This window comes from Physella acuta, unplaced genomic scaffold (genome assembly GCF_028476545.2).
Source record: "Physella acuta isolate Inbredline_101_S28 unplaced genomic scaffold, ASM2847654v3 ptg000935l, whole genome shotgun sequence".
Lineage (NCBI taxonomy): Eukaryota > Metazoa > Mollusca > Gastropoda > Physidae > Physella > Physella acuta.
This window is the reverse complement of record NW_026732452.1, coordinates 16,522-138,350: the sequence shown is the minus strand read 5'-3', so window position 1 is coordinate 138,350 and position 121,829 is coordinate 16,522. Positions and strand designations below refer to the sequence as shown.

The following is a 121,829-nucleotide window of genomic DNA, read 5'->3' as shown; positions in this document are numbered from 1 at the left end:
GGTGTGGACCGGGTGACATTATTTGGGGGGGGGGGGGGGTGACACCATAGCAAAAAATTGCAAAATGTACAAAAAAAATGCTTTTTTGCCAATTCCATTAATGATTTAAAAAGTTAAATAGTCTTTTCAGTACATATCGACAATTAGGCCTATTACAAGAGGGTGGGGGTTACACCAGGACATGAACGTGCTAACTATAGAGAAAACAATACAACATCCAACTGTACTATTAATATACTATAGATAAAAGCTTATAGATTAAATATTATACGCATACGTATATATATATATATATATATATATATATATATATATATATATATATATATATATATATATATATATATATATACTTTGTTTCTTTGGGGGGGGGGGTGACACCACGAAGTTCCGCACCGGGTGACACCGGACCTAGCGACGCCACTGGGTACTCATAATAGCTGGGTGGACTCAGGGACGTGCTGCAGTCTCGATTCCGGACAGACGTCCAAGCTCGAGACCTTCTGACTAGCAGCCGAACGCTCTACTCATCGACCTCTCCGTCCACCCGTCATACACTAGTCAACGTATCATCATCTACAAACATTAATGGCGTTGTAAAACAAAATAAATTACCCGAAACCATGGTAAGAGCATCTGTTTCTGATTATAGCCCTTGATCAAAGTCAATGAAATTCTAAAAACAAAATGTGCATATTGAGTGAAAATTAACAACATGACTCGATGTTTTTCCATACAATTTTTTCTACCTGGGACCCCATCTGTTCTTTGTATTGGGGTCCCTATCTCTCTTTGTCACTGGAACGCTAAACTTTAATTTATACTGGGGCCCTTAACCGTAATTTATATCTTACCATTATATCTTTATTTCTACCGGAGTCCCAAACACTTATTTAAACAAGGGCCAAAAGCCTTATTCGTACCGGGGCAAATAACCCTTATTTATACCGGCATCCCAAAAACATAATTTTCAACGGGACCCAAAACCTTTTTGTACCGGGGTGCTAAAAATTATTTTTATGCGTTCCCCAAATTCTTATTTGCAAAGAGCCCTTATCACTTATTTATAACAGGACTGAAAACCCATATTAATACCGGGACCCTAAACCCTTTTTGTAAATGAGCCCACAACCCTTATTTTTACCGAGGCCCGAAATCATTATTTATACCGGGGCCAAAAACCCCTGTTTGTACCCCAGCCCTAAACTCTTATTTCTACCGGGCCCAAAACACTTGTTTGTATTGGGGCCCTTTAGTATCCCGATACATCATTTACTAGTTTATATGAACTCATTTTATACTGTTTAAATTAACGTCATCTGATTAGCATTAGTGACGTGGTAATACGTCAGCGAACCCAATTTAAATGTGTAAAGATAGGGGCGAAAACTCCGTTTAGCCTACTCTCCCTTTAGCTCGAACTTCCTGCTTTCTATTTCCCAAAATTAGATCGAAAACATTTCGCATTGCAGAGGATTTTTATCTCTAAATACACCTCAGGTGTAATGGAAACAATTTTTGATAAATAAAGGGTACGTTCTACAGCTTTATAACTATGAGTGAGGGAATTATGTGTGTGAAGGGGAAAGAGAGTGTGTCATGGATTGAAACGGTCGACGAGTTGCAGTCAGTACACTCGCAAAAGTTCATTTCATTTACTAAACCAACTGTAACTGTGTACCGAACGACTTGATCTGGCGGCATCTGTTCCCAATAAAGTGAATTGAAGAGCAATGGGGGTGGGGGTCGTCCTTTAGCTGCACGATTTACATGGACGACCTCTCACTTCTATTATCAAACAAAATAAATACAGAAAAACTATTCCAACACCTGTTTTTAGGTTCGGCCATTGATCCAGTTTCAATATAAAAAAGTAACATACTCTACGTACAATTTTTTTATTTTAATCGTAGAAGCGCTTACAAGTTATGTTTTTTTTAAATATATATATATATATATGTATATGTATATGTATATGTATATTATATATATATATATATATATATGTATATGTATATTATATATATATATATATATATATATATATATATATATATATATATATATATATATATATATATATATATATATATATATATATATATATATATATATATATATATATATAAAGTCACTTAAAATTTTACCTAATTTCAGCTTTTCCCGGTCCAGCCCAAGAGACATGGGGCAGATGAAGTAGAGTTTCAATGACCTCAGCATAGCGTGAGTTAGAGGTTGGTGGACTTAGGGACAACCTACAAACGCAAGCCCTGGATCCGAACTCGAGACTTACGAGTCTGCAGTCGTTAGCTCTACCAATCGATCACGCCATCCTTTAAAACTATATATTGGCGTTGTTAAAATGTATCATGGATGAGAGTAAAGTTTGACGAAACTTACTGAAATAAGTTACATTAAATTAACGTAGAGTAAAAATTAGCACAAAGACGCGAATTTTTTATAGTTAGATTAATTTTAATCTACTACGATGTAGCTATCACATGTATTAATGCGGGATCGTATCTTTTATTTCTACTGCGGTCAACCACATTTCTGTGAACCGAGGAAAAGATGGTGTGGGCCATTGCATAAAAAAAATGTTTGGACATACACCATCTATGTATCATGCTCACACGCACACTTGTATGTATCATACCCACACAAAGTCTATGTATAATGTCCAAAAACTTCTTTATGTAACGGCCTACACTTCATCTTAACAAAACGGCCCGCACCATCTTTAAACAATGATCCATACACTATATTCTTTTTACGTATTTTTCTATGTGCGCAAATTTTTGTGTGCGCTTTTTTTCTGGTTTCTCATTTTCTCCTTGTGCATATATCTGTGTGCGCTTTTTTTCTCTTTGCGCTTTTTTCTGCTTGCGCTTTTTTCGGTTGCGCTTCTTTCTGGTCACCGTTTATAATTATAGGAGCACTTTATAAAATGCGTGTCGTTGTGCTGATATTTACACTTTATTGATAAATTGTACTCTATTTCTGTAGGTTTTACCAAGGGCCATTATTGGACATAGATTCTGTTACTGTCATTCTTGATACATTTTAACAAAAAAAAAAAAAATTAAAAGGATGACGTGATCGACTCGTAGAGCTAACAACTTCTAACCCATAAGTCTCGAGTTCAAATCTACACCTCGCGTCTGTAGGTTATCCCTAAGTCCACCCACTTCTGACTCCGTTAGGGAAACAAAGTGACGGGACATTATTCTGGTCTCAATGTCCTTTTGTATAGTGAGGTCATTTAAAACTCTACTTCACCTGCTCCAATATATATATATATAAATACATACATATATATATATATATATATATATATATATATATATATATATATATATATATATATATATATATATATATATATATATATATATTACAGGGAGACAACAAATAAATTACACAATTATATTTAATAAGTGTTACGCCCCGTTAAAGTTGTACGGAATCATGTTGAAAAATGACAACGGTTAACTTACAAATAATATGCAGAACATAAAAAGACATTCACGAACACAAGTAGATTGTATTGAAAAATAATATGCAAATATATGGGATAGGGGGGGGGGGTGGGGAGAAGATAAATAAACCTACAGGAAAATAAACACATTCTCACACCAATTCAAGAACGTCAGTATGTGTCAAGATGGACAACACGTAGGCCTACAGATATAGGCAACTTAGCGAACATATGTTTAAATACATTAGGTAAAGTTAGTTAAAAATATAATTATACTGAAGATAAAAGTAAAACAGTCTCCAAAAGATACATAACCGAACTACAGAAAAAGAACAAATACATTGGTTTTGTTTCAGTCAGAATGGTTAGGCTGTATGAAACATATTTTTGTAATTTCCCATTAAGAGTTTGAGATTAAAATGAGGTAAATGATATTACTGCGATACATTAGGGAGAAGTCCGCTAAGGTGAATGTTAGAAACTTTTGAATTTACATTCTTTCCTTGGTCACCGTGCGTTTTGTCCAAAACATTTGGTTAGAATCTCGTCTTAATAGCGCTACCCACAATAAAGATATTAAGATTCATGACAAGCTTAAATTATAGGTCAAACTCTAGCGACAATAAATGCAGAGGGGGGCGCCAAAATGGGTTGGAAAAATAAATTGAAAGCTTGAGGGGGGGTGCAAATCGAAAGTTTGAGGGGGGGGGGAGCAAATCGAAAGTTTGTCCCCGGACACCGGGAAGGGTCGCTACGCCTCTAAATGAATGTCTTGCATTTGTGTCATAATTTAAACCTAATCATGTATCTATGTAGTTTTCGAGAGTCATAATATATTTCTCTGCAGTGTTGTGGTGTTCTAAATTTTGTGTAAAAGAAAGAAAGTGTTTAATTCAAACAAACCATTATTTAATAAAGTGCCTTTATTTTTTTTTACTAGAAATAGAACTAATAAGAAATATAAAATGAGTACAGTTTTGAAATTTTGAAACGAAACTGGAAAATACAAAAAAAAAACTAAAACACAACATTATTGCAAGTATTAAAAATATCAATGAATTGATAGTTTTACAATGGGACGGCATGGTAGGATTGTAGAGCGCACGAATCGAAGACCCAAAATCATGAGTTCGACAAGCCACAAAATGTGACTAACTTTTATTCCTCAAATTTGCATTTTCTTCAAGATGTAACGAGAAGAAAAGTAAAGAAAAAAAAACAAATATGCAAAATCAATAGCAATAACGTAGCTTCAAGAAAATAAATTTAAACTATCAAATGCTTTCCAGATCAAATATATGGCTCCATAGTCTAATAGACTATTTGAATATCTGCGCATTGGAAATCCAAGCACAAAGCCTGGGCACTAGGTTAAAAAGAGCCATATGTTGACTATGTTATAGACCTCTCTCTCAACACAGCTGTTGGACCCAAGGGACAAGACGTTACCTGTACAGCTTGGATTCAGCAGTGTCGCAGGGGCTTTCGAAAGGAAACCAGAGTTGGTAATCCAGCGGCCTAAAGGGGGCTTCACTACAGTTTGACTCTTATTCATCTGAAATATCAAGGGGCTCTACTCCAGACTGATTTTGAGTTACCTGACCCCAAGCTGACGACCCTCATCTGTCCGATGGTTCAGCTTGCTGGTTAGCGACATTGCACTCACTCCACAAAACGTCGAAAATACAACAGATAAAACTAGCTCAAGAAAACAATATATGCAAATTACCAGCTGCATTTTGTACAGTGCAAATATTTCATAAATAAGGTGTATAACGATAAGACACGTATTTTTAAAAGTTTGAATGGCATCAAGAGTAAGATAAACGTGAGATAATCACTGTTTTAAAGTATTAAAATATATTAAAATATTTAAATACACCCAGTTTTATGAAATGTAATATTTTTTTTTAATATAACAACAGAGATGTTTATCATTTTGCAAATATTTGTAAAAATACAAAAAAAAAACCTGAACTAACTTGACCAAGATGTTCAAAGATTTTAAGATAATGTTCGACACAACATCTAATATTTATGTGCTCACTTTATTCAATTTATATTAGCTTTTTAAACAACTCGTAAAATTGTAATGAAAATATTTAATATTTTTTACGGATTTAGAGCTACGTAATTTTAAATTACTTTTTTTTTATTATTTGACTTTTTTCTCTAAACATCAAATATTTAATTATTGAAAGGCTCACAAATGTAGAGATTGTTTTCACTACACGAACGGATGTGAAGTTTTAAGTGACTCGGGCAGTAGGCGCAGCAATTTCCCACACCTGTAGTGGACAACAAATTGTATTCGGGGTCAACAGTGTTGTTTAGGAAATCGCTAAGCACTTCTGAACCATCGTATGTCCAGTGAAACGTGCCATCTTCATCAAAGTCAGCACAGCCTACCCAGTAGAATGTACCGTTGTAGACCAAAGCACTGAACTTGTCTAAAGTATCGAACATGGCCAAATGAGCGCAATTGTTGGCACAGATACCTACGGCTTCGTTGTAATTTACTTCTGTAGAATCAGCCACCAAAATTGTTGTTGAATCACTTAAAGGATGTAGATGGACTTGGTTGTCAAGCTGGTAGATGGTGTCGTAGGTTGTCTGGAGTGGGGTAGGAATATCTATGGAGGGCATGACTTCCCCAGTAGAGCAGGACTTGGTCAGTGAGTCGTAGAAAAAATACTTGAAGCACGGGGTTTCTTTAAAGACGTGTATAGCGCATTGGAGAAGAGAGTTGGTGGTGGTGCTCGGGACATTAGGGACAACATTAAAGTTGACTGGGTTAACACGTGTGAATGTGAGAGTTTGAGCTGAAAGTTCTGAGGAAATAAAATAAATACTTTTTGAAAATAAACATTTTTGCTACAGATAATATCAAACAAGTAACGAATATTCGATGTAAAAAGAAATTTTCTAACAAAATTCCCGATTTTAATTAGAAAAAAACAATTATTATCCATAATATCTTCACTAGGGCATGCGACTGAGAACCCGAACGTCTCGTGTTCGAATCCGGGTTCAAATCTCTAGAACGTCCCTGTCCACACAGCCCTCATGAATACCTGACATAGGCTAGGGAAAGTACATTGTGCTGACCACACTTTAATTTATATGCCTAGGTCAGAAGCACAGACCAACTTTACTTTCTCCATGGACTATCAAAATAGACCAGTAAATGTATATACAACATTTATTATTTTAATAATAGTTGCAAGCATTCAAGCAAATGAATGAAATTGTAATACAATTTACGTAAACTTTAACAACAAACTAACATTTTGGTAAAATTTACTGTGGATTGTCTAGAAAACATAATTATTAAAACATTAAATGTAAGTTAAATAAGTAAAGGTCTAGGACATTACTACCCGGTTATTTAACCACCCCATCCGATGAATATTCAACCACGTTTGTAATTATCCGAAAGATCAATTAATCAGAGCCATTAAACCCCATGGGCAATGACCTACCCCTTCCTTTTTATTGTTAACTTTCTATATATGTTTTCTTTAAAACAAAAGTAGAATAGAAATAGCTTCTTCACTTTAAATTCCTGATCATATTTCTTATCTCACCTGTTAAGACAACAGCCCATATGATTGACCATAATAAATTCATAGTTCCTTGTTGATCAAATTACTTGTTTACAGGAGCAGTCTAAAAAAATTAAAAATATTTTACAAGAATAATATATAAGCTTAATTCTTATATTGGAACTTCTAAACTTGTATAAAATCAGTGGCGTAGCGAGGTCGGGTGTCACCCGGTGCGGCACTTAATGGTGTCACCCCCAGAGGCGTAGCGATTAACTTTCAAATTTTCAATTTGCACCCCCACCCTCAAATTTTTTATTTGCACCCCCCCCCTCAAGTTTTCGATTTGCATCCCCCATCAAACTTTCGATTTGCACCCCCCCCCCCACCGCTCAAGTTTTTCTCTATATATTTTGCTCTTTTTTGCCTTGGTGTCACCCCCCTAAATGGTGTCACCCGGTGCGGTCCGCACCCCCCGCCCCCCCCCCTCGCTACGCCCCTGTATAGAATGCCCAGTAGAGTAAGGTTCGTTGTTTCCTGGGGTGGTTGTCATAATGCAAGTTAGCAGTCTCTGTCTGTGTTCAGAAGAACGAAGCACTGTGTGCTATTTTTCATTTTGTATCCAATTTAATAAATAACATAATTACCTGACATTATTTTTTTCCGTTTGTGCCCAGAGTTTCTTCCAGGCATCTCTTCGGGGGGGCTTTGCCCCCCCCCGAAAAATTTTTACCCCCCCCCCCCCCGAACGAAATGAAATTTATATAATTTATATAGAAAATATATACTTTTAACAGTGTCCGCCCCCCCCCCCCCGAAGAAAGTCTACCGCCCCCCCCCCCCCCGAAAATTTCAAGTGCCCCCCGGAGAAAAAAGTCTGGAAGAAACACTGTTTGTGCCCAAGACACACGGACGGATGCGGTAGAGTTATAAATATAAAGAGATAGTGTGGTCAGTACTATGCCCAACCGCCTTTACTTTTCCTAACGTGAGCTAGGTACCCATCACAGATGTGTGGGTCTTTCTACTGACCCGGATTCGAATTTGAGACTTTCGGGTTATATGTCTAGCTACCTACTGATAGGCTCCTCCGTCCCGTAATCCATATTAAATTTACTTCATTTAAACTTTCAAACTGTATTACTCTAGAAAGGTTGTTGAGACTTACCTTTATACAACTCACAACACGTACTGCGAACGTGAACAAACAGGTTTTCTATGATACCAAGAACTTTCAAACTTCCTGAGGGCGCTGTCAGATATTTTATGACCTTAACAAACTCTAAGCTATGACACTTGCGGCTGCTATGTTTAAAACCACGTGACAGGGTGCTTAAAAACCTAATAACGCACCAGTGATAACCAAACAAAAACAACTATGGTCTAAAGACAAAAACACTAAATCGATACTGTCGATCAAAGACAATGTTTCCTTCGGTACTATCCAGTAAAGCGTCAAACCTTTTAATCTTGTGTAAAATATTTCAAGGTTTTAAAATTTTAATGTGAACACGCCTTCATACTCTGTGCAACTGATCAATTAGAATTCATTCGCACACAAAAAAAAAAAGATATCGAAAACCAATAGCCTTGAAAATTTTACCATCACACACGCGCCAAATAACGTGCGAACATATACATATACACATGCACATACATATATACAAACAAGTATAGGTTATTAAATGAGCATACCAAATAAACACATGTCCCAAACACACGAGCGCATACATACACTCTTATATATATATATATATATATATATATATATATATATATATATATATATATATATATATATATATATATATACGCAAATAAATATAATTATGTGTTTATATTTATACATTTTAGCATTAAGAGGTTTGTAATGTTGTAATGTTATAGAAATGTCATGGAGTTTTAAACGATCAGTCTGAACCTTACTTACTTTTCCAAGGCCGATACTTTACCATTAAATACAAAAGAACTGGTGCATTAGAATTGTGTTTATACTTGCTAGAAAGATGCTATCGAGACTAGCTCAAATATTTTCAGTTTTAAATACAATATGTTTACGTCTAGACGTTTTAGTTTCAACAAGATCACAAGATAACTTTGAAGGTCGATGGCCATTTGTTATCGCTAGCAAACTAATTCAACATCGTGCAAATAATTCAAGGGCTATAGAAATTAGATATTAAGGATAGAAGAAGAGAAGCGCTTCGGGTGATTGCTATTTTATCAATTAGATATTAGCAAAAACGTTGTTGTTTTTTTTTAAATTGTTCAAGGCTGTATCACAAAATATCGATTTTGGTCGTGAGAACAGTTGTAATGTTTTCACCAGATTAACCTTTCGTTCCGCAAGAACACAGCGCTAGTTTACTACATATGAGATCGTTCAACCGTCTTTAATTGGGTTTATCTCCTTTCTTGATCTCTCTCAATTCTCAAATACTTAAAACTATACCGACGTGTTTCATACTTCCATGTTTCAGTAGTTGCCGTTTCATAGTTGTATTTTTTTTTCTTTTGTAGTTATATATATATATATATGCATATGTAGAATTATGTATATTTCTCTCTATATATATATAAAATGAAGTTTTACTTGTTTGTTTGTGGGTTTGTTTATGTCCTCTATGCAGCACTACACCTTTCATCCTATGGCCATGCAACTTAAGTTAAGAATACCACTGGATATATTTCACAAGCATGGTGCCCCATCAGGGCGCGAATCGATTCTTCCCTATATAGGGTATATATACGAAAAAGTATATTGCGGTTTAATCCCGTTCATCCGCTCGCCATAAAACTTCAGGGGAGGTTACAGTAAGAAATTCTTTTTTTTTTTTATTTTAACAGGGCGGCGTTCCTGGAGGGTGCCATTTTTCTCTACACAGTTTGTAAAAAACAAAACGGATGCTGTTTAACATCGTTCATCTGATTGCCGTTAAACTTTCGAGAGTTAATGAAAACACTCACGGGAAGGTTTTTGCGAAAACAAAAATTAAAATTTATTATGGGCGTTTCCCTGGAGGGTGCGATTTTTTTGTTAATAAACGGTTTGGCGCCCGAAAATCCAGGGCGGCGATATTAAAACTTGAGCCTTCTGCATGGGGGCTAAGGTAAAAAAGCAACAACAGGCGCAGCCGCCGGCGCCCCGAATATTACGTAACCCGAAGCGCCCCGTGCTACCATGTGAACACTATGACGCCTACGTTCGTTTTTTTTTTTAATTTATACACTAAAGACACGATGGGCAACAATAATTGTTGACTATATGGAATCAGGCGCGTCTGCCGGCGCCCCTGCAGGATGCGATTTGGCGCCCTGGGATATCCTAAGGTTGTGTTAAAGAGCACTCTACAATATTGACTCTGTGGCACACGACATTCGATGACAATTCGTTTCACCCGGTGCGCCCCTGGCTTCGGGAGGAACACTATGAGTTTTAAAAGAGCGCCCTACAGTAGGGAAACTTGTGTCTACTGCACCACTGGCGTGTGGTCTAGCGCCTCTGTGTGGGTCCCTCATAAACAGTATTGCGCCTACGTTCGTTTTAAAGAGTGAGATACATTATGGATACAATGGGCTACTGTGTGCGGTAGAATTTGCGCCTCAACAACTATGATGAAAGCAATATAACACCGGCTTTGATTACATTTAAATTGTTTAGATTTAGAAATCAATGTCAAGCGTAAAAAAATACGTGATTGCTAATGTAATTATAGAATCCTCTTAAAATATTGCGTCAGTCTGTCTTCTGAGACCGCAGCAACGCGCGGGACTGGTACGCTGGTTTAATATATATTTCTTCTATATAAATAATTCTCTTCATGGATACCATAGAAAACACCAAGCGGTAAGCGCCCCATCTCTTTCTCTCTATCCCTACCACCCCCATCCCTACATGGTCTGGTGAGCTATGGTTCAAGCTAAATGTTTCCAATCGTAGAGCCGGGTTTAGTGACAGCTATTAGGGGCAGATAATTTAGTTTGAAACGATTTTAAACTTAGTGGAGGTCACTCAGAGGGGGCTGTTTTCACTGGGAGGGGGGGGGGGGGTAGGGTTTGTGGGAAAGGAGGGTGGGGACGGGAGGTTATCGTCCTTAACGAGCTACTGATAGTGTTTTAAAGCAAATATTTTCAGTGGCAGCTTTGTTATTGTCGAATTCACAAATTATGAATTACTGAAAAGTAGAAAATGAAACAACTAAATAGCGGCGTATGATAGAGGCTCGTAAAATATAAAACACAATGTAAATACCTTTGTTATACCTAAGGAAAATAATAATATGTAACATGGATTCCTGAAATTTTGCCCTGTTTTAATTTTTAACGTTGGGATCCTCCATCAACATCCATACTCTCCTTTAGTATGTTCAGGCTTTTTTTTTTCATTTATGGGAAGGGGTGATCGGAAAGTGTGACGACACATTTTTGCTTTCATCCGTTATTTCGGGCTTTAAAAGGTTGCTTTTGGTATTAATTCATTTATTAACTCAATGTTTATCGAGGTCAGTACATATTATAATAAACCGGGAGTGATCTCCCCTAAACTTTCTCGAATATTCTAATATAACACTACGGGGAATGGCAACTCGGGAAATAGACATGATTTTTAATCCACTTTAAATACTTAAACTTTTTAAAATAGAATAAAACCTCGTAGAAAAAAGAATTGCACACCAAGTGAACGCCAAATAAAGATGTGCATAATAGTGTGCAACATTATTAGTACTTTATAAATTTACGTGCGTTTTTGAGAAATCGGAAATAGCGTAAATTAGTACTTCCTGTCAAAGGAAATTACTCAAAATTTGACAGAAGGCAGAGAATTAGATCTTGTACTTACATGTGAAATTTCATTTATCTCTCTGAAATATTACTCAAGTTATAGGCTTTTGAAAAATTCAAAGTAGAAAAAGTACCACTTTCGGTTATCGGAAATCGCTCAAAAGTTTATACGGATCTTTGATTTTGATAAAATACTTATATATGAAATTTCATCAACCTAGCTGACACACAGACACACACAGACACACAGACATACGGACAAGATTGCAAAATTACGTTTTTCCGTATCAGTGAGGTATAAAACGTCGAGATTTGTAAAAAAATCTCGATTTTTTTTTTGCACGATTACAAGACTTTCTCTATACTTCGTATATACGAGAAAGTAAAAATGCAGTTTCAGGGGAACGACGGAGGGGGTTATGTGTTGAGGTGTGGTGTTTTTAAAGAGAGTGGTGTGGGGGGGGGGGGGGGAAGCGAAGATCTGGCTTTTTGTGAAAATATATTACAATTAGAGAAGGGGGGTTGGGTGCAAAATCGTCTGAAGAGTGAGTCGTCGTTAATGGGTGACCACTTTATGATTGTATATTGACGTCACCATCATTTTGGGCGGTGGCTTTATGTGACGATATGTAACGAGAAAAAAGAGGGTTGAGTTAATGGCGTAGCATTTATTTTGCATTTTTTAAGGATACACATAATAAAAACACTGCTTATTTTGTTTTACATGTGTGACGACATTGTGTTAACCAAATGTATTGAATAGTAGGACTTACTGATTATTAGTTCTCCCCTGAAGCAATTATCCCCTGTCATTTACCCCCCCCCCCCCCCGCCAAGGAGGAAATCCCCCCACGGACATACCTCTTAAGGTACAGCTGGGGTTAGGGTTATGGTTAGGGTTACGGCTAGGGTTAGGGTTAGCGTTAGGGCTAGGGTTAGAGTTAGGGTTAGATTTCTGGCCAAGGTTAGGATTATGGTTAGGGTTACGGCTAGGGTTAGGGTTATGGCTAGGGTTAGAGTTAGGGTTAGATTTCTGGCCAAGGTTAGGATTATGGTTAGGGTTACGGCTAGGGTTAGCGTTAATAGGGCTAGGGTTAGAGTTAGGGCTAGAGTTAGAGTTTGGGCTAGGGCTAGCGTTCGTGCTAAGGTTAGGGTTATGGTTAGGATTAGCGTTAGGGCTAGGGTTAGAGTTAGGGCTAGAGTTAGAGTTTGGGCTAGGGCTAGCGTTCGTGCTAAGGTTAGGGTTATGGTTAGGGTTAGCGTTAGGGCTAGGGTTAGAGTTAGGGCTAGAGTTAGGGTTAGCGTTCGGGCTAAGGTTAGGGTTAGCGTTCGGGCTAAGGTTAGGGTTAGGTTCAGAATTAGAGTTAGTGTTATGGTCAGGGTTAGGATTAAGGCTAGGATTAGGGTTAGTGTTATGGTCAAGGTTAGGCTGAAACCTAAGTCTAGAGTTGGTTTTGGTTATGTGTTAAGTTTTAGGCTGAGGTGAATGCTTAGGGTTTGGTCATTTTTTTATCGATTAGGATTAAGGAAATACATAGGTATAGAGTTTGAGTTAGGATCATAACTTGAGGTCGGGAGGGGGGGGGGATTCTCCAGGGGGGTTATTGACAAGGGGTAATTGCCCCGGGGGGTAAATACGGGAGGGGGGTCTCCTCCGGGGGGGGGGGGGGGGTAATTGACGGGGTGGGGGTAATGTCATGTAGCCAGGTCCACTATTAGAAAGCCAAGATTCCAAACTTTGTAGCCTTATGTAGGTAATCTAATCTCATACAAGTTCTTGAAAGCAACGTCAAAGACGAGAAATAAGAAGAGCCATCGTTGTCGGCTTATTTAACAGGGAAGTCTTAGTCTAAATCAATCCACGACAATGTCTTTAAGACAATAAACCTTAACTTTGCTTGAAAGAACAATATCGTTCTTCATTCAGTCAAACTCAACATTATGGCTTCACTGAACTTTGTCATTGAAATGCATGTGTAGTTTGAAATGTGTGTCTGTTAAAATTGTACAGTTGATACCGAATATATCCAGCCTTTTTCTTCTTCGTTCAGCTGCATTTCTTTCTGGATTTTTTTTCTTATCTTTTGTCAATCCAAGAACAAGTGTTGTATCCCCAAGATAGGTTGCTATCCCCAACTATAGAGCCTCATCGACACGGGAGATTGAACTCAGGACTTCTCGGTTTAGCAACCACGAACTTTACAAGTTCTTGATTTTGGTATTGGCGTGTCAGTTTTCTTCTTTATTTAGTCGACATCTAAAGTTAAACAAAAACAGTTGCCTACCTCAGCAAAAGTCATTGTAGGCCAATTATGGCCAGTGTAGCAATAAGCAAAATCAAAGTTGATTTGGATTCCATGCAACACTCATTCCATACTTCTCTAGTGTGGAGGTCTTTATTATTAATATTATCCTGTTTGTTTGATACTTTTCTTTAACTTAATAATAATAAACATAGGCACTTTTTGCCTGGAGTACAAACTTTCAATCCATCGCATCTTATGTACACAGTAAGAAAACCAAATACATCAAATTTTGCGAAATAATTTATTTATCAAACCTGACAATAAAGCCAAAAATGAATATATCAGGATTATTGCAATTATCGCCATTTGCAGATTCTTGTTTAACTATGGTAGATGGAAGTATTAATTGCCTTTCACATCACTTTTCACTTCCTGAAACAAAACAAAATGATTTTCTTAAAAATCCATCTGAAATAATAACATTAGCAAAAAAAAATCTTTATTTTAATACATCAAAACAAAACAAGAAAAAAGTTATTGAATGGGATGAATCATGGCATAGATATCTATAAAGTTTTGCTTTAGTGATAAAGGGGAAAAAATTTAATTTCTTTTAAGTGAAAAATAAGCTAGAGAAATATACTATTAGGCCTAATTTAAATAATTTAATTCCTTTCTCCCAAAACACTACAAGTATCCCTAAAAAAAGGAAAACTTAAAATTTATCAATATTTACCTTGTGTATAAACTCTTCTGTACATCTACTGTATCAGCTTGACGCTCATTAGGTATGCCTAGTTCCTGTTGAGCAGTTAAGACAAATTAAGTAAATTATTCAAATTTGTAAGACAAACCACTAAATGATAATGTAAGACATATATATATATATATATATATATATATATATATATATATATATATATATATATATATATATATATATATATATATATATATCCTGCTTGCAAATCAGCATATTTTGCAAAACAAATATTTAAAAAGATATAGAATTATTTATAAAAATACATATTGTATCAATCATCACAATTAATTTATGTTTTCTTTCAATATATAGTAGATCCTGTGGTACCTCAACATTCTAGTGCCTCGACATACGAGATTTTTTAAATACGTGCAGTTGAGTGAGTAATCGCTTTGAGTTACAAGCAAAATTTGAGATACCATATTCTGTGGCTTTCACAGTTCATGGAAAAGAAATACCCCCAAAAAGATGCTAATGATTATTCATCGCAGCTATTTAATTTTAATAATATGCGTCTTACTCATATTTGCAGCATTATGAAAGGGAGAAAGAAATTAACTTCCTGAACAAGTTTTATTTTAAGCTACCAGCACATAAAAGTGACTTAAATAAAGCAGGGCAAAAAAAGAAGAAAAAGCTGTCACGAAAATTAGAGAATCTAGGTCTTACTTAAGCTAACGTAGACGTAATAATTTTATTTAGTAGCCTATTAGTATTTAGGCCTTACGTTTAAGTCTTAAGCGCCAAGTGCAACAATGCTCAGTGAATTTTAGCCATGTTCCATTAAGATTAGGTATAATGTGTAGGCCTAATGTGTAGCTTTAGTAATTTTTAGACCTAAGCCTAAGCTTGTACATACTACTACATACAGATCTGGATCTAGATTAGATCTACAAACAATCTGAAATAGAAGAGATTTAAAATTGAATAGATCCAAAAGGACAGCTATGCCACGTAAATAATTTAATTATCTTTCTATTCTAGATCTAGAATCTATTAGATCTAGATCTCTAGTGCTACTGAAAAATTACTAGATCTAGATCTAGATTCTAAATCTAGCTAGATCTATCATTTACTTACGAGGCACTAGGCATACTTTTAACTTTTCTCTCTAGTCAATAATGTAGATTTCTAGATTCTAGATCTAATTTTAAATCTAGATCTTGCAGATTTACGTAGGTTATACATCAGTGTAAATCGTTGATCCAGTAGATCTAGATCTAGAGGATCTAGATCTGGACTAGATCTAGATCTAGCTCTCGTCAAAACAAAATGGCTGGAATCTTCAGCTACATTTCTCGTTTCGTTTCTTTTTTTTTAAACATAAAATATAGAGTCTTCGGAGTTTAGAGTTTTTTATTAATTCTCTACGACAGTCTCGTTTGAGAACGATTGGAAGGGTCTTATTCTCATCAACACTGTTGGAGAGAAACTCAACGTTTTTGTCGTTGAGACAATACGCATGGGGTGTCCATAGCCTTTGTCCAACCAAGAACAAACTACAAAGCAGCAGTTGTTTGATTTTGGAGTTGTCTCTCCTAGAAGAGTGGCTGTCCCCAGCTAACGAGCCTCATCTGCCCGAGGGTTCGAACTCGAGACTTTTCGATTAGCAACCATGAGCTTTACCCGCTTCGAGTACGTCGATTTTTAGATCTTTTGCTGTGGTTTGATGGTATGATTTAAGGCATAGTTCTTAGCAGTGGCGGAACTAGAAAAAATGGGCCACCCCGCAAAAAAATTTTTTGGGCCCCCCTATATATGTGTATATATATATATATATATATATATATATATATATATATATATATATATATATATATATATATATATATATATATATATATATATATATAACGCTATCATTCGTGTATTCATTTGAGACGTCTGCCTTGTTCTCTAGAACAGTGGTTATTAAACGTTAACAATGTAGGCACTTTATTTCTTGGATATTAGTTGTTGGAGCGCTAGTTTATCAAAGCTACCACCGATTCGAGCCAGCGTTGTTGTTGGAGCGCTAGTTTGTCTACACTACCACCGATATGAGCCAGCTTATTTGTTTAGGCGCTATCTATTCGCTTCTTGTAAGGCTAAGAGCGGGAGGGGAGGTCTGAGAAAGGAACTTAAAAGGGACAACAAAGCACCAATGTGATTTTATCCATCAGTACCAAATTTGGGATGGTCTCAAAATGCCGTCTTAATATCTAGCGGTCTCTCGCGCAATTGATTTTTTTTCAAAAGAATTTTGCCGACAACAGCGTGTGTTTGTAGGAAAAAGAATATACAAGTGCGTGGGATGGTGTCTATAGAATAAAGATACTCCAACCACAGCTACGGTATTCTTTTTCAAAACAACCATCAGGTCAAAAATGCAAGAAAAATAATTTTAACTATAAATTTTTTTTATGGGCGGCTGTGGGCCCCCTAAACGGCTTGTCCCCCCCCCCCCCCCAGGCATTGAGGTGTCTGGCGGCACTGTAGTTCCTCCCCTGGGCTGTCCTCAACAGCTTCCAAATTTCATGGCGATTGGGTAAATATGCAGTAATGCAAAATAGACAGAAAAATGTTTTTCACATGCACAACTGTATGTGGCCAGCTCACGCGTCGGATAACCTTCTGATTTAGGGGGGGGGGGGGGGGGAATCCACAAATGATGTCACATTTTTTAACGACTAACAAAAATCCAGACCCTCACACACCCCCACCTCAATAACGTCATTTATAAATAGTAATTGACTATTAATTATATAATAATGTTCAATTAATTTTAAATGTTCTAATTAATTTCTAAATAATTATATAAAAAATAATCTTACCTTCCTTGTTTTGTGAATTAGATGTGCCTAATAGTACTAATACTAATACTATGCAAATAAATCAATATATGTTGACTAGTGCTGTCTAATGTCAGACAAAATGTGCTAAAGTGGTGAATCGTACGGTTAGGAAGTAGTTCATAAACGATACATTGGTCTACTCGATACTTGCGAGGCTAAAAAAGAGGGATGGGGGTCGGCTCGGGAAAAATCCTGAAAGAGACAACAAAGCGCCTATGTACCACCGCCCATTAAAAAACTTACTCAGGGGAGATAATTCCAAGTATAGGCCTTAAAAGTTTACTATGATATTTCTTGTAAAAGTAAAAAACAAGTAAACGTATATAAAAACGAAGTTTCTAGTATTATATTCTTTTTTTATTATTTGTAGGATTCAAGATAGTACAGAATACAAATTCAACCACTATCACAAACACATATTAACATTGAAAAATGTACAATGGATTTCGGCGGGTCCCTAACTTATGCCGCAAAGTAGAACCGCGCATAATGAAAGCCACTTCATATGTAGCGGCTTCTCGTGCTATGGTCTTTGTTGTTTTTTTAAAAAGAATTTTGCCGGCGACAGCGTGTGTTTGATTGTGGGGAAATAGAACTCGGCCTTGACGGCCTTAAAAAATACAACTATAAATAAAAAGAAATTTGATCCCCATCCCCTGCCCCATCCGCCACAGTACACTTTGGAGGATCGGTCAAACAGTTACGTGTCCTCTATTTAGCTATCAAAGGGGGGCAACGAGTCAAATGTGTCATACAAATTTGAAGCGTTGCCTATATTTTACACTGTATTTTGTGTAATGGATTTTATTTTTTTGCTGAAGAGCGTGGTATAGTGACTGTAAAATAAAGATAATCGTACCGCAGCTACAGTGTTTTTCTTTTACAAACTAAATATCAAGGCAAAAATGCACGAAAATTAAATTCAAAATTTAAAAAAATACTAATTATGGTCAGCAGTGGGCCCCTAAACGGCCTGCCCCCCCCCCACCCGCCCCCCACCCGCATTGTGGGGTCTGGCGGCACTGTAGTTCCGCCCCTGTATAGATCTTTTGGTTATTTTTAGGCTTAAAAGCTAGATCATTGTATCCTAAAAATTTTTTAACTTTAATGTATTTAGTGTTAATAACTAATGTTCCATTAATATGTGTACTAATTATAAAACGATTAATAATATAAAGACGAGTCTTACCTTCCTTGTTGTGTGAATTAGATTCGTCAACGAAATACTTCATAAGGTAAATGAACAACTACCGACTAGTGTCTTTAACAAAATGTGCAGAAGTGGTCAGTTTACAGTTCAGTAGTTCATAAACGGTTCGTTAATCTATGTATTACATCTTATTGTAAAAGTAAGGGTGTGGTGAGGGGTAGAGGTTAGGGGGATGGGGGGGGGGGGAGGGTAGAGAGTTGGGAAGGTTCAAGGGAAGGGGATAAGAAAGCGCCGATGAACATCTACATCAATAGCGCCGACTTTTTCCGGTCGTCTAGAAGACCAGGGTAGTCGCCGCAACATTTCCCCAGCTCGATTTTCAAAGCTTTTTTGTTCTCCTTATCGACGCCACTAAAAAAGAACGGTAGGTTGCGTCTTTGAAGTTGTCTATATGTCTGGCGGTCTCTCGAGCTATAGTCTGTGCATTTTTCTCAAAGACGTTTGCCGACTATCGTGTTTGTTTGTAACTGTAGAAGAAAGATAACTCGACATCCACCTAATTTTTTTTATTTAAATTTAAAAAAAAAATGTATAATTTAGCCAGGATTTTTGGGCCCCCAATCGGCCTGGGCCCCCCCGCATTGCGGGGTCTGGCGGCACTGTAGTTCCGCCCCTGGTTCTTAGAACTTTTGCTGTGGTTTAATGGTGTGGTTTAAGGTATAGGCAGTGTTTAACTGCGTGCTAGTGTGAAACTGAATTACCTACGTTTACATGAGGGTGTAAGAAGACATAGTAGTAGTATGGCCTTGACATTTGTGAGTGCTAAATATATTGTGATGGTGATATTGTATTGGGTGGTGTTAGTTTTATATATAGTTTTGTATAAGACGGTGGTGGTATTGTATTGGGTGGTGTGAATATTATATAAGACGGTGGTTGTATTGTATTGGGTGGTGTGAATATTATATAAGACGGTGGTTGTATTGTATTGGGTGGTGTGAATATTATATAAGACGGTGGTTGTATTGTATTGGGTGGTGTGAATATTATATAAGGGGTCATCCATAAATGACGTCACACTCGTAGGGGGGAGGGGGGTCCGTAATTTTGTGACGATGTGTGATGAGGGGGAGGGGGGGGGTTCAGATGTTGCGACGTCACATTTTTGCATTATAAAAAAGCAATGTTAGAAAACAAATTTTAGACGTTATTTCGCGTTTTAGATAACTGTTTTAATAAATTGTAATAGTTTAGACAAGATTTTGGAAAAATATCGATGTTTTAAAAAAAATCAACTGCAATTTTGAGGGGGGTTGTAGGCAGAGGTGTGACGTCATTTTAGGGGGTGGGGGGTCTGACTTTTTGTGAGGACGTGTGACGGAGGGGAGGGGGGAGGTAAAAATCGTCAAAAAAAGTGTGACGTCATTTATGGATGACCCCTAAGACGGTGTTTGTATTGTATTGGGTGGTATTAGTATTATATAGGAAGGTGGTGGTATTGTATTGGGTGGTGTTAGTATTATATAGGACGGTGGTGGTATTGTATTGGGTTGTGTTAGTATTATATAGGACGGTGTTGGTATTGTATTGGGTGGTGTTAGTATTATATAGGACGGTGGTGGTATTGTATTGGGGGTGTTAGTATTATATAGGACGGTGGTGGTATTGTATTGGGGGGTGTTAGTATAATATAGGACGGTGTTGGTATTTGTGAGGGTGTGGATTTTTAAGATGCGAAACGAATGAATCCAATAACACACAGTTCAAGTTCAACTATAATTGTTCTTTATTAAAATGATATTTATGTTCAAGTTTCTACCTAACTGATCTACACTGTACTATTTACTTCTACTACTGACTGTTCATACCACATGCTACCTACTACTACGCACTCCCATGACCAATCCTAACACTATCTACATTCTACAACCTAACACCTTCTACCTTCGCTAGCTAATCATCCTCTGCCGGCCTAACAGTCTACTGCCCCACGCCTCAGTGGTCAGCTGACCGTCCCACGTGACCGGTCAGCCCTGTGTGCCCATTGGCCTCTCTAACCAACCAACTAGGCCTATAGTCTGTTTCTGCTAACCTATATCTGCTAAACATGTCTGACGTAATCTTGCGTCATCACAGTATTGTATTGGGTGGTGTTAGTATTACATAGGACGATGGTGGTATTGTATTGGGTGGTGTTAGATATAGGACGGTGTTGGTATTGTATTGGGTGGTGTTAGATATAGGACGGTGTTGGTATTGTATTGGGTGGTGTTAGTATTATATAGGAGGGTGGTGTTATTGTATTGGGTGGTGTTAGTATTACATAGGACGATGGTGGTATTAAATTGGGTGGTGTTAGATATAGGACGGTGTTGGTATTGTGTGGGTGGTAGTATTATAAAGAGCGGTGGCGGAAGAAGAAGAAAAGAAGAAGTACTCAATAGCACGTCTAGGGTTTGTTCCTAAGACTAAACAGTGTTCAAGAAATAATATTTTATTTACCATAGACATGTAACTTAACTCAAAAAAAAAGATAGAACATTGAGTTTTTCACTTGTGATTATATTTCACAAAAATGCCGGTCAAAACAAGACGAAGAAATAACAAGCACACTTTATTTCTAATTTGAAATTAGTTTTTTTTATTACCATAAGTGTTTTAAATGTATATACCTGGAGTTAATTCACATTTATCACATACATTTTTAACAAATTTGAGGTAAATAACTCCTCTATTAGACACATATATGATCAGAGGTAGGATTAATTATTTGTTACGTTAGATCTACATAATTGGTTAAACAGATCAACTGTATCAAACTCCCTTGTTAGATATACTTTTAATATATATATAACAAATTTAGGGTAGATAACTCCTTTATTTGACAAACATATAAAATAGATATATAGTAGATTACTTATGACTTGGAAATACATATAAAACAGATCTAGGGTAGGTAATTCATTTTTTGGATATACATTCAAAACAGATGTAGGGTACATAATTCCCTTATTAGACAACCACATTAAAGAGATCTAAGGTAGATAACTCTTTTATTGGATAAACGTTTAAAACAGATATAGGGTAGATAACTATTTTATCAGACAAACTCTTATAACAGATAGCAGATAACTCATCCACTAGACGCAGCCCGCAATCCTAGTACATCTTACAAGTCCCGTATCAGCACATTTACATTTATTGCAAGAGTTGAAAGGAACTGCGTCACCTTCGTTATACACCTGAGGATAAAGTGAACACAATAATGGAACGTTTCAACGTAAGAACAAGGTAGAATGATAATAAAAAAAATAAAACAGCCAGCGTTGAAATGAATAAATGACTGTATTCTTAAGAATAATATATAACAGAAGATACGATAAATTGTATAAATATTTTTTTTTTATTCGCGAGGATGTTTTGTTTATTGTGTCGTAAAGATGGGTGGTATTTTCAATGTAAACACGGAAATTTGACAATTTGAACGCGGTGTATGATGGGACAGTGTGGTCGGCTTTCTACCTTCTCTCGACTCAAGTCATAGATAATCATCAAGGGTAATTAGACTTACTACTTCTTGGTTTATTATTGTGTATCACAAAAAATAAATGTGTAACTAATTACACCACAGTGGAGCTCTGGCTTAGGTTTAGAGCTCAAACAGTGTTCATGACGTGCTTAATGTTATTAATAAAGTTATCGGTTAAAATATCAATACTTGCTAATCTCAGAATAAAACAAAAACTAACTAAAAGAGGAAATTTATTTTAAAAAAAGGTTAATTAGCAATATTTAATATAATTATGAAATAAAAAGTAAAAAGTTATTTGTTTTCTATAAACTAATAAGTATGCACCACTTTTTAAAATAACAATAAAGAAAAGCATTGGTAGATTCTTAAATGTCATATACCTTAAAGAAACTCAATTTTTTTGGAGCATAATCATACAAAACTGTGTTATTAAAACGTTTTTAAATATTTTTTTCATAGCTTTAAACATGTTTAAACAAAAAATTTTTTTAACTAAAACTAATAGCACACCAAATGAACACAATATAATAATAATAATGCGATAGCGTGGAAAATAATACTTTATACGGAAATTTAATTAATTCATTAAAAAAATAATTCTGCATCCAAATAAGTCAAATTTGATGACACATTTTATTTCATCGGATCTCGACACGCGTGCCAAGTTTAAAAGAAATTAGTCCATTAGAAGCGGTCAATATTATGCTCGCAATTTTCGATCCACAATGCACGACAAACGCGCTAGAAAGCAAGTTAATAAAAGCTTGTAAAATAAAGATTAGCTCAGCAAAACAAGAAATCGAATAATATATTTTGATTGAAAGACAACTTAAAACCGAAAAGTAAAACAAATCATTGAAACTGCAGGACGTAAAACATATACGCACCACTCTATGTAGACAGCAGTTTTAAAACATATACATAACTAAAACTTATCGACTGTAAATTGCAGTACTAAAACATTTACAAAGCGTTTCAATAAAAAGAGTAGTACTGAAGCATACACAAGACTTTCTGTATCGAAAGTAGTAAAAAGTAAAGTATTCTCTTTAAACCTAGCAATCCATTGGGCAGATGAAGTAGAGTTCATAATTATGTTTCTTGACCTCGGCATATGAAGGGAAGCTGTGGTCAGTACTATACCCAGCCGCCTTTACTCTCCCTAACAGAGACCTTCCGCGGATTCTAAGTCGAGACTTTCGGGTTAGCAGCCTAGCGCTCTACCTCTGAGGAACCGCCGTCCCATATCTAGTCCGGAAACATACACACACCTTTCTACATCAAAAGCAGTACTGAAGCACAAGCACACGCACACACACAAACACACACACACATACACACATACACACACCTTTCTACATCAAAAGCAGTACTGAAGCACACGCACACACACACACACACACACAGACAAACACACACACCTTTCTATATCAAAAGCAGTACTGAAGCACACACACACACACACAGACACACACACACACACCTTTCTATATCAAAAGCAGTACTGAAGCACACACACACTCACACACAAACACACAAACACACACCTTTCTACATCAAAAGCAGTACTGGCGCACACGCACACACACACACACACAGACACACACACACACACCTTTCTACATCAAAAGCAGTACTGAAGCACACACACACACACACACACACACACACCTTTCTACATCAAAAGCAGTACTGAAGCACACACACACACAAACACACACACACACAGACACACACACACAGAGACACACACACACACACACACACACCTTTCTACATCAAAAGCAGTACTGAAGCACACACACACACACATTTCTACATAAAGAGTAGTATTATCTTAAATACTCACCTTTCCGTTGTAGGTGCAGGTAACGGCCGATGCCAGATTGGCACCGCACACGGAGAGTAGCAACAGGATGAGTACAACTTTCATTGTTGATGTCTGGAAGATTTGGAATTTTTAAAACTCAAACTTAACTCGTTGAACTTGCCCTTTTACTTCTAATTTCTTCGAGGAAAAGTGATCTCGATTATTGTAGATAATTGAAGATAGCTAAAAAATATTTCGTACTCTCTCAGTTATTTATTTTCTAAAATGTTGATGTTTAACATTTTACGCCGCTTTTCGATAAAAATCAAGTTTGAGTTTAACCCTTATAATTTAGTGTCAAATGAATGGTAATCAAATCTTCACGAAAAATAAATTTAAAAAAAGCTCGCATTATTTTTAAAATACAGATGCGTCATCTGTTTAACTGATCGGCTTTATTTATACGCGGTGACGTATTTCGTGAGTTAGGATCTGGGGCTCTAGGCCGTAGGACGTCACTTAGTTCATGCAGCTCTGTTGGGGACCTGACTTACGTTTTGGAAAGTAAAGGCGGCTGGGCACAGTGCTGATTACATTAAAAAAAAGTAAAGTAAAGTTTCCCTTTCAAACCTGACGGTCTATGGGGCAAGTGAAGTATAGTTCACTTGTTTCCGTGACCTCGGCATACGAAGAGATAGCGTGGTCAGCACTATGCCAAGCCGCCTTTACTTTCCCTAACGTGAGTTAGGTACCCATCTGAGTTGGGTGGACTCAGGGACGGTCTATTGAATTGAACCCGGATTCGAACTCGAGACTTACGGGTTAGCAGTCCAGCTCTCTACCTCTAGACCACTCCGTCCCATGCTGATTACATTACCCTCTCAGAAACAGGTGAACTCAACTTCACTGACCGCCAGATTCGAAAGGTAACGCTATAGAGCTATGCTGCTCAGCACTATGTCCAATCGCATTTACCTTTTCATAATTGAGTCAGGTACCCATTAGAGCTGGATGAACTCCGACTAGAGGACTTGAGCCTAGGCACCGAGCTTTACCTCACGACGACAACAAGCCATCAGTAGATTCAAATACTTACCTGACTGGTCTAGCTCTTTACGAATAGAATATGTGGATGTTGTATTGAGGTCCTGGAGTTTCCTCTCTATTTATACCCCAATCGTAATCGTTTATTAAAATTAATGTAACACTGAAGTGGATTATTAAACCACGTGTCAACTTACTATGCGAATTTATATCTTTGATCAAGGACAGATATTGGAAACAGATGTTATTTAAGTGTTTTTTTTTGGGATGTATTTTCTTTAATAAGCGGGAAAAAAAGTTATAGCTTTAGGGTCCCCCCCCCCCCCCCATCTAACCACTCGTCTATTTTGCGAAACAGCTGGCCTCAACAAACATCTATTTACAATTTATTAAATTATATAAGTTTATATTTTGTTTCCTTCATTTTTTCTTTCTTAATTTCATCATTATTTTCAGTTTGCATGACTGTACTTAAATTTGCGTATTTTATTATTTTGTTTCGTTGTTTCTTTTGTGTTTTTATTTCATTTAATTTCGTTTTTACATTTTTCTTTGCTTTTCGTTTTTGTTTTTCTTTTTTTTTTTTGGTTCATTCTTTATTTTCATTTATTTTCTTCGTTTTCTTATTTCTATTATTTCTATTATATTTAATCATCAATGTAAACGGATGTAATACTTAGCTTATTTTTACTTGCATCATACCAACTATGATGGAGAGAGCGATCACTATGTACGGTCAACTAATGTTTTATGTATCTAATCCTCTTGCGTGCCCCCTCCACTCCTTTAAGTACATCCATTGTCCACCCATATTAAATTCAACCAAATACGTTAATATAGAGATAATGGAAGGGGACGAGGGGGGGGGGGGGCAATCACACTAGGCAAAACGAAAGAGATCGAATTAATCATATCAGAAAAAAAAACAAGAAAGATTAAGGAGCATTAACTTGTCATATGTTTACACGGGTAATTTCAGCCCCTGAAGCTTCTAATCAAGGTATCATTCTAGTCAGTGGCGTAGCGAGGTCGGGTGTCACCCGGTGCGGCACTTAATGGTGTCACCCCCCCCCCCCCCAGAGGCGTAGCGACCCTTCCCGGGGACAAATTTTCGATTTGCATCCCCACCTCAAACTTTCGATTTGCACCCCCCCCCCCTCAAGTTTTTCTCTATATATTTTGCTACTTTTTACCTTGGTGTCACCCCCCTAAATGGTGTCACCCCCGCCCCCCCCCCCTCGCTACGCCGCTGATTCTAGTCATGTGCATTAAGCGAAAATTTAAAATTTAAAATAATTTCACTTATTTTCATACATTTTTTTCTCTTTTATGGACCTTATTTGTTTTTTAAAAAACTTTAACCTATGTCTTTCCAAGTTATTAGAATAATTTTAAATTATTCTCTCACAAACTAATTATTATCTCCATCCTCTTACATGTAAAAACAGATGTAAGCAGTTCTTCCGTCTTATTCTTCTTCGTCTTTTAATTGTAATGTTGGAAGGGATTTCCTCCAACTTAGCAATTTAGCAGAGTATTACGTTTCAACTTGTTTTGCGCCATAGTGGCTGTCCTTTGCTTGCATAGCAAGAACAAACTACATGTCAGCAACTGTTTTATTTTGGAGTTGTCTCTCCTAGTTCAGGGGTCGGCAACCTGCGGCTCGCGAGCCGCATGCGGCTCTTTTGATGTCAAGTTGCGGCTCTTCAGCTCGATGCACAAATATTAAATTAATTTTTTTTTTAAACTCATAAAAGTATTAGTCTGCAACACTCGGTAATGAACGATATAATAATAAATATTAACAATAAACACTCTATTCTATTAGAGTATTCCGATACTCCCTATTTCAATGTACTTACTTGTTTTCTAAAACTTATTTAAATGTGAACAATGCCTGTGTTTGGATCATATTTATCGGAACACTGGGACACTACCGCCTACCACCATGGCGTGCTGTATGAAAGACTTGAGTGTAAGTTAATCACTCACCGTAATATCACCGTTAATCCCCCAACGCCTGAGTGTAGAGGACAGAAAGTGGCGCTCTCGTGAGCCCGATTACACCACCGCAGGGGCGCCGCGTACGGCTGCTAGCTCGGATCAATCATCGAATGTCGTATTGTAGGGTGCTCCATAAAACTAAGGTAGGCGCTTAGGGATAGCCCTGGGCACCCTGCAGAGACACAAGAGGACTCGCCTGATTCGATTTAGTGAGCGACTATAGCAACCCATAACCCATTGTATCCATAGCCTATCGCGCTATTTAAAATGAACGTATTCTGCCCACCGTGTCTATAGTGTATAGCGTTTTTTTAAAAATAGTCAAAGCTCCGCTGTGGTCAAACCCCCTATGGTCAAACCCCCTATGGTCAAAGCACCTGTGGTCAAAGGTCCTAGGACCGTAAATGGGTTATGCCTCTCACTCCCCCACCCCAACCCCCAATCCTTGCATCTCCACTCAACCCAAACATTTACTCTACTTTCAGAATATCTGGATATACAACTGTAATACGAGCATTATATATTTAAGTAGTTTTTTTTTAAGTGGTGGGATACGAGTCATCGACTTTAGAGTAGTTTCACATGAAACAGATGCGGCAGCACCGCTCACCTTTGACGCCCTGGGGTTTAACTACGTCACTTGTTTTAATCAATAGGGACATAATGAGGCCAGTACAGATGTAAATGTTTTTGTGGGTCATAATTAATTTTATTATGTGTGGGCCATGATTTAAATATATTGTGTGGGCCATGGTTCAAATATATGTGTGGGCCATGATTTAAATATGATGTGGGCCCTGATTTAAATATGATGTGTGGGGAATGGTTTAAATATGATGTGTGGACCATGTTTTAAATATGATGTGTGGGCCATGGTTTAAATATGATGTGTGGGCCATGGTTTAAATATGATGTGTGGGCCATGGTTTAAATATGATGTGTGGACCATGGTTTAAATATGATGTGGGCCATATATACTTAAACTCAGTATACCTGGCTAATTTTTTGCATGCTCTTAGGTGAATGGATTGACCTTTAGGGAAAACTGTCGGTTTCACTCAAAGCCCTCGACGAGGGCTAAAAAGTGACCACGAGTGAAATTCTCTTTATATGAGCTCTTTTACGAAAAAAAATTTCCTCCCACGACCCCCCTTGAAATTTTGTGAGGTGGTAGGAGAACGCCTTGGCCCTTGGGGTGTCACAAAAAACTCGGCATATCTGGGAAAAATTCGTAAAGGGGTCAAAACTGACCAGTTGTATTTCCCTATATAATGTTTGTATTTTATGGGAAAAACAGAGTGTCATTTCAACGCGGATTTTAGGGTACTTAAACTCAGTATATCTGGCTAATTTTTTGCATGCTCTTAGATAAATGGCTTGACCTTTAGGGAAAACTGTCCGTTTCACTCAAAGCCCTCGACGAGGGCTAAAAAGTGACCGCGAGTGAAATTCTCTTTATATGAGCTCTTTTACGAAAAAAATTTCCTCCGACGACCCCCCTTGAAATTTTGTGAGGTGTTAGGAGAACGCCTTGGGGTGTCACAAAAAACTCGCCATGTCCTGGAAAAATCGGGAAATGGGTCAAAACTGACCAGTCGTATTTCCCTATATAATCTTTGTATTTTATGGCAAAAACAGGGAGATTTTAACACAATTTTTAGGTTACTTAACGTCTGTACATCATGCTAAGTTCTTGCATACACTACTATAGATGACTAGGCCGTATGGAAAAACTGTTGGTCAGACTCAAAGCCCTCGACGAGGGCTAAAAGATGATCGTGAATGAAATTCTCCTTATATGAGATATATATATAAATAAATTGACGAACGATCCCCTTAATATTATATGACGTCGTAGACCAACCCTGGAGGGTAACAAAAATTTTTTATTCCCGTCGGAAACAGCCATTATAGTCGTTAAATATGTTCATATACCATAATTTCTTATATAAGCATAGCAACTCTTTGTAAAATAATTATCATTAAAAAAGTTTTAAAAAACCCACGTTTTCTGATTGAACTAAAAAGTAGAAAATAAATGCTATACATCACAATAATGCAAGCGATCACTCTACTATAAGCGATCAAAAACGTGGGGCGCCGAAGTAAAAGTTATATTACTATTGATTAGATAATACTATTGACTTTTATTAGGGAGCTTGTAGAGAGTCAACAGTATTAGAAACTGTAAGAAAATCACGTTTTTTATCGCTTATAGTAGAGTGATCGCTTGCATTATTGTGATGTATAGCATTTATTTTCTACTTTTTAGTTCAATCAGAAAACGTGGGTTTTTTTAAACTTTTTTAATGATTATTATTTTCTACTTTTTAGTCTTTGTCTGTTTGTTTGCATTAAAATCTCGTAAAAGTTGTATAGCATTAAAGTCTCGTCAAAAGACAACTCGTAAAAAACACGTTGTGTGAATACGTTACTGACTAGAACACATAGATTTGAACCCGCGCCGAGTGGGATAGCCCCATAGCAATCGTGTGCCCAACCACTCGACCATTTCGTCTCCCCCAAACTGGCCACCAGTGGTAATAGTTACCTCCTGTAAGTTTAAAGTCGGTTAAAACTAAATTATCTGCCCCTAAGCCTGTCGCGACTTGGGATCGTTCGCTTCACTGCGCGCGGCAAGAGAGAGGCTAGCTACGCGTCGCTGGTTTTTTTTCTAATGGCTCGCAGAGGAGAATTATATATATAGATTATATAGCGGTCTAAAATGCTCAATAAAATGTTTCCATTGATCAATTTAGTAATATTCTATGGTCATCCAAAAGAAAGCTTCCCTGAAAATTTCAGCGCGCTAGCTAACTGGGAAGTGCCAGAAATTTCGATCGCAAGATTGGATTGGAAAAACAGACAGAGAAAGCAAGTTAAAGAAAACGTGGGAAAAAAAGTAAACAAAGACATACGTCATACGGTCAGTTTTCAAGGGAGGTAACGTTTTTAAAATTATTATTTTTCAAATAATTGTATACTATTTTAAACAGAAACAGACAATGACGAAGTATAGCATTTGTTTTAGTACAAAATTAAGTTGTTAATTCAGATACGTATCCTAATTAAATAAATAAATACATTTCAAAAGGCAATGTAATATAAACTATGAGATATACTGTTCATGGAACCTGTGTAGTTCTAATTCCATTTTAGTTATAGATTGCGTACTTTCCAATATTCCTTTGAGAACGAAATTTAAATGACAGACAAAAACATTTTTTCTAAAGTTAGCATTACTGTTTAAATTAAAGCACTCCACACCCAATCCATCGCTAAATAAGTAAGTGTTCAAATTCTCAAATGTTTTTTAAAAACCTAAGCGAAGCTAGGCAGTATGCCTAGTTGTAATATAATTTACGTAAACATTAACAACGAACTAAGATTTTGGTAAAATTTACTGTGGATTGTCTAGAAAATATAATTACCAAAACAATAATTGTAAGTGAAATAAGTAAAGGTCTAGGACATTACTCCCCGGTTATTTAACCTCCCCATCCGATTAGTATTCAACCACGTTCACAATTATCCCAAAGATTAATTAATCCAGAGTCATTAAACCCCTGGGCATTGACCTACCCCTTCCTTTTTATTGTTAACTTTCTATATATATATTTTCTTTAAAACAAAATTTGTGGAATAGAAATAGCTTCTTCACTTTAAATTCCTAATTATATTTCTTATCTTACCTGTTAAGACAACAGCCCATATGTTTGACCAAAATAAATTCATAGTTCCTTGTTGATTAAATTACTTGTTTACAGTAGCAGTCTAAAAAATACAAAATATTTTACAAGAATAATATATAAGCTTAATTCTTATTTTGGAACTTCTAAGCTTGTATAGAATTTCTAGCAGAGTAAGGTTCGTGGTTTCTTGGGGTTGTTTTCATAGTGCAAGTCAGCAGTATCTGTCTGTGTACAGAAGGACGAAGCACTGTTTACTATTTTTCATTTTGTATACAATTTAATAAATAACATAATTACCAGACGTTACATATTTTTTTTTAACTTAATCCAGCAACATAATTTTTTTTCCTTGTGTGCCCAAGACACACGGACGGATGCGGTAGAGATATAAAGAGATAGTGTGGTCAGCACTATGCCCAACAGTCTTTACTTTCCCTAACGTGAGCTAGGTAACCATCACAGATGGGTGAGTCTTTCTACTGACCCGGATTCGAATTTGAGACTTTCGGGTTATCAGCCTAGCTACCTACTGATAGGCCCCTCCGTCCCGTAATCCATATTAAATTTACTTCATTTAAACTTTCAAACTGTATTACTCTAGATATGTTGTAGATCTTACCTGTATACAACTCACAACACGTTCTGCGAACATGAACCAACAGGTTTTCTCTGATACCAAGAAATTTTAAACTTCCTGAAGGCGCTGTAAGATATTTTATGACCTTAACAAACTCTAAACTATGACACTTGTGGCTGCTATGTTTAAAACCACGTGACATGGTGCTTAAGAGCCCAATAACGCACCAGTGATAACCAAACAAAAACAACTATGGTCTAACGACAACAACACTAAATCGATACTGTCGATCAAAGACAATGTTTCCTTCGGTGCTGTCCAGTTAAGCGTCAAACCTTTTAATGTTGTTTGAAATATTTCAAGGTTTTAAAAATTTAATGTGAGCGTGCCTTCATACTCTGTACAATGGATCAATTAGAATTAATTCACACACAAAGAGATATCGAAAACCAATAGCCTTGAAACTTTTACTATCACACTCGCGCCAAATAACGTGTTGACATATACATTTACACATGCACATACAGATACATAAACATATATAGGTTAATAAATGAGCATAAAAAATAAACACATGTCCTAAACGCACAAGCACATACATACACTCTTTATATATATATATATATATATATGTATATATATATATATATATATATATATATATATATATATATATATATATATATATATATATATATATATATATATATATATATATATAATTATGTGTTTATATTTATACATTTTAGCATTAACAGATTTGTAATGTTAAATGTTATAGAAATGTCATGGAGTTTTAAACGATCAGTCTGAACCATACTTACTTTTCCAAGGGCGATACTTAACCATTAAATACAAAAGAACTGGTGCATTAGAATTGTGTTTTCACTTGCTAGAAAGATGCTATCGAGACTAGCCGAAATATTTTCAATTCTAAATACAAGATGTTTACGTCTAGACGATTTAGTTTCAACAAGATCACAAGATAACTTTGTGGGTCGATGGCCATTTGTTATCGCTAGTAAACTAATTTAACATCGTGCAAAAAATTCAAGGGCTATAGAAATTAAATATTAAGGATAGAAGAAGAGAAGCGCTTCGGATGATTGCTATTTTATCAATTAGATATTAGCAAAAACGTTTTTTTTTTAAATTGTTCAAGGTTGTATCCAACAATGGCTGAAAAAAAAAAACAAAAAAAAAAATGTTCACAAAATATCGATTTTCGTCGTGAGAACAGTTGAAATGTTTTCACCAGATTAACCTTTCATTCCGCAAGAAAACAGCGCTAGTTTACTACATATGAGATCGTTGAACCGTCTTTTAGTGGGTTTATCTCCTTCCTTGATCTCTCGCAATTCTCAAATACTTAAAACTATAACGACGTGTTTCATACTTCCATGTTTCAGTAGTTGTCGTTTCATAGTTGAATTTTTTTTTTCTTTTGTAGTTTTATTTTTGTTAAATTTCTGTCATTTTTATTATTCTTTGTTGTGTGGTTTAGTCGTTTTTACAAAGATGGTGGACAGAACCTTCTAGAACCAGACAAAGGTTGATGACCTCTTGAGTGGATCCCTGAAAGATAAAACCAATAGAAAGATTCTTCTTCTTCGTTCTTAATTTTTAATTTTGGAAGTGATCGAGCCTTATCTGCCAGAGGGTTTGAACTCGAGACTTTTTTTTCGAATTTATCAACTCGACTCGACCACTCCTCCATCACAATTAAGCGTTACGTGTCAACTGGTTATGCGCCTTTGAGGCCATTGACTCCGATTTCAGCCTGCTTTTCTTTTTGGATTTGCTTCCATAGCCTTTGTCCAACCAAGAACAAACTACAAGGCAGCAGTTGTTTGATTTTGGAGTTGTCTCTCCTAGAAGAGTGGCTGTCCCCAGCAAACGAGCCTCATCTGCCCGGGGATCAAACTAGAGACTTTTCGGATTAGCAACCATGAGCTTAACCGACTCGACCACGCCGACCCCAAAAAGAAAGATTGACTTTCTCTAAAATGTGCCATTTTAAATAAACTCTGGAGAAGCTAGTACTGGCAACAGATCCATGAAAGATAAAACCAAAAGAAAGATTGACTTTCTCTAAAATGTGCCATTTTAAATAAACTCTGGAGAAGCTAGTACTGGCAACAGATCCATGAAAGATAAAACCAAAAGAAAGATTGACTTTCTCTAAAATGTGCCATTTTAAAAAATCTCTGGACAAGCTAGTACTAGCAACTGATAGCAATCCATTGGGATATGACGCACCCACAAATTGTATAGCTGACTATCAATTAATTAAATTGTTAAGTTTTATAATTCCTTAAAATGAACTGTAGCTTGTTACCTCATTTAGTAGTTGTTTTTTTTTTATAGGTCGGAGCGTTTACAGTGAGAACAGACTTAAGATACTGTTGTTTCCAGAATGCTTCAAAGATCCTGTTTTATTTTAATACCATGACTGTAGAGTTTAAATTTACTTATCTCACAACAATTTAAACCGACTCTTTGCCTTTTACGTTAAGGTTAGAACTGGTTTGGATCTTAGTCTCTTTATTGCCACCTCTTAACCCTTTCAGCTGGGGAGGGAATGTGGGGGGGGGGGGTGATTTTTTAAAACTGTTATTTGCCTTACTTTATTCTTCTTGCTTAATTTTAGTGTTGGAAGGGATCTCCTCCAATACAATTGAGTCCGATTTCAGCCTGCTTTTCTTTTTAGATTTGCTTCCATAGCCTTTGTCCAACCAAGAACAAACTACAAGGCAGAAGTTGTTTGATTTTGGAGTTGTCTCTCCTAGAAGAATGACTGTCCCTAGCTAAAGAGCCTCATCTGCCCGAGGGTTCGAACTCGAGACTTTTCGGTTTAGCAATCATGAGCTTTACCCGCTAAGGGTAAATCGATTCTTAGAATTTTTGCTGTGGTTTGATGGTGTGGTTTAAGGTATAGTTCTTATAGGACTATATAGGACGGTGGTGGTATTGTATTGTGTGGTTTTAGTATTATATAGGGCCCCGACATAAGAGCCCCGTCACATCGACCCCGTCAAAAGGGCCAGCGACATATGGACCCCGTCATATAGGCTACCGACAAAAGGGCTTCAGTCAATAAGTCTCCCTACATATAGGCTCCCGCCATTTAGTTTTTCCACAAAACGGCTCCCGCCATTACGACTCCCGACAAATAGGCTCCTGTCAATTTGGCTCCCGAAAAAAGGACCACTGACAATACGGTTTCCGTAGAGACTAAGTCTCCCGGCAAAACAGTCTCATTGAATATGACACCTGCCAGTGGGACCCCTTCATCAATATTCTTTAGAGTTAGCTTATCCAACACTCTTGTTCGGCAGGCCTTATATTTATAATAGTTTATCTATTGTAAGAAATAGTATGTTTTAATTTATGGGTCATCTATCTTTGACTTCCATAAGTGAGTCGATTATAGGCTGTTCCAACTCAGTGTGTGGGGAGAGGGGTCCACGCTGTACATTCCTACCTGCAGTATGCTTGTGGGTTATCAAAAGAAAATGTTGTTATCCTGTAAACATCACGTATATCACACTTCTGTGCTCGCTTTTAACCAACAGATCTTTTCTGTTGTAAATTAAACATTATCACAATTTTAGAATTGGTAGAATTTAGCCGTTAAGGGCTAGATTTGTTTGTGAATTTATGTTGGTTCATGGAAAAAAATTTCATGCAGGCATTTAAAAGAGGTAATAGTGGTAGTGGATGTAGGACACATGGTTACTTTTATGCCATGCAATAGTGGTAATACGATTAATTTGTCTGGAGTCAATGTGCCGGGAGTCATTTTGTCGGTAGCCAATATGTCGTGAGCCCTTATGTCGTGAGCCAACATGTCGGGAGCCGCTTTGTCGGGAGCCTATTTTTCGGGAGCCTAAATGTCGTGAGCCCATTTGTCGGGAGCCTATATGTCGCGAGTCAGTATGACGGGAGCCCATTTGACGGGAGCCAATAAGTCGGGGCCCATTTGACGGGGCTATTTTGACCGGGTCGTTTTGTAGGGGGTCGATTTGACTGGGTCATATTAACGGAGCCGTTTTGTCATTGGCCGTTTTGACTCATATATATATATATATATATATATATATATATATATATATATATATATATATATATATATATATATATATATATATATATATATATATATATATATATATATATATATATATATATATATATATATATATATATATATATATATATATATATATATATATATATATATATAAACGTGTAAGCACTTCTATGTTTTAAATACAATGTTTAGGTATGTTAATTTTTTTTGTTTCGAAACGAGATCAACGGCCGAACCTAGAAACAGGTGTTGGTACAGTTTTTCTGTATATATTATGTTTGATAAAAAAATAAAAGGTCGTCCATGTAATACGGGCAGCTAAAGGACGACCCCCACCCCCAGCGCTTCAGCGCTGTACAATCGACGTATTGGGAACAGATGCTGCTACATCAGCCGTTCTGAATATATTTTGTTTGGTAACGGAAATAAACTGGTGTAAATGTACTGACTGCCACTCGCAACTTTAGGACCTTCCCCCTCCCCCCACCCTATCCTGTTCCACCCTACACGCAGATATAATTCCTTCGCTCTTTATTTCATGTTTTAAAGAAGAAACCATTTATTTATTGAATCTTCATCCATTTCACCTAAAGAGTACCTTATAATACGAATCCACGGCAATAGGCGATAAACTTTTAAAACAGGAAAGGTGGAAGATAGAGTGGGGCGAGGATTTTCTTAACTGAGTTTTAGCCCATATCTTTACACATATTGATCTCGCTGACGTGTATCTACGTCACAAATGCTAATTAGCTGACGTTAATTTAAACTGTATAAAACGGGTTCACATAAACTCGTAATAGATATAGCGGGATAGTTAAGAGCCCCGTACGAAAAAGGGTTTAGGGGCCCCTGTACGCATGAGGGATTAATGCTCCAATATATATTATGGGTTTTGTGGCCCGGTACAAAAAAGGGTTTAGGGCTCCGGTACAAAGATGATATGGGGCCCCAGTAGAAAAATGAGATATGGGCCACGGTACATACAAAAGGTATTTCAAAACAGCAAGTCATGATGCTAATTTTCACTGTATATGCTAATTTTATTTTTTTAGAATTTCATTGAGTTTCATCAAGGATCATCATTAGAAACAGATACTAATACCGTCATTTTGGATAATTTATTTGTTTAGTAACGCCACTAACATTTTTAGATGCTTTTCGCTGTGACTAATGTGTGACGGGCGAAGGTCTCGAGTTTGAACGTTTGTCCGGAATCGATACTGCAGGACGTCACTGAGTCCACCCAGCTATAATGAGAACCTGAATAATACAATCTCATTAAAAAAAAGAACCCCCTATTAAATGTTTTAAAATCGTTTAATAGTGGTATTTTTAAAAATACTAGTATAATTCGCTTTGATTATAAATATATTTATTTTCATATTAATATTATTGAAAATTTTATAATTTAAGCCTAAAAAAAATCTTAACACAAACTCAGAGGCGTAGCGACCCTTCCCGGCGCCCGGAGACAAACTTTTCGATTTGCACCCCTCCCCCACCCCCCTCAAGATTTCGATTTGCACCCCCCTCAAGATTTCAATTTGCACCCCCTCACCCCACACCACTCTTTCAATTTACACCCCCCTCAACCTTTCAATTTATTTTTCCAACCCATTTTGGAGCCCCCTAAGGTCGGCGCCCGAGGACATCTGCCCCCCCTCCCGCTACGCTACTGCACAAACTCAAACCCCTATATAAACTGCCACCACCCTATATAATGCCATCACTCTATGTAATGCAACAAACACCCTATATAATACCACCACCTTCTTACATAATACCACTACCACCATGTATAAATCTCACCACCAACCTCAAAATGTCACACCTCTCGTGACGCTAATGCCTTCACACGCCCTCATGTAGCAGTAGAGAATTAAGTAGAACACATTTTACCTCTAGGAAATGGCGCGCAGTCAACCCCTGCAAATGGATGTCTCTGTGTCGTAGATCTGATCACTGAGTAATTCACGGATTAAACATAATTGTTATCTTTTTTCAATTGAGTAGTTCATTAAATAAATATTTAGAGGGTTATTTTTTGAATTTTCAATATATTATTTATGTTGATTCATAAATTACAAACGAAGTGATAAACTATTTATTTAGAGGATTTCAATTGTTTTTAATCGCTAAACGTAATTTTTCCCCTTTATAATTAACGTTTTTTTTTAATGGAACCAATAATGCACGATCAAATAGTTAGTCAAGAATAAAAAATAAAAAGATGCCTAGTTATCATATATGTCATAGCTCTTCTTCTTCTTCTTCGTTCTTAATTATTAGTGTTGAAGGGGATCGAGATTTATCTGCCAGTGGGTTTGAACTCGAGACTTATTTCGAATTTATCAACCATGAGCTTTTTGCCGACTCGACCACGCCTCCAACACAATTAAGCGTTACGTGTCAACTGGTTATGCGCCATTGAGGCCATTGACTCCGATTTCAGCCTGCTTTTCTTTTTGGATTTGCTTCCATAAGCTTTGTCCAACCAAGAACAAATTACAAGGCAGCAGTTGTTTAATTTTGGAGTTGTCTCTCCTAGAAGAGTGTCTGTCCCCAGCTAACGAGCCTCATCTGCCCGAGGGTTCGAAGTCGAGACTTTTCGGTTTAATAACCATGAGCTTTACCGACTCGACCACGCCGACCCCTCGCGGGATTCGAACTCGTGACTTTCGGTCTACCAGTCGTATACTCTACCACCCGACCACGCCGCACTGTACTTAGCCAATAGCCGTAACTAAACGTGAGAGGGCCATCATACAGGGGAGCCACTGCTAGTAACGACGTGATGATAGAGAACACAATGAAAACTGGGATGTAAAACTTCAATAAGTGAATACAATTTATTTAAATATTGATATAACTAGATGCTTAGATTGAAAAATTGTTTTCGTTACAAAAAGTCTTTGTTTCCTAAAATTAACCTGACCCCCACTCATCCACCAAAACTGTATTTTTAAAAGCGAGTTTAATTAGTCCGATTTCTAAAAAAAAAGTGTAGTTTCCCTTGATACAGCTATCGTTTACTGTATGGTAACTATGTTAAATGTAACCGAAATGATCGGTAATTACTATTTAATACTGATAATTTGAGTACAAATGATAAGTTTATTATTTGGATAACTTGTAAATTACAAAAAAAAAAAAAGACTTTACTAAAGAGAAGAAAATTCATTCTGAAATCCAGTTTAAAAATAAATAAATTACAAAAATGTGACTTTACATTTTTTTTACCCCCCCCCCCCCCTTACTTTGGTCACACGTCGTCCCCTTAAGCCCGACACCCCTTCCATGAATCACCATTTATAATGACGCTAATCATTTGGACATATTAAAAACGGCTGTCACAAATAAAACCCCAAACAAAATCTTTGTCTCTTTCTATCCCTCTACAAAAAGCCCTCGCCCACCTCGTTTGCACGAGTTACATCTTCTTTTACAAGCCAAATTATCAGGAGCCAATCTGTCAAAGGTCAAATTTTCGGAAGCTTTATTTTCTGGATTTAGTATGACGTCCTTCAGTGCCCAGTGCAGATAGGGTCATCCTTTAGTGAACACATGGGTTCGTCCTTCAGTGCCCAGCATGGGTTCGTCCTTCAGTGAACACATGGGTTCGTCTTTCAGTGCCCACCACACATGGATTCGGCACAAAACTTTGTTCCCATTTATCTGACAATTTTTATGGCGGTTCCTCAAGATAGTGTCTTGCCACTTGATACTTTGTCATAGTTTTCATCGGCATAATTGTTCCATAAGTGAAGAACAGCATGTTTTTAATGTTAAAACTTCAGGATTCTGTTTTTATAGCGTTTTGTTATTAGAAAGTAATTTATTAATATCTAGTTAGAAGTAGAAGTCCGCATCACTTCGCCACTTCCATCACCACTGTGGGCGCACATGACATCTGTGTTTATAATTCCTCGTCGTTCCTTGGGTACCATAAGGCCTCAGTTCAAACTTTCCACTTCACACAGTCACCCGATGCTGTTTTTGTGGATATACTGCAAAGCACTGCCGGCATCAAGACCACATGTACACTACAGATACCAGCAGTTCTAAATTTAATCGGTTTTCCTCTTTGTTTTACCCCACAAGCACCGCCTCACTCCTCGCCAGCAACACCGCAACACCACAAACAGAACAACCAGAACTACCACCACGACGACAGCAACAAAACCCATGGTATCCAGACCAACTAGCTGGTACAACGGCAAATCCAACCCAGCCGAGCGCATGTACTTGCCGCCATATTCCATCACGTGATCGATCCAGTACGCCGCCGCTTCCGGTGGAAGCTGGTACAGCTGATGAAAAAGTTGTGACGCTTTTTTTATGCTGTTTTTATATTTATCGTTGGTTGTTATTTTACGGATTAATTTAACGAAATCTTTATCGGATAAACGCCGGATGTCGGCCGTAAGTCCGAAATTTTTCAGGTCAGATCTACGAGAATTGTAGAACTGTTCTCCGAAAATCGGCAAGCACAGCATGGGTATCGCGTTATACAGGGCCTCGTACTGAATGCTGTTGCCGCAGTTCGATACCACCAGCCTCGTTTTGGGGTGAGCCAGAACGTCGTTCTGCGGAACCCAAAGCGAGGTTAAAATTTTCTCCGGGTCAGGCGAGGTCAAGTTGACCTTCCAAACGACGTTCATGTCGAGTTGGGAGAATGCTGACGTCATCTGGTCGATGACGTGGCTGGGAATGTTGACGACGCTGCTCCCGAATGTCGCGAGAATGATCCCGTTTTGAGAACCTTCGGCAAAAGTTCTAAAAGGTTCTTCCAGCGGATGTGGCCTAAGAACCGCAGTGCTGCCTATCAGTTTCATATTCGGGAGTTCCGGTTTAGCAAAATCTAAAATATGATCGCTCTCAATAATAAACAGTTCCGCCTTCAACGACAACTCAACGACTGATATCTTCGGCTTATGAGGCGCAAACTCAACCACCAAATCATCATCCATGAAATAGTAATCGATAATCGATAAACATATATTGCAAACCGCAGTCCGGAGACGATCCAGGAAAGACATATCGTGGATATTGAATCCACGGTATCCAAAACAGGCTGTGGATGAAGGGCTAAATGGAACTCTTTGCCCAATCAAATCGTTGAAAGGGCTGAGGTACACAAAAGCCACGCCCAAGATATGAGTTATCACAACAAAGTTCCTAAAAGGCGGGGAGTTTGTAATGACGAATAAATCTGGCTTTAACCCTTTCAGTCTTGCCATCAGGTTCTGATCAGATAGAATTTGTTTGACAACGCCGTGCGTGGTTTGAAAAAAGCTGACGTAATCTCTCAACCCTTGGTTCTCGCCTCTCCAGAATTTTTCGATCACCTCCCCGAAGACTTGTTTTTCGAAATTTTTCAGGTATTTCCCGTAGGGGATGACCTTGACCCCATCGACGTTGACCTGGTTCTGGTCCAGCATGTACCTAGGGATGCAGACATAGGCGGTGTGGCCCAGGCTGACCAGGGACCTTCCCACGTTTGTGTGGGTCCGCACATTGGAAACGTGTGGGATGGGGAACAGCACCACAACTTTGGCAACGATTACGTAACTTGACAGGAAGTAGCTTAATGTCAGCAAAGTGAAAGTTGGACTCAAGATCGCGTGCTTGAATTTCCGATGTTTCTCCATACTAAAAATTTACGTCGATCAATCCTGAAAAAAAAATCAATGAAAATGATACACAACTAGATAAATGTTATAATTAGAAAATGTAAATTAAGCAACAATTCACTGCCTTTAACATGTAGAGACATTATTTCTCATGTTTTAATAATTGAACAGGGTTTCAGAGGAGTAGCGACCCCTCCCGGCGACAAACTTTCGATTTTCACTCCCCCCTCGAACTTTTCATTTGCACCCCCCCTCGAATTTTCCATTTGCACCCCCCCCCCTCAAACTTTCAATTTGGCGCCCCCCCCCCCCTAAGGTCGGGGCCCGGGGCCATATGTCCCCCCCCCCCCCGCTACGCCTCTGCAGGGTTTAGCTTGTTCTTTAAGATGTCAACAGACAAGTGCAGTTTTTAGGCATCTTTTATCTCAATTGCCCCTTACCCAGAAAGAATTAGAATTTATATTTTTAAAATATACTTTTAATTGTTTCGCCCCCCCCTCCCCCCATGAATGTTTGAAGTACCCACCCCCAACCTGGAAGAAGAAAGGTCTGAAAGAAACACCAATAGAGCTTGTTAGTATGTCACTAACTTATCGTTTTCGTACTTGCCAGCTAGCATATATATATATATATATATATATATATATATATATATATATATATATATATATATATATATATATATATATATATATAAGCGCCTATACATATGTATTATATATATATATATAATTTATTATACATATATTTTATATATATATATATATATATATATATATATATATATATATATATATATATATATATATATATATATATATATATATCTGGGGATGAGGAAGGACAAATTGTGAGCGAACCAACAAATAGGAATGATGATGACTCACAGTCAAGACAAAAAAAATAAAACAACGTGCTCCATGCTTCTGTCTAGGCATCTCAACATTTGTACACTTTAGCTACAAGACAAACTGAACATTGTTTTTAAAAAAAATAATATTCTTTATTAAAGTATAATCGTAATTTAAAATACTACATGAGAATAATATGTTTAAGTACATATTCATTATATAAACTAAAGCAACACACTAACTCGTAAATGAATTAACTAAAATGAATTATATATAGGTCTATTTAAAATAGAATATAGACATTGCGTATTGTTTTTAAGACATGGCATTTTAGTATTGAAGTACATGCGTTAATGTTCCTTATAATAATAATAATACGAAATGCTTTAATTGTTTGTAACAGCTTTTTATAGTATTTATAAAGTATACGTGTGAAGTGAAAGGTATGATAGGAGTGAATGTTGTGTGTACATTTTAACGTGACACGTCTGCAAGAGTTCAACCCTCGTGCCGTGAATTGTCTGTAATCACGTGGTCATTGTCGGGTGTATACTTGTTTGTGAAGGTGTACAAAACTGATATGGAATGTGTAAAATAACTGGGATATTATCCAGATGAGCCATAAGCCCGCCACTTTTCGCCAGCACACATACCTACGACCTTTACCTATTTCTAATTTCTAGACATTTGAATATTAAAACGCACGCCAAAAAAAAAAACCAAAAAAACTCCTTATCCGCTTTAAGGTTTAGGCTCATTGTTGTGTAAGTGTTAAATCCTAATCCTAAGTTTCATATCCTTTTTTTTAAAAATAATATTTTTTGTGTGGCGAGGCTTATCTAGACAAGATCCAATTACTGACATAATATGGGACGTAACTGTGCTACAATACGTTTACATATTTGAAAGAAAAACAATGCATAAATAGATTGAAAAACTGAAAACTGCTTCTAATGTCTATGCTCATGACATCAAATTAAAAAAATAAAAATTAATTGCAAATAAGGGACACAACTATTACATTTTCTATATTATCGTCATTATTTCCCCTGCAGATAAGTTTCAATATTACTCCTTTTTCTTTTTTTGAGATCTCTTGGAGGTTGGTAAACATTTTCTTGCCACGCGACAGCAGCATCGACAGATCTTGAACACAATCAGCACGGCTAAAGCTAAGATGGCGAAGAGAACAGCCAGTACGTCCAAGGAGAGATACTGATAAAGGGGCATTTGCTGACCAGCAGACTTCATGTACGAGCCGCCATACTGCATCACGTGATCCATCCAGAACGCGGCTGTTTTGTCGGGAGATTTGTACAGAAGTCGGTACAGCGCGGACGCCTTCTTGATGTTGCTGCGGTATTTTTCGTTTTCCGACACTTCCTTCATCAAATCAGCAAGTTCGTGATCAGTGATGTCAAGGATATTCGCTGTCAGGCCGTAACCTTTGGACTTTGACCTTTGTGCGTTGTAAAACTGATCGCCGAATAAAGGGACGCAAATCATAGGCACGCCGTGGTAAAGAGCTTCGTACTGTCCGTTCGCGCCGCAATGGGAAACGAAGAGCTTCGTGTTCTTGTGGGCCAGGATGTCGTTCTGCGGTACCCACGTCGACGTCAACATCCGGTCCGCGTTCGGTGAGGTCGTGTTGACCCTCCACACCACGTCCAGCTTCTGTTTTAGAAACGCCGACGTCATCTTCTTTATCACGGGCTCTGGGATGTTCAGGACTGTGCTGCCGAAGGTCACCACCGCGACGCCGTTTTTGGAACCGTCGAGAAATTTCTTAAACGGTTCTTTGAGTGGTCTGGCATCAGTTGCTGCGGTGCCGCCGATGCGTATCGTGTTGGGGAGCGCCGGTTTAGCGAAGTCCATGACGTGGTCGTTTTCAACGAGGTACACCTCCGCCATCAAAATCAACTCCTGCACTGATACCTTCGGTCTGTTGCTCGCAAACTCCGCCACCATATCACCATCCCCCAGCTGCGGTAGCACCAGCGCCAAAAATAAATTGCACACTGCAGTTTTAAATCGATCCACAAACGACATTCCTTGATCGGAAAAGGTGTCGGATAACTGACAAGCCGTTGAAGAAGGGCTGAAAGGTACTCTTGCGTCCGAGAGATCAGAAAACGGCGTCAGGAAAGCAAATGGAACCCCCAGCATGTAGGGCAAGATGACGATGTTTATAAACGGCGGGAATTTCGATATCAAAAACAGGTCAGGTTGAACAGACTTCAGTCGAGTTAGAAGATCCTGATCAGAGAGGAAGCGCCGTACCATACCTTGCATTTCTGGAACCAACTTGGACAAGAAAAATACAGAGGGATCCTGCCCCAGCCAAAACAATTCAGCGACCTTGGAGAAAACTTCCTCCTCGATATTCCCGAGGTAATCCCCGTACGCGATGACCTTGACCCCGTCCACGTTGATCAGGTTCCCGTCCAGCATGAACTGGGGCACGCAGACGTACACGTCGTGACCCATCTCCGCCAGGGCGCGCCCCACGTTGGTGTGGGTGCGGACATTGGCCAGGTGGGGCACGGAGAACAGCACCGCCACCTTGGCTTCGGTGTGGACGAGGACCTGTAGGGTTACAGCAAGAACAGCCAGAATCTTAAGACGTCCATCGTTAAACATAGCCATTGTGTGGTCAGGATTTCAGGAAATACGATCTGCTTGATTCGGTCGTATCATCTGTAGAACATTTAAAAGAAAAAACACATTAAATAAGAAAAAAGCATTCGTGTGGTTTTTCTAAGCTAATCAAATTTAATCAACTTGACATGACAGGAGAGAATTGAATTTTTATTTTTATTCTACGGGAATAGCGTTTAGAAGTAGAGTAACAATACTACATAAACTTTGTTTTTGATGTAGGAAAACTGAGAAATACCTTATTTTCAGGGTGTGTAATTTTGGGGAAAGGGGGTAGGGCATTGATTGAAGTTTATATTTTCTGTATATATATATATATATATATATATATATATATATATATATATATATATATATATATATATATATATATATATATATATATATATATACTCTGAAACTCTGCATAACAATGTTCGATATTGCCACAATAAAAATCTTTTTTAAAAGAAAGATTGTAATGTTACAGGCATAGTCAAGTTCTTTTTCGAACCTGACGATTCGTGAGAGAAGTGATGTAGGTTTCACCTGTTTCAATGACATCAGCTAATTACGTGATAGTGTGGTCAGCACTATCCCCAGTCGCCTGCGCTTAACCTAACGTGAGTATGACGTAACTGGTAAAGTGAACTAAAAACAAACATAACTTGCTAATGTCAATGATAACCCAAACACAAGTCCTACCATAGCTCATACCATAATTTTTGGCCGCAGTGTTTCTTTCAGACTTTTTTCCCGGGGCGAGGGGAGGTGGGGGCGGTCACTTAAATTTTTTTGAAGGGGGTGGATTAAAAAACTTTGAGGGAGAGGCGGACTAGTAAAAGTATAAAAGTATATATTAAAAGAATGTATATAAAAGTATCTATTTTCTATATAAATTCTATTTCGGGGGGGGGGGGGGGGTAGATGCCTGGAAGAAACTCTGGCCGCAACACTAGACACGATAATACGCATTTGCATTACTACTAACATTACTAATAGCTTAACACACCTATTTTTAGTTTTCGGACACTGGTAGCACCAGTACTCTTTTATTCTTTAGTCTATTCTGTAATATGGAGAAAAAAATGCAGCTTACCTGTATGATAAGTAATTGTTTAAATACGTGCAAAAAAAATAAACGTGTAAAGGTAATACAAGTACAGTGAGGGCATGATGACGGTTAAAAGGTCGTGTTATGAATACCGTATCAAATGAAGTAGGTCAGGATTTGTCAATAACCTTGGTTCGATCGAACCCCAGGGGTTCGGTGAGCCAGTCTCATGGGTTCGGCGGAGGTCAAGACACACACCCGACTCATGATTTAAGATCAGATTTTGCCAATGTGGACGATAGAATGGTTCGGTGAATGCGTATTTGAAACTGGTGAGGTTCGGTACCTCCAAAAGGATAAGAACCAGTGGCGTAGCGTGGTCGGGTGTCACCCGGTGCGGCACTTAATGGTGTCACCCCCAGGGGCGTAGCAACCCGGGGACAAACTTTCAAATTTTCGTTTTGCGCCTCCCCCCCCCCCCCAAACTTTCGATTTGCACCCCCCCCCCCCCAAGTTTTTCTATATATAGTGTGCTATTTTTTGCCTTGGTGTCACCGCCCTAAATGGGGTCACCCGGTGCGGTCCGCACCCCCCCCCCCCCCTTCATCCTCGCTACGCCTCTGATAAGAACCACTGCTTTAACATCATAACATTCTTAGTATTGGAAGAGTCCACTGTCGGACGCTGAAAGAAAAACAATCCGACTTCCCTTCCTCAAACATGTTACACATTCAATATTGATTGACCCAATAAGCATATGCTACTTAGGGTTACATTTAAATCTAGCTAACAATCGATACAGGAGAACATTCGCAGTTAGACTAACGCATTGATTATACGAATTTTAATCTATACACATGTAATCAAGGGATTAACTTCTTCACGGCAATAAAAAAGATTTTTAAAAAATCAAAACACGTTATTAAGAAAATCTAATAATTTTACGCGCGAAGCTAATACATTGATAGATTATTTAAAATACGGGCTTAATAATATACACACTAGTTAATGTAACAGTAGTAACTGACCTAAAATCTTGCATCTAAAATAATATTACCACACGTAGAAGCACATCCTGTCAATTACTGGACTACATTATTAATTCTTATTCCTAGTATTTGGGCTACGACAGGCATAATGCACCACAGATCTAACAAAACCTGGATGTTACTGTTAGGGTTACAGTTACAGTTTAGTATTTTGACGGCTGCCATTGTAACTAATTGTAGAGTTCTGTGAAAATAATCCACTTTAAAAATTCTAAATTCCCATTTACATTAATCAACTTTGAAGCTTACATTTTTGTTAGCTGTAGGCTACATACTATCTCACATATTTGATTTTCCCAATATATTATTCATTATTCTATTCCTAACCTGCATTTGACACGGTTGTAAGGTTTTTTTAAGCAACCAGTCATTTACTGTGGTTACAGTTACATCTATAAGCTAGCTAAAACTAAATCAAATAATGAACCTACTGTATACTTAAGTATACTAATTAATTAATTAATAACTTACACAGGTAGGAAGTGTGTAGCTTTGTAATCAACTACTGTGTAGTTTAGTGATCACTAGGTTTTAACTGTAACACTTAACAGCCAACTTTTGCTGAGCAGCGAAAACGACTGATGTAATACAAATACACAGGTAGCCCACAATAAATGTGGGCCCGAGTTCGATAAAAATATATTTAAAAACACACACAAACACACACACAGTTAGCTTAAGACTAGTGTTAGGGAGAACTCAAGAATTGTTAGACTACATATATTTTGAATCCACGTCTTCGTCGTCTTGTGTATAAAACATCGAAAACAGTACAACTAGGTCAACGGATAATTCCATAATTATTGATTAGGCTATACATCAAAACAATTGACATATTAAAATATAGATCTAGATCTAATACTGTAAATAATTAACTGCATTCCACCCACGTAATGCGTATGTCCAGAAATGAATATCCACATCAACGAAGAAACAGTGTGTTATGTTTTTGGTAACTAAATCCTCGAAGGCTATTTATAGCTCAGGGTTGCGTGCACTTTTATCGGGGAAGAAGAGTGCACAGTTCACCGTTAGATTTTAGTCTAATTAGTTAGAACGTTTTAAATGATAAACTAATGGTGTCACGTGATATGGCTGACTGATACCCTGACGTGTAAGACACGCGGCTGTGTGGTTCGTTCATCCGTGTGTCGCATGCACACACAAAAAAAAGTTACACCGTTTCTTATTATTGGCTAAGGACGACCTTGACATACTTACTGGGTAACACTATACAGAACGGCCGTGTTGTGTTAGTGTGTGGACCGTCTTGCGTGCTAAAGATTTGTGCCGGCTGTGTCAGCGGGTAGGTCGTGGTTTGAATGGACTGTCTGTTGACACGAGGTTGTCGTCTGAACAGGCTGCTTGCCTGTCGTTTGAAATAGACTGGTTTTTTATATTGGGTTGACTTTTTATGGACAAGCTGTTGATAATCTAATATATAAAGCTCAATTCTGTAACGCATATGTTTGTCGTTGGCATTTCTACGGATTTAAGTGTTAGATCAATTATCGTGCGCGTTTGTCTAAAGTTATGAGTTAAAAATTACTATTAAAAGTGTTGGGAAATCATTTTCATTTTTCAAATTATAGTAATAATTGTCGGCATGTTCATTAAACACAAGTTTTAAAAAAATATCATCTTTTACAAAAATTCTAATTATGTTTTTATTTAGTCCTATAGCGCTTACTTCCCTTTGATAAATTAGGCAAAACACAATTACTTCCCTTTATGAAACCATTGCATTAGTTGAAAAGCATTTACTTTTTAATTACTTTGTTTTGGTGTTGGGAAAAAAATAATTACATAATTAGCGGGGATTGATCAAGTGCAAATGTTTTAGGTATTTTACGGATAAGCTTGGAGTATTATAATTGTTCATTAAATTGAAACAGGCGCGTTCGTTTAAGTGAGTGCAAAAACTATGAATAAGTTGGGGTACTATAGTCGTTTATTAAGCTAAAACAGGCGATTCTGCCCCGGGCGTTTATGTTCGCGTTAGTGTTTTCTTTGTGTTTAGGTGGGTTTGCGTTAGTGGTTGCGTTTTGATTTGGTTCGTTTTTGTTCTTTCTTTTTTCGTTTTTGTTTGTGTTTTTTTTGTTTGGGTTTGTATTTGTGTTTTTGGTTGGTTTTGCGTTTGGATTTGGTTTGTTTTCGTTTGCTTTTTCGTTGTTTTTTTTTTTGGTATTGGTGTTTGTGGTTGGGTTTGTTGTTAGGTTTTTGTTTTCGTTTGTTTTTTCTTTGTGTTTGTATTGGTGTTTGTGGTTGTGGTTGGGTTTGTTGTTAGGTTTTTGTTTTCGTTTGTATTTCTAATTGTGTTAGCGTTATGTTTGCGTTTTGTTGTTTTGGTTGGTTGTGGTTTGGGTGGGCAATGCCGGGTTTATGATGATTACTAAACACACAGGTAATGGTCTTTAACGGAAAGGTTTTTCACAGAAGCCAGAGCAGGGCCTGGCCGGGACGGCTAGTATGATATAGATCTAGGTCTAGATAAATTATCTAGATCTAGATTTTAGCTTTTTTTAAATTCGGATTGTCGTTGGAATATAACCTGATAGGCAGCGTTGTGGTTTTTAGGCCAAATCCACTGGAAGAACCTTTTAAAACTTTTGCCGAGGGTTCTCAAAACGGGATCATTCTCGCGACATTCGGGAGCAGCGTCTTCAACATTCCCAGCCACGTCATCGATCAGATGACGTCAGCATTCCCAACTAGATCATCAGTGGCGTAGCCAGGATCGGCTCAAGGGTGGGGGGGGGGGGGGTTCCAATTTTTACCCGGGGACAAACTTTCGATTTGCACCCCCCCTCAAACTTTCGATTTCCACCCCCCTCATACTTTTTATACATATACCCCCCTGCCTACGCCACTGTAGATAATAATTAATTAGGAGTAGTACAATGTATATTATTGTATATGCCTATCGCTTCTCTAGACATCTCAGGCTCGAGACCGTAGGATGTCTCTGAGTTCACCCAGCTCTAATGGGTACCTGACTCACGTTAGATAAATTAATTAGGACTAAAACACTGACCTTTCAAATGAGCGAGACCAGAGAAACAGGTGAACGCTACTTTACCTGACCGTTGGAACTCCAGGACCCATGTCGTTTGTTGTCATTGCCCTATACAGAGGCGTAGCGAGGGGAGGGTAGGGGGGTGCGGACCGCACCGGGTGACACCATTTAGGGGGGGTGACGCCAAGCCAAAAAATAGCAAAATATTTAGAGAAAAACTTGAGGGGGGGGGGGGGTGCAAATCGAAAACTTGAGGGGGGTGGTGCAAATCGAAAGTTTGAGGGGGGGGGGGGGTTGCAAATCAAAAATTTGAAAGTTTGTCCCCGGGAAGGGTCGCTACGCCTCTGGGGGGGGGGGGGGGGGGGGTGACACCACTAAGTGCCGCACCGGGTGACACCCGACCTCGCTACGCCACTGACCCGATATAAAATGTAAGACGTTTTATGGGAAGAGACAGTTTTAATTTCTTTATCAGCTCTTTTGGTGGCCAGTATCAACGTCATCCATAGGTGATGCTAGAAGATGGTTATTGTACCTGGACATAGTAGCGTACGCAGGGGGTGTGGGGGGCAGCTGCCCTCCCACCTACGACCATTTTAAGGATAGTGGCACCTGTTTTGGGGAATAATTAAATAATATTTAAAACAACTTCGGCAACACACACACACAAACAACAACAGCAAACACATTAATAGAAATACGAATTAAAAACAGTTATGTTATGTACCCTAAATATCACATTTTTAATAACTCATCGCAAGTTATGTACCCTAAATATCACATTTTTAATAACTCATCGCAAGTTATGTACCCTAAATATCACATTTTTAATAACTCATCGCAAGTTATGTACCCTAAATATCACATTTTTAATAACTCATCGCAAGTAGATATACAGCCTACTTCTTGGGTTACTCATCGGCGCCTAGCTCAGCGCCAGGCATGTGCAAGGTGCTTTTTTGTTACAATATCTGTCCACTTTATCGCCTGTACATCAGCTGTTTGTGTTATTCCTACTGGATATACACCGTCAACCACCTATAGATTGATCTTACTTCACAAGTCTTTGCTTGAGTTGTCAAGCTCAATTCAGCCATCCATCTTAACTTTGGGTTTTAAGATCAGTCGAAAAACGTAGGGCAATTGTTGACCTAAAGTGTGCCCCGTAGAATACGGTTTCCTCATCTAACCCGAAAAACCGGTATACGCCTCTGACTGGGCACCAGAGACGGGCTCAACCACCCCCTCAACCACCCCCTCAACCACCCCCTCAACCACCCCCTCAACCACCCCCTCAACCACCCCCTCAACCACCCCCTCAACTTTATAACCAATGTGAAAGGGGGTGACCCTATTCGCGCCTCTATATAACCGGTAGTTACTGGTGGGGGTGAACTTTATATCAACCCCCAACCGGTGTACCTTATATTTATAAGGGCTGACACATTACCAAACCCCAACCCACTAGTCTAGGTTTTACTTTTACAGGGCGGGTGTATACTTTTTTCTCACCCCATTTTACTTTTAGTTATAAAAATAGCAACCCGCTCTGGGAATCTCTTTGACCTGTTGTCTCCAATACTTAACAGTTTTTCGTTATGTTCAGAGTTTCTTCCAGGCATTTCTTCGGGGGGAGGGGGGGGGGCGACGACGACGATCCCCCCTCCCCCCCCCCCCCCTCCGAAGAAAATGGAATTTATATAGAAAATATATACTTTTAACAGTGTCCGTCCCCCCTCCGCCCGCAAAATTTAGTCCGCCCCCCCCCCCCCACCCACCCCGAAAATTTCAAATGCCCCCCCCCCCCCCCGGAGAAAAAAGTCTGGAAGAAACACTGGTTATGTTACCAGATTCAAAGGAAATGGAATGAAGGCATGTGTGTTGTAAAAAACAAGTTAATTAAAAAGTCTAGTGACAATTTTAGCGCAATTTCCTTATGTTATCTAAAAATAGCTCTGTCGTAGCGTAAATCAAGAGCAGGGTTAGTAAAACCATTGGTTAGTTATTAAAACGTTTTTATTAAAAAAAAATTTCAGTATTTTACATGTTTTATTTACAATAGAGTTACATGACTAAAAACCATTGCGCGCCTAGCTACTGAACATGATGACGAAGCCATAGAACGTGATGGTGCAGCTATTGAACGTGATGACGCGTGTGGTGTGGTTGGAAAAAATGCCTACTAATTCGGTCCAAATTTTAATTAATTCAAAAAAAAATTTGTGACCGAACGAAAGGATATTTTTGAAAACTTTCTTCGGCAATATTGTTCTAAATTATGGCAGGAATCGATTGGTACATATTTCAAGTCGCTAAGTGGTCTGGTTGCCGAGATATGGGCCAAAAACTGCATTTTTTCGAGGTTTTTTGGCTTTTCCTGGAAATACATGAAAGAAACCCGAAATTTTTATGGCCTATGTTCATTCTCGTAACTTGCTTAACATAATTGCTTTTGGAACTAGTCATCGATATTGCTTCGTTGAGGAGGAGATACGACTTAAAGCCCGGACACACATTCATACATCCATACATTCATAGATTCATCCATCCATTCCCAGAAATGACGAGTTAATAAACGCAATTCTCCAGAATGGAAATTGCGCTAAAAAATATTACTAAAGGGAAATTACTGTTTATTATTTTTACATTTGAATATATATAGATCTATTACTCCGTTAAATAGGTAGTTATGGGCAGAGGCGTAGCGATGGGGGGGGGGGGTGCAAATCAGTTTGAGGGGGGGGGGGCGTTCAAATCAAAAGTTTGAGGGAGGGGGTGCAAATCGAAAGTTTGAGGGAGGGTGTGCAAATCGAAAATTGTAAGTTATTCCCCGGGAAGGGTCTCTACGCCTCTGGCGGGTGACACCATTAAGTGCCGCACCGGGTGACACCCGACCTCGCTACGCCACTCCTTTCTTCTTCTTCTTCGTTCTTAATTATTAGTGTTGAAGGGGATCGAGATTTATCTGCCAGTGGGTTTGAACTCGAGACTTTGTTCGAATTTATCAACCATGAGCTTTTTGCCGACTCGACCACGCCTCCAACACAATTAAGCGTTACGTGTCAACTGGTTATGCGCCATTGAGGCCATTGACTCCGATTTCAGCCTGCTTTTCTTTTTGGATTTGCTTCCATAGCCTTTGTCAAACCAAGAACAAACTACAAGGCAGCAGTTGTTTGATTTTGGAGTTTTCTCTCCTAGAAGAGTGGCTGTCCCCAGCTAACGAGCCTCATCTGCCCGAGGGTTCGAACTCGAGACTTTACCGACTCGACAATGCCGACCCCTTTTAATGGTTTGATTGTTGAAGTTTGAATTATTTATATTATAATGCCCCCCACCCACAACAGTTAATTGACCTAAATAATTAGGGGTTGTCTATAAATGATGTTACACTCCTAGGGGAGGGGGTTTGAAATGTGGCAATGTGTACCATGGGGAGGGGCAGAGGCATCACAAGGCAGGAGCTGCATGAAAGAAATCTCTGGTCATTTTCAGCAAAGTGGCGCCTATTTTGAAACTTTTTAAACTCAAAGTTTTAAACAATATTTGTTAGAGATTTATTTTTGGTCAGCACATCGATGAAAATCACTTACAAGATTTCTTTCATGCAGCAGTTATGCATATAGTAATAGACAATTATAAAAATAGCCATTACTATGTATAAAAAACCTCTACGTGTAGTAACACTTGAAAAGAGGGGTGTTAGGTTAAAGTCCACTGTATTCTGTATTTGCTTAAGATTTATTAAATTTTAAAATATTAGGCCTATAAATAACTCTACACAATATATATAAAGTTCGAATCGTGTAATTAATTACTATACAGACACAAATACAACTGATATGGCACCTAGATTCTATATTTAAATTTACTTTCGGGCGAACTACGTAGCGGTTGGGAAATTTTTACAAGGCCAACAGTTATCACGATAATGTAGTATTATGACAGATTTGAAACAGAAGAAACTTTATATTAATTACTATTTTATTTTACTAGATCTAGATTTATATTATATTTAACCAAGGTTATGTTTTGTATTTTAAAAAAAAAATCCAATTTAACTCAAATCCCCACTGACAGTGTAAATAATTATCCGCTCAGCTGTTGTATAGTTTGAATAGGTTTCAAATAGTTAGATCTAGTAATTTTAATTCTTTGGTGTATCAAACTAAATATATTGCGACCAAGATCACAGCGGGTATTAAATGAAAATAATTAAGTAAAGAAGAAATATTCAGGGTGGGAGAGGAAGAAATTGAAAGACATTTTCAGATCGCCAACTAACATCCAAATGTGCCAGTTCAAGTTTTTATTTTAAGTATTAGGTGTAGATTCGTACTTATTTCCCGCTCCCAATTTTAAATGTATATAAACAAAGGGGAGGGGAGGTTAAGTCTAGGATAAGTCGTAAAAAAGTAGTAAGTTTCAGATCGTTAGTAGATCTAGATAGATCTATGATTTGTTTAAGACCTAGAATCTAGATCTAGAATCTAGACCAGAATCTAGACTAGTATTAGATAGATCTAGATAATATAGAATAGAGTCTAGTTTAGATCTTGATCTAGAATCTAGTGAGTTTTAAATCGCCCGCGACTAGTTTCTTGTTATTGGTGTCACCCCCTCTCATTTTGTGAAATGGTGTACTGTAAATTATCACACGTTATTAAATCCACTTATTAATTCCAGTGAAAAAAACACCCTTTTTATTGTTAGTTATTAGAGTGTCACCCCATCCTGGTCATCAATCGAAAATATTCAGCCAAACTTTTTCCTCCCTGATAGCTTTAATTATTATATAATTAAAGATTTTAACATAAAGATGTTTATCTATGATCAGTTATTAATACAGCTGGTTATAGCATATAGAGATCTAGTTAACAGGTTTGTGTCATGGTGACAAAGCCCCCCACCCCTCCCCCCTACCTTTTCAGGATTGTCTATTTGAACTTAAAATAATTTTTAAATCTAATTAATATTCATTAAACTGGCAAAAATCAAAAAGCATATTTCTTCTATATATTTTGTCTTGGTGTCACCCGGTGCGGTCCGCACGCCCCGCTCCTGCCTTGTGATGCCTCTGCCCCTCCCCATGGTACACATTGCCACATTTCAAACCCCCTCCCCTAGGAGTGTAACATCATTTATAGACAACCCCTAATTATTTAGGTCAATTAACTGTTGTGGGTGGGGGGCATTATAATATAAATAATTCAAACTTCAACAATCAAACCATTAAAAGGGGTCGGCATTGTCGAGTCGGTAAAGCTCATGGTTGCTAAACCAAAAAGTCTCGAGTTCGAACCCTCGGGCAGATGAGGCTCGTTAGCTGGGGACAGCCACTCTTCTAGGAGAGACAACTCCAAAATCAAATAACTGCTGTCTTGTAGTTTGTTCTTGGTTGGACAAAGGCTATGGAAGCAAATCCAAAAAGAAAAGCAGGCTGAAATCGGAGTCAATTGCCTCAATGGCGCATAACCAGTTGACATGTAATCCTTAATTGTGATAAAAGCATGGTCGAGTCGGCAAAGCTCATGGTTGATAAATTCGAAAAAAAAAGTCTCGAGTTCAAACCCTCTGGCAGATAAGGCTTGATACCTCCCAACGCTAAAAATTAAGAACGAAGAAAAAGAAGAAACCATTAAAAACTATCAACTGAACCGGTGTCTGACCAACTAAACAACTTGAACTGATACAATTCCTAATAGGCCTTTACTATGATTTATGTCATCTTATAATTATATAATGTACAAAATTATCATTATCATGATTGTGCATTTCTATTTTTATTTTTTTAGGGACCCATATTAAACATTGCTCCAGTTTAGGATTAACAATCAGCAACAGAAAAGTCCACAAATTAGCTTTTTTCTGTATCATAATTAGCAGGGACATTTTTTTTACAACTGTAAACGGTAAACAACCTGAGCTTTATGTAGGATTAATTTTTATTTCTATAAAATGCTACTCGATTTTACTTTTTCTCATTGCTTGCCCTTTTAGGTATTATTTTCTGTCATTTTTTTAAAAAATTGATTACTAAAATTAAAAATTAAATTCTTTCAACAGAGTCTACAAAGCAGCCCTCCTCTCAATTCGTAACATCTGAAATATCATCTACTGACTACTGTAATAACAAATTGAACAGTTCCAAATTTATATTGTAAAGAACGCAAAGGAGCTATTGCCATCTTGGCTAGGAAAAAAAATAACCATACACCATAAGGGAGTAAAAGCAAACTAGAACTTGTGTTTCATCTAAAATTTTAAAGATTTTTTTTCCACATATTCTGGAAAATTTGATTAAACTGGTAACAAGTTACAGCATTAGCATAGTGATTTAAAATGTCAGGCAAAGGAAAAAAGGATAAGGGCCCAACTGCTATGGGCCCAGGCTCTACTATTGCAGGAGTCAACGACGTACTGAAGAAATTGATTAAAATCAATCTGTCGAAGCAAGGGCCAAGGGTTACCCTTAACTTTGGTTCTGTGGGATTCAAACTCCTACCTCTTGAGATTTTCAAAAATGAAGAGATCATGACCCTTACTGTTGAATTTTTAGCACAGTTCAACAGGCTGAAGAAGCTACCATCTGAAGTTGAAGTGCTGAAGAACCTGAGTCGCCTGGATTTTCGCAGTAACCGATTAACATCTATCCCTGCTACTTTATTTAACTGCTTGTTTTTGGAATATGTGAGTAATCCAAAAAAACACTTATAAAAAATGTTTTTTTTTATCAATTTCTGTTTTATCTTAGTTAAAAATCATTTATGTCTTTTAATTGTATTTATATGAACATAAAACGTTAAAATCTACTATTTCTTTTCAGGTTGACGTATCAGATAATATTATTAAAAGTGTACCCAAGACTATAAAGAATTGCTTATATTTACACACTCTTACAGTAGAGAATAACAAACTGAAAGGACTCCCAGCCACAATTAACCAGTGTAAAGATCTCAAACAAATCAACTGTCGTTTAAATCAGGTAAGGTGTCAAATACTTCAACTATAAATTAAGTCAGATCTCAAATGGATCAATTGCTGTTAAATCACCATCCTTATTATCAGGTACACTCTTCCCAACTACAAAATAATTGATATTAACAGAATATCTTAAAAGTGTGACTTTACTTTTAGAATATATATTCTATTTTGAATCCTTGTATTTCGTTTAACAAACTGTAATTTTCAAACACTAAAAAGTAAGGCCTATATGCTTAGGTTAAAAAACCTAATGTTTTACACCTCCACTTTTGGGTAACAAAAATAAATAAAAAATCTGTTTAAATTTAAAGTTGAATGTATAAGTATTTATATTTGTGCTTCAATTATTCTCATGTAATGTAATTGAAAACTTATCAAAACCCTGTATTATGCACAAGTACATGCTAAGCTTTGTTCTTAAAATATTTACACTCTCATTCATTCACTTCAGATAAAATATCTCCAAAGTCCTGTATGAAGTATATACTATAGTTGATTCTTAAAATATTTACACTTCCAATTATGAAAACTTTTATGAAATGCATGCTATATTTAATTCTTAAATTATTTTCACATCCATTCATCCACCTCAGATAACAAAAATCCCCAAAACCCTGTATGAAGTGCGTGCTAAGGTTGACCTTTCCTGGAACCGAATGAAGGCGCTCACCAGTGCTAAAATAAAAAATTCTGGCCTAAGTTGGTTAAATGCCTCACACAACAGAATTGTTACTCTGCCGGTCAACTTGGACAGGGTGTATACATTAACATACCTGGACTTGTCTTATAATGAATTAGTTGTAAGCGCAGTGTTTTTTAAGCCAGGGAGTCTGTATGCTTTGCGCCACTGTACCAGTCACTCTTTGAAAGGCTTCATTTCGCTTTTTTTATTTGTTATAGGATACTGTTACAAAGAAAATAGTGTCGGAAATGTATGCATAACTATGGGTTTAAATATATTGTATTAAAATAATTTATTTTTAATACAGCTGTAATAATCTATTGGCGAAATATTTTATTTAATTTCTTTTCTTACTTTGGACTGATTGGTTGCAAACCCCTGGCTTAAATAGTTATTTGAATTAATTTTTAAAAGTTTTAAAACCATTCTATTGGTTTGTTTCTCAGTATTTTGTTGTTGTTTTTCTTTATTCAGAAAAAATGTGATTTACAACATAATTATTTTTTAAGTTTTAATGTGGAATATTTAAGAAATAATTTACCGTAAAATTTTAGTCTTCTTTAATTTTGATGTTTACAGTTACTAAAATATTCATTTCCATCACAACATTATATTATCAGTATAATATAAAATTTAATTTGCCAGTTACATGAAGTGAAACAAGTAGTTTAAGTAAGATTTGTTGTAAACAGAATTATCTCCCCTCATTTAAACCAGATGACATAGGACCACATTTCTCATCATTGAAATATTATTTTATTAATTTAAAAATGAACTCCATCTTGTTTTAATAAGCACTGTATTGAAATATTATTTTTTAGAGATTGCCTCAAGAAATGACTTTAATGAAATTCCTACGAGATTTGAATGTCAGTCATAACCAGCTGACAAGTCTTTTTGAAGAAATGAATAAATTTGTAAGTAGCTAACCATTTACTCTAAAAAATGTAAAGATTTCTTCCTACTTTATTTTTATAGCTCTAGCACATGGGTTCCCAACCCTGTGCCCGCGGGCGCCATGGCACCCGCTGAACGATTCGTATGTGCCCGCCTCTCACTATTCGACAGAGACAGAATTTTTTTCATAAACATTATTTTAAAATATGATTTATTTTTATTCATTTGTTACAGTTTAATTTTTTTTTGACTGCCTATGTTTATTAAATATGTTCGATACTTGTCCCAACTTGTCTAGCGGCGAGAAAGACTGCACTATTTAAGCTAGCCTGGAATGGCTAGTGCCATTTGAATAATTTTTCAGTTCAACATATTTATGCGAATCATTGTTTTCAAACATGACCTTAATAAAATCAAGATATAGATCTCGACTCAACAATGAGCATCTGTATGATTGTCTGCTAACAGGATCATCGTCACACGCTCCTAATTATGAAGCTCTGGCCAATGAAATGCAATGCCAAAGATCACATTGACTTTATTATATTTTTTAATTAAATATTTTCTTTGTATTTATGTGTTTTGTTTACTTTCTTTATGTTTTGTAAATACATTTCTCTGTGTGTATGCAATATGAAAAAAATGCCAAATAATTTTATTATTTTGAAACATCTTTGTTAATACATTATTATTATTTATTAATACATTATGACTATAAGAAAATAAGAAAATAAATTATGGGAAAATGACAAATTAACGAAGGAGTTAGTCGATTTAAAATTGGTGGTGCCCGCCACCCTATCGATATTTTAGAATGTGCTCTAGAGTAAAAAAAGGTTGGGAACCCCTGCTCTAGCAGAAGAATATAAAGCAGCAGTTACCGTTGTTCACTCCCTTTTAATATTAATCTAGTGTATGAAAACTTGGCTGTATTTCTAATTCATGAGTTTAAAATCTAGGAGAGGTGGGTAGGTAGTAAGACTTTTCAACACCAAGATATTGCAGTAATTGGACCTGTTGGTGCCATGATATTTTTGACTGCTGGACATTTCGATATTAAGACATTTTGACAGCTGTACATATTGATGGCTGGACATTTTGATGCCAAGACATTTTCCTGACTGCTGTACATATTGGTGGCTGGACATTTTGATGCCAAGACATTTTCTTGACTGCTGTACATATTGGTGGCTGGACATTTTGATGCCAAGACATTTTCTTGACTGCTGTACATATTGATGGCTGGACATTTTGATGCCAAGACATTTTCTTGACTGCTGTACATATTGGTGGCTGGACATTTTGATGCCAAGACATTTTCTTGACTGCTGTACATATTGGTGGCTGGACATTTTGATGCCAAGACATTTTCTTGACTGCTGTACATATTGATGGCTGGACATTTTGATGCCAAGACATTTTCTTGACTGCTGTACATATTGGTGGCTGGACATTTTGATGCCAAGACATTTTCTTGACTGCTGTACATATTGATGGCTGGACATTTTGATGCCAAGACATTTTCTTGACAGCTGTACATATTGGTGGCTGGACATTTTGATGCCAAGACATTTTCTTGACTGCTGTACATATTGGTGGCTGGACATTTTGATGCCAAGACATTTTCTTGACTGCTGTACATATTGATGGCTGGACATTTTGATGCCAAGACATTTTCTTGACTGCTGTACACATTGATGGCTGGACATTTTGATGCCAAGACATTTTCTTGACTGCTGTACACATTGATGGCTGGACATTTTGATGCCAAGACATTTTCTTGACTGCTGTACACATTGGTGGCTGGACATTTTGATGCCAAGACATTTTCCTGACTGCTGTACATACTGGTGGCTGGACATTTTGATGCCAAGACATTTTCTTGACTGCTGTACATATTGATGGCTGGACATTTTGATGCCAAGACATTTTCTTGACTGCTGTACATATTGATGGCTGGACATTTTGATGCCAAGACATTTTTTGACTGCTGGTCATTTTGATATCAATACGTTGTTGCGGCTGGATGATTTTTTAAAGTTAAAAATAAATTTCTTTTAAAATTAGAATAGATCAGATTGTAATGTTTTTAAAAATTTCATCCAGTTGATAGAAAGTACTTGATGCTTTTTAAAATGTTGAATTTTAAAATTTCAAATTTTAAAATGTCAAATTTTAAAATGTCAAATTTTAAAATGTCCAATTTTAAAATGTCCAATTTTAAAATGTCCAATTTTAAAATGTCCAATTTTTAAAATGTCAAATTTTAAAATCTCGAAGTTTAAAATGCCGAATTCCAGGTGTACTCTTTGGCCACTTTGATAGCTAACGACAACGCCATAACAGAATTGCCCAACGATCTTGGTCGGCTGAGAGTCTTACAAGAACTTGATGTTGCCAACAATCAGATTGAGGAGCTCCCAGAAGAGATCACTGACTTAAGGGACATGCGTGTAGGTGGTTTTAGCTCTTCAATAGATGAAGTTTGTTTCTGATCAATGTTTTCTAAAATTAAGTGTTTTTCAGCTCCTTGGAAAGTTAGGTATTTTTAAGCTCCTTAGTGGATACAAAGTTATCCAGATCACTAGCTTTAACAATAAAATTACAAAACTAAATATGCCCTGTTGATTTTTTGATGCATAGTTGTATTATATAAGAGTAAAACTTATTTTTTTGTTCTATAAACAACTGTTGTACTATGATACAAGGCAATAGTTCAGCGATGGGAGTTTTGTAGGTAAAATTTATTTTAGCGCATTAGGTAAAAACCTAGTAGTTTGAAAAAGCTGATACGCAGTCTGATTTTCCCACATTCATAATATGGTGGTAAAATTAATGTCAATAAGTTGGAGCAGAAATGATTGAAAATGTTTTTTAAGCCAATTTAAATCAAAATGCAATGTTAAAAATTAATGTTACAAGTTCATGCAGTCTCAGTATTTGACAGAATCTGAAAATGATGTACCTCATTTCTCTGTTCACAGTATTTTTAAACTAAATTGAAGAAAATGGGTAAAAAGTTTTATATTTATGAAATAAGGAGAATGGAAACATACCCGTGTTAATATGGAATTTATTTTATCGTTCAAATACAAAATAATGAATCTGCCAAACATTAGGCAAAACACTTGCCTGGTAGTGGGAATGGGAAGATGGCATTCAACAGTCAAGTAATTTTCTCTACGACTGGTTTTAAACCCCATTGTGAGAGGTGCTATTCCAGTAGCAACACAGAGTATTCATTTGCACCATTGGCTATTCCTAGTTACCAAATTTTTAATAAGAAACGTTTCATTTTTTTTATCCAGCAAATATTTAAAATAGAAATTAAGCAAAAAGAAAATTAAAGTATGTGTATATATTTATATATATATATATATATATATATATATATATATATATATGCAAATTCATTGTCTTTTAATACTTCTTTCTGCATAAGTTATAACGCTAATAATACAATAAACCACACATGCGTTTGCACTATGTAATATATGTCGTATCACTGCCACCCTGCTATTTTTTGTCCAGATCATTGATTTGTCTGGGAACAAGCTACAGAACATAGAAGTCCTGGTGAACATCCCAACACTTGAGGAACTTAAGGTAGCCCGGAACAAGATACAGAAGCTGCCAGAGAACATCAGCAAACTCAAGAACCTCATCATCTTTGATTTCTCCAATAATCGGGTGAATACCATCCCAGAGTCTTTGAACACGTAAGCTCATCTTTGAAGGAATTTTATTTTAAAACAATATTTTTTATCAAATAGAAAACTGTTGTGGCCTGTTTAACTGTTTGTTCCCCTAATTCATTTTGTTGATACTTTGTAGATACAAAGCCATCAAAAACAAAATATATGACCTCCTTTTTGCCATCAATATTTTTTTGCAGTATCGTTTCACTGAAAGAAGTTGTAGCATCGGAAAACATAATTACAGAAATTCCTGATACATTTGGAAAATATCAGCTGCTTCGTAGACTTGAATTAGAGAATAACAAGTATGTTAATAACAAACTTTTCATTTTATATATCATAAATTTGTTGAAAAATATGACACTAAAACAATTTAAAAAAAAAAGATTTGCATGAGATGTATCTATTAGTATTAATGTATAATATTTTAACCCTTTTCTTTTTATAGGAAGAATAAAATAATTTTTAAATTACATATTAAAAAAATATGTAATGGCTATGTTCAATTAGTCGATAGTGCACTTTGTAACCTGCAATACAGTTTGTATGTAGCATAGCTTTGTGTTGTGAATTAATAATTGAATTCTGCTGTTTTGTTTTCTTATTCTTCTTCTTTTCAATTGTATTGTTGAATGGGATTTCCTCCAACACAATTATTATGTGTCAACGGGTTATGCACCATTGAGGCCGTTGACTCCAATATCAGACTTTTTTTTTTCGATTTGCTTCCAAAGCCTTTGTCCAACCAATAACAAACTGGAAGGCAGCAGTTGTTTGATTTTGGAGTTGTCTCTCCTAGATGAGTTGCTGTACCTCACATCTGACTCGGGACTTTTCAGTTTATCAACCATGTGCTTTACTGACTTGACCACACTGACATTAGCTTTATTTTGATACATTTTATTCTATTCTCCAATCAGTCAATTATCCCTTAGCCCCTCGGGCGCCACAATTGATTACTTTCAAAATTTTCTGCTATTTTTCTGTAATATTCATAATCCATTCTTGTGTGGTGTAAATTCTATAGAATTGCTACCTAATTGTGGATTGGATTAATTTCAGAATCAAACAGCTCCCTGAGGATATGCGACGTGTGAGGACTCTGGAAATCCTGAACCTGGCAGGCAATGGCTTCATGTCCCTCCCTGAAAACTTAGAGATCATGGAGTTTCTTCGGGATTTAAATTTGTCAAGCAATAATTTAACTGAAGTTGTTTTTAACAAGACTTTGGAGGTATGTTCATCTGTTTTCTAAGATAAAAAAAAAATGTAGTGTGAGCAACTATTATTGAGTTGATATCTTTCTTAATAAATAGTACAAGTTAAGTAACCTTTCTAACCTGATGGTAAATAAACAACTGCTGCCTTGTAGTTTGTTCTTGGTTGGAAAAAGGCTATGGAAGCAAATCCAAAAAGAAAAGCAGGCTAAAATCGGAGTCAATGGCCACAATGGCGCATAACCAGTTGACACGTATACTTAATTGTGTTGGAGGCGTGGTCGAGTTGGTAAAAGCTCATGGTTGTTAAACTCGAACCAGTCTCAAGTTCAATCCCTCTGGCAGATACAGTTCGATCCCTTCCAACAGTAAAAATTAAGAACGAAGAAGAAGGGACCCTGACATATGAAAGGATAATGTGGTCAGCACTATGCCCAGCCACATTTTGTGATGGTAACAACAAAAACCCATCTCACCTTTCAATTTAATCTATACAAGCTCGAGTAAAAAATATGTATGCATATTTTCTTCTATTCACAGGAAGAAAATTTCTAAGCATATAATATTATTCATATATGTGGAATAATTATATAAATGTGCTTTATTTCTGTTTTGCAGGTGATAAACATAGCGAATAACCCCTTGACCCCCTACAGCGAGACCCCAAAATGCGCCCTTGCTCGGATAGGAGAAAGTCACCATGTAACAAGGGTGACCTTCTTGGATTTGAGAAACATCAACTTGGATGCATTTCCCCAAGGGATTTGTTCCCTCAGATTATTGGAAGTCCTGAAGATCTCCCAAAATAAAGTACGAATTTCCTTATAGAATCACTATCTCGTTATTCTGTTTTTTAGTTATTATCTTATAGGTTGGTGGTTTTGTTTTTCTTATCATGTAACTGGTTAATATTCTTTTTAAATCATTTTACTGGTAAATTATTTTATCTTAATACATTTTTTAAAAATAGTCTGTCTACTGAACTGTGGTTTTATTTTCAATAACCATCCCACGAATTAGTTATTACATATTCATCTAATTGGTTTTAAAATCATTTTACTGGTAAATAATCATCTAATGCTTTTTAAAAAATTTATTGTACTGATAAATTGCTTTTTTAAACATCCTAATAAAAGTTTTTTTTTAAGTCTTTCTAGTGTACTGTGGTTTTACTTTCAGTAACCATCCCATGAATAAAAAAAATTTGATGTAAAACATTTGAGTAATAAAATATCAACTTCCCTTTCTACAGATCAAAGAATTGCCTCAAGAGATTGGCAATCTAAAGAACATGGAACATTTTGATGCCAGCCATAATGAAATCAGTGAGATTCCTATCACCATAGACACGATGCACAAACTGAAGTACCTGGATTTTTCTCACAATGAAATTGTTAAAGTCCCCATGAATGTGGCCAAGGTAGGATACTTTATAGTGTATAGTCATATACACACACAAACACACGTATATCAAGATACATACATACATATATATCTATAAATATAAAAATTAAATAATTTTTTGTGGGTTTGTCATCCAGTCCCCATAAAACTTTGGAAAGTTGTTGAGAATGCTCCCACACAGGTGTTTTGCAAAGAAAAATGTTGATTTCGGAGGGGCGTCATCCCGGCATAGTGTGATTTGGAGTCTTGGGCTCCACTCATCAGTCCTTCTGCCCCTACATTTAATTAAAAAAGTGTGATACACTTTGGATATGTTGTGCTACTACAACCAATCACTAATTAGAATTAGGTGCATCCATCGGTGGATCGGCGATCAGGTCACCTGCAGCACCCTGGGCTCCTCTACAATGGCGCCTACATTCATTTTAAAGAGCACCATACAATAGAGACATGGAGCACAATATTCGATTATTAAACCAAACAACTGTACAAGACTTTCAGTGAAATTGATGATGCACAATATTGTAGAAGCAACAATTTTGGGTGGTAAATTTATGGGTGTAGATGTGTTGTTGCCAAATATTCCAACATAAATACCATTTGAATTTAAACTTTTGCAATTTCTGGTGAGTCTTGCTTTTGCAATGACCTTAAATAAAGCACAAGACCAATCACTGCAAGTGTGTGGATTAGATTGGCAGCGTCCATGTTTTTCGTATAGTCACTTGTATGTGGCCAGCTCCATATGTCAGAAAATCTTTGGATTTATTCGTCTCTGTGCCAGAAGATAAACAAAAACATTGTATACCCACAGGCACTCGAATAAATACATTGAATTTAAAACAAGGCAGTAAATGTTTATAATATCAAACTAATTAATCAGTTTCAATGAAAAGAGTACATTAGAGACATCCTACAGACCTGATAGAATTATTCCTAGGACCAATCTTATCTATTATATGAAATTCTAAACCCAACAAAACCGTAATTAATGCCAATTTAATGTATTCTTTCTTCAGCTGAGCAAAATCAACTACCTGGATTTGTCCCACAATGTCCTAATGGAACTGCCAGAGTCCTTCAACCGTCTGGATCACCTGATCAATCTGGACCTCAGCCACAACCAACTGAACACTTTCCCCGAGGCTAAAGTGGACGCTTTAGGCTCTGTCTTAAACCTGGACTTATCCGTCAATAAGTTTGAGAACTTTCCGGAGGATCTGGCCTACCTCTGCCGGTATGGTTTTGAACCTGTTACAAATGTTTTTAGGATTAAACCTTTTCACTAAATATAAACCTTAACACCACTAGTACACATTAATAATTTATATATCAAGGTTATTTACACTAAAATATAAACCTTTACCGCATTATTGCACATTAATAAGTTATGTAGCAAGGAAATTTACACTAAAATATAAACCCTAAGCCTCAAGTACCCCACTATTACACATTGTTAATAATTTATTTTGCAAAGATATTTACACTAAAATATAAACAGTTACCCAACTGCTACACATTAATAATAGGCTATATGCTAAGGAAAAAATTAAAGCACTGACAGTTCTTAGGACAGATGAAATATAGAACTTACCAGTTTCTACAACATAAGCACAGTAGAGTTGAGTGGTCAGCACTAACCCCCACTGTGACTGAAGCCTGGGTGGGCAGGACATGTACAATAGCTCTAACTCCAGACTTTCTGAATAGTTAGTAATAAAACAGTTACCTCACAAGTTAAAGACAGTTACAAATACTATGGACGTTTTGACCCTAGGTCTTTGTCAGCTCACAACAGTGTGGTCTACCACTTCGCAGCCTTAATTTAAAGAAAAAAAGAAATCAAAATGCAAAAATAAGCCAAGAAATATTTTTAACATTGCTTCAATCCAATGGCTTACGCACTTAATCCGGACCGATCCCGTTTCATTTTGTAAAGGGAAATAACCAAGCAAGGATGATTTTAAGTAGTTTTTAATTGAGTCGTTTCCCTTGGTAAGAAAATTTCTTATCTCTGAGATAACACTGAGTAGGCCTATATAATAAAATTAAAACTCCCTAGTGAATGTTAAATTCATTGATTAATTTTCATAAAAACTTACAGAAGAGAATTTTGGACACCAAAACAGTTGATAAAATTTAGTTTTCAAAAGTCGCTTTTAAATAAAATACAACACTGTTATGTCACTCTTTCTTAAAAACACACATTGTCACACAAGTCCCTCACCTCTTTCTTTACTATGAATGCCAACACTGAACATGGATAAACCTGTAGACAGGGTCAACTGTCACCAATAGTTGTAAATTGCTGTAAGACTGTCATTTTGTGGGGACATAAGTTGGTAATGTTCCAACAGTAACAGAATTAGTGTTGCATGCATTCAGTACTGTAAGGTAATGTTACTAACAGAATTAGTGGTGCATGCATTCAGTACTGTAAGCTAATGCTACTATTAGAATTAGTGTTGCATGCATTCAGTACTGTAAGGTAATGTTACTAACAGAATTAGTGGTGCATGCATTCAGTACTGTGAGCTAATGCTACAATTAGAATTAGTGTTGCATGCATTCAGTACTATAAGCTAATGTTACTAACAGAATTAGTGGTGCATGCATTCAGTACTGTAAGCTAATGTTACTAACAGAATTAGTGTTGCATGCATTCAGTACTGTAAGCTAATGTTACTATTAGAATTAGTGTTGCATGCATTCAGTACTTTAAGCTAATGTTGCTAACAGAATTAGTGTTGCATGCATTCAGTACTGTAAGCTAATGTTACTATTAGAATTAGTGTTGCATGCATTCAGTACTTTAAGCTAATGTTGCTAACAGAATTAGTGTTGCATGCATTCAGTACTGTAAGCTAATGTTACTATTAGAATTAGTGTTGCATGCATTCAGTACTTTAAGCTAATGTTGCTAATAGAATTAGTGTTGCATGCATTCAGTACTGTAAGCTAATGTTACTAACAGAATTAGTGTTGCATGCATTCAGTACTGTAAGCTAATGTTACTAACAGAATTAGTGTTGCATGTATACCTTAAGCTAATGTTACTAACATAATTAGTGTTACATTCATTCAGTACCTTAAGCTAATGTTACTAACAGAATTAATGTGCATGAATTCAACTTCCTTTCTGTTATTGATTTTTTTCATGCTTTTCGCTAAAATTATTCTTAATCATATATTGATCTCGCATAGTTTATCAAAATCTTTCCCTTCTTCAGAAAAAAAAAACAATTTAATACTCAGTTTAAGTTATTCTCTGTTAGCAAAGAATAGAGGTAGATGCAGTCATGCATGAAAATGCATCACTTGTCTATAATAGTTGTTTTTCTGAAGGAAATCCATTTAGGTCATATTTGTATGATGAACATGTAGGACATCTCAACAGGACAGTGTTAAGTATCCATGTAATTCACCCCTATATTACCCACATGTAGGACACTTTTAGTAGGACATCTGAGTAGGACATGCCTGAGTTTACTCTCAGCTACATCTTTGGTAGGACACCACAGCTACTGAGTTTATTCAACTGATAGAAAAGTGTGTAATTGTCAGGTGGAGTGATGTTTTTAATTATATAGAGAAAATGTGCTTAGGTTTAGCTCCAAGCTTACATGTGATTTGATGTGATTTGATGTATTCACTGACAGACTAGGCTTAGCTCGGAGCTAACATGTGATTTGATGTATTCACTGACAGACTAGGCTTAGCTCATACTGGCTTAAACATCTCTTTCTCCAGGCTAAGAAAACTAAACTACTCACAAAATGTAATAAAACATCTCTTTCTCCAGGCTAAGAAAACTAAACTTCTCACATAATGTAATAAAACATCTCTTTCACCAGGTTTAGAAGACTAAACTTCTCACTAAATGTAATAAAAACATCTCATTCACCAGGTTTAGAAAACTAAACTTCTCACAAAATGTAATAAAACATCTCTTTCACCAGGTTAAGAAGACTAAACTTCTCACAAAATGTAATAAAAACATCTCATTCACCAGGTTTAGAAAACTAAACTTCTCACAAAATGTAATAAAACATCTCTTTCACCAGGTTTAGAAAACTAAACTTCTCACAAAATGTAATAAAACATCTCTTTCACCAGGTTTAGAAGACTAAACTTCTCACAAAATGTAATAAAAACATCTCTTTCACCAGGTTTAGAAAACTAAACTTCTCACAAAATGTAATAAAAACATCTCTTTCCCCAGGCTGAGAAAACTAAACTTCTCACAAATTGTAATAAAACATCTCTTTCTCCAGGCTGAGAAAACTAAACTTCTCAGAAAATGACCTGGCCGAACTGCCAGTTATCGTAAACAAGATGAAGAACCTTGAGGAGCTTGATCTCCATGACAACCTGATAGAAGAGCTGCCAGACAACATCTGTAAGATGAAGAAACTCCTCAAGTTGGACATCAGCGACAACAAAATAAAAGCATTCCCAGAGAAGTTAAATATTTTGCAAAAAACTTGTGAGGTAAGAACAGGTTTTACTTTTAGGACATATCAGGACACCTAATGTCATGCTAAATATCAGGACACCTAATGTCATGCTAAATATCAGGACACCTAATGTCATGCTAAATATCAGGACACCTAATGTCATGCTAAATATCAGGACACCTAATGTCATGCTAAATATCAGGACACCTAATGTCATGATAAATATCAGGACACCTAATGTCATGCTAATATCAGGACACCTAATGTCATGCTAATATCAGGACACCTAATGTCATGCTAATATCAGGACACCTAAGGTCATGCTAATATCAGGACACCTAAGGTCATGCTAAATATCAGGACACCTAAGGTCTCACTAAATATCAGGACACCTAAGGTCATGCTAAATCAGGGGTCTCCAAACTACAGCCTGCGGGCCTCATGCGGCCCGCGAGGTCCTCTCATCCAGCCCGCGAGGTCCTCTCATCCAGCCCGCGGAGATCTTTTTGTTCACGGAAAAAATGTTTGTTAGAGGTGGCTGAGGAACTTTGCCCATAAAATTTAAAATAATTTGAATTTTTAGCTTTGGGTGCAAATAACGTTGCCCTCCGTGTTGCAGACATTGATGAAAAGATTGTGACTCAAATAGTCAGAGCCGGCGTTAGGGGGTGGCAAACGGGGCGGTCGCCCTAGGCCCCGCGCTTGAAGGGGCCCCGCGCTTCAGCAACGCCATTGTTGTCTGAATTAGTTTGTAAACTTAAATAATCTTTGCTGAATTAAATTTAAAAAAAAAACTAAATGGCCGAAATTGTTGGATGTTAAAACTGAGGCTACGGCTGATGTTAGTGAGTTATCCTCTACATGGACTGGTACAGACCGTTATTCTAAAGAAAGACATTAGTGTCACACATCGCTGACACGGTCGACGCGTAAAAAGATACCCTATTGTTTGCAGACCGTTGAAGACGTTTTTTTTTTTTTTTAGTGAGAAGGCGGGGGTGCCTGTAGTAAACAGTCAGTGACCTGATGATGGCTTGCAGAGGAGGAGGGGGTGGGAGCGGATGGGGACATGCCCCGGAAATCCAGAGTATTTATCCCTAAAATCATAATTTATACACTGTATGGGCATCTTTTGTGTAACATCTTTTATGCATATTCACCACGATACGTTTGATAGGCATCCATACAGTAATTATGTTCATATTTATTTTATATATTGTCAGGTCATCTTTAAATACATTATACTTGTATTTATTTTTATATTTTTGAAGGGCATTTATACAGTAATTATGTCCATTTTCATTTTGGTAAACTTTAACGGTATTTGTAAAGTAATTAAGCACATGTTTATTTTAATTAATTGTAGGGACAGTGGCGTAGCGAGGTCGGGTGTCACCCGGTGCGGCACTTAATGGTGTCACCCCCCCCCCCTTCCCGAGGCGTAGCGACCCTTCCCGGGAAAAAAAATTCAAATTTTCGATTTGCACCCCCCCCCTCCTCAAACTTTTGATTTGCACCCCCCTCAAGTTTTCGATTTGCACCCCCCCCCCCCCCCACACACACACCTCCCTCAAACTTTCGATTTGCACCCCCTCAAGTTTTTCTCTCTATATTTTTTGCCATGGTGTCACCCCTCTAAAAGGTGTCACCCGGTGCGATCCGCACCCCCCCCGCTACGCCTCTGTGTAGGGATATTCAGTATAATAGTTAAGGCCATAGTGATTCTTGTTTTAAAATAGTGTAGGCACACTAAACAAATTATAAAGTCTATACTGTTTGATACATCGGGCCGAGACTGTTTTATGGTAAAGTTCTCCTGATTTCTAAAACGTCTAAATTACCGGCAGTCCGAGCATGCCATCGCGAAACTCATAAATAACATGGTTCACTTTCTAATTATAGACACGGACCTTCTCTTGTGAGAATGCGGTCTTAACCTGTAATGTAATACGTGGACGCTCTATACACACGCACCTTCTCTTGAATGGCTGCGGTCAGAGATCCAGTAACGTTTGACCCGAACTGATTTTTTTAGGGTTTGGCATCCCATAGATTTAAATGTACAGTTATCCTTCACGGGCTTCACCTCACCCCACCAACTGTCACCCCCCCCCCCCCCCAGTGTTCCACCTTACTGAGCGTCCGTGATTACATTTGAGAGTCATTTCCTTTGGATATCGATAGCTGTAAACAGTGTTTTTCACGATTCGAGCTTATTCCGAAATCTATCAATGTTTTGCTATTTTCCCCGGCATCCACACACTTTGAATGCCCCTGTTAACACTCGATAAATTGAGAAAATGTCGATACTATCACCTGCCACTGTGGACCGATTTAACGTTGCTTCAAAGTGCCCGAAGGTATTAAGTCAGCCAAACAGTGCCTTCAGTACATTTGGAGTATTCGGGATTCCTTTCCCAATACGGCGATCGCCTACAGAATCTTGCTAACAGTTCCAGTCACGAAAGGGAAGAAAAGTAGATCTTCGTTTGTGAACGTACTGGTAAGATTTTCATAAATAAACATTAATGTAAAAAAATCAGGTTTGAAGCTGACGTTCATCGTCTCTTTAATGCGTGTATCAAACTTATATCTGTTTTATTTTTTACTTTTCAAACAAAAAGCCTTATCAGAAACAAGCAACGTTTCAAAAGCACTTCTAAGTAAACAAATTATTTGTTAATCAGTGTCTTAATGTTAATACGACATTGATAAACAGCTTAAAAATACCATATATATCGTTATAAATATTAATTCGCGTTGAGAAGAAAAAAAAAAACGCCTCACTGTACATGTTTTATTTAATTATACACCAATGAAAAAAATATAAGGCCCCGCGCGGATGGTTGGCCATAGGCCCCGCGTACCCCTAACGCCGGCTCTGCAAATAGTGAAAACTGCTAACAAGTTTCGCAATTTTTCAATTGCAATGGATGAGTACAGGGCAACAACTTGACGCACTTTCAGCAGTGTGACATCTTCACGGCTGAAGCAATAGCTGAGTTCCCCACAACATTTGCATGCGAGATCATCAAGGACTCCCAGCTGCACTTTCAGTAGCGGTTTTCTGACTAGGATTCAAAGGCAGAAGATGTTAGACTGTTTTAAACCTCAATTGAAGCAAATGTGGCCGGTTGCCCCAGATGAACTGCAGATGGAGGTCATTGAATTGCAAACGAATGACTTCCTTAGAGACAAGTTAAAAAAATGGCGGGTGGGTTTTGTGTTTGCCCAAGGAGAACAAACTTGGACCTTGAGTGTGTTGTCAGTCCTTGACAGTGTTTCTTTCATGCTAAATAGCAGAACATCCGAGGTCATACCAAATATCAGAAGACACTGAGGTCATGTTAAATACCAGAATACATTAGGTTTTACTAAATATAGATCAGGTTTTACTAGTTACCATATTACTCAAGATCATACTAAATACTTACACCTGAGGTCATTTAAATACTAGAACACACGATGTCATGAAAACACTAGCCCATAACAGTTAATTGTAAAAAAAATGAGCCAAACACAAATAATCTTTGGACTTTGTTAGAATGAACAGTTTCAATATTTAGAATTTGCGCTTGTATCTTGTGTATTTAGAATACACATTTTTGTACTTCCTTTCAAAACTTTTTCAGTACAGTGTACTACAAAGGAGAAGGTAACGTTACATGAACCTGTCATTGTAATCTCCCCTGACTACAAACGCCTTGATTTATTTAACTAAAATTGTACATGCATAACAATGCTGGAATATTTATTGCCTTTTAGTTAAAAGTAACTTCAGACCAACATCCAATTGATGGATGTGAATGCATTTAAAAAAAAAAATATTAAGAAACAGTTTTGATACATTTTAAAATAAATATGGACAGCTTTCTAGTTCTGCTTTTGAAATTCTCTACAAAATGTTTTCAGATCAACAAAGACGATCAAAATGCCTTCAAGAAACGCAAGTTGTCCGTAATAGACGACTTTATTTCCTCGGATAAAGAGTACTCTGACGAGGTGAATGCTGACCAACAAAGTGTTGAGGCCGAGCAGTCCGAGTCTGTTGAAGATTCAAAACTCAAGAAAGTCAGGACCAGCAAGAAGTCTAAGAAATAAACTGGATGTGAGGTATGAAATTTATTTTTATTTTTAGAGTGACTCCCCTTTCTAGTTGATATAGGGAATGAAAATACTTCAATACATGATTTAGTATTATTGATCCCACACAAATCTTTGTATATAATTGTATTTATTTTGTCGCCTTTATTGTAGTTGCTAATTTTGATCTGATGCGGATTAATTTGTTCACATTCTCAAAGCATACCACTCATAAAACACAACATTGTATTCTTGAAATACCCAACAAATCTAGACTTTAAGGTGATTGGCCCCATACTTAGTTCTGGGATTTTGCTGAATTATTCATATCTTGTACCTTTCTGAGTAATGCCGGAGGATGGTTGAGACAGTTGGATATGTATTCTTAACTTGGACATTTTCTATTATGTTAGGGTCATTATGCTGCTTATTAGAATATCCTGTCTGATAAAAAAATCTCTAAACTTGTGTTAATTTATTCAGTGAGGCCTGTCCTTCCTCTGTATTTCTTTTATGTTTACTAACATTTTAAGCCTCTTTCATTTAAAAAAAAAATTGTTTTTAAAATTTTAAACTTAAAATCAATTGATGTGTCTCTAAAGTGGTTTTAAACATCTCGCTTTTATAATCGCTTATCTCCCTTGCATTAACTACTTTTAACAAGTCATTTATTATGACTTATCCCCCTTGTACTAACCAATATGGTTGGACCATGCTAGAAAAAAATAGCTTCACAAAGAGAATGTTAAAGTACCCATTTGCTGTAGAACTCTTTTATCCATCTTTTTAGCGGATAAAATGAAAAGTTACTAATGATCTTAGTTTCAATTATTACTACTTCCAAAGTCATTAGTCACTAACTACATTTATTGATTAAAGGTGGTAGGTTATAATTACTTTGAGACTGAACACTTTTAAGTTGGTTTTTATTTATTTTTCAAGTGTGTTTAATGAATGGGATTGCTAGTGGTTGGTTACTTCATCAAATGCCAAGCCCCTTGGAATTTTTTCTTTCTGCTTTACCAGTGATTGACAGTCAATGTTTTTTAAGTCATCTTATGAATATATCCATTAGCAGAAATTAATTATTCTAAAATGTATTCACCCATCTGATTATACATTTACTTTATACATTTGGTTTATGCACATATGAGACACTGAGTTAATTTGCTTTTAAAAAAAAATTCAAATAGAGTTTTGAAAATGTAGTTATTTTTGTTAAAGTTGTATATATTTTAATGGATGGTGAGACTGAAATTCTCTGGTACTTAAATCTATCATTGTGGGTTGACATTTCATACAAATACCAGTCATGACTTGGGTTTACTGGTTATGGGTTTAAGTCAGTTGAAAAAAATAGTCCCTGCTTTTGTTCACACATCTCTACTAATACAAGTTGAAATTTAAGCAAGACCCAAGGGAGCTAATACTAAGCTTGTGTCAAACAGAAAGAGTTATTGTCCCTTGAAGTATACTATTTCACTTGGTATTTTTCATGAGGTTATGAGTTGTGTTTTATTGGGTACTGGTTAAAGCTACTAAGTGTCAAGAGTGCTGTTTAAAATATTTTATTTACAACCCACCTCAAGTTTCACAAAAAAAAAATAATTAACAGTCTTGTTTCTTTAGTGGTAGAACGTTAATGTACAGGCCAAGACTTGAGTGTCTCATCTGTTTTAAAATAAAATTGTATGGTTTACCTAGACATTAATATTGTACTAACTTGGGTAGAAATTGTACGATTTTAATTTTTAATGATATTTTAAGCACTATAACAGTTGTTCAAAATGACATTACTTGTTTATAAATATTTTTGTTATATTTATTTTACTGAACTTTATTTATTTATTATTATTCTCTCAGACACAACACAGTGATGTTTGTGATGTTTGTATGAAGAGGCTGGTTTACGTTTGAAAGCAATTTTGTATATAAATAAAACTTAATAAAGCCAAAATGTGTGTACATGCCTGTTTATATGTGTGTGTATGTGTAACAAGCAGATGCACAATATTAGTCACTCATAAAATTGATACATTTGTATATTCTGTACTTTCAGCACACCTTTGCATCCTTAAAAAAGTTAAAGCAACTGATTCCCAAGCTAAATTCTAGGTGAGGCTTTGTTTTTTATTACACTTATTAACTCTTCCTTTATCTATAGTATAGTGGTACTACATTATAGTGGTACTATATTATAGTGGTACTATATTATAGTGGTACTATATTATAGTGGTACTATATTATAGTGGTACTATATTATAGTGGTACTATATTATAGTGGTACTATATTATAGTGGTACTATATTATAGTGGTACTATATTATAGTGGTACTATATTATAGTGGTACTATATTATAGTGGTACTATATTATAGTGGTACTATATTATAGTGGTACTATATTATAGTGGTACTATATTATAGTGGTACTATATTATAGTGGTACTATATTATAGTGGTACTATATTATAGTGGTACTATATTATAGTGCTAATATATTATAGTGCTACTATATTATAGTGCTACTATATTATAGTGCTACTATATTACAGTGGTACTATATTAGAGTGGTACTATATTACAGTGGTACTATATTAGAGTGGTACTATATTACAGTGGTACAATATTAGAGTGGTACAATATTAGAGTGGTACTATATTAGAGTGGTGCTATGGGATTCTGCCAACATTTAGTGTTAAATTATTTGCATGAATATCTTATTTTCAGACACTTGTTAAAGTAACTATTTTCTATATAAATTATTGATTTTTTTTTCTATTTCTCCCCCCCCCCCCCCTCAATCACCCACCCTATGGTGTCTAAACACCTTGCACAGAAACTCTCATGCAGAACATTGTCTTTTAGTATAAAAAAATTGGTAATTCACTGGGGGGAGTAGGATGATTAGAAAACAATGAAAATATTTGTAATTGTCTGCCCTTCAGTTCATTAACATACTGACACTAAATAGAAACTTTTAACCAATTGCTTCCCCTTTTGTGTTAAACAACACCTGTTTGAAACTGAACGAACAAAGGTGTGAGGGGGTGGATGATGAAGTAACATATGTTAGAAACGATTGCATAACACATGGGCTGTTGGGAAACAAGGTGTACAGGTCACATGATATCTCTGTGTGAGCAGTGAACATAATGACTCTCAGATCTGTTTGTGTGTGTTGTGTATATATATATATATATATATATATATATATATATATATATATATATATATATATATATATATATATATATATATGTGTACATATATATATATATATATATATATATATATGTACATATATATATATGTGTATATATGTGTGTATATATATATATGTATATATACATATATATATAATATGTGTATATATACATATATATATAGAGAGAGAGATATATATATATATATATATATATATATATATATATATATATATATATATATATATATTATATCTTTCAAGGAAATATGAAGATAACAATTCTAAAATCTGTATATAGATGTATAGAAAGGCACTAGATGTCTTTTCCCAGTATACATTTTCTGAAGACCAAAATAACAATTCTTTAATTAATTATAATGACATCTGGCTTGACTGTGCCGTCCCTAACTAACAAACCTCAAGTTGAAATTAAGATTTTCATTACTTTTTAAGTAGCTTGACATTTCTTACCAACCCACAGAAAGAAGTTTTACCGATGTTTTTATTTTTAAAATGGCTGTTTAAAATGAGTAATAACAGTCAGATTTGTTCATAATGTTGTGGCTTAAAATTTTTAATTGGAATGTTGACCATATCAAACATATAATTCATTTTTTTTTATTGAAAGAATATTTATGTAGGGATCATATTTCCTCATAATCTCAATAAAATATTATAGCTAATAGTTTTTCATAACTTAAATAAAAACTGTTTTGAAATTCAAATAAAAGATGTATATTTAATTTAATAATTTTTTAATTTAACTAGATTCTAGTCAGAAAATAAAATAAAAACAAACAAATGAAATAGAAATGTGTGTAATATGAGTAATTCTTCATGTAATTATCTTACATTGTAATTGTTGAAACTGTCTGGGGTGGGTCGAATAGGAGTTGTATTCTTTTGTTCAGGTATAATTAGGTAAAAATTAGAGTTAGATTTGAAAAATTATTAAATTCACTCAGAAACTACTCACTTCAGTTGAATCCCCTTTCATACTATTAGTTAACTCCCCTTGCAGATTAAATCCTCTCATAGGTTTTGACAGACATTTATCTAAAATGATAAAATGATTGTCACTCCCATAGGGGTCAGCTGATTTGTGACAAGTCTATTTTAAACAAAACCTGATGAATGTTTTACATTGAAGAACAGCTTGCAAGAGCATATTTTTTAAACAGCATGCAAGATTTGTAGAACAGCATGCAAGAACATATTTGTAGAACAGCAATCAAGAATATATTTTTGAACAGCATGCAGGATTTGTAGAACAGCATGCAAGAACATATTTGTAGAACAGCTTGCAAGAAAATATTTGTAGAACTGCTAGCAAGAACAAATTTGTAGAACAGCTTGCAAGAAAATATTTGTAGAACTGCTAGCAAGAACAAATTTGTAGAACAGCTTGCAATTAAATATTTACAGTACTTCATTGAAGAACACACTTAAACACCCAAATAAATGCCCAACTCTACAGCATAGCATTAGAGTTGAGTTTACTGAATCATGACTTTATAGGCAAGTCATTTTTAGATTCCTGCTAAGTTAATCAACTTGTTAAACACTAAAATTCATTCTCTGAACTAATTCCTCTATTTGCTTTTGAAATATGATGTTATATTAATTTTATTACCAATTTTACTTGCTTTTCTAGGTGGTTTACTAATATCTTATTTTTTTACATTTTTTTCCTAGTTTTTTTTTGTTAAATTTACCGTTAACACTTTTAGAGATACCTTAATGATATTAAAATTTAAAAATTTCTTTACAGATATATAAAAGTCTTGGGCATTACATTTTTAAAATGCTCTCTTTTACACTGGGTAACTATCTTTTTTCTGCTAATATGTAATAGAAAAAATATGAGGATCTATTGATTTTAGAGGTTGCTGTAATTATTATTACAAACTATTAGCTGCAAAAACATGAGGTTTTTTTTAGATGCTCATAGGGAGGTAGTGCTAAGCCTGGCTAGTAATTGTTTTCACGTAGAGCATAGCCACTAAGTTATCAAAGTTAATTAGGAATATATTTAATTTAATTTGTTTTTGAAAAAATACAACGTAAATTTGCTTAATGGCACTTTTTATCTTAATAGTCATTGACAATAAAGGTTACATTATAGCGATAAATAACAGTAACAGAAGTTTTTCAAATACCTTTCAATTAATCATTCATTGAAACATTTTAAAAGACAGGATAATATATTTATTATTTTTATTTTATTTTATTTAAAAAAATTCTTTTTATTAAAGGTGACATGGATTTGTTTTTAAATAACTTAAGCTTGTGTCACACTATCAGCTAAATCCTAATGGAGATAAGATTGTTTCCACTATGGACTCTATGCTAAAAAAAAATAAAATCATCGTTGTAACAGTATAGCTTCCAATATAAAATATTTTCTACAACCGTTTCCCTGTTGATCTAGTAAAATATTTTAACTCTTCCATGTTTTTTATTTAGAAATGTCAATTGTCTTTTTATTTATTGTTCATTCGTCTGTGAAATTCAATTCTTCTTTTGTTTGTCTTTTTAAAAAACAAAATATGGCTTATTTTTTAAATAAATAATTTACATTAATTTTTTTTAACTTAGTTATTATTTCATACAACTTTTTGGGTGTAGTGTCCCTTATTTTGTCTATTATTATTTCCCTTTGTTGTATTTTTTTTAAGGCTATGAGTGTACCTACTAGATGAAGACATGTATGGTAACAAGTCAAGAATTACTGTAAAGTTTTCACTTTTTTTGTGACTGAAGATGAGTAAGTTTGATTTTTTTATCTTGATCTCTGAGCTTGTTTAATGCCAGGACTGAATATTGATCTAGTAAGGCCAGCATAGGGATGTGTAGAAACTTTAATATGGGAGATAAATCTTGTAGATTTTATCCTTTATGGGTCCCCCTTGGTGGCAGTTTGATGGCATTCATCTACATGGGGGGTTGCAACAAAATAAAATTGTGTGATTAGCTCAAGTCTTGAGGGTGCAGCAAAAGTATGGCAGTCAAGTTCAGCGATAGCTTGATTTATCAGGGAAATGCATCTTGACCAATACTTGTTGGGGGGGGGGGGGGGGGGGGGGGTTGTGTGTATTGTGTGTAACCTTATTATGAATTATTGGGACGGAGTAGTCAAATATTAGATCATACGACTACAAACCCAAAAGTCTTGAGTTCAAGTATGTAGAACGTCCCTGAGTCCATCCAGCTCTGATGGGTACCTAGCGGACGTTTGGGAAAGTAAAGGCGACTGGGCATAGTGTTGACCACACTACCCCTTTATATGGTCACAGAAACAGGTAAACTCTACATCACTTACCCCATGGACCTTTAGGTTTGAAAAAAAAACTTTTGTTAAAAAATCTTATCGTGCATTAAAGTAATAAAGCAGTTAAGGCAAGATGCTTTTGCGCTTTTCCTTGATGAGTCAGACACTGCTCCTCTTTAATAAGATGATCATTGCCACACTTAACCATTCTGTTTTTTTTTTAAACTACCATAGACCTAACCCTACTTGTCACACCTTAACCCTAACCCTACTAATAACACCTTGTCCCTTCATAAAAGCCCTTAACCATAACCCTTCATATAGCCTGCTGCCTATTAGTAACACTTTAACACTTAGCCTTCATATAGCTTTTGTAACAACTTAACCTGTGACCTGCATGTGACACATTAACACTACAAATTACAAATAACACCTTAAACTTAATTGTAATGTTACGCAACACCTAACCCAAAATAAAACAGCTGTTCTTAAAAAAAAAAAAACCATAGATGTCAGTCTTGCTATATTTGGTGTCTTTATCTAGCGCTTTTAACTTTAAAAAGTTCCCATTCCATTATTCATATGTAACTAGTTAAGGAATTATCTCTCCACACAGACCAATATGTTACAAACCTATAGCATCTATCTAATGTTCAACATCACTCCCACATCTTGAGGTAAGCACCACATCTTGAGGTTAAGTTAGCACCACATCTTGAGGTTAAGTTAGCACCACATCTTGAGGTTAGCACCACATCTTGAGGTTAAGTTATTACCACATCTTGACGTTAAGTTAGCACCACATCTTGAGGTTAAGTTAGCACCACATCTTGAGATTAAGTTAGCACCACATCTTGAGTTTATGTTGGCACCACATCTTGAGGTTAAGTTAGCACCACATCTTGAGGTCAACACCACATCTTGAGGTTAGCACCACATCTTGATGTTAAGTTAGCCCCACATCTTGAGGTTAAGTTAGCACCACATCTTGATGTTAAGTTAGCACCACATCTTGAGTTTATGTTGGCACCACATCTTGAGGTTAAGTTAGCACCACATCTTGAGGTTAGCACCACATCTTGAGGTTAGCACCACATCTTGATGTTAAGTTAGCCCCACATCTTGAGGTTAAGTTAGCACCACATCTTGATGTTAAGTTAGCACCACATCTTGAGGTTAAGTTAGCACCACATCTTGAGGTTAAGTTAGCACCACATCTTGAGGTTATGTTAGCACCACATCTTGACGTTAAGTTAGCACCACATCTTGAGGTTATCACCACATCTTGAGGTTAAGTTAGCACCACATCTTGAAGTTAGTGCCACATCTTGAGGTTAAGTTAGCACCACATCTTGAGGTTAGCACCACTTCTTGAGGTTAAGCTAGCACCACATCTTGAGGTTAGCGCCACATCTTGAGGTTAGCACCACATCTTGATGTTAAGTTAGCCCCACATCTTGAGGTTAGCACCACATCTTGATGTTAAGTTAGCCCCACATCTTGAGGTTAAGTTAGCACCACATCTTGAGGTTAAGTTAGCACCACATCTTGAGGTTATGTTAGCACCATATCTTGAGGTTAAGTTAGCACCACATCTTGAGGTTATGTTAGCACCACATCTTGACGTTAAGTTAGCACCACATCTTGAGGTTATCACCACATCTTGAGGTTAAGTTAGCACCACATCTTGAAGTTAGCACCACATCTTGAGGTTAGCACCACATCTTGAGGTTAAGCTAGCACCACATCTTGAGGTTAGCACCACATCTTGAGGTTAGCACCACATCTTGAGGTTAGCACCACATCTTGATGTTAAGTTAGCCCCACATCTTGAGGTTAAGTTAGCACCACATCTTGAGGTTAAGTTAGCCCCACATCGTGAGGTTAAGTTAGCACCACATCTTGAGTTTATGTTAGCACCACATCTTGAGGTTATGTTAGCACCACATCTTGAGGTTATGTTAGCACCACATCTTGAGTTTATGTTAGCACCACATCTTGAGGTTATGTTAGCTCCACATCGTGAGGTTAAGTTAGCACCACATCTTGAGTTTATGTTAGCACCACATCTTGAGGTTATGTTAGCTCCACATCGTGAGGTTAAGTTAGCACCACATCTTGAGGTTATGTTAGCACCACATCTTGAGGTTATGTTAGCACCACATCCTGAGGTTAAACTAGCACCACATCTTGAGTTTATGTTAGCACCACATCTTGAGGTTATGTTAGCTCCACATCGTGAGGTTATGTTAGCACCACATCTTGAGGTTAAGTTAGCACCACATCGTGAGGTTATGTTAGCACCACATCTTAAGGTTAAGTTAGCACCACATCTTAAGGTTAAGTTAGCACCACATCTTAAGGTTAAGTTAGCACCACTTCTTGAGGTTAAGTTAGCACCACATCTTAAGGTTAAGTTAGCACCACATCTTAAGGTTAAGTTAGCACCACATCTTAAGGTTAAGTTAGCACCACATCTTAAGGTTAAGTTAGCACCACATCTTAAGGTTAAGTTAGCACCACATCTTAAGGTTAAGTTACCACCACATCTTAAGGTTAAGGTAGCACCACATCTTAAGGTTAAGTTAGCACCACATCTTAAGGTTAGCACCACATCTTAAGGTTAAGTTAGCACCACATCTTAAGGTTAAGTTAGCACCACATCTTAAGGTTAAGTTAGCACCACATCTTAAGGTTAGCACCACATCTTAAGGTTAAGTTAGCACCACATCTTAAGGTTAGCACCACATCTTAAGGTTAGGTTAGCACCACATCTTGATGTTAAGTTAGCACCACATCTTAAGGTTAAGTTAGCACCACATCTTAAGGTTAAGTTAGCACCACATCTTAAGGTTAAGTTAGCACCACATCTTAAGGTTAGCACCACATCTTAAGGTTAAGTTAGCACCACATCTTGAGGTTAGCACCACATCTTGAGGTTAAGCTAGCACCACATCTTGAGGTTAGCGCCACATCTTGAGGTTAGCACCACATCTTGATGTTAAGTTAGCCCCACATCTTGAGGTTAAGTTAGCACCACATCTTGAGGTTAAGTTAGCACCACATCTTGAGGTTATGTTAGCACCACATCTTGACGTTAAGTTAGCACCACATCTTGAGGTTATCACCACATCTTGAGGTTAAGTTAGCACCACATCTTGAAGTTAGCACAACATCTTGAGGTTAGCACCACATCTTGAGGTTAAGCTAGCACCACATCTTGAGGTTAGCACCACATCTTGAGGTTAGCACCACATCTTGATGTTAAGTTAGCCCCACATCTTGATGTTAAGTTAGCACCACATCTTGAGGTTAAGTTAGCCCCACATCGTGAGGTTAAGTTAGCACCACGTCTTGAGGTTATGTTAGCACCACATCTTGAGGTTATGTTAGCACCACATCTTGAGTTTATGTTAGCACCACATCTTGAGGTTATGTTAGCTCCACATCGTGAGGTTAAGTTAGCACCACATCTTGAGTTTATGTTAGCACCACATCTTGAGGTTATGTTAGCACCACATCTTGAGGTTATGTTAGCACCACATCCTGAGGTTATGTTAGCACCACATCCTGAGGTTAAACTAGCACCACATCTTGAGTTTATGTTAGCACCACATCTTGAGGTTATGTTAGCTCCACATCGTGAGGTTATGTTAGCACCACATCTTGAGGTTAAGTTAGCACCACATCGTGAGGTTATGTTAGCACCACATCTTAAGGTTAAGTTAGCACCACATCTTAAGGTTAAGTTAGCCCCACATCTTAAGGTTAAGTTAGCACCACTTCTTGAGGTTAAGTTAGCACCATATCTTAAGGTTAAGTTAGCACCACATCTTAAGGTTAAGTTAGCACCACATCTTAAGGTTAAGTTAGCACCACATCTTAAGGTTAAGTTAGCACCACATCTTAAGGTTAAGTTAGCACCACATCTTAAGGTTAAGTTAGCACCACATCTTAAGGTTAAGTTAGCACCACATCTTAAGGTTAAGGCAGCACCACATCTTAAGGTTAAGTTAGCACCACATCTTAAGGTTAGCACCACATCTTAAGGTTAAGTTAGCACCACATCTTAAGGTTAAGTTAGCACCACATCTAAAGGTTAAGTTAGCACCACATCTTAAGGTTAGCACCACATCTTAAGGTTAAGTTAGCACCACATCTTAAGGTTAGCACCACATCTTAAGGTTAAGTTAGCACCACATCTTGAGGTTAAGTTAGCACCACATCTTAAGGTTAAGTTAGCCCCACATCTTAAGGTTAAGTTAGCACCACATCTTGATGTTAAGTTAGCACCACATCTTGATGTTAGTACAGCATCATCAGACTCATACAACAAGGGCTGGTTCCTGTACAAGCTGTTTTCTTCTAGTCTAAGGCTGCATATCATTGTCTGGTATGCTGCTGTAATAGCTGCAGCCAGTGTATAACTACCACCTCATTACACTTCCACAACTGTCTTATTACAATAATTACATCTGATGTAGCCACCACATTTTTGTTTCTAAGGACTTGAGTAAGTAAAAATAAAATCCAAGTAGCTTTTTATAAGATGGACTTTAAAAAAAAATATATATTTTAGAATTGCCAGGTAACTTAAAGAAAATGTTATTTATAAAAAAGGTTAAGCTTACTGAGTATTGAGCTTCAGAAGGGGAGTTAACTAAAGATGCTTCACATTTCTATTTCTTTACAGAGAGAACAAAATTCCGTAGAGAGTTAAAGAGTTGAGAAAAGGACTGATCATTACTCACCTAACTTATCCTTGGCTTGCAACTACCATTCAGCTGTTTAACTTGTTACCTTTTTTTATCTTTTCTTACCTCAGTAACATCTTTTTTATAGAAGTAGCATTGGTTTAAAAAAAAAAAGGAAATCCTACAAAGTGCATAAAAAATAAGCTTATTAAACTAAATAAGAACAAACAAAAAAAAACAAGAAATGTTAACGTTTTCAATGACTTATTTCAAGTAACTTGGTCGCTGAAATAAAATATTCTAACTGTTACTTGTTAATTTATTGATTTGTAAGTCTTAAATGTTTGTGTGTATAAGAAAATTTGCTAAAAAATCTCCTGTATATGTTAAAACACCATTACCCTGTGAACCCTGATAGAATAGTTCACCACTGTCACTTACTGTAAGCCGTAAACGATGCTTTGTTTTAATTGAATAGTTTTGAATAATTAAATGAGATTATATGGGGAAAAAATATGCTGGAACACATTAGTTTATCTTACCTGGCGCATCTAAACTTCTAAACATGCAGCGTATAAAATTAAGTAGTTTTCATAAAGGTGTACTAAAATAAGTACCCTTATATTACTTATAAGTATGCTTATCCCATATTGTTTCCATAAGCTTGTCATTAAATAGAAATGTATGGTAGGCTTTATACACAGGCACATTTTCTTTCTTCTTCTTCTTCGTTCTTAATTATTAGTGTTGAAGGGGATCGAGATTTATCTGCCAGTGGGTTTGAACTCGAGACTTTTTTCGAATTTATCAACCATGAGCTTTTTGCCGACTCGACCACGCCTCCAACACAATTAAGCGTTACGTGTCAACTGGTTATGCGCCATTGACTCCGATTTCAGCCTGCTTTTCTTTTTGGATTTGCTTCCATAGCCTTTGTCCAACCAAGAACAAACTACAAGGCAGCAGTTGTTTAATTTTGGAGTTGTCTCTCCTAGAAGAGTGGCTGTCCCCAGCTATCGAGCCTCATCTGCCCGAGGGTTCGAACTCGAGACTTTTCGGTTTAGCAACCATGAGCTTTACCGACTCGACCACACCGACCCCACAGGCACATTTGATTTCACCAATTTGAGTTCAGTACCAATTAGAGCTGGGTGGACTCTGAATTCCTAGTCTCAATCTTGGGAAACAAAGCAAAGATTTGGTTAAGCCATTGTATTCAACACATGTACTGATATAAAAATTGATTTACTTCAACAAAGTTAGACCAAAAATGGTCAGCAGTTTTGCGCTAATCTTGAAACATCATTATTTCTAGTATATTATCAAGAGAGTTCCAAGAAAAAAAAATCCTTAACTTCGGAGACAAATCCGGGTTTTTAAAGTTTTATAAACTAAAATAAAAAGGAATAAAACAAAATAAAAACATTTTTCTCAGGTTTTGTCTCATCTCACTAATGAATGTTTTCCCAGACTGTGAGACTTGAGTGCAAATAACAATATGAAAAAAGGTCCTCTGATTTTTTTGCAAGCTTTTATTTAAAACATTTTTAACACCCACATGCTCAAGCTTAGCAAGAATTTTTTTACCAGACAGTATCAGAAGTCTGCCAGGACAAACAAATACTATTAGAAACCAAATTAGCCAGTTTATTTGGTAGCCATTCTTCCTCAACGCACAGCAAGTACATGCAAACGTGATGCAGACTGATTTACTTTTTTACTTTCTCAATATGAAGTATAGAGGAAGTATTGTATAGAAATCAAGATTTTTACAAATCACCATGTTTTAAACCTCCCTGAGTTGGGAAGACTTAATTTTGCAATTTTTTCCGTGTCTGTGAACACGATAACTTGAGTACCGTTACAACTAGGTTGATGAAATTTCATATTTATGCATTATATCAAATTTGTAGTTCTGTATCAATTTTTCAGTGATTTCCATTAACCAGAAGTGGAATTTATTCTACTGTCGCTTTTTCAAAAGCTTATAACTTGAGTACTGTTACTGATTGACAGATGAATTTTCAAATATAAGTAAAAGATCTAATTCTCTGATTCTTTCAAATATTGAGAAGTTTTCCTGTGACCGGTATTGATTTTTTACACTATTTCAGATCTCTTAAAAAATGCATATGAATGTATTAAGCACTTATGTTTAGCACTATTTTACACACATTGCTGTTCACTTGGTGCACAATTATTTTTCCTATTAGATTCTATTCTGTTTTAAAAAGTATTCAAAAATTGATTTAAAATAATTTCTAAATCCCAAGTTGCCATTCGAGAAAGTTTACGGTAGGTCATTGCCGCTTTATTTGTAAAGCTTTTTTTCTTTTAATAATAACATGTATAACCAAAAGTTATTTTCATCAGCAAAGATTTAACTTGCTGAAGACTTCCTGTGTAGACACATAAAACATTATTTATATTTATATGCTCTTGAAAATTAGAGATCATATGAGCTCAGTTTTGCAAGTTTATCAGTTTTTTTCTGTAGTTATGATTAAAAATAACATAAAAAGACTGCCTGAATCACATTTCTGAATAATTCAGATACTGTCTGGGAAATTTGGTTCCCTGTATTGGTTTATTTATTATGCACAATTAGTATAACCGCCAACTCAGCAAGTTATGTACAGTGTCTTAGTACTTAAGTTGTACTGAGGCTGTTGTTATGGTATTCATGGTGGTTAGTCCTGTTTTATGGGACAGAGTGATCTAGCGGTAAAGAGCTGGACTGCTAACCCGGAAGTCTCGAGTTCGAATCCGGGTTCAAGTCAGTAGACCGTCCCTGAGTCCACCCAACTCTGATGGGTACCTAACTCACGTGAGGGAGAGTAAAGACGGCTGGGCATAGTGCTGACCACACTATCTCTTCATATGCCAAGGTCACAGAAACAAGTGAACTCTACTTCACTTGCCCCATAGACCGTCAGGTTTGAAAGGGAAACTTTACTTTAGTCCTGTTTTAGTACTTCAACTAGTGAAATCATCTTTTTTGGCAACTCAAGAGTTAAGCAGCTACCATGGCATCAAAGATGTCTTTAATTTTTTTAACTTGACCAGGCATACAAATGTTCAAACAAAAACAGTTACCAAAATACAAACAACACGTTATAATTTTTTAAAATCATTTATTTAATGTTATGTTTATAAGAGAAAAAATAACAAAGTATGGCACATTTAACTATCAGTTTTCAGCTAGAAAAGAAATTGAAATAAAAATAATTGGACAACAAGATTTTGATGGTTCTTTCTGAAAACAAAAATGCACTTTTTTGTTCCTCTACAACAATTTAAAAAAAAAAAGAATAATTAAATTTATATAAATTCAATTTTTTTCTTTAAAAAAAAAACTAAAGCCAAATTAAGCACAAAAACCTAACATAAAAAATATTTTTTTAAACCCATTTGACTTCTTGGGTTTATTCATTGTAATTTACTCCTTTATCTTAGTGATATATTTATAGATATATATTAAAGCAACAAAGAACAACAAGTACCACTAATAATTTGTTTTAAGTTTCAATAACAATCTCCACATACAAGTTTAAATTTAAAAAAAAAAAAAGGGTAACATTGACATTTTGAAATCAAACAAAAATAATGAAAAAAATGTAGAATCCCACAACAAGACAACAGATTTGAAAAATAGTTTTCCATTATGCAGATGAGGCTTGTGATGAGTTAAATGAAGTTATTTATAATATATGAATATAATATATATATAATATAATAATGAATGTTATTATATCAACTGTAATGGTTATTACCCAGTGAGGATTAGTGAATGAAAATAAAAAAATTTGAAGGAGGAGATAGAGTTGCAGCAAGAGGACGGTTGGCAAAGAGGAGTCAGGCACCTCCCTGATAGACGCATGATTTTCTGAGGTAGATTATGTTGTGATGCCTGGCTGCTCTATTGCTAAATGATAATTATTAATTAGAGAGGAAGAGTTTGCCCTTGTGTAGAATCTAATTACCAGCAGATGGGTTTTTTTTAATGTGTGTCGGATTAATTCGGCAGCTCAAAATGAAAAGAGGAATAGAAAATTATTTGAAGCTTAGCTCATATTTAAATTTAACTGTTAAAAAAATTGTTTTTGTCAGCCTTAAGTCGTATTTTTGCTTGTGAACTAATTTTTAAATTATTTTCTACTTTTGAAATATTTTATGCAAAAACAAAAAAGTGAAATTATATTGGTAACAGCTCAAACCCTCCTATTTAACCAAACATCATTCCTGCTATAAAAATATAATAAACCAATAACAGGTTGATCCTTTCATAAGTGTTAATATAAATTTTACAGTAATTATAAGGGAACACAAAAAAATATTTAGAATTTCTTTTTTGTTTAAATTCACATCAAAACACACAGGGCAAAAGGTACCATCACAAAGTTTACTCAATGCTTATACATTTTTTCTCAGATAACCAGATTATGAAACACACCGAGTGTAGTTTCATTACAGAGGTCATTATAGTTTCAAATTTTGTGAGGAGTTAATAAAGCAGTTATCAAAAATAGTTTAAAGAAAGGGGATAAAAAAACTGGGCAAGATTTATGTGAGCTATGTAACTGCAACATGAAACACATCACTAAATGTTCACGCTTGCATTACATCCTGTTCAAATGTAATGAGCTTTGTGAAAATCTAGCATTTCAATTCATGGGACTATTGTTTGTAATTAGTTTCAACTATTAAAAAAAATAAATTCACTGCACTATTATGCGTTGAAAGAAATTGTATTTAAATTTTGAGCCAAATACTGTACAGCACAGTGGAATGCATATATGGGTGACTGTTTTTTTTTAAAAAGAAACTTGAGCTATAATGAAATGAATTAGTCAAACCACATCTGAACTACCTGAGATTTTCATAAATTTTTATATAATTTATTTAGTTATTTAGTTTTTAAATTTACTTACCCAAATCACACCAAAAAAAAAATTGAGAAAAAAAAATTTAAAAACATTAAAACAGACATGAAGTTATATTATCTGAAACATCTTGCTTTAAAAATATCCATGATCTTCAAAGGGGGAATCAAGCTCTGTGAGCATCATAAAAAACAGTTTGCAAAGATGAACAACTGTGGACAGTGACACTGAATGGATGAGAGAATAATTATATGAAACAACTTTTTACACCAAAGCAAAACACCTGAGGTTTGTAGTTTAAAAAAAAATGTGTATCATTTATATTGTATAATAATGTTTCACCTGAGTTGAACAATAGAGATCTAATGTCATACGACCCAAATGTACAAAATTAAATTATGTAAACAAACATCAAGCTAAATTCTAAACATTTGATTTATTTTATAATTTTATCTTTCAAAAAAATATAGTTCACCCAACTTTGAAATTATGTTACTACAAGAACTTATACTAACTAAATTAAAACTTAGTGTAGATATAGTATTAACTGACCCATGAAACTGAAGACTTAATTTTTAATTAAGATAGATCTAATCTAAATTTATTTTGAGAAAGGAAAATTGTATTTTAAATAAGACACCAAAACTTAAATCAATATTGCCAATTTAATTATAATTGAAATCTATTAGTTTTGGAATAGCTAAATATAATTTGTTAGGAAAAGTTATTTTTAGACGTAATTGTATAGTCTAAATACCATAAGCTGCACTTTTCACATTAAAAACACAAAAATATAATACTTGCAAATATTTGTTATAATTAGGTTTAACAGCAATACTTTCATAATTAGTAATCAATATATACCCTGACTAACCCCCACCCCCTCCCAATTTAGTTTTTAAGAAAAAGCTGCTAAAAACTTATATCTGTAGTTAAAAAATTAGGTTTGCAAATTCTCATAATGGCATAGTAAAACCTAAATGCAGTTATCTTTCTATATTGCAAAAGTTGAGTGGTTAATGTTTAAGTTTTTTAAAGTGTTACCAAGTAGAGGGGAATGTTTAAACAGTTCAGTCTTCTTCAGCAGCACAAAGCAAGCTGTACAATTATAATGGTACATCAATTGATTCAAGTGAATGCAGTGAAAAATGAGTTCAGAAAATGATTTTAAAGGCCTTACTAGTATTTAACTTATCCTTTTGTAACTTATCCAAGCTAAGAAGCAAAAACTAAAGCAGTGTGTATACTAACTAGTGTACTAAAGGCCTTGCGCTATGAGCCAGTCATTAAGATTCCAATAAAAAATAATTTTTACTGACGATGTTTTATTCATGCAAACCATTTAGATTCCTGTGGTAATTACTGATTTTATATAAAAAAAAAATTCTATTTTGACAGATAGATCTAATGACATTAGAGCCGTTTAACTTTATATTGAACAGAAGTTTCATTTTCAAATGACAAAATTTGAAACATCAAAATATATAAATTTGCAGGAGTCAACAAGATGGTTCCTGAATGAACATGATTTTTTTTTGGACATCTCATTTTATTATATGTCAATGATCCCCCTTGTTTGGAATACTTTAATGCAGGCCAGATAATCCTTCAAATTAGATGCAGTTTATTATTATTAAAGCATGCCAAATTGTATTGTTTAATTTGTTCTTCATAAACAAATTCACAGCTACTGCCGCTGGTAAAGGGGATTCAATGCATATAATTTGAGTGAAATGTCATTTGAAAGGTTGATGGCACATTTTTGTCATTTGATGGTCATTTGAAAGGATGATGGTATATTTCTTATCTCTCAAAAATTTCGCTGAGATGCTTGTTAAGGACAATATTAAATGGCTACTTTAATGCTTTAAAATTTTTAAACATTGACATCAAAATATCTAGCAACTAACATCTGAAATCTAAATGAGTAGATGGATAAAAAGAAACGATGAAAAGACTAACAATGAAAGGATGATTCAAGTAATATGCAATACATTGTTTTTATTTTTTTCTCCTGAGTTTAAGTTGGGTGAAAGAAAAAATCAAATTTAAAAACTCCATATAAGACATTAAAAAATAAGCTGTAGACTAAAGGGTCGTGCAAGGCACTCCAAGCGCACTCAAACACAACTAAGAAATATGAGTTGTATTTACACGCACCTCCCACAAATGTGAGGTGTTTTTTTTTACTTGGTGAATACAACATGACAATATTTTGGGTTGATACATTTCATGTAAGCATTGTTTTATAAATACATAGAATTATGAGCAAGTATTCTGTACATAAATCTTGCACTCAGCTGTGTTCTATTTTTTTTTTTATATACCAGTAATACAAAAATTCTTGTCAATCCATTATATATTATATTAAAAATAAAATCCATTTTTTTTTCTCTAAATGTCACTAGTGAACATTTACTCACAAGTTGGAAAACTAACTTTAAATAACAATTTCAATGCCTAAATCTAATAGCTATAAAAAGCAAAGTGTTTAAATTGGCATTTTTCAAATTTGTTTGTGTTTTATATCAACTATTTTACAAATAATCTCAAGAGGTAAAAAAGCCATACTTTGACCAATGAACCAAATTTTTAAAAGTGACTCAGGGCTTCTAAAACTAAAACAAGCAATTTGCTCAACTGCTAATGAAATTAAAATAATCTTTACAGGTGTGCTAATTGGCACCTGGTTAAAAACTCCAATAGAGTTTTTTTAATACTAATAATCAGTTACCATTACTAAAAATAAATTCAATCTTTACTTTTAGCAAAATTATACAATGTAGTGCAGCAATAATGCAATTATGAAAATGCAGCTATCCTAAGATAAAATCCCAGTCTTAAAAATTAAGATTTGGCATTCTAGTGTTGAGCATATCAATGAAAATATTTGGCCCAAAATTTAAAATAAACCATTAATCATTAATGACATATCCCACTCTCAAAGAAAGAGAAAATAATAGTTTTAACCATCACGCTACAAGTAATGGATATCAACAGACCTGAGAAGTAACAATATTTATATTTTATATTACTTAACAAATTAGAATTGATGGTCAAGTTGAATGTTCAAATCTTTGTTCATGATCAAGTATAAGCATATCTTTCTTTCAAGATCAATTATCAATTAACATCATTTAGTTGTTTTTTTTTAAAAAAGAAGTCAGGTATTTAATTTTTTTAAAATTAATTATATTTTAATTAATATAAAATAAATTGGTTTCAGGATTTGTTCAGTGACAATTAAAAAAAAAATTAAGTTCAGGGTTGTCTTTGTTTTTAGGTACTAGTAGAATAATTAATGGATATTAAATACTTTGTATCATGAAAAAAATCAGCTGCACACAATGAAAAAAATAAAACCCACAAAATAAAATAACATAATCATCAAAGGTAGACTATGGCACTAGTATAGAATTTGAAGAGGTAGCAATAATGCAAGGTTTTTTGGTGAGGAAACTCTTGTAAAAGATGGATACAAACTCACTAGAGGTATTTTATTTCATTTTTCTTTTTTTTTCTTTTTTTGCATATAATCAGAGTTGAATTATAAACTGACTTCATTCACGTGCTTCTTCAATAAAATGAAAACGGACACAGCATACATCCACTAAGACGCTCACCCACAAAGCAACAGCACATGCCCCCCCTGGTGCTCACCAATGGATACAGTTTTTAAAAGAAAAAATCTGGATCACATGGCAACTAAAACCTGATTAAAAAAGCAAGGCATGTATGAGAACATTAACAAATGTACAATTTACATGAAATCACTTGAAGTTGTCTCCCTGATTGATGATGTAACAGACAATACGAAACAAAATAAAGTCAATTGAAAAAAAAATAAAGCAGAAGCAATCGTTTAAATTTAAATCTAGGCAAAAAAGACAAGAATCAACCATATTTTACTACTGTACATTACAAATATTAAATTTAAGGCTTATCGTTTCGTTCTTTGGACTGAAGTAGGAAACAACTCTATACATTTGAAAAAAAAAACTAATTTAACCAAAGAAACAGAGTTAAGTATTTATTTTTACTAAGTAATTTTTAAAAAATAAATTGCTTAATTAACTAATTGATTGTGAGCAAAACAAAAATTCAGTTAGGACAAAAAGTAAAAGCACAATTCTAACAGGATTGTGCGGTTTAAAAAATAAAATGAATGAAGAGTCACATTATGTAATTTAGCAACCCACACCTTGTAACTTCTGTTTCAATTTAGATTGTTACTAATACATAAAAGTATATAATAAGCCTTCGTCGTTACTTTTTGAAGTTCTCTTTCTTTGTGTATTATGTTAAAAAAAAATATCAAGCAATAAAAAGACAAATGAAAAATTTCTGCTAATATGCGTACACATAATCATAGTACATTGAAACATATTTATACATGTTCTATAAACAATAATTCATCAATATATAAGAGATCCGTCAGTGATCTAATAAATTATTTTTGTTTTTACATTTCAAACTCTCTTGTTATTACAATGTAATAGTTATGGTATTATGTCCCATTTTACAAACATTCATTTGTGTAAAACAAGTAAAACGAAACATTTACATTTTTAAAAATGTAGACAGATACAGTGAGCATTAAACATAGAGGGGGGAAAAATGTGTTGGCATAAAATACATCAAAATCTTGAATATAAAGACATGCATAGCAAATCTAAAGGAAAACAAATTTACTATGAATAAAAAAACGAAACAAAAACAAATGAAATGAACCTTGTTTATGGCAGTGTTAATGTTATCTTAAATCTAGATTCTATTTTGTGAGGATTTTTTGTTTGAAATTTTGTGTCAAAATAAGATTTTTTTTTCCGTCTAGATTTAGATCTAATGAGAAATTGTTATTGGATAAAATTTTTTTAGTGATGCATATCAAATTTATGAAAACTCAGAAAGGTTAAAAAAAAATGTATTGTAGTTCCTGTCACAAGTTTGTTTGAAGTAAACTGGAGTTCTAGATCTATCTATCTATTTCTAGTCTATGATTATACATCTAGATCTAGGACTTTTTCTAACAGAGTGGCACAGTGAAAACAGTGGGATAATATTAACCTAATCTACACCCCCCCCCCCCCTCCCATTATACTAACTGCGAAAAAAACATGGAAACCAAAAAAAAAGCTAGAATCTATGTTCAGGCCTATGGTAGGTAGATCTAGAGTAGTTCCACGCCTCTAGTCTAGTTCTAGGCTAGTCACTAGATTCAAGCTATTCCACGACCAGTAGATCTACTTGACTAGAAGATTCTAGTTAGATCTAGATCTAGAACAAAGCAACTTGCAAGACCCTTGAGTGATACAATCTTTTCCTTAGTAAAGTGGCGCCACGCAGGCAAGTCTTGTTGTCAGACAACAGCAAACAACTAGGCTACAGTACGATTGGGAAATTCGATAATCGATAAAAAAAGCATGAGCACTAATTGTGACCTATTTCAGCACCTCCATTCTCCCGCCCTACGCTAAATTCTCGTCCTCCATTTCTGACATTGATTATCATTTTTCTACATTTAGTCTTACTGTAAATATCTAAAATTTCTAACATTAATAAGATGAAAATAGAAAAACATTTTTTGTATTAGAGTTATGCCTAAATAAAGTACATATCTGGCAAAACATTTACCTTCTCCTTTGGGAATGTAAATTCTAGATCTAAATATTTTGAATTATTGTGTATTCAATTTATAACTGCGGGAAACTAGACAAAATGGTGGCAGTAATATAGATCTAGAGTAGAAGTAGAATCTAAATCTAGATCTAGTCAATATAGTGTTGAGGCTAAAATGTAGGTATGATGAGAACGGTGGTTTGAGAGTGCTTACGGTTCGTCCTTCTAAACTCTCTAGATAGAAATACGATTTTAATCTAGTTTTTTTAAAAATATGATTAAGTAAGTGTTTGTAATGTGATAAGAGATTGTGAACTTGTGAACGGTGGTTGAGTTACGTGGTGACAAATTAAGCTGAAACCAGGAGGGGAGGGGCACTATTTAAAAATAGCGCATTTGCTTTTTTATCTATATAAAATTGGGTCGTCCCTAAATGACGTTACACTCGTAGGGCGAAAGGGAATCCATAATTTTGTGACGGTGTGTGATTGTGGGGGGAGGGGTTCAGATGGTGTGATGTCACACTTTTGCACTTTAAAAAAGCAATGTTACAAAACGCGAATTTTGACCGTTATTTCGCGTTTCAGAAAACTGTTTTAATAAATTGTAATAGGAATTGATTAAAACGCTCTATGTTGACAGAGTTCAGACCAGATTTTGAAAAAAATATCAATGTTTTAAGAAAAATTCAACTTAACTTTTGAGGGGGGGGGGGTGGAGGCTGAGATTGACGTCATTTTATGGGGGGGGGGGGGGGGTCTGGCTTTTTGTGATGTGTGACGGAGGAGAGGGGGGGGAGGTAAAAATCGTAAAAAAGGCGTGACGTCATTTATGGATGACCCCAATGAAACTGATCGTTTGTATTTAGCAATTATAATTTTAAAAATCATTTGGTAATCTCACTATATAGCGTCGGAAATTATCCGGTAATGTTTTTGAGTTTCGTAAACATTCGTAAAAATAACTTGAAGATTTGCGACAACTAAATCTAGGCCTAGCAAAATAAAACGATTAGATCTACTAAAGAAGTAAGAAGGACTAGAACAATGTCTAGTAGTAGCAATAATTAGCATTTACACTTAAAATAATTAAAAATACAAAATAATTAGCAAAACAATATTTAAACATTATGTATTAAAATACATAGCGCCAAATAAAAAACATGATTTACAGTACTTCAGGGGGTTTCCGGAACGGTGTGACAGATTCCGCCATGGTTTAACTATTTTTTACTGCTATATTTTTACCAATAATTTTATATATTTTATTGCTTTAAATGTTTAGGAAAAAAGAAAATAAATCTACAACCATCAAGAAAGATGTAGGCCTATGTCTAATATATGATCTAAGTCAGAGAATCGTAACACACGCCCAGCGAGTACACTGCCACAGTGATATTGGTACTGCATTCCCTTCATCTGGCTTATAAATTTACTTGCTCCCTCTATTGATTTTACCATTGCTAGTCCGACGGCTCGGCCTTCTTAACCTAGTTTCTACTCGGCTCAACATTATCCAAGACCACTACATCTTTGTCCTTCAGACTTTTTTTTTTTGTGGAGGTGGGAGGGGGTATGTGGTGGAATCTGAAATTTCGATGGAAAAAAAAAGTTACCTTGGTAATAGACGGAACCCATTTCACCTTTACCGTAAATATAAACGTATTTAATAATTTTAAAAAATCGACTTTACAATTATCCTCTTCTAAGTTCTATCACCCCCCCCCTCCCAACACACAGACCTTTCGTATACGCTATTCAATATCACCAAATTATTGTTTACGCTTTACTTTGATTAAAATACAGTATTAAAAAATCTTACTGATATCTATTTGATTCCATAAGTTCATTAGGAAAAAAAAAATGCCCAACAAAATGAATTGGAAGAAATTCCGGCTAGAACAAAGGTCTAAATATCTGGGTAGTTCTCACTTTGTCCTGGGTACGCGCTTACTTAGAACATGTAAAAAACAAGTTAATTAAAAAGTCTAGTGACAATTTTAGCGCAATTTCCTTATGTTATCTAAAAATAGCTCTGTCGTAGCGTAAATCAAGAGCAGGGTTAGTAAAACCATTGGTTAAAATACATGTTTTATTTACAATAGAGTTACATGACTAAAAAACATTGCGCGCCTAGCTACTGAACGTGATGACGAAGCCATAGAACGTGATGGTGCAGCTATTGAACGTGATGACGCGTGTGGTGTGGTTGGAAAAAATGCCTACTAATTCGGTCCAAATTTTAATTAATTCAAAAAATTTTTTGTGACAGAACGAAAGGATATTTTTGAAAACTTTCATCGGCAATATTGTTCTAAATTATGGCAGGAATCGATTGGTACATGTTTCAAGTCGCTAAGTGGTCTGGTTGCCGAGATATGGGCTAAAAACTGCTTTTTTTCGAGGTTTTTTGGCTTTTCCGGGAAATCCATGAAAGAAACCCGGAATTTTTATAGCCTATGTTCATCCTCGTAACTTGCTTAACATAATTGCTTTTGGAACTAGTCATCGATATTGCTTCGTTGAGGAGGAGATACGACTTAAAGCTGCGGACACACATCCATCCATTCATACATTCATACATTCATACATCCAGAAATGACGGGTTAATAAACGCAATTCTCCAGAATGGAAATTGCGCTAAAAAATGGAAGTAAAAAATAACCAAGAATAAATATAGGCATGTATTTTTAAAAAAAATATCCGAATTTCAACTAAAATTTCAAGGATAGAAATACCATTATTTCAGGGAGTTTGACGGTTTTAAACAAATTAAAATCAACGCACCAATTAAGCCCCCTCCCCCCCCCCCCCCCAAAAAAAATTATAAAATAAAATAAATGCAAAGTTAAATTTTGTTGGGTTTTTGAGGTAGGTCACCGAAGCATGCCATTACACGCCTGCCTTTGTTACGGACTGAAAGTAAATCGTGATACGTTTCTTTGTATCGGTACTAGACTCTAGTAGTTACCCATCACGCTTTGGGGACGACGGAAAACGGAGATGGGGGGGGGGGGAGGGACGACGCAGTGACGACTGCTGTGCGAGGAATGGTTTCTGTCATTCATAAAATGGGTAAAAAATACCAACTACCAGAACGTAGTAATCATGTCGACAACAACAGTGCTCAGCCGTCATGTTTTACACCCGTGTTTTCAAGTTGGGAACAAAAGTTGTGAAAAACGACAATAGTCGGGCTGTGGAGTAGCGTAAAGGGGGAGGGGCAGTGGTCCCATTAATTACCGGCTACCCGGTGATTGAAGTATCAGTGGATGGTGGGAGAGAGAGGCCGGGTGCTCGCGCGTTCAAAAAAAAAAAAATTAATCGCGTCAAGGTTAGAGTTTAGGTAATACGATGCTCTTTTGTGCGCGAGTGAGCAGGCGATGGAGTGGGAGGGGGTCTGGGAATTCCCGAAGAAAATAACAATAAGCAAGGTGTGTTGGGGTTTGGGAATTTAGTGTAAATATGAACCCTTTCGTTAAACATTACCCGCTAGATAGTGGCTAGAAGAGTAGACAATGTACCAGATATAAAATGACATGGCCAATATCGGGATCAAATAGCCGAGTTTTTGTCTGGAAATAATTTCGGGAATGAGTGACTGTCTTTATATTATAGATTTATCTATTGTTAACTACTTGTTATAATTATAAAACACAATTTTGAAATCTATCCAGGCCTTGACTAAAGCCCGCTCAACCCCCCCCCCCCCCCCTTAATCCGCCACTAGTTAGGTGAGTACTCTAAAAGTTGTAAGGTTAAAAAATACTTTAAAACTAAAATTAAACTGAACTTAAACTGTGCCACTGCTGTTATAAAATGCTCTCAAGACTTTCAAGTTCTCTTTTTTTCCAGGTGAATTAACAGTAGAGATGCCACGAAAACGAGTGATTTCAACTAGTGAGTTAAACAAATGATTCATGACAATCAGAGTAAACACACGCTGTCTAATGTAACTTCTAAGACAAGAACCCCAAGTAAAGTTAGCATAAAATATACTGTAGGATAATTATAGTTTTTATATCATTTGATATCTCTATAGAACTAATAGAAGTTACATACTAAATAAACCAAACCCCTGCCCATTTTTTAGAACTAACCAAAACAGTGGTTTGACTAAGCTAACTGTACCTTACCATTAACCTTGCACATGTACTGAATGTTTATCTTAACTGGCTAACAAATGCAACATAACACAGAAGCACACAACATCAAGCCTATATCAAGGAAAAAAATACTATTAAAATTGTAAACAACAAAACAGAAAACGTTTCCAAGCAAGGAGGTAGAGGGTTCTAGTTAAATTAAAAGGGGAAGTAACTTTTAAACAAAACAAAATCTGGTCATAATATTTGCATATCATGAGGTAGCATGTGATTGTTGTAAGAAAAAAATAATATGCAGTGTATATATAATAAAGAGGAATAAACACATTCAAATAAACATAAGACCAATCATCCTTATAATGATCATAATTTGCTTCAGATAACCAAATTTTATCCAGAACTTTATAAAGATTATTATGAGGTAGATAGCAAAAAAATTAAATTTAAAACTGAACATAATTATATTATTAGTAACCAGAAGTTGCTTAGCTTAGTATCATCTATAGACATAATCACAATCTTTCTGATGTTTAATATGTACATTGAATTTTCAAGTTCCTGAACTTTCAAAAAATAAAAAAGCTTGATAATTTGCTATTTGTTATGTTGACGAAAGATAAATAAACTTTTTCCTACTACTAAAATTAAAATTACTAATTAGTACTAATATTTAATTTCAGAATATTTGCATTTCAGCATTATTAAAATACAATTTATTTTGAATTGAATTTTTGAACAAACCATTGTATTTTTGAAAGAGAAATTTATAAGGTTCATTGGTAAGCAATTAAAAAATCAAGAGTTAAATTAAACCTCACCATCTAAGACAAAATTAAATTATAAACAGCAATAAATCAAGCAGAAATTAAATTTTCAAGTATAAGCAAAGAGGTTTCATATTGATAATAAGTCAGATAATAAAAGTTTGTTAAAACTGTATATCAACATTTTTATGAGGTCATTTTTCCATTATATAGTGGATAACACAGGATAAGTTATGCTTTATAACACGGAGGTCACATTGTTTCAGAGTGGGTTTTTCTGACGGAACCGCAGTTTTGTTTCATGTTATATGGAGATATTAGCTGAGTTCATGTAACAATGGAATTTTCATCAAGCTAAAATAAACCAAGTTTAATTTATTTTTGAAAAAAAAAAATGTAATTAATTAATGTAAATTGCAACATTAGAAAAAAAACATTCCAGATGAAATTTAAATATAATTTAATTTTTTTTGCATCAGATGAAATAAAAAGATGAGGCAATGTTTTATATTTTCACTTGAATACAGCAATGTGAAAATGATACAATATAAAGTTTCAAAAAATGTATCAAAAGTGAGGTACACATTGGTAAAGAAAGGGGAGATAAGCTGATTATTTCAATAACCTCCCCTGATAAATTTAATAAGAAAAAAAAAATTCCTGAAGTTTATGAATAAAATTAACATGTTAGACACTATAAATGTAGTGTAGTTCTCTCCTGCACTGTGCTAACAACAGCAACATTTAGAATGAGAATTATAGACAATCAGTATGATGTGAGAAGACAAGCAGAGTGGTAGCAGAAATAACAAGAATACTTCTCTTAGTGGTAGCAGTTGTTAACATGAATACTTCTTGTTTCTCCTCCATCTTCAAATCTCATCTTGAACAAAAACTTTTCTCAGCTTTCAATAATGTTAACATGATATTCATTAAAGATATCTCCATTGTCTCCCTTGATGGTGTATTTTCAAATCTGTTCCTTCCATTGTGACTCAGTGGCATGATAATATGGGAGGTAACTCTCTTCCCTGTTACTTCTTTCATCCTACAGTAATCCCAGTCTGTTAAGTCTTGGGGTTACTGGAGACGAGAGCCAAATTATTCAAGTCATGTTTTGGTTTCACTTTTTATCATCAATTTATCATTAGGCTTATGGTGGTTTTTGAGCCAGATGCTATGCTGGATTTCTATTTTTAGTAGTGCAAAAAAAAAAGTACTTAATATGGAAAATATATTGGCCTACTTATGTTCACCTCTAAACCCTGAAAAAATGTCTGAAGGAAACCCTGGGTGTGTATAAAAAGACCTATGTTTGAATTAAATAAAAAAAGACGCCGTTTATTATTTTATTTTTTTTCTTCTTCTTCTTCTTCGTTCTTAATTATTAGTGTTGAAGGGGATCGAGATTTATCTGCCAGTGGGTTTGAACTCGAGACTTTGTTCGAATTTATCAACCATGAGCTTTTTGCCGACTCGACCACGCCTCCAACACAATTAAGCGTTACGTGTCAACTATTTATGCGCCATTGAGGCCATTGACTCCGATTTCAGCCTGCTTTTCTTTTTGGATTTGCTTCCATAGCCTTTGTCCAACCAAGAACAAACTACAAGGCAGCAGTTGTTTAATTTTGGAGTTGTCTCTCCTAGAAGAGTGGCTGTCCCCAGCTAACGAGCCTCATCTGCCCGAGGGTTTTTATATACTTCAATTTCAGTGTCAACATTTTTTATTATGTATATTTGGCATCCACTAGACTCTTCTAACTCCATTTTTTCCCTTTTATTTTTAAGATTTCTACACCATTTTGTTCTTAATCCACCTAAGTGTCACAGCGAAAAAATTGTTTTCGTCAGATCTATAATCAGTATCACAAAGAATTTAATTTCACTGAGTACTTGATAAAGAAATGTAAAGCAAAACACAAGTTTAAAGCATTGTTGTGAACATTTTTGAAAATTAAAATTAGAACAGTCTGGTTCTGGGAAAATGATGAGTTAGGAGATGTTTTCAAGAAACTGATGTGTTGTACAATAGCGCAACACATTTCATTTGAACACAATAAAATGATGCATACATGGAGACTGGAAGAGGACATTGTGTTTGGTTTTATTTCAATTTCCCAACAAGAAAGAGGCAGAGGCGTAAGCACATAAGCAGGAATTGGTCATGGTGGAGGTGGGAGGGGGTGGGGTGTTAAAAAATAGTCTTCTCTTAATTACGTATAAATTCAATAAAGTTTTTAATTTTAAGTATGTGAAATTGTGGTTATATTACATTAGAAATATTGAACTTGTAAATATTGAAAGTGACAAAAGTGCACAATCGCCAACAGCTTAACTTATTATAAGAAATCTAATAATTTTGGAGTACAAGGGATGGAGAAGGGCGTGGGGGGGTTCTAATCTTCAAAAAACAAAGTAAGAAAATAAAAACTTACAATCAAGGAGATGAAAGGAATCCTTCTCTAAACGGGGTGTAGTTGGGTATAGTGTGGGGGTACTTGACGTGCCAGACAGTGTGGAACATGAACTCGATCTTGTCCTGACAGTGAGTCCCACACGACGGGCAGCGGAAAGGGTGGTCCTCGTACGGCATGTGGAGGCTCTCATGCAGGTGGAACATGGTGTAGTCGTAGAAGAAGATGTTGCAGTGCTGGCAGTGGTGTATCCCGCCACTGTCGGCGGTGGGCGTGGCCGAGGTAGTTGTGACGTCTCGCTTGCCGGGTTCCGATTCCGACTCGGCTCCGACTGAGGTAGGTGTTTTAGGAGGGGGCATGACCATGACGGATACCTCTTTGTCCACAGAGGAAGAGGCAGTGCTAGATGCTCTAGAAGGGGGTGAGTTTGAAGATTTGTTCATGCTGAGGTCCATGACGGAATCACAAGGGTACGACTTGTGGTGGTCTTCTTCTATAGATCGCGACGGCGCCGCGCTCTGAGACTCAATTTCACGCGACCTGTGTTTATGGACTGGGTGGTGGTAGTCGACCGGACTTGTCTGCCCCTGAATGCTGTCCCTTTTGTGGTCCATGGAGTTCTCACAGTTGTAGTCCATGCTTGAGTTTTCCTCCCTGCGTGACGATTCCATTTCATGATCGCCCTCCCTATCACGATCAAACTCCCGCGTCTCTTCCTCCCTGGAGAGACGGCGGAAATCCTCAACTTCTCTACTTCTCCTCCCTTGGTCTATCTCCTTCTCTCTCTCTGTCATTCCCTGAGGTGAGATGGGTGGCGAGGTGTGGCGTGAGGTAATTGGTCCGTTGTTGGAGGTGTTGTTGTTGTTGCTGGTGCTGCTGTTGTTGTTGTTGTGGTGCTGATGGTGAAAGATGATCATCTCCTGAGTTAGCCTGAGGTTCGAATGAGGTAGGTTGTGACCATCGCTGAGATGGGAATGAGGTCGGTGACCTGGATGATGGCGAGCCCCCAAAGGCATGGACTGCAGACCATCTATAGGTCTTTGCATGGGCCTGAAACTACTGAACGACGGCAAGGATCCAGCACGGCTATGCGGAAGTTCCATCCCTTCGCTCTGTAAACAGAAAAAAAAATGTATTAAATTAGAAGGCTTATAAACATTCATTACAAATAGTATAAATTACACGCAAACATTAATTTTTTTCTACATGTTGGATAAAATATTTATATTTATATATCCCCTGAAGCCACAGTTCCATGCACAAATACTCTTGATAAAGGAATACAAGAAGGACAGCATGCAACAAGTCCGTATACAACCATTTTATTTCTCATGCTTAAGGAATCCTACAGAAAACGCATGCCATTATTTACATAAGCAACAGGGGTACTTGCTGACAATGTCAGCCTTTTTGAATACTAGAACTATTTTAACGACAGGTCTCTGGGTGTTGAGACCTGCGGAGTGGATCCTCACCTTAACTACCTGGGAGTAATGGCTGGGCAAGTGAGCCGGGGGTGATTGGATGACCCCCAGTGGCATAGAGCTTAGAGAATTGGCCCTCACTGGGGAGTGCAGGGCCTCATGATTGTGAGGGGACCCGCGGCTCATGGCCCTTTTCTCATGACCGCCCCCCTCCATTTCACTTGGTGTTGAAGGAGGAGTCACCTGAAAATGGACGGAAATATTTACCACACTGGGCTTATCTGGGGAAACAAGTTATTAGGGAACAGAGTATTTATGTGCACTGAAGTAGCTTGAACTCCTGAACCACTTTCTACAACATCTTTGAGAATTAGCTCCAGACTTCCCAGTTCTCATACAAAAAAAGTTGAACTTTTATAACAATCACCTGTTCAAGCTTAAGTGGACTTCTCGGGGAGGACGCAGGGTCAGGTGGACGGGGTCCACCCATCGGTGCCGTGCCGGTTCCTCCCATTCCCTGAGTATGGTGAAACAGTTGAGCAGCTTGGCCGCTCCCAACAGCTGCCTTCTGCAGGTAGGACTCGTAGGTGAGCGCCTGTTGGAGCAGAGCCCTTTGCTGCATGGCGAAAGCTTGGTAAGCAGCTAGGTTGACCTGTTGAGAATCATTCTGAATGTAAGAGAGAAGGAAATGTTAATGGCATGAAATGCTGGGGTAACAACAGAACAAATGTACGTGCTACAGCAGTTGGAATGGAAAAATGTACAAAGATAGACCAATGGTTAAGTGGTACAGAATGTATAAAGAAAGGAAATGTAGGCCTATGTGATCTTAACAAAGGTAAATAATATCGAATGTAGAGTGCAATATGGTGTTTTTATAGAATAATGATATGATGGTAAATTTAATGGCCGTTTAAGGCAATGTTTTATATAATAAAATGCTGCAAGCATTACTATAGTAAGTGCGTATGACAAATTACATACATACACACACACACACATTATATATATATATATATATATATATATATATATATATATATATATATATATATATATATATGTCCATGGTCTATCCACTGCACACCTGGTAGACTTGCACAATAACACTTCAAAAACAATTTTGGCACCCATATATTCTTATGATCCTTGAACTGAAATAGGTCGACAAACACTATAGATATTCTATCACCCTAACTAACCTTTGTGACCTCAAGTGTCTTTTCGCTTGCATCTCCCCCCCCCCCCCCCCCCCCCACACACCACCTCCCCTCCACCTCTTATCCTTCCCGCATGGTTTAAATTATGCATGTTTACATTTTAATATAAACCGCCATCATACATCGGTGGTGTCATTGCCCCGGTGGTGTTAGGTGTTATTGCTTCTACTGTTAGACACCCAAAACGCTGCGTGCTCACGTGTCACACATTCAATGACGTGGGCACCATCGCCATCTTGCTGCCCTTATAGTCCAAAATACAACTCTTTGATCATCAGGTGGCACCACTCACCTGGCTACTGTGTCGGCCAGCTGTTTTGTACCCGTAGATTTTCCCCCGCATGTGAACGTTGCGCTCGTGACGTCGCAGATCGTTCGACTGCGTGAAACAGCGGTGACAAATTTTACATTTGTACGGCCGCTCACCCGTGTGGACACGTTCGTGGACCTGTGGAGGGGAAGGTCGCAAAGTTAAACACAACGGACAAGGTCTATTCAAGGTCTGTAAGGGGACGTAAGTCATGAACCATTCAAGGTCTGTAAGGGGACGTAAGTCATGAACCATTCAAGGTCTGTAAGGGGACGTAAGTCATGAACCATTCAAGGTCTGTAAGGGGACGTAAGTCATAAACCATTCAAGCTCTGTAAGGGGACGTAAGGGATATATCACTCAAGGTCTGCAAGGGGACGTAAGTCATAACCATTCAAGGTCTGCAAGGGGACCTAAGTCATGAACTATTCAAGGTATGTAAGGGGACGTAAGTCATAAACCATTCAAGCTCTGTAAGGGGGCGTAAGGGATATATCACTCAAGTTCTGCAAGGGGACGTAAGTCATGAACCATTCAATGTATGTAAGGGGACGTAAGTCATAAACCATTCAAGCTCTGTAAGGGGACGTAAGGGATATATCACTCAAGGTCTGCAAGGGGACGTAAGTCATGAACCATTCAATGTCTGTAAGGGGACCTAAGTCATGAACCATTCAAGGTCTATAAGGGGACGTAAGTCAGAGACCACTCTGGGAACTTGACTCACGACTCCAACCTGGATAAAAGCCTGTTCCAAGGTTACACTACAACCACGTTCACTTAATGTCGGGGGGGGGGGATAGGGGGGGGGGGGGGGGAATGGTACTCACTTTAAGGTTGGATGACCACAGGAACGACTTGCCGCACGTGTTGCAGACGTAGGGCCGGTCTGCCCGATGGAGCTGCTCGTGCTTACGTAACGTGGCAATCTCCCGAAACGACCTCTGGCAGACCTCACACCTGTGTGGCCTGGGCCCATTGGAGGGGGGCGCCACTTTGAGTTTCGTCTCCTCCATTGCTGGAAACACAAAGAAAATAAATAATTATTAATTTTTTTTAGTGTCATTTGTATGAAGTTTCTAATAGAGAGGGTGGGGCTGTTGTATGATGTCTTATGTTGTATGATGTCTTATGTTGTATGATGTCTTATGTTGTATGATGTCTTATGTTGTATGATGTCTTATGTTGTATGATGTCTTATGGTGTATGATGTCTTATGTTATATGTCATATGTTGTATGATGTCTTATGTTGTATGATGTCTTATGTTGTATGATGTCGTATGTTGTATGATGTATTATGTTGTATGATGTCTTATGTTGTATGATGTCTTATGTTGTATGATGTCTTATGGTGTATGATGTCTTATGTTGTATGATGTCTTATGTTGTATGATGTCTTATGTTGTATGATGTCGTATGTTGTATGATGTATTATGTTGTATGATGTCTTATGTTGTATGATGTCTTATGTTGTATGATGTCTTATGGTGTATGATGTCTTATGTTGTATGATGTCTTATGTTGTATGATGTCTTATGTTGTATGATGTCTTATGTTGTATGATGTCTTATGTTGTATGATGTCTTATGTTGTATGATGTCTTATGTTGTATGATGTCTTATGTTGTATGATGTCTTGTGTTGTATGATGTCATATGTTGTATAATGTCTTATGGTGTATGTTGTCTTATGTTGTATGATGTCTTATGTTGTATGATGTCTTATGTTGTATGATGTCTTATGTTGTATGATGTCTTATGTTGTATGATGTCTTATGTTGTATGATGTCTTATGTTGTATGATGTCTTATGTTGTATGATGTCATATGTTTTATGATGTCTTATGTTGTATGATGTCTTATGTTGTATGATGTCTTATGTTGTATGATGTCTTGTGTTGTATGATGTCATATGTTGTATAATGTCTTATGTTGTATGATGTCTTATGTTGTATGATGTCTTATGTTGTATGATGTCTTATGTTGTATGATGTCTTATGGTGTATGATGTCTTATGGTGTATGATGTCTTATGTTGTATGATGTCTTATGGTGTATGATGTCTTATGGTGTATGTCTTATTTTAGTGCAGGCCTACTCCATTGCAGTACATTTTTCTCAACTTTTAACATTATCACAGTCAAGTTTGTGGAACGACGTGGTTGGGTAGTAGAGCGTACGACTGCTAACCCGAAAGTCTCGAGTTCAAATCCAGGACTCGAGCCCGTATGACGTCCCGTCCCTGAGCCCACCCAGTCCTGATGTGTACCTGACTCACTTGGGGAAATAAAGGGGGCATAGGGCTGACCACACTATCCTTCCATGTGCTAATGTCACTGAAACTCTACTTCACCTGCTCCATGGACAGTCAGTTTCGAAAGTTTACTTTTTTTTACCATGAAGCTTAATTAGAGGGTAGGGGTGGATCGAGTCCACAACGGAAACAAATATTAATGTAAAAACAAATTAAATAAATAATCACTAAGAAGTTAATTAAGTCAACTTTAAAAAACTTTTAATCAAAAGTAAGATATAAATCAAGAAACAAGACCGGTGGTTTTAATAAGAAATACTGAAACGAGACACATAAATGTTGCCTGAAGAAATGTTTATCTTACTGATAATTGTTTCGTTAAGTCAACAAAACTCGGATCATACACGCAGCTAAGCGTCGTTGCGTCTTTCTTTACAGAGAGTAGTATTAAAGACGTTTACTTGCAAGTAGGCCTACTGTTTTATTTATGGTGCGGATTTCCAAATGTTTTTTTTTTAATTTAGTATATTTAATTAGAAAGAATATTAGTAAACTCGGATAAGCTTGATGAACAATAATTAACTTAAAAATGATTTAGACTTTTGTGAAGAAAAGTGATTTTTGTTTTAATTCCAAGAAAATCACCATTTGTATTTTAATTAAGTAAAAAACAAGGAAGATACAAAAAAAAAAGAAAACTTTTAGTTTAACATTTAATAAAAATCGATTGTCAGGCAGTGTCCAGCCTCACAGACATTTCGTTTTTCTCATTTAAAATAAAAACATAATTTGTTGATAGCCGAGTTTTAACATTATCAGATTTCTCAGTTAAAACCCGCTCCGCCAGGAGATCATTAGTTAAAGAGACGATGCCTACTGCCTCGTTTGGTACCAGGGACTCCACTTCAATCAAATTCCGAGTTTTTAATACGTCGGTTGATCTTCAACCACAAGTCAGTCAAACACACATTTTAATTGTTGGTCTTATTTTTTTAATTTATTTTTTTTTATTTAAGGAAAATAATCTTAATTGAGATAATAGTTAAATGTAGCCATCTGCCTAAATCAATTAGATAATCTTAAACGCGTTGCGAAAATCTATGATTAAGAATATACGCAAATCTAATATTATAATTATTTCAAATTAAAACGAGTTTGCTTAAAACGTGACTTGAATGAGACAGGTTAGGAATTAGACTTTCTAAAATAAACGTGTCGCATTTCAAATAATCTGATCCGTGGGTTAATTTTGCCTTGTTAAATATTCAAACTCGGGGGTCTGACAAAATTTAACTTTAATAAGCTGTGATGATGAGGAAAAATTGAGGAAAAATTTGTTTTATGTACAATCGTACTTTCTGTTGTTTTTTTTTACTTCGTCCATTTAAGACGATTAGTGTTCAGCTACTAGTCTGTATGTCTCGTGTGCGTATAATATGCTGGGACTGTAGGACGTCACTGAGTCCACCCAGCTGTAACTCACGTTGGGGAAAGTAAAGGCGGCTGGGCAAAGTGCTGACCACACCAATACTTCTTATACCGATGTCAAGAACTCTACTTCATCTGCCCTATGGTCGTTAGGTTGAAAGGGGAGCTTACTTGAGCTGTTTTTCGTCAGGTAGCTAATTTACCAGGTACGTTCAAAACCTAATCTTTTGCACGGGATAGAAAACTCTTTTCAAACAACTTACTTACTACCAACACCCCCCCCCCCCCCCACACACACACACACACAAACACATCCGTAGATCCTTAGCTCTGGTAGTTTTCAAAATATATAAAAATTTACATACATTTCTAATCAAATTTGTTCACAAACAAACATCAACATAAAATCGTGTTTTTCACATCAGATATATCCGACATTTTTAATTATAATTTTATTTTACATATTACGAACAGCTCTCTATATAAACAACATCAGATAACATTTGTTGAGATAAAAAGTTCCGATATCTGTATTCAAAAATGACAACGCCTTCGTAATTTTTAAATTTTATTTTATTTTCTAAGCCCTCTGAAGACAATTAAGCACGATCTAGACCAATCTAATGTAAACAGATATAATTACAGAAGATACGATTCGGAAGGATTATTTAGCAATTTAATCAACATTGTAAAAGTTCTCCCTGTGTTCATTATTATGATTGTAATTGCTGTAATTAATTGTGCTGAATGTGTTCATACAAGTATGTCTTGATGCTTTGTCAGCTAACATTGTGGTTATGGAGGCGCTATCATACCTTTATTACTGTTATAAAATTAATTTGTTAGACAAATGATACGTCTCTTAGCCTGGTTAATTGCTTTGTTTTATTCCAGATCGTTTTACTAATTGTTTCGTCTTGAAGCTTCTGGTTTCGCAAAGTTTTTAATTTTTTTTTTCCGGTCCATTTTTTAAGTAAGCTTTGTATGAAAAAAATTTGGGTTTTACAATTGTTTGAAGTTAAAAGGAGTGCGGGGAGGGAGGGGGGGGGGTTCTACATGTCAGAAGTCATCGGAATACGTTAATCCAAACAACCGCTACCCTACACGTTAATCCTATCAACTGATAACATGGAACGTTAATCCTATCAACTACCATCCTACACGTTAATCCCAACAAAAGCTAACCTATACGTTAATCCTAACAAACGCTAATCTGCACGTTATCCCAAGAAACGCCAACCTAGACATTAATCCCAACAAACGCTAACCTACATTTAATCCAAGAAGATTAAGAATGTTAAGAACAAAGAAACTTAAAATAGCAATCTACGTTTCCGCAAATTGAGTCAAGCGGAAGTCTGAATTTGACCGATACCTTTGCACCAATGGTCACTCTAAGCTGCGCAGCATGCTTGAACCTGCCGCGCAGTCATTTTGTTACATACATGTATCCTTGTATAAGACTATCAGAACACCGCGCAAACTAGATACACGTTGAACACTACTTAACTCCACTTAAGGTGAACGTTAATTGGCACTGATTCCATTGAATAACCTTCCTAAAGAGACGCCACTTTACCACCCAATTCATCGACTTCATTAAATTATATTAAAATAATAATTAAAAAAACAGGTAAATTTCTAAATAATTTAACAAATTGTAATAACTGTGTTTTTAAGAGCTTGTCACTTCTTAGTGTGAATCTTTACCTTTTTAATTACGGTAAAAATACGTTCTTATCCGTGGACAACTAGGTACAGCAGAATTAATTAGTAAAATAATTAGACAGTCTTTGTCTTCATGGACACTAACATTTTGAGAAAGGATTGTTAAAAATATACACACACGTCAATCATATATTTGTATTTAGACTTTCACGGAAGTTTTATAATTTAATGAATCAGTTAAATTTGGTCAGATTTTTTCTGATGGTCTGAAGTAATGAGTTCTTCTTGTAGCCTAAGGGAATCTTGCTTTGTTCTTTCTTGTATAATAATAATAGCTATCTAATGACATGGACAATGGTATAGTCTGATTCTGTCCCCATCTAGTAGGCCTATGTATAATTGGTATCTTGTTCGTAGGTTGATTTTTTTTTTCCTTTTTTTTTCGGGAAAAGTATACAGCTCCCGTCCCGTGGGCCAATTTGAACCCTACCCCGGGGGTCTGTTGGTGAGTGCGCTGGGTACTTAACTGGCTTTGTCTACTGGCGTTGTGGTCGGTGCTGTTTTGATTGTACTCTAAGGGTAGGTGCTGTTGGATTTATATTGGTTTAAGATCAGGAATAGTTAACTTTAGCTTGGGTCAACTTTAGCTTGGGTCAACTTTAGCTTGGGTCAACTTTAGCTTGGGTCAACTTTAGATTGGGCCAACTTTAGATTGGGTCAACTTTAGATTGGGTCAACTTTAGATTGGGCCAACTTTAGATTGGGCCAACTTTAGATTGGGCCAACTTTAGATTGGGCCAACTTTAGATTGGGCCAACTTTAGATTGGGTCAACTTTAGACTGGGCCAACTTTAGATTGGGCCAACTTTAGATTGGGCCAACTTTAGATTGGGCCAACTTTAGATTGGGCCAACTTTAGATTGGGTCAACTTTAGATTGGGCCAACTTTAGATTGGGCCAACTTTAGATTGGGCCAACTTTAGATTGGGTCAACTTTAGATTGGGTCAACTTTAGCTTGGAATAAATTTAGATTGGGTTGACTTTAGATTCGGTTAACTTAAGATGCTAGGTGAATGTCTTACATACATTTTAGAACTCCAAAACGTTGTGTGTCGTACAGCGCATGATTGCTAACACTGAAGTCCCGAGTTCGAGTCTACCTACCTATGATCAGCGTTATTGATTGTGAACGTTTAAAAAAATAAGCAGCTCTACAGTAAATGGAATACAACTAGCTATATTTAATACTTAAATACATAATTTTAATTTTCTTTTTTTAAATACAGAATATCAACTGTGATCGACACAGCAATAGCTGTATTTGGTACGAAATTTAATTCATACCTATTGCAGTCAATTGATAAAGCTGATTAAAAATATGGATTCTTCTTTATGTAAAGTTTAACCAACCACAGGTTGTCAATGTATAGCGGCACAGTGTGTGTGTGTGGGGGGGGGGGGGGTAGCGGGTAGGTAATTATTTAGCATCGTTAATAATATGTCTTTGAAGATCTAATAATTAACTTTGAAAAAAAAAACGCACATGTAACTATTATGTCCTTTAATAACGGGATATCAAGGCAGTGAAACGGTGTTTTTTTTTTAAAATAGTAATTAGTTAAGCGCTTTTAATTAGGATTTTACATTTGTATGACACGGGTCAGTAACCTTAGCTAGTAATAGGTTGGATCCATTTTTTATAAAACCTTCCATCAGGTAAAATCTTTACGCATGTTTCACGTCAAGAGCCATGAGCCAAAGGTTGAATGGCATAGGGGCAAGAAATATTAAATTCTAATTCAAAATTAAACAGAAAAGCTTAACTTTTTAACCTCCCAAACGTATTATTTTTTTACATTTGGTAGTATTACATTTTTTTCTTTTCTTGGCAAGTGAAGTAGATTTCGCCTATTTCTGTGACATCGGCATATGAAGGGATAGCCGTAATTATTTTATTATTATTTTTTTTTTACTTTTGCAAGTCAAAAAGATTCGTAGCAAAAAATATCTTTTAAAATGAGATAAAAAGTGAATCCAACATGTCTTGAATTTTTTGGGAAAATGATTATATGTAGTTTTTAAACAAATAAATAGTAAAAAAAAAAAAAAAACCAATTGCACTATATAATAAATTAATGTCCCCCTCCCCTAATTACCTCCCCCCCCCCCCAACCCCACCTTAACAGTATTACAAATGAGTTAACTACTGTAAAGAGGGGGGGGGGTGTGATTAAATACCATCATGTACTAACAGCTATTATACAAGTCAGATAAAAGATGTAGGTTGATTCATAAGACAAATTCAGATTTTACCTGTAGGATACACCTCTTTCTTATCTGATCACTATAGTCCAATGTAGAATATTATAACAACATAAGGATAACTGTATAATAATAATAAACTACCATCACTGACGTAATTGGTTAAACAATTAGTAGAAACGTAGTTTACGAGTTTCTTCATTACTCCTTGTTAGATTAAAAAAAAAACAGTACTAAAAAAAAACCGTGACCGAAAAACAGTAGAGAACACACTATCAGCACGCGTGCGCACTCGACACACCCGCAGATAAACATTTGATCAGAACGTCAGCATGTCTCCCAACACGCCGACCCCGTCCACATCACAGTAAACACAGTCTTGCGCACCAAAAAAAAAAAAAAAATGTGTGTTTCAACAACAACAGTTGCCACCACCCATTGCTCTTACTAAACTAGGTCAGTAGGTCGACAGAACATGACCGCAGCTAGGGACTAACATATTCAGCCGCATGCTACCGATGGTAAGTACTAAAAGGGGGCGGGGATAAACCCGGCGGGAGGGTGGGGGGATACAGGGATAGGGGAGATACTGAAACAAAAAAAGAAGAGCATAACAAACGTGCGCTTACATTAGAGGTATGCAGGGGGGGTGGGGGAGGGGGTGATAACTGACTTGACTAACGGATCAATAGAAGGGGTCTGGTATAACCCGAATCATTTTAGTCAGCGTCGGGCAATACCGTGGTAATGGGGGGGGGGGGGGGGGGGGGGTAAACGGTGTTTGAGGAAAGGGGGGGGGGGGGGTAAATCTTCCAGGTTACAACATGCGAGGTAACTCGCGCATTTAGGACAAGGGGAATAACAGGGGGAGAAGTAGTGAGGGGGGGGGGGGGGGTTCGCATGGTGGTGCAACGGTCCAGGAAACTATTTATAAAACATAAGCGGAGTGTAGTTTCGGGGTTTAGTTTTTAAGTAACGTCATTGTTCAAGTCTGTGTGACGATTGTTATGGCGTTTAACTCTAGAAAATGACTGGTAAAGGTGTGCTATGGTGTTAAGACACACAACTGCTGGTAGTTTATGTGGGGAGGGGGGGGGGGAGGAGAGGGACAGAAAATCTGCAAGGACATTTTTTTTTTGGTTCACCACATGCAGAAATCGCCGCATGCTGTAAAGTAATTCAACACGCCTCAGCAGCCAATAAGTTACCCGAGTAACTAGAAAGTGGACGGGTTAGATTTAAAGAGCGAAGTTGCTGGTAAAAGTTGAATTTAAATTCAGAGAAAAATTGATCCTTTAAAAAAAAAATATGCTTCTTCTAAAAATGTTAGCTAAGTTAACTTTATCACTCACACACATCATTTTATTAAAGACCCCACTCAACAACACACACGCATTTAATTAAGACCTCCGCCGAATCAATATACTTAAACCCTCCCCCCTACACACAATTTTACTTAAGACCCCTACATCACTTTACTTAAGACCCCCCCCCCCCCCCCCAAACAGACACGGCTTTAATTAAGACCTCCGCCACAATATTCAAGACCCCCTCACCTCACACTGCCTTTCTAATATAACCTCCCTCCCCTCCCCCTCACGGCATCACTTATATAATCTCTTTGCAAAACCAGTGGTGTGTGAGGGTTCCGAACACCGAGCCTCTCCCTGGAACGGCTGTATTGTATACCACATCCAACCATTCAAAGACCCCCCCCCCCCATCACACAATGTCAAAAAAAAAAAGACAACCATTTCGGTTAAAAATAACCAAATTTTATAATTAAAATACCCTAAAGAAACAATAATCCCCGTTAATCTTGCACCAGCTTGGGAGATCCTATCAGGAATTAAGGTCAGGATGGAAGCTAAGGGACAGAACTTGTATTAAACCCATAAATGAATGAAGCGGTAACGCAATACAAGGGAAACAATCAAACTACAATGGTACATCTTGCCCTAAATAAGAATCTAACGATATTATGTAAAAATTATATTGTAGTTATGTGGAGACTTAATGTTGTAATGTTGATCTGTATACTTTGATAAAAATTAGATTACAATGAACATTAGGTAACCATAATTATTATTTTTTTGTGTGCGCTAACGATGTTTTTTTTTTAAATCAAAAGTGTACTAGTTATAGTAAAACACATTATTTATAAATAAAACAAATATTAGACAAAAAAATTGTAATTTTGTTTTATATGTTTCGATTATTTTGAAAATATTGAAACAATAACCGATTATAGAAATAGTCTACGTCAGGGGTCGGCAACCTTTTGAAGCGGAAGAGCCAGAAGTTACAATTTTCAAAATTTCCCTGGTTTTAAAGAGCCACTAACATTTTTAAAGTTCAAATATTTTATTTTTTTATTAAGAATATTGGTATTTGTTCAAGGAGCTGGAGAGCCGCATCTTGATATCAAAAGAGCCGCATGCGGCTCGCGAGCCGCAGGTTGCCGACCCCTGGCCTACGTATACATGTAATGCAAAGAAAGATATTTTTTTAAAGGTATGATAATCTAATTGCTTTATCGACATGCTTCGACTGAATGTATCAAGTTATTACTTGAAAGTATCGATATATTCACACCAACCATAATACCGATAACCTAATAGTAGATGCAGATCGTGGCATTTAGACAACCCGTGTTTTCACGATCGAGCTAAGTCCAAAATTATATTACTGTTTTTTTTTTGTATAGTCTTTAACAACACTGTTGTGTGCTGACGTAGACCTTGAATAGAAACGTCCTAAGTTACTGTAACTATCTTTTAACTTGTGAGGTAACTAACACTATCTTTTTTTATCACTAATACTAACCATAACATTGCCGGTGGGGGAAGAAAACACAAGTCCCTAAAATCACAGAAACGAGTGTCCTAAAACAAGATTTTTAACAAGTCATTGAACCCCGTTACAAATCAACCCAGTAGCCTATACACGACGCGTAAAAACGATTTTTATTTATCTTCCAATAAGATAAGATTGTTCAAAGATTTAGTTTTGAAAAACCAGAACAATAAAATAATTCAGTTGATTTAATAGTATAACTTACAAGAAAACTCAACCATCCGTTCGATAACTTTTTTAGGTTAATAGCTGCTCAGCCTAACCTTGCGGATACGGTTTGAAGATTTCGTGTTGGATTTGTTAAACAGCTTTGCTGTGGTATCACCGTGCAATACCAACGTCAGGTATGATTTTAGGTGGGCCCAGATGGGTCCATAAAAATCATAGCTTCAGTCCAGAATTTTTATCTGAGCGCTGACCAGTTAGTAGACCGATAGCCTCTACTCATCAACACATTATTTGCGGCGTTACATAAAAAACAAAACAACCACAGTGAACTCAGGCAGAGGCTTGAAGTTTAAATTTGTGCTAAAGTGGATTTTTCAAAATGGCGATGCAAATGTTTAAACTAGTAAAAAAAACCCTCGAAAAATGGGGACCGCTAAAAATAAATATCACATAAACGTAGATTAAAATCTAATAACATAAAATAAAATAAAAATAAATAGCGGTATTACCGTACGTTTAATTAATTAATTACATAACAAATCAACACTGTAATTCGTACAAATAATTGCCGGTGTTTATATTACTTTAAAAAAATATTTGCAATACCAAATTTGTCGTGGACATCTAGATTACCTAAATCATAACATGAGATTCTATTATTTATTAACAACTATAACCTTCTTTTTAAAATGGCTTCTTTAATCACCAACGCTGTCGCGAGTACCTTAAAGATAAGCTAAAGTATAGCTTGTATCATGTATCGTTCATGTAGGTCGCTATGGAGAGATAAAGAGTACGTGTGGGTGTGAGAGGGGGTGGGGAGCAGTTGATATATTTGAGGTGAGGGGTGGGTGTGTGTGTGGGGGGGGGGGTATGAATGAGTCGGGTTTAGGACGGCGTGGTCGAGTGGGAGAGCGCATGATTGCTAACTTCAAAAGTCCCGAGTTCAAAACCCGGGCAGATGAGGCTTCTAGGATGAGTGCAGCAACCCATTTAGTAGAGAAAACTCAAAAAATAAAAAAAAATAATAAGAAGAAATAAAATCAAACAACTGCTGCCTTGGTGTGTCTGTTCTTGGTTGGACAAAGGCTATGGAAGCAAATCCAGAAAGAAAAGCAGGCTGAAGTCGGAGTCAACGGGCCGTATGGCACCTGTAATTGTGTTACAATCAAGAATGAGATGTCTTTAAGGGGACGGAAGAACTGAGCCTTGCAAACATTTCTTACTTAGATATTCCCAACACGGCCGCATCGTAGTGAAGCTGGTACCGTTACCTTAACCATGACCTACATCTAATCCTAGTCCTTAACTCGACCCTTAGCCGCAAAACTGACCTGCTACTCATTAACCTTGACCCTAATTGAGATACAGAAAACACAAAGAAATAAAATTACCTCTCTGAATCTAAACATCACTCAGTAACAACGGAATAATCCTAATCCCCATTTAATTAAACGTACGCTAAAAAACTTATTTATCAATTCGTTTTTCTATTTAAAAAAAAAAAAAAAAACTTTTTCGAAACACTCTTTAGAACAGCAACTTATTATTACCCTCATGTAAAATAATACATTGTTTTTTATTTAACAACAAAGACCGTGTGTTCTACATAAGCGACGGTACGGCGCCATTTGACCCACTTACGCATCACCCACGGGCCAAGGAATGCTCTGTTTATTTTCAACATGCAAATTTTAATATAACCACAGCGGATCTCATTTCATGCCACTTATGTATAAGATTTTTTTGTGTTTAAAGGTAATCGTTGGCAATTATCCTAACAATGGAAAGAAGAAAAAATATCTATAGACAGTACCTAACGTAACAACATATTATTAAATATTACATTTACAGGCCGCATACTACTATTCTACAATTTTAACGACAAGCTTCCCCGTATTTAACTTGTTAGCCGGTGATAAATCACACCAATCACCGCCCTTTGTTTCAGAGAATTATTTCCCCTACTTAATTTTTTCTTAGTCTATGAAAAGAAGTTCACAACATAAAATAATAACTAAAAAATGCTCATTGGAAATAAGTTGTGATTTTTTTTTTAAAACAGTTTTTTTTTGTGTGTGCTGTCGTGTTTTACTCGTCTACAGAGCCCTTACAGTTTGAGAGGATGATGTCCCTTTACAGTTTGAGAGGATGATGTCCCTTTACAGTTTGAGAGGATTATTTCCCTTTACAGTTTGAGAGGATGATGTCCCTTTACAGTTTGAGAGGATGATGTCCCTTTACAGTTTGAGAGGATTATTTCCCTTTACAGTTTGAGAGGATGATGTCCCTTTACAGTTTGAGAGGATGATGTCCCTTTACAGTTTGAGAGGATGATGTCCCTTTACAGTTTGAGTCGATGATGTCCATTTACAATTTGAGAGGATGATGTCCCTTTACAGTTTGAGAGGATGATGTCCCTTTACAGTTTGAGATGATGATGTCCCTTTACAGTTTGAGTCGATGATGTCCCTTTACAGTTTGAGAGGATGATGTCCCTTTACAGCTTGAGAGGATGATGTCCCTTTACAGTTTGAGAGGATGATGTCCCTTTACAGTTTGAGAGGATGATGTCCCTTTACAGTTTGAGAGGATGATGTCCCTTTACAGTTTGAGAGGATGATGTCCCTTTACAGTTTGAGAGGATGATGTCCCTTTACAGTTTGAGAGGATGATGTCCCTTTACAGTTTGAGAGGATGATGTCCCTTTACAGTTTGAGAGGATGATGTCCCTTTACAGTTTGAGAGGATGATGTCCCTTTACAGTTTGAGAGGATGATGTCCCTTTACAGTTTGAGTCGATGATGTCCATTTACAATTTGAGAGGATGATGTCCCTTTACAGTTTGAGAGGATGATGTCCCTTTACAGTTTGAGAGGATGATGTCCCTTTACAGTTTGAGAGGATGATGTGCCCTTACAGTTTGAGATGATGATGTCCCTTTACAGTTTGAGAGGATGATGTCCCTTTACAGTTTGAGAGGATGATGTGCCCTTACAGTTTGAGAGGATGATGTGCCCTTACAGTTTGAGAGGACGATGTCCCTTTACAGTTTGAGAGGATGATGTCCCTTTACAGTTTGAGAGGATGATGTGCCCTTACAGTTTGAGAGGATGATGTGCCCTTACAGTTTGAGAGGATGATGTCCCTTTACAGTTTGAGAGGATGATGTCCCTTTACAGTTTGAGAGGATGATGTCCCTTTACAGTTTGAGAGGATGATGTCCCTTTACAGTTTGAGAGGATGATGTCCCTTTACAGTTTGAGAGGATGATGTCCCTTTACAGTTTGAGAGGATGATGTGCCCTTACAGTTTGAGAGGATGATGTGCCCTTACAGTTTGAGAGGACGATGTCCCTTTACAGTTTGAGAGGATGATGTCCCTTTACAGTTTGAGAGGATGATGTGCCCTTACAGTTTGAGAGGATGATGTGCCCTTACAGTTTGAGAGGATGATGTCCCTTTACAGTTTGAGAGGATGATGTCCCTTTACAGTTTGAGAGGATGATGTCCCTTTACAGTTTGAGAGGATGATGTGCCCTTACAGTTTGAGAGGATGATGTCCCTTTACAGTTTGAGAGGATGATGTCCCTTTATAGTTTGAGAGGATGATGTCCCTTTACAGTTTGAGAGGATGATGTCCCTTTACAGTTTGAGAGGATGATGTATCTTTACAGTTTGAGAGGATGATGTCCCTTTACAGTTTGAGAGGATGATGTCCCTTTACAGTTTGAGGGGATGATGTCCCTTTACAGTTTGAGAGGATGATGTCCCTTTACAGTTTGAGGGGATGATGTCCCTTTACAGTTTGAGGGGATGATGTCCCTTTACAGTTTGAGAGGATGATGTCCCTTTACAGTTTGAGAGGATGATGTCCCTTTACAGTTTGAGAGGATGATGTCCCTTTACAGTTTGAGAGGATGATGTGCCCTTACAGTTTGAGAGGATGATGTCCCTTTACAGTTTGAGAGGATGATGTCCCTTTATAGTTTGAGAGGATGATGTCCCTTTACAGTTTGAGAGGATGATGTCCCTTTACAGTTTGAGAGGATGATGTATCTTTACAGTTTGAGAGGATGATGTCCCTTTACAGTTTGAGAGGATGATGTCCCTTTACAGTTTGAGGGGATGATGTCCCTTTACAGTTTGAGAGGATGATGTCCCTTTACAGTTTGAGGGGATGATGTCCCTTTACAGTTTGAGGGGATGATGTCCCTTTACAGTTTGAGGGGATGATGTCCCTTTACAGTTTGAGAGGATGATGTCCCTTTACAGTTTGAGAGGATGATGTCCCTTTACAGTTTGTGAGGATGATGTGTCTGTACAGTTTGAGAGGATGATGTGTCTGTACAGTTTGAGAGGATGATGTGTCTGTACAGTTTGAGAGGATGATGTGTCTGTACAGTTTGAGAGGATGATGTCCCTTTACAGTTTGAGAGGATGATGTCCCTTTACAGTTTGAGAGGATGATGTGTCTGTACAGTTTGAGAGGATGATGTGTCTGTACAGTTTGAGAGGATGATGTGTCTGTACAGTTTGAGAGGATGATGTGTCTGTACAGTTTGAGAGGATGATGTGTCTGTACAGTTTGAGAGGATGATGTGTCTGTACAGTTTGAGAGGATGATGTGTCTGTACAGTTTGAGAGGATGATGTGTCTGTACAGTTTGAGAGGATGATGTCCCTCTCAATAACAAGTGCGGTAAAGTGCGCAGGGATGTGACGTGTGCGGGTTTTATCTCCGTCGTCATGGTCTATTACCACGTCATTTATCCGATAGATGATTGCGGGCAATCTCCTGTGTTGTGACACGACCAAATGTTACCGCAAAATAATCCGAAAGTAATCACAAAGTAAACCGAATAGTTACCACAAAGTAATCCGAAAACTACTATGATGAAATCCCAAAAATACCACAAATGAATCCGAAAACTACAAAAATTTAAAAGAAAATTAACAATACATAATTGTGAAAATCAGTGGTTGAGATAACTCAGCTATAATAGGTACCTAGCTCAAGTTGGGAGAAGTACAGTTGGTTGAGCATTGCACAAGTCAGCATTTGCTTGAGGCTACTGGGAAAAAGTAGCAACAACATTTTATATTCTCTAGATTTAAATTTCAAAAGAAAACTAAATGAGCTGGGTATTCGTAAGAATCCTTGCCACAATTTCGCAACCAAATAGAAAAAAAAAACAATTAAACAACTTCCTCATAAGTGTCATTTTCGGTGAAGAAAGAATGTTTACAATTTATATTTCTTGTATGATTCAATATTACACTACCTCGATACCATAAGGATTTTATTTTTTAGTTTACAATCAAATAAAAAAAAATGTTTCAAATATACTACAAGCTACAACTACGGTAAATTAAAGCAAAACTAGGGTCATATTTAAATACATAGCCAACAGCAACTACACAAGGACGCTAGAAAGGTTAAGGAACTCAATTTTAAAAAGTAATCGTTCAAGTTTCCATATAATCATCCTCTGGATGCCTCACAAGATACCGACGCGCGATACCACGGCTTTGATTACCCTCGCCCTAGCCTCGAGTCTCAGGACGCCCCGGTAGGTATGTCAGTGACGTCGATAAAGAGCCATTGTGTTTTTTTTTTTCTCTTTGTTTCCTGCCTTTAAGTGGAGAATCTGTCAGGAACAAAGCAACCCATGTCAAGGCCAATAAGCCAATCTACTCCAAGTGCAGTGGTGGTTTAATCGCATTTCAATACAACAAAAACGCTTCTCAGATATACGAAGTAATGATTTTTGTGTGCGAAAATAAAATAAAAATTCTGGGATGTTTAGATCTTAACAGCTCATTGAAATGCTTTGAACTTACCAATACGATTTATTCGTTGCTTCAATTTAAAAGAACAAAGACGAAACCATTACTACAAGTGTTTCCTTTTCAGTATTTAAAAAAAAATAATTAGAAAACTACTTTCCATAAAAACTTGAATGTGTATTTTTTTTTAAATTCATAATAATCTAAAACGCAAGAGAAAAAAAAATGACCTATAGAAGCTGTTTAAAAAAAAATTGTAATAATTACGAAAAGAGCATA

At 36.3% G+C, this 121,829-nt stretch overlaps 4 protein-coding genes across 6 annotated transcripts; 1 reads left to right on the top strand and 3 right to left on the bottom strand.

Annotated features, from left to right (window-relative positions):
• Positions 1 to 39,620: 39,620 nt before the first annotated feature.
• LOC131953639 (UDP-glucuronosyltransferase 1A1-like) lies at positions 39,621 to 47,727 on the bottom strand. Its single transcript, XM_059316923.1, has 2 exons — positions 47,668 to 47,727; positions 39,621 to 41,228 (listed from the first exon to the last, which is right to left on the bottom strand). The coding sequence occupies exon 2, from the start codon at positions 41,202 to 41,204 to the stop codon at positions 39,621 to 39,623; it is 1,584 nt and encodes a 527-aa protein (XP_059172906.1). The 5' UTR covers positions 41,205 to 41,228; positions 47,668 to 47,727.
• On the bottom strand, positions 43,104 to 47,305 carry LOC131953645 (UDP-glucuronosyltransferase 1A4-like). Its single transcript, XM_059316929.1, has 2 exons — positions 47,249 to 47,305; positions 43,104 to 44,734 (listed from the first exon to the last, which is right to left on the bottom strand). The coding sequence occupies exon 2, from the start codon at positions 44,681 to 44,683 to the stop codon at positions 43,106 to 43,108; it is 1,578 nt and encodes a 525-aa protein (XP_059172912.1). The 5' UTR covers positions 44,684 to 44,734; positions 47,249 to 47,305; the 3' UTR covers positions 43,104 to 43,105.
• Positions 47,728 to 56,127: 8,400 nt separating the features above from the next.
• LOC131953638 (leucine-rich repeat protein lrrA-like) lies at positions 56,128 to 72,192 on the top strand. The gene is made up of 13 exons (XM_059316922.1): positions 56,128 to 56,483; positions 56,620 to 56,778; positions 57,371 to 57,577; positions 58,281 to 58,376; positions 60,657 to 60,809; positions 61,888 to 62,075; positions 62,252 to 62,359; positions 63,117 to 63,288; positions 63,890 to 64,081; positions 64,524 to 64,691; positions 65,695 to 65,912; positions 68,950 to 69,166; positions 72,100 to 72,192. Exons 1-13 carry the CDS (start codon positions 56,136 to 56,138, stop codon positions 72,190 to 72,192), a joined length of 2,319 nt encoding a protein of 772 aa, XP_059172905.1. The 5' UTR covers positions 56,128 to 56,135.
• Positions 72,193 to 100,160: 27,968 nt separating this feature from the next.
• On the bottom strand, positions 100,161 to 112,876 carry LOC131953646 (ikaros family zinc finger protein-like). 3 transcript variants are annotated; one of them, XM_059316930.1, is made up of 7 exons: positions 112,790 to 112,876; positions 105,959 to 106,146; positions 105,111 to 105,266; positions 104,026 to 104,265; positions 103,650 to 103,841; positions 102,196 to 103,286; positions 100,161 to 100,840 (listed from the first exon to the last, which is right to left on the bottom strand). In XM_059316930.1, exons 2-6 carry the CDS (start codon positions 106,142 to 106,144, stop codon positions 102,198 to 102,200), a joined length of 1,863 nt encoding a protein of 620 aa, XP_059172913.1. In that variant the 5' UTR covers positions 106,145 to 106,146; positions 112,790 to 112,876; the 3' UTR covers positions 100,161 to 100,840; positions 102,196 to 102,197. The 3 variants fall into 3 exon arrangements, with proteins under 3 accessions (XP_059172913.1, XP_059172914.1, XP_059172916.1); XM_059316931.1 differs by having other exon boundaries at positions 104,026 to 104,250; XM_059316933.1 differs by lacking the exon at positions 103,650 to 103,841 and having other exon boundaries at positions 100,165 to 100,840.
• Between the last annotated feature and the right edge of the window lie 8,953 nt (positions 112,877 to 121,829).

Bases quoted from the DNA above. Each gene is read 5' to 3' on its own strand.
- LOC131953638 (XM_059316922.1), top strand. From the start codon at position 56,136: ATGTCAGGCAAAGGAAAAAAGGATAAGGGCCCAACTGCTATGGGCCCA. The intron at 63,289-63,889 runs GTATGTTCATCT...TCTGTTTTGCAG, and splicing joins TTTTTAACAAGACTTTGGAG to GTGATAAACATAGCGAATAA. The intron at 65,913-68,949 runs GTATGGTTTTGA...CTCTTTCTCCAG, and splicing joins GATCTGGCCTACCTCTGCCG to GCTGAGAAAACTAAACTTCT.
- LOC131953646 (XM_059316930.1), bottom strand. From the start codon at position 106,144: ATGGAGGAGACGAAACTCAAAGTGGCGCCCCCCTCCAATGGGCCCAGG. The intron at 105,267-105,958 runs GTGAGTACCATT...TCCCCTCCACAG, and splicing joins TGTGGTCATCCAACCTTAAA to GTCCACGAACGTGTCCACAC. The intron at 103,842-104,025 runs GTGATTGTTATA...GTCCATTTTCAG, and splicing joins GTCCACTTAAGCTTGAACAG to GTGACTCCTCCTTCAACACC.
- LOC131953639 (XM_059316923.1), bottom strand. From the start codon at position 41,204: ATGGAGAAACATCGGAAATTCAAGCACGCGATCTTGAGTCCAACTTTC.
- LOC131953645 (XM_059316929.1), bottom strand. From the start codon at position 44,683: ATGGCTATGTTTAACGATGGACGTCTTAAGATTCTGGCTGTTCTTGCT.